General features: G+C 40.3%; 9 protein-coding genes across 11 annotated transcripts; 7 read left to right on the plus strand and 2 right to left on the minus strand.

The window, feature by feature from the left end:
- The first annotated feature begins 4,207 nt into the window (after positions 1-4,207).
- LOC129107357 (sine oculis-binding protein homolog) lies at positions 4,208-15,014 on the plus strand. Its single transcript, XM_054618823.1, has 7 exons — positions 4,208-4,425; positions 7,189-7,318; positions 7,619-7,813; positions 8,838-8,989; positions 10,315-10,410; positions 10,585-12,507; positions 14,626-15,014. The coding sequence occupies exons 1-6, from the start codon at positions 4,333-4,335 to the stop codon at positions 12,496-12,498; spliced, it is 2,580 nt and encodes an 859-aa protein (XP_054474798.1). The 5' UTR covers positions 4,208-4,332; the 3' UTR covers positions 12,499-12,507; positions 14,626-15,014.
- A 3,222-nt stretch (positions 15,015-18,236) lies between these two features.
- On the plus strand, positions 18,237-45,976 carry LOC129106890 (rho-associated protein kinase 2-like). 2 transcript variants are annotated; one of them, XM_054618161.1, is made up of 32 exons: positions 18,237-18,672; positions 23,022-23,103; positions 23,844-23,944; positions 24,575-24,712; positions 25,668-25,928; positions 26,541-26,685; positions 26,790-26,928; positions 29,028-29,119; positions 31,516-31,675; positions 32,879-32,966; positions 33,101-33,180; positions 33,757-33,805; positions 33,897-34,032; positions 34,401-34,492; positions 34,744-34,990; positions 35,976-36,082; positions 36,269-36,428; positions 36,791-36,951; positions 37,296-37,480; positions 37,677-37,746; positions 37,934-38,037; positions 38,723-38,909; positions 39,395-39,488; positions 39,793-39,887; positions 40,185-40,373; positions 40,510-40,678; positions 41,806-41,873; positions 41,989-42,077; positions 42,800-42,878; positions 43,026-43,293; positions 43,392-43,671; positions 45,346-45,976. In XM_054618161.1, the coding sequence occupies exons 1-32, from the start codon at positions 18,577-18,579 to the stop codon at positions 45,347-45,349; spliced, it is 4,215 nt and encodes a 1,404-aa protein (XP_054474136.1). In that variant the 5' UTR covers positions 18,237-18,576; the 3' UTR covers positions 45,350-45,976. The 2 variants fall into 2 exon arrangements, with proteins under 2 accessions (XP_054474136.1, XP_054474137.1); XM_054618162.1 differs by lacking the exon at positions 45,346-45,976 and adding an exon at positions 44,601-45,308.
- A 2,342-nt stretch (positions 45,977-48,318) lies between these two features.
- LOC129107372 (leucine-rich alpha-2-glycoprotein-like) lies at positions 48,319-49,825 on the plus strand. The gene is made up of 2 exons (XM_054618846.1): positions 48,319-48,467; positions 48,667-49,825. The coding sequence occupies exon 2, from the start codon at positions 48,669-48,671 to the stop codon at positions 49,665-49,667; it is 999 nt and encodes a 332-aa protein (XP_054474821.1). The 5' UTR covers positions 48,319-48,467; positions 48,667-48,668; the 3' UTR covers positions 49,668-49,825.
- A 454-nt stretch (positions 49,826-50,279) lies between these two features.
- Positions 50,280-51,627, plus strand: LOC129107327 (phospholipase A2 inhibitor beta-like). Its single transcript, XM_054618787.1, has 2 exons — positions 50,280-50,386; positions 50,518-51,627. The coding sequence occupies exon 2, from the start codon at positions 50,528-50,530 to the stop codon at positions 51,515-51,517; it is 990 nt and encodes a 329-aa protein (XP_054474762.1). The 5' UTR covers positions 50,280-50,386; positions 50,518-50,527; the 3' UTR covers positions 51,518-51,627.
- Positions 51,628-64,790: 13,163 nt separating this feature from the next.
- LOC129107260 (potassium voltage-gated channel subfamily F member 1-like) lies at positions 64,791-68,174 on the minus strand. Its single transcript, XM_054618698.1, has one exon. The coding sequence runs from the start codon at positions 68,087-68,089 to the stop codon at positions 66,419-66,421; it is 1,671 nt and encodes a 556-aa protein (XP_054474673.1). The 5' UTR covers positions 68,090-68,174; the 3' UTR covers positions 64,791-66,418.
- Positions 68,175-70,858: 2,684 nt separating this feature from the next.
- On the plus strand, positions 70,859-77,752 carry pdia6 (protein disulfide isomerase family A, member 6). Of its 2 annotated transcripts, none has more exons than XM_054618209.1 (13): positions 70,859-70,965; positions 71,298-71,439; positions 72,537-72,594; positions 73,018-73,144; positions 73,442-73,557; positions 73,668-73,795; positions 74,312-74,426; positions 75,091-75,231; positions 75,326-75,410; positions 75,687-75,759; positions 75,841-75,999; positions 76,115-76,211; positions 77,035-77,752. In XM_054618209.1, the coding sequence occupies exons 1-13, from the start codon at positions 70,947-70,949 to the stop codon at positions 77,104-77,106; spliced, it is 1,332 nt and encodes a 443-aa protein (XP_054474184.1). In that variant the 5' UTR covers positions 70,859-70,946; the 3' UTR covers positions 77,107-77,752. The 2 variants fall into 2 exon arrangements, with proteins under 2 accessions (XP_054474184.1, XP_054474185.1); XM_054618210.1 differs by having other exon boundaries at positions 73,671-73,795.
- An 88-nt stretch (positions 77,753-77,840) lies between these two features.
- On the minus strand, positions 77,841-88,859 carry hpcal1 (hippocalcin-like 1). Its single transcript, XM_054618212.1, has 4 exons — positions 88,584-88,859; positions 82,658-83,158; positions 80,692-80,797; positions 77,841-78,393 (listed from the first exon to the last, which is right to left on the minus strand). Exons 2-4 carry the CDS (start codon positions 83,033-83,035, stop codon positions 78,296-78,298), a joined length of 582 nt encoding a protein of 193 aa, XP_054474187.1. The 5' UTR covers positions 83,036-83,158; positions 88,584-88,859; the 3' UTR covers positions 77,841-78,295.
- Positions 88,860-99,838: 10,979 nt separating this feature from the next.
- On the plus strand, positions 99,839-116,282 carry apobb.1 (apolipoprotein Bb, tandem duplicate 1). Its single transcript, XM_054618033.1, has 29 exons — positions 99,839-100,044; positions 101,186-101,218; positions 101,316-101,428; positions 101,560-101,705; positions 101,821-101,968; positions 102,120-102,272; positions 102,622-102,746; positions 102,857-102,942; positions 103,050-103,494; positions 103,604-103,718; positions 103,801-103,947; positions 104,037-104,248; positions 104,373-104,568; positions 104,661-104,840; positions 104,929-105,132; positions 105,239-105,406; positions 105,503-105,708; positions 105,982-106,164; positions 106,258-106,388; positions 106,502-106,712; positions 106,797-106,969; positions 107,260-107,417; positions 107,511-107,617; positions 107,704-108,077; positions 108,297-114,323; positions 114,414-114,525; positions 114,614-114,637; positions 114,761-114,947; positions 115,044-116,282. The coding sequence occupies exons 1-29, from the start codon at positions 99,990-99,992 to the stop codon at positions 116,037-116,039; spliced, it is 11,415 nt and encodes a 3,804-aa protein (XP_054474008.1). The 5' UTR covers positions 99,839-99,989; the 3' UTR covers positions 116,040-116,282.
- A 6,057-nt stretch (positions 116,283-122,339) lies between these two features.
- Positions 122,340-137,767, plus strand: LOC129106903 (apolipoprotein B-100-like). Its single transcript, XM_054618175.1, has 29 exons — positions 122,340-122,394; positions 122,492-122,521; positions 123,207-123,319; positions 123,440-123,585; positions 123,701-123,848; positions 123,984-124,136; positions 124,450-124,574; positions 124,683-124,768; positions 124,873-125,317; positions 125,427-125,541; positions 125,624-125,770; positions 125,860-126,071; positions 126,196-126,391; positions 126,484-126,663; positions 126,774-126,977; positions 127,072-127,239; positions 127,335-127,540; positions 127,722-127,904; positions 127,999-128,129; positions 128,243-128,453; positions 128,538-128,710; positions 129,001-129,113; positions 129,207-129,313; positions 129,403-129,776; positions 129,996-136,025; positions 136,116-136,227; positions 136,320-136,343; positions 136,489-136,675; positions 136,772-137,767. Exons 1-29 carry the CDS (start codon positions 122,340-122,342, stop codon positions 137,765-137,767), a joined length of 11,370 nt encoding a protein of 3,789 aa, XP_054474150.1.
- Positions 137,768-142,959: the final 5,192 nt, after the last annotated feature.

Raw genomic sequence — 142,959 nt, forward strand, 5'->3', positions numbered from 1 at the left:
TAAGAGAGACCTAAGTTTTTGATCATGCATATCAGGTTTCCTTGAGCCCACGGAAAAGAAACTTTAGATTCTCTCCCCACCCTTGCACAGTTACACAATACTCTGCACCTGAATCATTAATTCACTGGAGTGTACACTAATCAAGAGGTAAAGATAGATGTGAAAAAGATCATGACTGGGAATTAAGTTTAAGTCTTTAAGACTTAAAGACACACACACACAGCAATTTAGAAATCGAGTGACAGGAATTATGGATATTATTTTCCCCAAGAGAGCTTCCAAGTCTAGCCTCCTTTAATCCAGACCATCACACCAAACGATTACAAGCTTGTAAACCCCGTCTATAAACACCATTAAAGTCAAATAACCCATCAGCACACATTTCATTTCAATAAACATAACAACCCCCCCTGCCCGCACACAATAAATTCCAACCACTACCCTAATTAATAAAATGAAGCTAAAAACAATGGCTAAACAGAATTAATGTCAGCATACCTGCGTTGATAGACAAATGGCGAACAAAATCACTCCAAGCTGAACGATAGTCATTTTGGACATTTTTTTTTTCTTTTTGTTTGCAGTAATTTGGCCAGAAGGAGGAGGAGGAGGAGGAGGAGGAGGAAGAAGAGAAGGCTGCCCACAGACGCTGCTTCTCTTTAATGAGGACGCTGCATCAGTCTGAGCCTTTTATACCAGCTGGGTCTGTGACGTAGAGCCCCGGAAGTGGTCGAGAGAAGAGTTATAATAGAAAATAAATGAAAGTGTTTGGACCGCAGCAACTTCAATTGCGGAAACAATTAATCACTTTGGGTTTAATTGTATTGAGAAGCACAACATTTAGGAAGACAGTGCTTGAGTGCGCATGCTCCATCAACAAAGTCACACATTTTTCACTTTGCTTCCATATATGTTTAAATGTCATGTTTCACAGCAGGACTCCTAGCAGGGCAGAGTCCACTTTCACTGACTTATTGTCAAAGGAAGTCCGACTTGCTACCATCTATTTGCACCTGCTCTCTGCTTCCGACCCCGTGTTGCCATGGTGATATTGATTCCTTGGGCGGCTTGGTTCAGGCTATACACCATTTGGATTGTGATTAATGACATGTCAATAATACCTTATTGAACTGATACTGCTCAAAATAGGTCACCTCACTACGACTTCAATTGGCAAGAGAATGACGTTAATCGAATGAAAGATACAAAACTGAAAAGTTAATAAAAACCTGTTGCATGAGCTCTCATGTCAAGCTATAAGTGTGACAACAGCGAGGCCTAGTGGTCAGCACCGGATTGCACCAGTTATTCAAACATTTTCGGCACATAAATACTGTTTTGTTTACCCATAAAGTCAAATATTGTGGCATTAAGTTTGGTGATATGAAGCAAGTCCTCTTTTGTAGCTTATTATTTATTACATCTATTTAAAGCTAATTTTAAGATTAAAGATTTACATTATGAACAGCATACTGTATATCAAGATTTAGGTCAGATATACCCTAGTCCACTTTGCCTAGGTAAACTCATGCAAAACACTTCATATATCAACACAGTGCTGGCAGTCAGATGTTAATATTTAACAACAGGAAGTAGAAGTTGCTTATCAATTTTTCATTACAAGTAACCCTTCATTTATTATTTTTGGATTATCCACCAAAGAAAAGAGATACAGAGGATTTTTTTTCAAAGAAAATTAAATAAACTGGAGCATTACAAAATTAGAGAGGGGTTACCACTACAGTTGAGTAACATATGATTAAACCTAATTTTATTACTGCTATATGATTTAGTTTGTGTATTGTATCAAAGTTATTAATCAGATGTGAATACAAATTGCAGTTAAAACAGTCTAATATGCTACAGGTCAATTTATTTGGCCTATGAGCCAGAAACACATGACTCATCATGACTCTATTTGCATGTAATTTGATGAGGGGAAACCACCAGGCTATATTCATTGGCACGACCATGCAAAACCAATGAGTAGACATCGCCCCCTAATGGTGAAAAGACATAACTGTTAACCAGAGTAGCTCACACGGTACATCCATCCCTCTGTAAAGATCAGACTACAACATTTTCAACAGTCTTCTAAATTGACAGGGAATCTTCGCTGTCATCATGCGAGTAATAATACATAAAGTGGCAATATTTTTTGTATGATTCGGTCCAGATGTTTAGGGATTGTAACCATAGACCTGTGAATAATCTCTCTGTTCTTCTATCTACTTGTGGTAAGTGGATTTGTGAGGGGACAGTGAGACCTAAAGGGGACAGCGCTCCCTGCAGAGGCACCAGATGTGCGCTGTTATGGAGAGCCACAGAGAGAGGGGCCTTTTGTGAGGCATCAGATAAGCCCTGTTCCCAAAGCCGGGCCGGATCGGGTATCATCAGCGGGCGTACGAGGGGGCGAAACCCAAACCCTGCGAGCTGGATCGGGTTTCTGTTTACACGAGCCGTGGTCCCTGGATTCCTCCAACCAGAGCAGTCCGAGGACGGCTGGAGTCAGTGAGGAGAGAGAGAGCTCTGACGTCCCGCCTGTCTGTCTGCTTAACCAGTCTGTCTGTCTGTCTGTCTGTCTCTCTATAAGGGACTTTAGTGACCAAGTTGAAAATTTCTGCAAAAAAAAAAGATGCAGTAGAGCCACTTAAGCCTATGTATGTATGTGAGTCAAAGGTGGACGCTTGAAGATTAATAATAAAAAAAATTAAAAAAAAAAACACATTGAAACTGTGTCTGGAATAAGTTATCTTTGTTTATTATGCTGAATGTAACTCGATCCTCTCCATGTTTTCAACACTAGCCGAGAAACATGACAGCCTATTGTAGTAAATGATCTGGCCTTTACCGTAAAGAGTAAACATGGAAGATTAATGCGCTCATATATGAATGTATATGCTGCCCTCGAGCAGTGCCAGGGTGGCTAAGGGGCCGAATACGGAAATTATACATGTTTTTTTTTATTTTTTATGCAGTGCGCACAAACACACACACACACACACACACACACACACACACACACACACACACACACACACACACACACACACACACACACACACACACACACACACACAATGTCTCACACACAGTCGCTGATCAAACGGATGCCATTTGAGAAAGCCCCATACATTCTGCCATGGTATCATTTAACATCTCTTTATTTTAAGACAGGAGTATACAGACAGTGTTTGTACTGTGTCCCCCTCAGATAAAACACAGTCTTTGCATTCCTTATGAAATGTATCTGTTGAGATTTAGGAGGGGTGGGCGCCAGGTGTTGGGTTACATCAAATCACAGGGCCCTCCCTTCGCTATCCGGAGAGGCGAGAGGGCAGCGTCAAGTTACACAGAAAGAGCACCAATGATACCGGAAGCTAGGTGGAAATGATTTCATAAGAAAAGCAAAAGTAAAATGTTATTTAGACACAAATCAAGGAGCTCAACATGCAATATTAACTGGGCTTTAGGCTATCTAATATGCTACTTTGTTTCAATCAAACACAATGAAATGGAGCATTTTTTTTATTTATTAGCGGGCTACTCGTTTGGACGAGCGTGGTGTCCTGTATGGTAATTCCTCAAATATGTTGTTTAATTTTAGTTATTATTTTTTTTTTGCATTAGCCTTTGACAAATGCTGCAACATAAAATAACCTGATGAAGGTCTATGTACCGAAACGTGGTGACTAAAATACATTTATACGCAAGTGAAGACGTTTTTGTTCTATATTGTCTACCTAAGGTATTGTCCTACGCACCTGTCGTCCTACTGGAGTGCAAAAGTTTTGCTCTTTTTAAATGCTGCAACATTAAAATGATAATAAATGAAGTAAATTCCGTTTATTTTTCATCACAGACCTTTTATTGGCTAGTTTCACACTGGTTCAGTTTCTAAAGTTTTACGTTGTTATGCATGTTGACCACAAGTCTTTATATATTTTTCATTCGGTTTAATTCATACTTACATCGAAGTTCCATTATTAAGTTATTGATCATCACTCTTTTGCTTTCCAAAAACGTTACTTTAGGTCTTAATTAAGAGTTTACTCTGAAAGGTCCAACCGGAAGCCTTCTCTCTGTTACCTGTAGATGCTTGACAGTGTTGGAGAAGAGAGTTAGGATTGTTCGTTGCGGAGTCTCCAGCCCGGAGCGCACGCATGTTCAGTTGACTCGGATGGTGTGAAGCCCCAGATGAGGGACTCAGACGTCCGGGAATGACAGCCGCTGTCACCTGGAGTGACAGCTTTCATCTAAGCTGCTCCGCTAAGAAAACCCTCTCGCTGACACCCAACAGTTATCCGGGTCGGATCCGGCCAGACCAGGACTATGCCAGAGATGGAGAAAGGGAGACCACCGGAAAATAAGCGCAGCAGGAAACCTGCGCACCCCGTAAAGAGGGAGATCAACCAGGAGATGAAGGTGAGAGTGAGTTTGTGTGTCACAGTAGTTTTGATCGTTATTGACCGAGAGACAACTTCTGTGCGCGCACCAACGTTTCTTCCTACACAGGGCAAAGAGAGAGAGAGAGAGAGAGAGAGAGAGAGAGAGAGAGAGAGAGAGAGAGAGAGAGAGAGAGGGAGAGAGAGGCAACTGTGCATAGATTAATGCCGGGAATATCAGACTCACATTGTGTTTTTTTTTTTTTTTTTCTGTGAATGCTCTCCGTGTCGTTTATTCAAGTCACACGCCATGAAGATCCGTTTGTAACAGATGTTTTTGAAGAAGAAAAAACAGGGATCTTCAAAGTTTGCACCACTTGGAGGACAATCACGAATCATGTCATATGAATATAAACTCAAAATGTCACACACACACACACACACACACACACACACACACACACACACACACACAGACACACGTGGTGTTTTAATTATAGATGTTCGCTGTGAATAAGGTTGGCCTTTTCCCTACGAGAGACGCCATGTCCGGCCAGCTGTGGCCGGACGCGCGCACCCTAAAGTCCAGCGGAGATCCAGATGTGCGTCACTTCTTCCCCCCGCTCTTGCGGTGCGCACACTTGCTGTACCACAGAGGCTTGCCCTTATGGTTTCCAAAAGACAGAGGGCATTTGTATCATTTAAATAGCCTACCTCAGCCTTACATTGTAAAAAAAAAAAAAAAAAAAAAAAAAAAAAAAAACAACACTGAAGCTTATCCCACAATTTTAAAGTATGTACATTTCACATCAAAATAAAGTTTCTATTTAAAGATAATGTTCATTGGTGGGTTATGTCCCTTAAGAATGTCTCCTTTGACTTTTGCTTTAAAGGACAGTCGAGGTTAAATAACAGTAACAGACATGATTCCCTCCCTCCATTATGAACCTATTACTGCATGGAAACTAATCCATGGATTGTCTGCTTTGTTTGGGTTTGGACACAGGCTATTTGAGAGTGTTAACCGTGGTGGTAAGGGATATCTGAAGCTCCTTCAAGCAGGAGGTCAGAACTCTAAAAAAGACAAGCAAGTTTTTTCAGGGGGGAGGAGATTCTGGCCTTTCGTGAGAGAGGAAATGTGCTCTTTTTTGTGTAAGTGGTTTGGATTGTAGCGTTTGATATCCAGGGGAGGTGTAGTGTTACAACTTAACTAATTTTAATCAAAACATGTGAAATGCTATCCCTGCTTGATGTGAGTCTGCCTGGGCTGAATCTCAGGGTCGGCCCCAGTTTGTTGCCTTTGGCTGCAACTCTCTCTGTGGTTTGGGATATGGCTTGTCACTCTCACAAAGCAGATGTTTGTCCGAACTGCCAAAAAGAAACAAAAACAACGTTGTGGGAAGTGGAGAGGGGTGGGTGAAGAAAAAAATAGCCCGTCTTTCATTAACAGGAAAACAGAAAGAGCAAATAACAACTGTATGCGTAGAGGAGAAAATATCCAAATTAGATGTGATGTGAAACATACAAGACTTAACTTGTAAGGTAAAACAATTGTCCAACTTTTGAAATGTGTCAAATGATGAAAGGACAAGGAAAAATGAGAAGAAAAAGACAGACAGGAAGGCAAGCAATCTGATTTCTAGCTCTGCTGAGGTCCAGTCGAGTGTTGTCTCTGTAATACATCTGTTTCAACGCCACATTCGGACCTACTCCCTCCACGTCAGACCCGAGCGCAGCACCAGACACTGGATACTTAACTTTAATCATCGTTAGGCATATTTAGCTGGATATGATACCGCTGCTTGCACTCACCCACACACACTCTCCCAAACGCACACATACACGGCAGAAAGTGAGCAAGCAAGGGAGGGATCCATTTCTCTGAGGCCCTAGAGCAGAGCAGAGGTCGGAGTGAGGAAATCAGGGGAAAGAATGTGCAGTCAGTACCACAGCACTACAACACCACCACAGCAGACTGGCTGTGCTGGAAAAGGGTGAAACCTGAGAGGCAGCGCTGTGTCGGGTGTCAGGGCTGGAAGGTGCAGGGGTGGAGGGGAGGATGGTGAAGATGGGAGGTGAGGGAGGGGGGGCAGAGGAGAGAAAGAGAGGCAAGGCGAGGGACAGGGAAAGCTGGGGAGAAGAGAGAGTGAGAGTGGTGGACACTGGAGGGAGACGAAGGGAGAGGAGTGGGGCATTTCCGAGAACCGTGGGACCTCGCTGTGGTGTAGGGTGTCCCGCTCTGATTTCTGCCCGTTCCGGATCGGGTTTCTCCTCCAATCCGGTTCTCCCAAAGCCACAGAGAGAGGTGGGTGGATAAAGAGAGAGACCTTTGTGTTTTTTATTTTTTTTTATTTTCATCTGGTCGTAATAAAAAAAAAAAAGGGGAGACTACACATCCCATCTGTGGGGAACAGTTTTCTTTTCTCCCTCTTTTTTTTCCAATTAAAAGAGATAAACAAAGGATGATTCATAGATTTCACACTGGTGTTAGGTTTTAAACCTTTCCGTCTCAGATTTAGCAAGAGTAAACAACTTGAATACATCATGGAAAAAGCGTCATACTGTACTCCACTGTGCCCATATTCGTTTCCCCAACTGAGCTGAGGCTGAGAAAGAATCCCTTGCATTGATTCAGAGTGGGAAGGTCTGATTATGTTTAACATAGGATAAAAAGTTCCACTAACAACCCTAAGATGTACGGTCACAATTTCCCATTTGCAGGCAGGCTAGGGCTCAGTTACCCTATCCCTTTACAGAGAAGGTTAATCAGGGATTTATTTTCCTTTTTTTTTTTCTCATGCAGACGTTTGCAGAAAGCACCATGAACGAGCTGCTGGGATGGTACGGCTATGACAAGGTAGACCTCAGAGACTCGGAGGCCAACGAGATCAGAAACTACCGAGAGAGACGTCAGCATGTGTCTGTGCTAAAAGGTGAGGGCAGGTGTCAACAGTTCCATGTTAGAAGAGAAGAGGCTTCTTGAATTTAACAGGTTCTGCAAGTTCAGTGCAGACATTGCAGAGTCACTGTTCAAATTTGCTAGACACACTTTCCTGTAGTTGCAACTTCTCAAGTTTCATCCATTCGGATACATCTATTGTTTCTCAACACGACTGTACTAATAATCTGTGTAGGGCATTGTGCAAAAGTTCTAACAGTATCATGTAAGCTATACTATGCTATTGTATTAAATGACAAAAATGTGAGTGTTATATTATGTTTATGTCTTTCAGAGAACTCATTGCCAAAATCCAAGAGCCTGGACACCAAAGTTGGTCACTCGGTACTCACCATGAAAAGTGGAGAGAGAGAGTCCTCCAGTGTCCCCTCTTCTTCACCCTCCTCTTCCTCAACAAGTTCATCCCTGATCACCTCTAAGGAGCAGAAGACTGCCCCTGTTATTGTACCCCTTATAAAGCCATCAGCAGGTAGTGGGGCTACCAAACTTTACATTTAGTGTTTTTATGTTATCTTATTGCAGTGCTGCCCCCAGATTCACACATGCACACATAATCCATGACTTGTATTATGTTTATATGTGAAAAGTCAGAGTGCAGGGTCAGCAATGTGGATAGGTTTCAGGAATATCCTCATGGGTCTTGAGCATTCATAGAAGCCATGTAAACAGGATCATTTTTGTTTTATGAATGGTTCCTCTGGTGATTCATACTGGGAAATATAGTATTATTATATTAAATAATAGCAAATTACTGGATATAAAAAAGGCTGGAAAAATAGTAACACCTGAATTTATCTGTTGAGTTTTCAGTCAAGGTATTATTGCTGTATGAAAAAAACAATTCTCTGAGATTCCACTCTGAGATAAATTACTTTGCAAATGATGTTGTTTTCACACTACAAGCCAGTTGCAGCTCAAGAGGAGTCAGCTCACTTAATCCGATGAGTTTGATGCTCTATAGCCTTACCTTGATATACTGAGCAGTAACATAATGTCCTGTTGTTTTGGCCCTGTACAACAGCCTATTGGGTCCAAATTGACTGTGAAAGTTGTGCTTACTTTCAGCGTCATTTTGAGAGTATTATCAGGGTGAACAGGGTAGGAATTGTATCCCTGTCATTGTCCTGCTGCACTGTACATATGCTATATAAACATTATACAAAGGGCTGCATTTCCTACACTGTACACTCAGTGTTCATAAAAAAAATACCTTCAAACATAAAGTGAAAGACAAGTCTTGAACTTCAGTCATTGTTTCAATTCAATTAGCAATAGTACAGACTAAATTCAAAATTCTGTGTCAGGGGCCGTATACCTTACAGACCACACAAAGCAGTGGTGTAGATAATAAGAAATAACTGGGGTGCAACAGGATCTCTGGCTCTCCTGAAATAATATTGGAACTGAGCTGTTTTAGAAAAGCTGGTGAGTAAGACTTTTGCAAACAATGCTCATTAATTTCTAAAATCCTTTTTTTTGCTTTTCCCCTGCAGTGGAAGATGTACAGAATGTGCAGATAGTGTGTGTTTGGTGCCAGAAGGAAGGGGTAAAACGCTACTCTCTATGTATGGGTTCAGAGCTCAAGAGCTTCTGCAGTGAGAAGTGTTTTGCCGCCTGCAGACGGGCCTACTTCAAACGCAATAAGGTAAGTGGTCAACTAAAAATGTACAAGATTAATATCAGCATCACTGTTTGGTGGTCATAAACATTTAGGTGTTTCGGCTTGTTGTTCCTTGTTGGTGAGATCTTGGAAATCCTAATATCTATATTTAGTGATTGATCTGTAGATCTGCTTTTTCACTTTATAATTGTTGTGTGCAGTAGGTTTTCACACATAAATGCACTCACACATCTCTTACTTTATATGGACTGAGTTTGTGCCAGGTGTTTGACTCTCTGTACACAGGAGACCCAGGCATCAAGTGGCTCCTGGCAGGTAAACAGACCTTCAGAAACAGATACTCCTGATCTTGTGAGGTCATAACTGATGGATTCATTTACAGGAATTTTAAAAGGGAGGATCCCCGAGAGCACACTTTCTAGTTATTATGGAGGGCCAAGTATAGGGATGGAGGGAGCGAGGTCAAAGTTTGTAGAGGACACTTAGTATCAGTTTCACGTTAATGGAGGAGGGGCTGGCCATTAAGTGGCCTTGGTCTGGAGGACAGGAAAGCTACAACTATGGAGAACCGCTCTGATGCCCATTGCCGTGATTTTTCACTTTCCATTACGACATGGATATACCCTCTTTAGAGGTGCGGTGTGACAGGCAGCTATATTGCCTTTCACCCTTACTGTTGTTTATACCGTGGTAGGTTCATTCACACGACAACAGAGACAAAAAGGAGGGCTGAACAGACTCTGCGCAACAAGCCCTCTAGTTCCTTGGAGGCGTGGAGAAAAGCATTGCCGTTGGCTTGTTGCTGCTTGTCTGAGAGGAAGGCCAGGAGGCCTGGGGTGAGGTGTCCACTTTCAGTGCATACCTTACCTTCAGCTGCCTCATGTTTCGTAACTCAACACGACTCAATGGGTTACAGAGATGGGGGAGCACTCAGATCGGCATCAGATCAGCTTACATGAATCAAGAGGAATTTCCTATATTAATACTGGCAAGGCCATTAATTATATGACAATACATCACCTGCATTATCTCCATACTCGGTTGTAGAATCATATCTATTTCACAACACAGTGATTTCCCTTTGTTGACCTTTAGGGTTTGGTGCCATGCATGAAGTTTAAACTGCTCCTAACCTCGATGACAAGGTGGTTCATTAGCAGCTATTTTTTGCCCTTGTTATATAAGAAGCTTAAATGTGGTTTAATGACCACAGAATTATTATAGTGTAGCATATTGATTTAAAGCAACTGCTGTTTCATCATCATGAATTGGAGAGTGAATTCATCAAAAGTTGGATAAACTCAAACTGCTTCACATTGGTTTATGTCACACTGGTTTTCCCCTGTCAGGCCAGAGATGAAGACCTCCACGGTGAGAGATCTCCTCAACACCCCCATACAGAGGACTCGCCCAGACTGGTGTTAAAGATAAACAGCAATGTCAGAGTAAGAGGACACTATCAATGTATTTTTTGTTTTCCAATGTAAAGTATAATTTAGAATTTAGAACAAAAGTTAACTGCTTTATACATATGTAGCTTGTATACTTCTTTTTTCCCATTAATGTATATTTTCACAAAGTTTTGAGCATGGATCTGTCTCTATAATGACCCTCCACAGTCTCTCTCCCCTGTGCCACAGGTATGTGATTGGTGCAAGCATGTCCGTCACACTAAGGAATACCTGGACTTCGGAACTGGCGAGGAACGACTCCAGTTCTGCAGTACCAAGTGTCTGAATCAGTACAAGATGGATGTTTTCTACCGGGAAGCCCGTGCAGCTCTCACCAGCTCCAGCCCAAGCAGAACCAGCCAGGAGGGGAGGGCGGACACCATTGTATCCGGGCAAAAGCTACTCACTCCTGAGTCTTGGAGCAGCAGCAGCAGTGCAGGAGAAGCTCGTCATCGAAACCTTTCCCCTAGAGGGCCTACGCCAAACCATGGATCAGCAGAATCCACCTCTGTGTCTCCCTCAGAGACATCCTCTTCTAATTCCAAGATCCCTATCCCCGGGCTGAGGACCCTAGAGAGACCCATCCAGCATCATCCCCCTGCTCTGGAAGTGTCACCCCACCCTGCTCCCCTTCATCCTCCACCTCATCTTCGCCCCCCTGTGGAACATCATACGGTACCTCAAATGCACATGCCCTTCATCAGACCTCCTCTTCATGCTCAGGGCTTGAGAAGCCCCCTTGCAAACCCTCCAAGACACCCAGGCCCCTCTTCAAGCCCTATCCACAGACCTCCTCACTCTCCTCACCTGCAGCCCCCGACCTCTTCCATGAATCCCCCTGGAATGATGCATCCCTTCCCAGGAGCCTACTTCCCTGGCCTGCACTCCCCTCCTCTGAACATGATGCCAAGAGGTCCTGTCCCAATGCATCCATTCATGAACTATGGTTTTCCTTCCTTTAGTCCTCTCCTGCCCCATCCCACTGTCCTGGTGCCTTATCCAATAATTGTTCCCCTACCTGTCCCTATCCCCATTCCTATCCCCATTCCATTCCCTTCTAAAGCAACCCCAGAAACTCCAAGTCACAGTGGTGTTATCCAGCCAGTGCCAGAGGGGCTAGACCGGAGTAGATCCAGGGCTACAAGGCCGCCAACTCCAGGGATCCCTGAAGGGGACAGCAGATTGGTGGCCAACAAATTGGGTGGAACCTTGCCTCAATGTTTCCCCTCACCATGTGACCCCAGCACAGATTGGGTTAAAACAGAGAGGCCATTCCCATCCCCAATATCCACACCACACAGTGGTGAATCCTCCCCCAGAGCACAGTACAACAAATCCCCCTGCTCAGCTTCAGGGTCAGAGGGGCTGACAGACTTTAAGCAGCAGCCGTCAGAGAGACAAGTCATCCAAAGGGTTCTTCAAAGGACCCAAGTGAAGCCCAGTGCCAATGGAGTGGTGGACCTATCAGGGCTGGGAGAGTCAGAAACTGGGCAGGGTACCAGATCAGGGCTCCACAACATCATCAGACCCACCCCTTCTATACCATGGTCCCCTTCACATGACACTGTCTACCACCACCAGGACTCCCACACTCCACCTTCACACAACTCACCCAGCCCCACAGGTAGCAGCCATCCGTATGATGCCGAACCCTCTGCCCTGAAACCTCAGGACTACAGTCCAAATAGGATGTCCTCCTCACCCGCCCCTGCCAGTCCAGACTCATCACTACCCCAGAGAGTACCAGCACCACCCACTGACCCCGTGCTCAGTGAGCTGGAGGCCATCAAGGAGAACAAGTGCTCTGCTGTTGGCCTAGTGCGGGTTGAGGGCCCAGTCAATCAGTCAGAAGAGCCTTTAGCAGTAGTTGGGGAGGTAGGAGAGGACCCCCATGTTCTTGATGAGGACCATGCCTATGCTCTGCCCACAGCGCCAAAGACAAGTGGGACCACCACCCCGCTGCTCTTGCCCAAACTCAGGGACAAGGGTAGCCTGCGGAGCCCTGCAAATACGCCCAGTGCTGGAGACATGGAGCCAGCTCTGAAAAGGCGATGCCTACGGATCCGGGATCAGAATAAGTAGAGGATTGAGGTGAGGTCTGCTATATAGAGATTGTCAGGTACATACATTTGAGATGGTTGATGATGATGATGATGATGATGATGATGATGATGATGATGATGATGATGATGATGATGATGATGATGATGGCAAGTTGGTTAGATTAAAAAAAAAAAGCGAAACTTTAAAATGCAATTTGACTAGGGATTGGAAAATGTGCGAATACACACATTCAAACATACACAGGGCAAGCTTAATCACAGGTTTCACAGTATGGCCGTGGTCACTAAACAGCATGGCGCCAACGGGAGAGAATCCCAGTAACCTGGCACTCCTCTGGGCTCTAAGGTTACAACAGGGGAAGGAGGTGGAGCGCACAGGCAGTGAGAGTCACTTTGAAAGGCGATCACTTCACCACAACTTGACAGTCACAATGCTTTGTTTGCAATGCTGCCTGTTTTGTAGGCTCAGTTTTGCCAAGATATGTGCGTATGTGTCTGTTTAAGACGGAGGAAGAGATCCTTACATTTTTACCAATTAGCCGATGCATCCAGAGCAGATTACAATGTATGAGAAGGTAGTAGGTTAATGGCAGATGGCTGCTGCTAAATCAAAACCGTGACCTTGAGGTTAGGGGATGGTCTGTCCAACCTGACACCCAGACAGAGAGAAGGATCAAGAGAGGTTGATCAAGTGTGACCCAGAAGTCAAACTCCAGCTTCTTGCAGTATGAACTGTGAAGCCGTGCAGACATGTTTCCGAGGTGACCGTAGAGACAGAGGTGATTGTCAGGCAGACTATACGGCGCTGCGAATATGAGAGCCAGCCCTCAGCTGTGATAGAGCTCTGGGGCTTCTCTAGAAAACACAGGGGCAGAACCAGAGCGTTTCGATTACGCATGTCATAATGACACCCTGTTCTGGCTCCGGCTCTTCTCGGCTCGAGTGCACTCCCCTCTCTCCCCTTTCAACCCTTTTCCTTCTCTTCACTCACCACCGCTGTCCCCTGCCAACCAGATGTTGATGTTAGAGTACAGCAGAAAATCCTCTTTACTTTGGACCAATCAAAGGGCCTCTTGATTTCACTGGCCTGATAGGTAGTCCAAATGGCTGTAACACCACCCGTCGTCCTCACCCGCTGGTATCTCGCAGTAACGAGATCATGTTACAATTTTACTGCATGTCCTGAGATTAATCTGATGATATTACAGAGTTGGTTTGGATTTCAACTGGCCTGCTTTTCTCTCAATATTTTCCTCCATAGTGTAATAATTATGTTTAAAAGTGATGGCTGATGATAGAGAAAGGAAAACATAAACCTTTTTCTCATACCGCAGATGTTTTAGTTACAAGATTCCCTTTCACTAAATGAGTTCCCACCTTAACTCTTTGTCATTTGTTGTGGTTTAATGCGTCCCCTTAGTAACCAATACATATGAAATCACAGCATGCTGCCTGTGTCGTGCAGACGGATTTATGGCCCTGCGTTGTGTGTAATGGGAGCTGGCTGCCGTATGCGACTGACTTTAGCTCGCCACCTCTGTGCTCTGAGCTGAACATTGCTGTCCATGCTCCATTGTCTCAACTGCTAAAAGTCTTTAAAAACATATCCCACTCTGACAGAATCAGCAGCCAAGTGGAGGATTTCACCTCAGGAAACAGTCCGTTTTTTCGTCTCAGTTTTCCTTGTCTTTATTTGGGATATTTTATAGCCCCGTGTAATCCGATCCCACCACATGGGTATTCGCTGAGCGTTTGAAACTAAAACGCAATGGGACAGAGGGAGTACAGAACCCTGGTTTGGCCCTTACATGAGAGTGTGTGTGCGTCTGTTTACGTTTAATATGTGTGTGTTTGAATGAAAGTCTGTGCGAGTGTGTGAGAGAGAAAGAGGCCAGATGTTCTTGGTTTGATTGTGCCCTGTGCGACAGTTATCTGAGTGTAGACATGACTAAAAGCCTCATTCTCAGCGTTCATTTAGAGTAGGTGGATTAAGGAATGAGTGTCCAGAGCAGGATAGGTTGATATAAGATATCCTAGAAATGGAAATTAAAATCAGCCAAGAATCTATAACATCTCACCACTCATTCGTCTTCTCTCTTGTTTTTTTTTTTTTTTTGCTCTCCTTCTCTCTGCACCTAATGAACAGACACCCTGTTTAACACTGTATGGCGGTGCCAGATTCAGTGTCACGCCCTCTTGTGGACAACGCCAGTGCTAACACCCTCCAGCACATCCCTCAGCCTGTCAGCCCACCAGAGAGTCACTCTGCCTGTAGACCAGCAGGGTGCCAACCCAGGAAGCAGTCCAGATGGCCACATTACCAGAAGTCACCGTGGGGGAAAAACACAACACAGTCACACATTTTGTCTTGGACCAAAGAGTATTGCTGGCTGGAGTGTAATGTTGTGTTCAGTGAGCACTTGAGCATCTCAGATCTTCTCCCTGTCTGACATTGCCCTCAAGTGTGTCCATGTGTGTGTGTATTGTGTGGGTGCCCAGATGCGCTCCTCCTCCTCCTCCTCCTCCTCCTCCTCCTCCTCCTCCTCCTCCTCCTCCCTTGCTCCACACAGCAGACAGGGCTCTGATCAGCCTTGTGTGGTCTTCTCAGATGGAGCCTGAACATGATCTCTTTCCAGGGGAAACGGTTTGTTTTCCCTGCCCGGCTTGCACAAAGAGCCACATTGTTCCTCTCCCCATATCCCACGCTGACTCCCCACTCCAGGTTTTGGGTTACCTGGCCGACGGGGGTTCAGACTTCAGGAGCTTTTTTTATTTTTTTGACCGACAGCCAGGAATATGGTATACCCTTCTCCACCTCGCCGCCCAATCTAAATACGGTACACAGTAACACACTAGTTCTGAGGCTCGATTCCTCACAACTGATTGCCTGTGATTCCCTACTCTGCTCACTTCCTTCAAGGGAGGAGAGAAATTCTGCTGAGGTCAAGACATTGGGCGGTTTAATCACTGTTGCAGAGAGAGCCTGGCCGGGCTGTTTAGACAGACCACTGAGCAGAATAACTCAATCTCTGAGGAGAGAGGATGCTCCCTCTGCCTCCTCTACAAAAAAGTAAAACTACATAGAATATATGAGTGGTCACCTACTGATACACAGTAGCTGAGATGGTCTGTGAACGTCCCAATGAAGTTGGTCCCTCACCTTTAACCTGGTTTTGCCAAAACTTTTGATAGATAATCACAATTTGAATCCCTTTTAGCACGGAGTCCCATGCATGTTTAAAACCCTGAACATTCATGGCACATGACAGTTTAACTGATTCTGATTTTTTTTTTTAATTGTCACTAGGTCAATTCTAAATAATGAGGCTGGTAATATTACCAAATATGGTATTATACTCAACCGTCAAGTGCTGTAATAAGCAGCTATCAGTATTACAGTTCCCGCTGTTGGGGATATCTGATGAGATTTGCTCCAGATAGATCACTTTGAGGCTTTGTCAACACTTGTCCCATTGTAAAATTTCTGTTTTTCTTGTTGGGCTATACACAGATACTATTTGATGTTATATTAACTTATGGATGATGCATCTGTAGATTTTCACAAAAAAGTTCTTTATTTCTTCACGGTTTTTTTTGGGATGATTGTATTTTGTGAGTGCCGAAGCTCTTAAACGCCCCTTTACTTTATGTTTATATACTGTATCCCCACTAGAGAGCAGTGTAGGCCTTTGTAACTTTGCACCTGCCCTTAGTTGACAAGAAAGCACCGGGAGGCCCATAGGCAGCCTGCTGAAACCCATATGAGTATACAGAACATAACACTGCACTCAGTGCCAGCTGACTGATATCCAATGCCAAGTAGATAGCTTTTCTGCCACATCTTGCTGCCATTATTTTATCTTCGCCCACTATAAACACAGTTTAAAGAAGACCCAGAGTGCCCTTCAAAGCCTCTTCTTAATGAAGAGTTCAATAGTCCCCTGGGATAAGTAGTCATCATGGCCTACTCCTAGAATAACTCCAAATGTAACCCACCCCTGCCATCATTCCAAAACTCAGTTTGTGTGTGTGTGTGCGCGCGTGTGTTTGCCGACGGCAGCGACACATTTCCCCCACTCATTCCAGCCTACATCTTCACCATAGGTCATGCCATTATGTTAGTGTCATCCTCGGCTGGCCAGGGAACTTTGTCAGTGATGACATCACTCTGTACAAATAGTTGTGGTGTCAACAAGCTGTCCTCTACTCTAATGTCAGAGGCCAAAACAGACATCGTTCAAGACTGCCGTATGTTGGTTGTATTGCACATTTTAATCATTGCCATTTCTGACCTGATACAGTGTGTGTTAATCCAATGTTTGGACAAAAAAAAAATGTTATCATTGCCTGAGATTCATTGGTACTTTCTGACCTCCCCTGTCAAACATTTAGCCCACTGTCTGAATAGACTATTCACAGATTGTTTGTATTTGAATATTGATTCAGTAACTGAGAGTTTTGGTGGAGACCTCTTTGTAAAGTAAAATAAATAAAAGTTATTCTAAGAGCAAGAAAATGTGTTTTCATTTTATATATATATATCTATATATACTTTTTTGTACTTCTCAGAGTGCTTTAAGTGTTTTAATCTTCTGAATCTGAAACTGATTTACACACATAAAACAATTATTCAGATAAGAGTTGTAGGACTGACAAAACAACTTCAAACTTCTATTTTTAGTGCCAGCGTGTCTGCAAGGCAGCGCATCAGCATTCCTAGAATACTGAAAGTTGGTCCAGGCCCTGAGCTGTGACGGTAAAGCAGATGAATGAGATAAGAGAGCAGGAATCCCGGCTTGGGAGCAGTGATTGGAGGTAGTTAGGGGGCCAGCGGTATCTCTGCCCGGGGACAATTCTCCAGGGTTAAGCGAGTGGCCAAACTACTCGACAGGAGTCCTCTAACACCTTATCAGTACACAGGAAGAGAGAGAAGTGGAACTGATATGGGATTCATGTTTGGAAAGTCACCAGGCTTCATTCAGGCAGCATAAATCCGGATGAACGTATTTGCCTTCAAAATAAAAGCACCAATCAACCTTACCAATTATATTATACTGTATTCTGATAGCTCTGTTTTGTTGTTATTATTATATCATGCTGTTTCAACTTCAACAGGATTTTTTTGTTTCAAATTAACAAGGTGAGTCAAATTCTGACATAAAACTTTATTGAAATAACATGTTACATGCAAACTGGTGTAGATATTCTACAAAGTGCTTCACAACTGATCTAAGTACACAGACAGTAAGACATTATAAATCGGATCATGAAAAAAAACAAAAAATATGTTTTTAATGAATAGATATATTAAAAATCGAAACAACATGCCTTTTAATAAACTACCCAATTCATTTGAGGTTGTCAATTCTCAACTCAAGGTCCAAAGAACTAGTAGTCTTAAATATTTTTATGATTATTTATATTAATCAAAATATTGTATTTACATAATAATATGTATATATGTAAATGAATACTAGCCTATGTCAATGCTTTTAGAATAGGTTCTACCATTTACATTAATTAAGTTATTATTTTACTAATTTACAAAATAAACACATATTTATATTATCATATATATTGTATTAAATATTACAATATTTCTACTATTTATAATTTGGACTTCCCTTTTCACCCTCCGTGTTAGTTAACATTATAAAGTACTCTTGAGGTGCGTGAGGAGAGTTTTAATTTGATAGTTGTAGCAGGAAGCCGTACTGTGTATCTTGACGGTGGTCTGTCTTACGGCTTGGACACGTTGTGGTCGGATCAGATTGTGTTGATTCTACCTGGGAGCAGACGGGGCGCACCTGGAAGTGGAGTCTCTCAAACGTCCGATCAGTTTCCACTTCGTTGTGAGATATTAATTTAAAAAAGAAAAAAAGAGTGAAGCAGCGAACTTTGGCACCGGATAAATAATTAACCTGACAACTCAAGCGGCAGTTTACAGAAGAGCTGACATGAAGAGCTGAGCCAAGCAGTAGCGGAGTGCGCCTCTGTCCCGAGACAAAAAAAAAAGCGGCCCTACAGGTGTTTTTTTTTTCTTTTTGTATTTTTTGCTATTTCATGTCATTTGATCTGGATACATTGCTCTGTAATCATGCTCGGTGCGGAGAGCAGGCTGGAAAGCCGGCTGAACAAGCTGGAGTCCCTGATGAGGAACCCAGAGTCGGCACTAAACTTGGAAACACTGCTGGTGAGTTTGCCTTTACCCTTTGGCTCTGATACAGGGAGATAACGAGTTTCACACACACACACACACACACACACACACACACACACACACACACACACACACACACAGCAATGCTCTGAGTTGGTATTCTGTCATGATCACAGATCACCTGAAGAGACATGTTTGATATCTCAGAGGAAAAGCTGGAGTAAACCAAAAAAAGCGTCACACACTGTGCTTGTGAAAAGCTCCGTTGACTTCTGTTTGTTATTACTTTGGATTTCAATCAGGGATGCAGCAGAGTGAAACCCCACCTAAACTCTGCTACGCCTCCTTTTCCTTTTTGAAAACAGTTTCATCTTCATTTTTACAGTTGTGATGGACATATGTTAGGAAATTGAGTTTGATAATCGAAAATGATGTCTTTATAAAAGGGGGATTAAACTGAACCTTACCAATCAAGGATACAGACAAAGGGAGTAATCAGTTCCCTCTCTAAAACCTGAGTTATTCATTTATTAATCTTTTCTCACCACTATCTCTGTCTGTTTGTGATTAGTTTCTTGGTGCACCCTGTAACTGACATGTCCTCTCTCTGACCTGTCCTAAGAATGTACTCAGAAAACTTTGATCAACTTCTGCCATTGATAAGCTTCTCTGCCCAAACCTCTGATAACAAATACCCTTTTTCTTTTAGCTGATATAAAGCTTTTGTCCTGGACCCTGTGTCTCCCACCAGGCAACAACCTAAAACTCTTCTTCCTTTTTTAGGAGAAAGATCTTTCCAGCACTATACTTCTGTTTCAAAGTATGATAAGGCATATCTTTCAGACAATCCAGAAAAACCTGAGGATATGTCAAGACTGGATTAACATGGTTATGCTTTCGCTCACCAAACAAGATAATGTAATAGAAAAATGTTCAGAAAAAGTCCTTTCTCTGTTTGAGTTATTCCGCTGCTTAATAACAGGTTTGATATCAACAGAACGCTACCATTTTTGGCGGTCAGTCAGGTTATCCAGGTGACATTTGGACTAAAGAAGAACCAAGAGAATAATGCTTAGGGTTCATTATGTCAACCTGATGAATAGATGAGATAGTTAAAGGAGATTTGATGTTATATATATACAGGTTGTCACACATAACGACCCTATCATCTGCAATATTTCCTGCTGGAGGAAAACATTCCCAGTGCTGATGAGTCACAATTCAAGTCCAGTGTAAAGCCATGTCTGTATAATGATATAATCAGAAGTGACGTGAACCCTTTTTAGGGCACATTGACTGTCCATCAAAGTCTTGGTCATTCTTTTTTCAGTTCTATCTCTACAGTCAGCTGCGTCTGGTTTCAAAGTAGCTCTGTAGTGGACACAGCTAAAGCCTCCAGGCTGCCTAATGTGAGTTACCACACAGGAAGCTGAAGTCACTTCCTGGAATTGAGATGGAGTCATCCTGCTGTGACCTCACGTCACTATTTCCTGTTTGTCCCCAATTGTTTTTGTTGTGTTTACACATAAGATGTGTTCTGAAGTGTTTTTTTGTAGAAGAAAGGATTTGGGGCCGAGTCGATTAAGCTCTTTCGAAAGATAAGTTGTGGATGATTTTTATTTCTGTATTTATTTCCATTTGGATGGGAGGGGACTTGGTCTGTGCAGGCAGGACACAGTTTAAATGTTCATTCTGAGAATTGTTGCTCCATTGTTGCTGACCATGCTCAGGCAGTATCAGCTCACGGTGGAGTAGGTGGGAGGTGTTGTCGGAGGTGAGGACACACTACCCTGCCTAAACTGCAGGATCGTGTTCAGATTTGTCCAAATTCCAGGAGTGAAAATCAAACCAGTTTCATCTAAGTTTCCTCGGCTCTGGCTGGTCTGAGGCTCAATCAGGAGGAGAGAGATTTTAAATCCTGAACCCCTCACACTACAAGATAACATGTGCTGACTGAACATTGTAAATAATGAAGGGAATCATAAGATAACTCACAAACTATCGCAACAATCATGGTAGAGTAATGTGAATGAAAATATCACGATAAAGAATAAGGCCTCATTTTTAAGTAGTGTAATGCAATTTTGACATTAACCCCTTGTTACTTAAAAAAAACTGCTGGTCTGAGTGACTCTAAACTAAGCCCCTTTATCTTGCTGGTGTCAAGCTGCAGATCATTCTTGTACCAACAAACTCTCAAAAAGACGCTTCACTGCCACCAACTAATGGCAGTAGCATGAAACCGATCTCATTTTGCCCGCATGCTCATGTGTGTGTTCATGTGGGTGTTCATGTACTGTACGTCCTTGTGACCCACTGCTCTACTGTGCTACTAGCGGTTAAAAAACTCCTCAGGGCACCTTTTAAGCTATCTTGCAATACTTTTTTCGCTGCAATGCCAATAATGTATTCATAACTTTTGGTACTTGAAATTGATGACAGACAGATTTGACTTGCGACTCAAAAGTCCTTGTCAAAGATTTAATTTTCTTACTGCACATTCACAGAATGCACGGCAGTTTTATCTACCAGGTGATTTCATGGATCTAAGACAGGGTACAGCAGCCTAAAAGCTTCATGTTTAGTCTTTTAATGCCATGGACTACACGCGCACACGCGACACACGCACACACACCAAATGCGCCATTTGAAGCTGCTAAATTTAGATTATATTTGCATATGTTCATAGAGTTCAACATTCTCTCAGACTGTTTAGTTCCCTTTCTACTGCAGTAAGGGTTGTTACAACCAGGGCTGGGAGATTTAACAATATTATATCAATAGCTAAATTTCTGTCTAGAAATCATCTAAAAAATACATCGTAATATGATACAAGTGTTGTCGTTTCCTGGTTTTAAAGGCTGGAGGTTAAGTGATATAATTTACCAAACTGTTCTAGCTGTCTGTTTTATTATTTGCCTTCATCCACTTAGACATTTTATCCACCATACTGATGATTATTTATCAAAAATCTCATTGTGTAAATGATATAGAAGAAGCACCAATAGTCAACCATAAAATATCGCTGCAATTTCAATATTGAGGTATTTGATCTGAGATATTGAGATATTTGACTTTCTCCATATCGCCCAGTCCTAGTTACAACACACACAGACACTCACTCACTCACACACACACACACACACACACACACACACACACACACACACACACACACACACACACACACACACACACACACACACATACATACATACATACACACACACACACAGACAGACTGTGTAAAATGATCACAGATCCTAGCACGCTCAGCCTGAACCATAAGCTGTTTGTCTCACAATAACTTCTGAGCCTTTAGGTCTATTTCCACCCGTCTGCGGTGGGGGAGATCTCTCTCTGCACCGCTGCTATTTAAAGGTGCAGAATTGTTCCACATGCCCCTGCCCACCCACTCACATATCCCCGAACAAACAGTCGGATAGATACCGCTGTGGCTCAACCGGGCTACCCTGCACACACACACACACACACACACACACACACACACACACACACACACACACACACACACACACACACACACACACACACACACACACACACACACACACTCTCTCTCACTGGATGACTCCATTTGACCCTTGTTTCTGGGGAACAGAGGGTCATGCTACACCCCCACCCCACCTGCCCAGCTGCCCTACCAGCCTCATGTGTTTGGATCACGCAGACATTTTGGTTTCCACATGGAACCCAACACCTCTGATTTAAGCGCTGATGACACTACTGAGGCCCCGGCTTTTAGTCTGATGCTGCCACTGGCCGTCAGTGTTAAGCCATAGGAAGGGCATTGTGTTTGTTTGGATGGAGCGGGTGTTGCTGGGTCTGTGTTTGGGCAGGGGGCTGAAACGGCATCATGTGACTAGTTATTGTTGTATGACTTGTTATGTCTTTACATCCAACCTCCATTGTCTACTCTATTGTTGTGTTATGCTGCAAATTAGCAGTCTCATTTTCTCTTCCCGTAATGTTGCATTCAGGAGCTCAAAGCTCTTAGGAATGTAAGTCTTTCCTTCCTTCCTTCCTCTGTTCATTTAGTTATTTTTTATCAGCCAGCAGAAAGTCAGGGTTGTCTTACAAGACAGATTAGAGACTTGTAGAAAAAAACACATTTTTCTTTCTTCCCAACATAAATTAAACTTGAAATCAGTTTAAGACATTTCTATGTTTTCATGTCTCTCGTGTTTTGTTAGAAACATTAAACATGTTGAAACATTCAGCCAAACCCAAGCAATATAATCACCAGGAGTAAACCTAGAAGTTTAATATTTTATATATTTTTAAATCCACACTTGTTGCTGTTTAATTTTTGTTTTGTTTTCAGATGTTGATTGAATATTTTGTCTTTTTCTGTCTTTCAGGATTCCGTGAACGCGCTGGCTCATGATTTGAACTATCCTGCCCTGCGGAAAAACAAAAACATAGAGGCCTTTCTGAATCGATGTAAGAGGAACAGTGTGTTTGGTGAAGGTCAAGATTCTTGTGCTTAGCTTGAAAAATACCTATTAAGTTGTTAAAAACAACCTAGAGCACTCTAGTCATGAGGGATTGTATGATTCTTGTTTGTAAAGCAGATCTCGCACAACTTCCTGTAACTTTGAAGAAAATCCTTCTTCTACAGGCCACACTCTAGAGACTCTGTATACAGCTGTTTGCAAAAGGTCACACAGATACGAAATGTATGAATAAACACCTCTGTGATCTGAGTTTGTTATTCAAATCAGATACCATTTGGCCCTGAAAGATTTGACAGCCAAATTATCTGTAAAAGTTAGATATTTGTCACTTTTGTACAGACTTTTTGTTTTTTTTAGATCAATATTTTGTGAAACCTTCTACTCTTTATCTTTGTTTAGACCTGAGGCCATATACAAAGAATGTGCCTAATGTTAGAGAAAGAACAAACGGCAGCATGTCTTCTTAAAAGCTCTAAATTCATACCACCCACCGTACTTTTAATCTGTCTTTCTCTTCTAAAGACAACTGTGGCTTGAATACTTTAGACTGGTCTCACTTGTAATTCATTTTCACTGTGCCTTGTTGATGAATATTTCTGGCTCCCATGTTAACTCCCAATGACCTCTCTCTGATCCAGTAGTTAACTACTAACTCTTTCCTTTGAACCTAAATGGTTGGAGCTTGACCTGTGTGTTGCCATGGTAACCTTTCTGTCCGTCCTGCAGATGAAAAGGCAGTGGGTCAGCTGCGAGAACTGCAGGTGAAGCTTGAAGACTTCGATAAAGTGAAGTTGATCGGGAGAGGAGCCTACGGAGAAGTGCAGCTGGTGAGATGTCTTTGTCTGTCAAGAGATGATAAATAAAGTGTGTTTTTTTTAAATTATACTGCAGCAGTGCAGTCAGATATACAGGGAGATAAAGCAGGAGAGTTTCTGCAGATTTTACCGAATAACAGAAATGTGAACCACTAGAGGGAGCAACAATATCTTAACCTACCTAAATACAAAATGTGCAACATGTGCAAATAGTTTTATGGTGTTTCAAATACAATTGGCATCTTTCTCTTCATAATGGCCAACTTTAAGTTTGAAAAGGTGATCAGTTGAAGCAGTAATTTCTTGCAGACTTCCAAACAGATGTTTGCCTCTTGAATCTGGTCTCTGCTGAGCGTCTTGTGGTATAAACAAGTCCGGACAGGCTGAGTGTGTGGGAGAGGAGTGTGAAGTCTGGTGTGGGGGTGTGGAGGGGATGCTTCGTATGTTTGTGCTTGTGGTCTTGTGTAAGCATGTCTTTCTATGGGTGTGTGCCTACAATTATGGGCTCCCCTTTCTGTCTCTCTGTTTTTCATGTTATCTTGGTCATTGTGACATTCTTACTATCTTGTTCTTGTTGTGTTGCTATCACTGTTGACACGCCAGCGTCTACTCTTTTTGTCTTCCCCCCTCCACCCGCTGCAGGTCCGTCACAAGGCCTCTCAGAAGGTTTACGCCATGAAGCAGCTCACTAAGTTTGAGATGATCAAGCGGTCGGACTCCGCCTTCTTCTGGGAGGAGAGGCACATCATGGCCTTTTCCAACAGTCCCTGGGTCGTCCAGGTGTGCACATATAGGGGTTTTATTTAATTGAAAACACACAATATGTAACATAGTGGAAGGATTGGACATTTAAACATGAAAGAAAGAAGCTTAACTCTCAGACCCAACCGCCTTCCGCTACAGAGACTGAATAGGTTTCTGTCCCTTTGAACAAACGCATAATAGATTTTTCATAATACTTATCTACCGGAATTGTATTTTAAATTCTTGCATCTTGTCTCCTGTCTTGACATGTCTTGAGATAAGAATATTTAAGCTTCTAAACAGCTGAATTGTGGATTGTACATAGATCAATATCAAGATGTTTGGAATGGGAATATTTCTTACATTTAGGGTAATTTACATCATGTGCAGGGATAGACAATATGAATATAGCAATGTGAAACAATCAAATAATGTGGGGATCACTATCGGTGCTTTGTTTTAAATTAGATTAATTGTAGTAGTAGTATCAGTAAAAGCGCAATGCCATTGAGCATCAGATAAACAAAAGCAAAGTGCATAGCGGTATGTATAAAGATAAAGTAATGCACAGAGAGAATATTAAATGAATGGCCTGGTGATAATTACAATGGATATTACTTTTATATAGACAAGATAAACAAAAACCCATATACAAAATGCACAGTACAAATTAATGCAGCTATACTATTAACTATGATTATGTCCAGGATAAACTGAGAGCAGGTATGTAATAATTCAAAGTAAAGTGCAATAAAGTAATTTAGGAAACATAATAATTAGTAATGTGAGTATGATGTCCAAAAAACGCTCAGATGAACTAAAAAAATTGACATTATTTAACTATAATGTTGCCATAAAGAGCTAGAAAGACAATATTTAACCTAAATTAAAAAGCATTTAGGATAACCCACATGATAATTTAATTTATGTCACAATGTATTATAACATCCTGTGTTGGGCTTTCAATCCCTATGTTTGTCGTTTTTACTAGCTGTGCTGTGCTTTCCAAGACGACCGCAACCTTTACATGGTGATGGAGTTCATGCCTGGAGGCGACCTGGTAACGCTCACCATGAACTACGACATTCCTGAGAAGTGGGCTCGCTTCTACACAGCTGAAGTAGTGCTGGCGCTGAACGCCATCCACTCCATGGGCTTCATCCATCGGGACGTCAAACCTGACAACATGCTGCTGGACCAACACGGACACCTCAAACTGGCAGATTTCGGCACATGCATGAAGATGGACTCGGTAAGTTTATGTTAAAATCGTTTTGTTGTTGTTTTCCAATGTGTTGGACCTGTATAGATCAAGATAGGGACCTAGGAACGTTTAAGATTTTACTCCTTTCATTTAGAAGGAAATAGTCAGTTGGATAGAGATTCATTTATTTTCCTGTCTAAAGACCAATACCTTTTTTTCGTGCCCTAGAGCACCACCAAGTGTTCAGATTGCAAAGTGTGGTTAAATGCAGCACTCTTGCATCAGTTTGTTGAAAAAGCCCCAGAAGTCATTGTGCTAAACAACCAATCTAGCTGGCTGAGGTCCCGCCTCTGGTGCAAGTGCTTTTCCATTTTTTTTATTTTAACCACAGCAATTTTTAAATAGCCGCTTCAACAAGTGGCTCTACACATTTTCTGAAAGTCTACCAGCAGAGAGAAATGCTTATTAACACGGTCAAAACAGTCCAGCAGAGATCTTTTTCCAGTTGTCTCAGAATATCCGGAGCATTGTTAAGTTACGTTTTTTTGGAGTCATAAAGCATAGAAATTGACATAGCTGCATTTTCCCCTTTAACTCTACCAACCTTTTATTCTCTTGCCTTCTCGCGACAATAAATCTTGTGTGTTTCTCTGATTGCAGACGGGCATGGTGCATTGTGACACAGCTGTAGGCACACCAGACTACATCTCCCCTGAGGTGCTTCAGTCTCAGGGTGGTGATGGGTACTACGGCCGGGAGTGCGACTGGTGGTCTGTAGGAGTCTTTATCTATGAGTTGTTCGTCGGTAAGTGACCCGCCATATACATCATGTTCATTTTTTGTGATGTTTGGTAGTTAAAATGATCAACATTTCCATCCTGGGTTATAATTCCTTCTATATTTTTGCAGGTGAAACTCCCTTCTATGCTGAGTCCCTGGTTGGAACTTATGGGAAGATCATGAACCACAAGAACACACTTATCTTCCCAGATGACGTACAGATGTCTAAGGATGCCAAAGACCTCATCTGTGCTTTTCTTAATGACAGGTTTGCACATAAGACCTCTAAATCATAAAAACTAATACCTCTGCTTTAACAAGATTTCAGAACATTTCACAAGTTCAGGCTACTTGTCCTGTACATACACATTTACATTTTCTTTTGTCTCTACTATTATGTAACTGATAGTTTGGATCACAGAACAGGAGGCCCCCACGTCAAAACGATGTAAAAACACCTAGAAAAGACTTCCGAATCCACAACGTACTGTAGACTCTCATTTGAGAGAGAAACATTTCAAAAGAATAGTCTGAGAATAGTCTGAGAATCATGCTTTACCCATCAAAGGTTTTTGTTGTTGCGACCGTGATGAGGGCAAGATTGCCAAAACAGTTCAGTGGAAAGAACATGGTGTTGTGCGGGAAAATTCACATCCAGTTCAGCTGATTGATTAAGTAGACTTTTTTAATTCACGCAACAAGTAATCAAAAGATAACACTAGCTTTGTCTTTCTCGTGAAACTGATTTGTTAGTTCTCCTCTCAATACATTAAAATTCCCCCAGCTTGTATGTGGCTCGATGCCTCTATCTTATTGGTTCCTACTTAAAAAGGTAGATCTTTAAAAACATTTGACAAATGTATATATTTAATTTTTTATAAAAAAGCCTTAACAATGTCAATGTGTCACAGCAGTGCCCAGCACTGTAGTTTTTCGCAAATGTTTTTCAAACAGGAAGTGCATTTACTGGGTACTATTTTCAACTGTGGATTGATACACATTTGTTGTGCTAGTATTTACACCATGTAGAGTGCCCAGTGATCAATGTATTGTTGGATTAGGTCTTTTCATTTGTTGACCAAAAAAATCTGACATATCCTTTAATAAAACTAATATTCTATCTTGAATTAGTTTGTTTAAAAAACATATTGGTGACTCCAGACCGAGCTACCATCTAAATACAAAAAGTGTCATTTTTAGATCTGTAATACTATACTATTAGTATTAAAGGTAAAAGTAACATGAAAGTGTGGGTCATTTACTTGGTTAGTGGCCCATCCCCCTGGAAGAAACCACTTCCTGTTTACATTAGTAACCCCGCCCCCAGAGTGGGCTCAAACACAGGCCCTTTCTGCTTTAACACAGAGCAGCCTTTCATTTTTCTTCACTCAGTTTATTTACCTTCTCGCTCACTATTCTCTCACCACAGACAGAATCTCACATGTGTGCGGCTGCCCAGCCACACCCACGCACACACACCCACGCACACACACACACACACACACACACACACACACACACTCATCTTGAGCACTGACCGATACATTTATTCACCACTCAACCCACATGCTCTGTCACTGTCTCCGTCTCCCCCTCTTACTGAATCCTCCCTGTATGCACTACCAACATTTACCTCTCCTCCTTTTCCATGTGTTTTTCATCACTCCTCATTTGTAATTTTCTTCTTCCACCTTTTCTTGGTGCCACTTTCCATTTCTCCATCCTCACCCATTTCTGGTATAACTTTCTACTTTGCACTCCTGCAGTTTTCTGGGCATTGAGACACTGACCGTTGTAAGCCAGACTTGGTTGCATGTCAGATTTCTTCTTTTTTTTTGCCGGGGGTTTAAAAACTCTCTCTTTCTTCCTCCCCGCCCCTGCCCTCTCTTCCTCTTGGCTGTGTCTGGAATGTCCCACACGTGGCAAGCCCAAACTGCCGCACCCCTCCAGCCCTGTACCCAGCAGTGGAGGAGGGAGGAAATGGGGACGAGAAAGAGAGAGAAAGAGTGTGTAGCGTTTTAGAGTCAGAGAGGAGAAGGGGGGAATGCAGCGGCAGCTCTAACAGTCAGTGTCAGTCAGAGTTGTTGATGTTGGCTCCTGCTCTCTGATCCTGCTGTCTACACTCCCTTTCTCCTCCTGGATCTACATTATCTGTCTGGTTGGGAGAGGTTCCAGTGTCTTCCAGTGGTCATGTGGCTCTCCATGCTGGTCAGTGTGGTCAGTCCCTAGTGGTCACTCTGCTGGGCTGTGTGTTTGGCATGACATGTTGATGGTGATGGTGATGGTGATGGTGGGTGGAGGGGACGAGCGGGGGTGTTCTGTGTTCAGGCTCTGCTCACAGTCTTGGTCCTGTTGCTGTTTGTGCAGGAAGGTTCGTCTGGGCCGCACCGGAGTGGATGAGATCAAATGCCACCCTTTCTTCAAGAACGACCAGTGGACTTTTGACAACATCCGAGAGAGTAAGTGTCTGTTTTTTAAGATATATCCCCTACAATGCTGGTGCAGATTTCTCCTTTTCCATCTCTGGTAATATGTTTTGTGTTCTTTTTCTACCTCTCATTGCCATTCCTCCTTTTATTTGCTTACAGGCCCACTTCTTATCATTTCCAGCCTGTTCCTCAGCAGATCTGCTTCTTTTCAGCTTTGGGTCATAGTTTATTTCCATCTCCTGAGCCATTAAGCCTGCATATATGGTACACATGCTCTCCATATGACCATTTCTTTTAACAATATATGACTGGTTTCTTTGCACAGCAGCAGTGCACATGATGCATGAAACCTTAAGGATAACCAGCTGCATATGGGTGCCACTCCAAAGGAATAGATTAAGAGAGAATGGAGAAAGTAGGCAGAAAGCACTGCAGATTCTATACTAGATAGTACCCATACTAGAAATACACACACTGATGAAACTGAAAGGCTGTTTAATGAAAGTCCACCAAGAGAAGAATGTTTGGTGTAGCAGCAAAACTGAGTGCAAGATGTTAAAATAACTTCTACAAAACATTTAGATTGTTAATAGTTAAACTTAAAGAATAAGTCATATGTAGCAGGTGGAGTTATTACATTACATTATTACATTATCACTTGGTTAATTTAGCAGACAAATTGGGAAATCTGCTAAAGAAGTGATCATTACTATTGATTTTAAGAATGTGATGATTGATTGACATTATCCAATTATTGCATTTTCTTTGTGGTTTGATTTCCATTTACAATTTAAAAAAACAGAGAAAAATGAAATCATCAGTGCAAAACTAGCTTCTTGGGTTTAAAAATAGAGTTTAAAAAAATTCCTTTTGAATTAATAGAAATGTATTAAAAAGAAAAAACAAAGAAAGGGAGCAAGAGCAAAAAGAACATGGAAAAATAATTAACTGATCAATCAAATCAAATAAAAAACAAATCACCTTAAATGGTTTAAAAAGTTCTAAACTTTTTATATATTTCCTGTAAAACTGTTATGATTTCATTGGTTGTTATGTTAATAAGTTCAAACTTAGGAAAATAAGGAAAGTGATATATGAGGAATATGAACAGGACCTCTGTGTCTGTATATAATCACATGCAGGCTCTTTCCCCTTCCTCCTCCGTCTCTCTGCTTCACCTGGCTCTGATTAAGAACAGACAAAACTCCTGACTGAACTTTAGACTGCCGGGTAGTCTTGAACATAAAACCATTACTGTGCCATTGCTGTGCTGCTCAGCTTTCTTCATGTTTGCACATGCATGTCCAGTCACACACAAACACACACAAACAAACACACACTCAAAACATTCTGGTATCCCACAGACCTGCATGTTTACGTATAACTTTCCTCCCTGCTGAGTGAGGCCACGATGACTCATGTTTGGGTCTCTATTGAAGATTCTCCCAGTTGTCTTCATGATTATCGGGCTTATTAAGCATTGGGATGGTGATGAAAAGAAGCCTTCACCATGGATGGATGGATGGATGGATGAATAGAAGGATGCTGGGACCCGTAGCGGCGGGTGGGGCAGGCTGTGCGGCCTGTGTGGACTGCTCTAATGAGAGGGGCGCCCCAGTTCGGAGGGTTGCTCCCGCTCTCTCACTCTCACTGTGGCCATGGCTGCCTGTCATTAGCCGCCCGCTATCAGAGAGCATTCTGGGAAGTCGTGCCACAAGGGCCTCCATGGAGCAGCCTGTGTCTCTTTCTGTCTGACCACATTTTTGGGACTTTTTTTTTCTGCCTCTTTTTTTTTAATTTCAACTCATTTGTTTCTTTGCTGTGCTTGATCTCTCACTGTATTTTCTCCACCATCCCTGAGTCACATTTGTCACGCTGAGGGTTGTGACTTGACCCAACACTAATGAGCTCTTTGCGCTGAGCCAGAATTTCACTGGTCTGAGGAACTCGATCCATAATGGCGGCTTTTTTTTCTCAATTAGGAACTATTTATAGGTTAAAGGACTAGCTTAGTTTTATCTGATTGGCCCTTTTACACATTCTTGTCTGCCTGTTGTGTTGTGCGGACTTTAACAGCTTCTTAAAGGAGCAGGCATTTAGTCTTGGTTTGTGAAAGGCGCCGTGTGTGGGGCACAAAGCGAGCACTGTACGAGAAAAGGAGTGGTGTCAGCCTCACGCCAACCTGCAGAGTGCTTACTCCTACTCCTACTCCAAGCGGTGCCAAAGTTGGCTTTGAATTTACTCAGGAACGAACCTAAGAAAATGTTTAGAGTTTGTTCTTTAAATTTAACTACCTGTAACACTAGGTTTCAATCTTTGATAATCTCAGTTAATGTAAAACATCATTGTTCCCTATCAACCCCTCTTGGTCTGCACCTCTTCCCCTTTTCCTCCATCATGACTCTCTCTCTGTTTCTGTTTTCCAGCTGTGGCTCCAGTTGTGCCTGAGCTGAAAGGTGACATAGACACCAGTAACTTTGACGACATAGAGGATGATAAAGGAAATGCTGAGAACTTTCCTCCACCCAAAGCCTTTGTGGGCAACCAGCTACCATTCATCGGCTTCACTTATTTCAAGGAGGACCAGTAAGTGTTTTATTCTGATGTCTTATATAAGTTTCTTGCTTCTACTCTGCTGTTGTGCATAGAAAGTTTGACTGCATTTGCTGGTCATATATGACTTTCATGTACTTTTGGTAAGGATACTGGGATTAGAAGAAAATGTAGCTCCCATGTGTGGGAACTTTCTCAAGGGCCTCTAGTTTCAGGAAACAGGTTTAAGGACAGCACCGTGGCTCAAATGCAAGAGGTAGAAAAAGACAGCTTTACACCCATACCTTTAATAGAGCCTTACAGCAGTCAGACACTGTATGCCTGTTCAGGCTCTACACTGCTGCCTTGTTCTGACAGCCCCTTTAAAAGCCCTCTTTGCTTATGATGGAGTCTAGTTTTTGAACCTGATCTTGATCAGTAGGAGAAGTAGTAAAAAACATGTATTGTACACTTATGATCCTATAGCACTTTAACCGGCAATGTTTTAACCTCAAGGATTTTTTAGAAACATTTGTTTACTTTACCTTTTCTTTTTTTTTCATGTACTTATGTCTAAGCAATTTCTCATTTAGAATTATCTAAGTCAAGTCCAAAACAATACCATTTAAGTAAGTAAATGACTATCAATACATGAATATTAAATAAAAAAAAAAGGGTGGCTTTAGATCAGCCTTTCTTGATACAATGCATCCTTTAGTGTCCATTTAAGGATATAACCAATGTCCAAATTTCTTTGCATTTCCATTTTTAGAATTATGAACACTGCAAAAGCAGTTTAAGCTTAAGGGCACGAATTGTCTTAAAATTATGGTGCACTGGCTTCAGTTTTCTTGGTCATTTTGCAGCCGTGTGGCAGAATCATGTAATGGTTCCCAGAGATAGTTACCCACAATCAAAAGTCCACCACTATATTGGTTAACAGTTGGCAACAGACAGTGTGGGTTGGAGGCATCCTTTGGGGTTCTCCATCCAGATGTAAGAAGAAGCTTGAAAGATCTTTAGCTTTTTTCTACAACACCACAGTTTTGTGCTATGTTGGTCTTAAGTATGAGGGTTTTCTGCATCGTTATAAAGTGTGCTTTGGTGAACATTCAGCTTCTTCTTGACCACCCAGTTGGCTTTATGGATCTGGTGAGGATAGTAAAATTGGACATGAGGAAAGAGCTGGCAAGTCTCTGAAGGTAGAGTCAGTGACATACATTCATGGGTCTCCTCTGTCCCTTCTTTCTCTGGCAGGCTGCTGAAGGGAACTAACAACTGCTCTGTGGAGGACAGTAACAAAAACTCTGAGGATAAGGAAAATTGCTCTGAGAGTAAAAAAGAGGTGGGTGTTTTTGTGCATGTGGTCTTAATATTATGGTAACAGAGAAGAAATAAAAGACATTTAGTAAAAGGTGAAAATGATCATTAGATAATAGCATTTTTCTTTTCTGGTCTCCTGTCTGTCTACCTGAGCAGCTGCAGAAAAAGCTTAAAGAGCTGGAGGAGAAGGTTGACCATGAGATGCAGGCCAAAGATGAGCTGGAGCACAAGTGCAAGTACGACTAAACAAATAACACAGGCAAAGCTGAGCAACATTGAGCACAAATACTGGTGTCGACACTACAAATATGTTAACATTTACTGCAAACCTTTGTTAACTTTTCTGTCATAATAAAGCATCCCATTTAAGATATAAATTGCCAAAATTTTGAGATAAAGAAATTGAATTTTTACCATAAGATTGTCTTTAACTGAATATCTAACCATCCAATTTATATCTAACATTTTAAAGGTAGCGCATGTAGCATTTTTATATTGATAATTTTCACATTCATTTTGAGACATTGGTATAATTACTTTTAAGAAAACAGACCATCACTGAGAAGATAGGAATTCCTGTTGTGTGCTCTACGTTGGATAACCAAGGAAATATGTTTGATCGCTTTACACAACAGGAAGTGACATCCCATCCTATAAAGCTGATGTTTCAAAGTGTATGATAAGATAGATGTAAAAAAAGAAAGGAAAATAAAATCACTGAAAGTAAACATTCTGTTGGTGAGCTGGTTTATCGGGTCTTAATTCAATGATTTATGTGAAGAAGTCTGCAATAAAACTCTTCTCTCCCCCAGAAATGTCACCAACAATTTAGAGAAGCTGGTCAACGAATTAGACAAGGAGGTAAGGATCGATGCCATTTTAACCATCTACATGATGTGATAAAGTAGGTCACCATTCCACTCACGTTGTTTGTGTTTTCCTTTCTGATTAGATGAGTAGCAGGCAGAAAGTGGAATCCTCGCTGAGGCAGCTGGAGAGAGAGAGAGCTCTACTGCAGCACCAGAGCGCCGAGAACCTACGCAAGGTGGAGATTGAATCTGACAGGAAACGCAGCCTGGAGAACGAATGTGAGCACCTGGGAATATTTCTAAATATTTAACTTGAACTTACAAATTAGATCCAAAATGCATCTGATTTCATGGTAAGCAAGTTAATCGACTGACTGTTTATTTATTTAGGTCTTCAGTTGTTTTCATTTTCACATATTTTACTTACAAAATTGTTTTAACATATCAGTCTGACTGTCAACTCATTAAAACATTGTAATAAACCACACAGATATCTGGGAGCTCTGCATCCCAGTGTTTATATCTCAGTATATATTCTATATTTTTGTAATGCTGGCTATCAGTGAGTGAATAGTGGTATTTCCAGGGTCCATTGAATGTATTTTATCACGTGCTGCATTAACTCTTTTAATTATCTGTATCTTAAGTGAACAATCTGAGGGACCAGCTAGAGGATCTTAAGAAGAGGAACCAGAATTCCCAGATCTCCAATGAGAAGAACATCCAGCTACAGAGACAAGTGAGGGGGAGCTAATTAAATTCCCATAACTAGATTTTTTTTTTTTTTTTTTACTATGCTTCACTGTAGTTTTCCTCCTTATGTAAATCAAACATGCTAATTTAATCATCCATATTCAAGCAAGCAACTGTGGTTGCCGTTTTCATTATTCCTCTGCTTTTGCCTAATTAAATCCCTTTTAATTTTGCTGCTGCGCTGACCCAGTTCAGCCTGCAGGGAAAAGATTCATCCCATCTGTTTCTCATCTGTAGCTTGAGGAGGCCAACACCTTGCTGGAGGCTGAGCAGGAGGCGGCCGCGCGGCTGAAGAAGAGTCAGGCAGAGGTGCAGAAACAGGCTCAGAGCCTGGAGGTCAGCCTAAGGGAGATGCAGGAAAAGTGCAGCCAGCTTGAAAACAGCAAGATGGAGCTGGAGAAGCAGCTGATGGGGCTGCAGGCCGAGCTGGAGGAGGAGAGAAGAGACCGGAACCTCCGGACAGAAACTATTACTGACCTGCAGGGTGAGGCGTGGCTGTCTGTTACACTTTGAACAAGCATTCAAACAAGTAGATCCATGTAGAGACTATGTAACTTTTAAGAGAAGAAATATGTCATTCTTCATCTTACAAATTAAAAGTTAAATTTAAAAGCAAAAAAAAGCTTTATTTGGTCTGGTATGACCAGTTTGGTAGCTAATGTTATCAAGCTGTATAACAGACATTAAAGGAGTCAGGTTGGTAACGTTATAAGCTTTCTCCCATTACTCTATCATAGCTCAGCAATCTAGCTAAATGCTAAACATAGTACCATAATTGTCATTTGGGGTTACACTTTAATTTGTGTATTGAAATGTTGCCATGTTAGCAAAGTTAAATTGTTCCATTCAAAAAGGTTTATTCACTGACGTAAGTTAAGTCTCCAGGGCTCATTCAGTAAACATCTCATCAGTAGCAGGAAAAAGGCATCACACAACTTGGAGCTGGAGGCTGGACATGGTTATTAGATGTAAATCGGGTTTTTTTGGACCAGGCCTTGGGAAATATCAGATCATAGGTGGAAACATCTGTTCAAAAGGCTGAGAGTGAAGCAAGAGGCTGTGAAAGCCAAAGCCAGGCCAGAGCCAGCACTTCTTGTGAGACGCTGTTTGGAAACTTAAACATGCTCAGTCCATGCAGAGGGGCGGGCCAGTCGCTGAGGTCAGAGGAAACGTATCAAAACAAAAGTGTTGCTTGTTTGCTGCGATGCCTCGTGCTTTTTTCCCCTGGTATATTTCTCTATGTGGGTGGAGTTATTGAAATTGGAAAATAAACATTAAGTGTGTTGTTTTTCGTTCATTGGCCGGAGCAGGAGCATTATGTTATGTCTCACCTAGGATTTGTTTGAAACTGAATAGGTCCGGTGCATTTTATTGTAGATTTTAGCATTCACTGCACTCCAGGTCCTCCTATATTATTCAATTTTTTTTGTTTTTATTTCTTCATTCCTTTTCCCAATATCCATCCTCAGGACGTATCTCTGGCCTGGAAGAAGAGGTGAAAGAGGTGAAGTCAAGTCTCTCCAAGATCCAGACTGAAAAGAAGCAGCTACATGAGAAGCTCAATGACCTCGAGAAGGTTTGTTGCCATTTCTAATTGCTAATTTACAATGTGAATTAAGAGTCTAGGCTGCATAATTTGGTTGGATAATTTTAGATCACATTGACAATGTGTTCCTGGATTTTGAAAATGTACCTTCAAAACAAATCACCCCTAGGTAATGATAGCCAATACAAAAACCCAACATCCCCTTTGATTCTATAGGAGAAGAGCAACCAAGAGATTGACCAGACGTTCAAGCTGAAGTCGCTCCAGCAGAGTCTGGAGCAAGAAGAGGCAGAACACAAGTCCACCAAAGCCAAGCTCGCAGATAAAAACAAAATCTACCAGTCCATTGAGGAGGCAAAGTCTGAAGCCTTAAAAGGTGAGCAAGTGGGAGGACAAAAGTCTGAAAGGTGATTGCATGATGGATAAAGTGCTTCGGCATATGGTCAGTAGTTTAAATTGTGTTTTACCTAGCTCACTTAACACAAATTTAGAAATAAAAACACAAAAGAGCACAGGTACTATCAGTTATGAAAAAGTGGCTTCAGTTATTCATGAAGGCTAGAGAAGAAATGAAACATTACTAGATCAGACAAATTGCATTTCTTGACAGAAAACACTTTTGCCTTCAAGGAACAATAGTTTGCTCTCTGCCTTCAACAGAAGACAGAAAGTGTTCTGTCAATACTGTGTTATTGAGTGCTGGGTAGATTATCCTCCTGGTTGTTTTCTTTGGTGCAGAGATGGAGTTCAACCTGCAGGAGGAGCGCAGCGTAAAGCTGCAGATGGAGGGAAAGCTGCTGCAACAAGAGAAGGACCACTCCATGCTGGACTGTGACTACAAGCAGGCGCAGCAAAAACTTGAGGAGCTGAACGCACAGAGGGAGAAACTTTCTGAAGAGGTGTGTCTTACTCTTAATAAAATAATAGCTTGATGGTACATAAGAGCATTTTTCAATACTCAATTTTATCATTAAAAGTAAAAGTTATATAAAAAAAACATCAAACAAGGGTTTTTTCTCAATGTTTTTGAATATTTGCGGCTGTTCTTTATATTTCCTTCTATCATAACCTGAGCCATAATAGGGAATGGGGAAATGACAATCTTGAACCTTGTGATGGGAATTTCTGCTTATTTTTCAACTTTTTATAGACTCAACTCTTTGTTCTGTAGCTAAGTGTTCCCCATAACTGTCAAATAGTTCCACTGCTGATGCTTGTGTGTGTGCACGTGTATGTTTTGCAGGTAAAGAGCCTGAGCTTGCGTCTGGAGGAGGAGATCCACAAGCGGAGCATGAGCCAGAGCGATCTGAAGATGCAGAACCAGCAGGTGTTGGTGCTCCGCTCCTCAGAGAAACAGCTCAAACAGGAGCTCAACCACCTGCTGGACATGAAGCAGGTCCTGGAGAAACAGAACAAGGAGCTACGCAGGTCAAACACACATAATGGCATATTGAGCATAATGCACATTGGACATAAACACACAATGCAGATGAGTTTGTTGGAATGCTGTTGGCAAATTGTTGTGAAGAGTCTCATTCATCATCTTTGGTTTGAGGAAAGTGCTTTGGCTCTGGTGGTTAGTTGGCCGGGATCAGTGATTGACAGATTGTTGGTCCTGTTCCAGGGAGAAGCAGGAGGCTGGTGGCCAGCTGAAGGAGCTGAAGGACCAACTGGAGGCTGAGCAGTATTTCACAGTAATTCTAACCATCAATTTTCCCTCTTTTGTGCACCTTGTCTCACAGACCAGCAAAATAAATCTAAATCAATCTACAATATGGGGCTTGAATGGGAAGATAAGAGCAGAGAAGGAGTTTATTTCTCACCTCCTTGTCAAATCTGTGACATGACAATAACTGAATCTCCACCTGTTTTCCTCCCAAGACCCTTTACAAGACGCAGATCCGTGAGCTGAAGGACGAGTGTGATGAGAGGAATAAGCTGTACAAAGAGGCACAGCAACGGCTGGCAGAATATCAGGAGGAGAGGTAACCAGTCTAAACACCATCACCAGAGACCCTGCAACACTAAAATGACCTGATATTTCTATTCTGATTTAAATGCACATTAGCATAAAACACCAATTATCAACAAAACAAGGAAAAAAGATGAAACCAAAACAAAAAGTACAGATTCAATGATACACAAAACATAAACATGCAAAGAAAGTAAATGTTAAATGATATAAAATTAAACAAAGTATAAAGAATGTAACACAAACAAGGTGGTATGCATGGAAGTAAAGAGGTTTTAGAGTTAATGGTCAGTGGTATTAAAGCATCCACAGGAAAACACTACAAAGATAACATTTATCAGTTTTTTTAAAGAATCCAACAGACTTCCAGATTAGTGTTATTTGCTCTCTGTGAATTCATTTCAGACAAAATGGAGGACTTGACCTTTAACTGAATGAGTGAGCCAGATAAGCGGCCTCCCCAGATGCACAACAGAAAAATATAATTGCAGACAAAAAAAACTAGAATCCAGTGTAATTCTAGGGTTGGAAAATCCTGCATTTACAAAAAGGTCAAAATTGAATGTTTGTCCACTCTATAGGCAGTCTACTTCTGAATGGCGTGATAACAGCAGGCTTTTTTTGCAGTAAAAGATTTATACAGTTCTAGAAATGTAATAATATGGTAATAACAGTTCCTTCCCACCTTCCCTCTGCAGGGATTCCATGACAGCCCAGGTGGAAGCCAGTTTGACCAAGGCCGACTCTGAGCAGCTGGCTCGCTCCATCGCTGAAGAGCAGTACTCCGATCTTGAGAAGGAGAAGATCATGAAGGAGCTGGAGATCAAAGACATGATGGCGAGACACAAACAGGAGCTCAGTGACAAAGAGTCCACCATCAGCTCGGTGAGATTAGAGTTAGGATCGGGACCATTTTTAGTTTATTATGAAGTATATGTAAGATAATTCTAATATTGGGCGTCTTCAGCCAAAATGAACAGACATTTTTTGGTTCTTTTTTAAACTTAATGTAGAATTTTAGTTCTCTCCTGTGCCAAAAGTATTTATGAAGTATTGCGAAAAACCTACATTTTTAACTTTATTTGCGCGCTAGTGCCACCAACAGCAGCAGCCATAAATTTGCAGGGGGAAAAGAAAAAAGCTACAACAGTCAGAAATGCGATAAGGTGCCTTTAATAAGATGATTAACCATCAGTTAATTATCTCTAGTTAGTGAAAGTTGGATTAAAATTAAGTACCAACAATGACGACCACAGAAGTTTGGATCATACAGAATAAAAAAAACATAAATAGTACTAATGTATTGTTTTCTAATGTGCTATATAAATAAAGTTATCTTGCTTTATTTGCTACTCTGACAACCTCTACAGCTGGAAGAATCCAATCGCACTCTGACGGTGGATGTGGCCAACCTGGCCAGCGAGAAAGAGGAGCTCAACAATCAACTGAAAGACATGCAGCAACGTGAGTGTAATTTGAAGTTAATTAGTGCCACGTAAAGGGAACGGATTCCTACAGGAGTGACATTTCCCTCAGCAGGAAAATGTGTTGAAAAGCTGTCTTACATATCCAGATGATTCATGGGGTGAGGTGATATTAAAATGTCATGAAAAGTAGCCATTAATCTCCTCATCAGGGAACCAAGTGTCCGTAGAACGGCAGAATATTGGACTTTTTCTTTAATTAATGAGTTACTTTTTTTAACCTTATGCTAAGTAAGTAAAGTTTATGAGCAATGAATTAACATTCTTCACTGCTATTTATACAGAGCTCCAGAAAACCAAGGAGGAAGAGAAGCAGATGAACTCGCTCAAAGTGTCCTTTGAGAAGCTACTGCAGAATGAAAGGACACTAAAAATTCAGGTGTGTGTCTGGTCGCCTACACAGGTCTGGAAAGCCTAGGATCTTTTCTATACTTTCCCACTTTTATTGTCTGTCTTTTAAAGATTGTTATGTCACATCATTTGTTGTTAAGAATAATGTTCAGCTGCAGGCTGCTGTTGAACTCTGGGCAAAATCACTGAGATCTGAAACAAGTTTTAAAAAATCTGTCTTGCAGTCACGTCAATATTCCTGCAGGCTTCCCTGTGTATAAACTGACTTCACATTAATCACAAATAGATCTCTGACAAACTATATTACTGTATTTTTGGCTCCCAGGCTGTCAACAAACTGGCAGAGGTCATGAATAGGAGGGAGACGATGCGAGGAGGCAGCCGAAGCATCGACACTGAGGTGCACAGGAAGGACAAGGAGAACAGGAAGCTTCAGCTGCAGCTGAGGACGGAGAGGGAGAAGCTCAACAGCACCATCATCAAGTACCAGAGAGAGCTGACGGATATGCAGGCGGTCAGTATCAACAAGTGGCACGAATACATACACATTGAATTGAAAATGTGTACAATTATTCTGTGTTAATATTACTGCAAATTATAGAAAAATATGTTGAACTGCACTTAAAAACCTACTCATTTCTGTTATTCAGCTGATAGCAGAAGAGAACCAGGTGCGTCTAGATCTTCAGATGACGTTGGCCAGCAAAGACAGTGACATCGAGCAGCTTCGATGCCAGATCACTTCCCTCAGCGTTCACTCGCTGGACTCTACTAGCATGAGCAGTGGCAACGACATGGACATGGTTGACGGATACCCAGGTAGACGAAGGAGACTTTGTCTCATACTCACCATCCTATAAATTGGCATCAACATGAACACTCAAATCTCTAAAGCCAGTCAGCGAAAACACTTCTGCATGCACTTCCTGCTTCCTCTTCCTGCAGTCTCTCTTCCTGAGTTTGTATTGTTCCCTTTGATTTCCCTTTGAGTCTCTTCCAGGCCAATTGTTTTTGACCTTTTCCTCTTTATCCTTCTTCCTTTTCCGCCCACACCTCATTTCACCTCAACTTTCCTCTTCATGGTCCGGCACAGTGCGCATTACTCACTCTCACACCTCAGAATCAATGTCCTTCAGCTACCAGCGCACACACAAATCTGTCTGCATCGACACCCGGCCCAACCTTCACTCTGCTCACAATCTCTTCGACTCCGACGATGAGGATGAGGAAGAATGTGACGGGCAGGTGGAGCAGGGCCGCCGTCCGCTGGCCCTCACCTATGAACAGCCCCCTGAGGATGAACCTGCAGGTGACCCTGCATGGTGGTTCAAACCTGGCATGGGGATGCACATGAAAAGCGGAATTGACCTAACCAGTGTTTTAAAATTTGAGTTTTTTTCCTTGAATTGAGAAAGAAATATCCCCAACCCTGGTTCAACCCTGCAAAGTTTCTGCTAATCCCTCTGTCTACTCTGTTGACTCTGTCTCTGCTGTGCTTTAATCCTTGTTAGCGCTCACTGGACACGTGAATACTCACAGCTTGATGCTGTTGGCCTGCTTTGGTCAAATTTATCGCACTGCAAAAGATGTAGGGATTTTTCTAAGAGTGAAGTTGGTGTGTAGAGTTTTTCCTAACATAAAAATAAGAGGCTCTACATTTTAATTTATTTCTCTCCAATAGACACTTGCCATGTTTTGTGCTGGAGATTCCTCATACCTTATAGCTGCCACTGAATAGTCTGTTGTTGAAATCAAGTAGCAAAGCTTTATGCCACTTGCCCTTTGGTTATAGCGGGGAATCATTTCCTCTCCAACTGATGTGGATCTGTTTAAAGAAAATGCCGCCATTTGAAAATGTCAAAGTGTTTTTTTAAGTTGCTCAGATGGTTAAAGACAGCTCTGCTCTTTGTGTTAATGTATTCTTCTTCTTTTTTTTTGGAAACTAGACTCGAGGCTGGAGGGCTGGATTTCACTTCCCACCAAGAACACAAAGCGGTTTGGCTGGGACAAAAAAGTAATGCCTCCACCACTATATATCATATCTACACATTTTTCACGTTTTCTTTGTAATAACCATTAGGTAATTTCCCCCTCTAACCTTTTGGCCCATGTTTCACTTTCCTTTTTAGTTTATAGTTGTGAGCAGCAGGAAGATCCTGTTCTACAACAGCGAGCTGGATCGAGAGCAGGCCAACCCCTTCATGACCCTGGACATCGAGTGAGTGATTTAAAACATGCTTTGAACATGTCATAGTAAATATTAATGATTATGGTTATTAGAGTTGATACTAATAAGAGTCGACAGCCATACTAGTAATGCTGAGCTAAATGCTAGTACGGTGTGTCAGTGTTTATTTTACTAGTTAGCACTAAACACGAAATAAATCTGAGGCTGTAGAAATGTGATTGATTTTGCAGGTATTTGATCATAAACCAAAATAGTGGATGGATTTTCTAATTTTGACCTGCAGATTGCACAAGATAAAAAGTTAAAAGATCATGAAAGTTATTTTAATTCTTCTTGAGGGGGTCATGAATGTATGAACCACATCTCATTCCAAGTGTGCGTGTGCGTGTGTGCGCGTGTGTGTGTGTGCGCGTGTGTGTGTGTGCGCGTGTGCAACAAGTGTATCAGAAGTGTTTTTTCCTTGCTGCATTATTACTGGTGGCCTTTACCGGCCATGGGGTGCTTGAGAGTATGAGTGAGGAGTCAGCAGGCGGTCAATTACATCAAATATATAAAACAGGCAATAAAACGGTGTTTTGAGAACGTGTTTGTCACCGCAACCAAAAAAAGAAATCAAGCGATGGATAGATAGAATAAGAACGAAAGGCAGACTTTGAAACAGAAGTGAAAACAATATTTGTAAACTTTTTTATTTATTTATAGCCTTGTTATCACCGGTCTTCTTATCTCTTTCCGCTCTCTCCCTCCTACAGTAAGCTGTTTCATGTCCGACCTGTGACTCATACTGATGTGTACCGTGCAGATGCCAAAGAAATTCCAAGGATATTCCAGGTAATGAGCCAGGACACTTCCTGTTGACGTCTCTTTCTCTTCCCTCTTCCTCCTACAGACTGTCAGTACAGATCGTGTTCTCAATTCCACCGTCTACCTCAATAAATCTTCAGTTAAATTCCTTTTCCTTTCTTTCTCTTTCCCCAGATCCTGTATGCCAATGAAGGCGAGATTAAACGTGAACAGGAGCTTGTAGTGGAGCCCGCGGCGTATGGTGATCGGCCCGCCTTCATCAGCCACAAGGGTCATGAGTTCATCCTCACTCTGTACCACTTCCCCTCCAGCTGTGAGGCCTGCACTCGGCCCCTGTGGCACGTTTTCAAGCCCCCGCCGGCCCTTGAGTGCCGCCGCTGCCACACCAAGTGCCACAAAGATCACCTGGACCGAAAGGAGGAAGTTATTGTGCCCTGCAAGGGTCAGTACGCTCAGTCGAGAGTTAATATAGAGAGTTGATATATTTGAATGTAACTTGGATTTTATAACTCTAATCTGTTTAATCCCTTTCTGTTACAGTGAACTACGACATGTCCACTGCCAAAGAGCTGCTTCTGCTGACCAACTCACAGGAGGAGCAGCAGCGCTGGGTCAGCCACCTGCTCAAACGCATCCCGAGGAAACACCCGACGATGAGTCCTCCGTCCGCAGCACAAAACAACCTTCCTGAAGCAACGTCACGCTCCTCTCCCCGAGTCTCCCCGAGACCTTCACCCAGGGGTTCCCCTCATATGTCCACCCATCGTGGAGCCATTAAGATCCAGGCCACCAGGCAGCAGCAGCAATCAGGGAAAACCAGGTGAGGACTTGGAAGATTTGATTGCATACAGAACATTTTAGGAATTTGTCACCCATATTTTTTAAATGACAGCAGTAACACCGTTTTATTGATACCTTTTTATTTCATATATTAAAACTTCAAAAATGTATCTTTGTAAGAAGGGGGGGTGAAAATCGACATTTCAGATTTTTAGGTCAAAATGTTATTTTAAAAATACCATTTACACTACAAGTGGTCATTTTAAATCTGTTTACTTTTGAACTTTGGTGCTAATCAACAACTAATTCCTGTCTCCCAATTTTTCTCACCTCATCTTGTCATTGTCGCAAGAGAGATTAATTTATTGTAAACTAATAATCAGTGTCGTTTCGCTGTAGTAAATGTAACTTTTGAATGGATTGTTGTTTCTGTTGATGATTCATATGCAGTTGAAAAGGGGCCTAAAGCTGTGGCTGACACAGGAAGTAGTGCTTTAAACAAGGTTCCTGAGTAATTTGCATAATTGTATGCAGCATTCATGCCCCAACATGGCTTCTCACACAGCGTCAGCAGCTACCTAATTCAGTAGTAAACTATTCTGGGAGTCACTAACTGTAACTGTCTTGTTTTCTGCCGTTGACTAAGACACTCGGGTGAATTTCCTCTCTGTCACAATCTAACTGGCTCTCATCCCTCAGCACTGGCCCCATGCTCCGTATCATCCTCCACTGACCTTTGACCTCTGACCCCACCCTTCTAACGTCTCTCATTCTGGGAGGCTGTAAGTAGCGGAGCTTGTTGCGCCCGTCTGCCATCCATTACTCCGAGCTGCCTTGTCCGTTAACACTAGCTTAATCTAACAAGCAGCATTCACTAAATCAACTACTCGCTGCTCTACACTGCCCCCTGCTGAAGTTGGCCTATATTGCCCTTTGATCCCTGGATGAACCTCATACTTACTGTTTCAGATTGCTTGAGTTTGGCCTCAAAGACTGGAGTTTGCAGTTGGATGATGTCAGTGATGATGATGATGATGATGATTTGTTCTTCTGAAGGAAGTGACAGAAGGGGTACGGAGGGTAACTGGACCTCTACATGTGTGTTTTCAGTTAGTAGGATGCCTTATTGTGGCCTGAGGCATGTTTTTGTGTGATTTAAACATTTTTCGGTTCAGTGGAAAATATAAACACAGTGCTTGAAAACATCGTTGCTACAAGAATAGCTTGATGGTTTGGGAAGTATGCTTATTGAGGAAATAGCAGATTGATATGGCTGTAATATTGGTCTACATGTTTGCAAGAAGTAAAATATTAAAGCAATATTTTGTGAGATTGGGAAATACACACATTTGCTTTCCAGCAGAGAGTTACGTGACTATACAACTGTCATGTCTGTACATTTAATATGACGCTGCAGCCAATTTAGAATAAACCTGTTTCTGTCCAAAATTAACAATTTCCATCTGCCAGCACCACTGTAGTTGGTGTTCTTTAATATTTAACCTCTTGCAAACATACAGGCTAAGATTATTCCCATATCTGCCTGTTTTTTGTTGTTGTTTTTGCATTCTACTCATGCATTGTGTGGTTACTGGATAGCTTCCACGTTTAATATGTGTGTATTTTGTGTGGGCGTGCCTTTGAAGTCCAGCCATTCTGTTGGTAGCATCTCAGGTTTTCACATAATTTTCTTTCTCTCTCTTTCTCTTCACAGTTAACCCTGGCTGATCAAAGATGCGGATTTTCATCTTTGTGGAGTAATGATCGCAGTCTGGAAGCAGTGCCTTCAAGTGTTATTTTTTTAAGGGAAGTAGTCTGAAAAAAAAAAATGCTAATGATGGACAGAGACATTCATAGAAACTGGCAGTCGTCATGAGAACTGGGGCTGCCTTTGTCTTTTTAAAAGGAATAAAATAAGTATTCGTATTAGAGTGAGACTTCATCTTAAGAAAAAGGGGGGAAAAAACAACACTGATTAAAACGGCCTTATTTTATAACCATCATGAGAAAAAACATGGACTTTTTATTCTGTCAGATGTAGTGACTCACATTGATTTGTGTTTGTGAGGTGTTTGGCATGTGTGTGAACATTTGTATATAGGATCAAGAGGTCAGTCTGTGTATTGTAACACAGAACGTGTAGCTCATAGTATATGATTGTTCTGTTTTTATGGTTATAAGTCAGCAGCACATTTAACAGTATATGCTCGTCTTGTAAATGAATGCAGTTTTCATTACACAAAGTAGATCTATTAAAACATAAGACAGAATAATGTGAATTGAACAGAAACAATGTGTTTTATTCTCTGCATTCATGAGAAATTCAAATAAATTCTCTTACCCAAAAAATGGATAATTCATGTTTCATTCATTGTTTATTAAAATTCTACATGTAGGATTTATATCAATATAAAAAAAGGATGACAATGATTAATATTGTGACTTGATGTCTTATTTGTAACCTTTCAGTCTGAATTTCCTGCCCTCCAGTAAAATGTAGACACTGCGTTGAGCAATAGACAGGCAGTGAATGAAATGTATACAGATAAAATCAAGTTCATTGAGTTTCTCCTGGTTTTTGTCAGGAGGAATTGGGGAAAACTGTAATTTTAATTTGGTTTCTCCATCTCCACACACATGTTTCGATGTTGCAATGTACCTGAATTATTAGTTTGGTATCTTAATGGTCTTAAGATATACTCATTGAAAATCATACAGTTGTGTACATTGTACAATAATACTAAAGTGATGTCCCAACATCGACATTATAAACACAGAAATGTAACAGGAATGTTGTAGTGATGCTTCAGAGGTGTTCCATCTGACTACAGTGTATTTCAGGAGACTATCTGAACTACACCAGAATAGGTCTCTCTCTATCTCACGAATGCATGTGGAGTGAGTGGGCTTGACTGAAATAAATCTTTCAGAACAGCCTAAAGCCAACTGGCACTCATCATACATAATGTAATGGTTCATCATGTTGCCCATCTGCTAAAATCGTATTTCATACTTGCGGTCTAATCCATTCTGTCTATCAGCTGTGTGACTGTATGTTCCGGTTGAATAATCATGAAGCCTGCTGTACCGACCGCTGCGACCTCAGGTGGCACGCAGCTTTCTCCTGGCGTTCCTTCCTTCTCATCGTGATTCAACATTAATTTGTCTCCTGTCTTTTGATTTATATTTCTAAAAAGGATTTATTTCTTGCAATAGTGTGTTAAGTGTGTAGTATATGCATTTGAGGTACTTCTGCTTTACTTGAGTATTTCCAATTCATGCAACTTTATACCTCTACCCCACCACAATTCAAAAGGAACTACCTTTCTTTAAGAGTGTTTTCAATACTTACAATATATACAGGAGACATTTTTCAGCATTATCAGTACTTTTACTTTGATACTTGATACATTTCACTTTAGGGATATTAAAACTGCTTTCTTATTATGTTACCTCAAATAATATGGGTAAGAAAAAAAATAAAAGAAACCTGCTTCCTCACATATTGTAGCGTATACCTGATGTGGTGATAGATGTTTTATAAAGAACATGGTGCACTAATGATAGTTAACAAGTTTAAACATCCCTCTATCATCACTGTTATTGTAATGTCTTGGCTCCTCTGTGTGTTCTTTGTGAGGGTGGATTTAATCACAGGCTGTTGGAAGACTAGAAAAGCGCTATTCAAGTACAAGTCCATTTACCATTTACAAGCTACTGAAGTACAATCTTGAGGTACATTTATTGTATTTTAGTATTTCCCTTTTATGCTACTGTGTACATTTACTCCACCTTATTTCAGGGCAATTATCTTAATTTTAATCTGCTCTATTTATTTGATGACTGTAGTTATAGTTGCTTTGCTGAGTAAGACTTTACACACAAAACATGATCAGAATATGTTGTTATTGGGATATGTTTACAGCATAATGTTGTTAAAATAAGCTCCGACTCAACCAGCTACAACAGTAAATTGCTACTAAAATGTGAATTGATTTTACTTGTAATACCACCTGGAATACAGTACTTATTACAGTATGGATGCAGGGCTACTTGAAATTGAGTATTTTCAACATTATTATGGAGACTTTATATAAGTAGAGTCATCAATATGTTTCTGCTTCGGTTACACACAATGGAAACAAGCTAATGGAGACACATTTTACTCTTCAAATGTGCTGGAGTAAATAAAGTAACTAAATCATAAGGGAAAAGGCATTTATTGAACTTGTATTCAGTGCTTACTGCAATATAACTTAACTATGCAACTTAGAACTTGCATTTGTTTGAATTATTATTATTATATAACATTCTGTGGCATGAACAGCTTTTCTGAAGATTAATAACATTTTCAGAAAAGTAAAAGAAATTCTTCTCATTTTAAATTGATTATCATGCACTTTACCTTACATGCTCCTCCTCCTTTGCCATATCTAAAAAATCCAAAGTGCAAAATAATGTAAACATCTAACTCAGTTCGTCACTCAGTGGAAAACCATCAGAATCGTAAAATTCATAAGCTCAGATGAACACAATATGTAGAACTCAACATCTTATTTCAGAATCAGCAGTTTCTAGAAGAACTATGAAATTGTATTAAAAAATATAATTGAATTTAAGGTTTCAAGGTTTTGTGCTTTCCCTGCAGCTTAGAGTCACACAGTCTGTTGCAACTGCCAGTCCTTGACGAATGCCTGTAGTGAGAAGGTCCTTGTTTACTCAATAAGTAATGATTAGATTGGGGGATTCTGCTCCCCAAATGACTCAGTAATTTGCAAGTGACCACTGCTGAATCTGAGCAGACTGGCTGCTACACGTACAACTAAGAAAACAACAGTAAGTTTTATTTTGTTACTCAAGGCACTGCACTTCATGTGCATGAACAAACATGTTATCTTCTTACTCATGGTACTGAACATCATGTGTGTAAACTGGAATTGATTTGTGATGTTTGCGTTGGTGAAATACTTAAGCAGGATCTTAAAAGTAATTTATAACTTGTCCTCATCTTAATCTATGTGTCCTCTTCTTCTAGTAATGAAGTCCTGGTGTGCCCTTGCTTCTCTCTTGTTGGCATATTTCTGCCATGGCACTCTGTCCTGCCCGCCACTTTGCAAATGCTACCACAGAAGAGCTGAGGTGGTCTGTAATGAGGTCCCTCTGACAGAGTACCCCTCCGAGGGTCTCTCGATGAACACCACCTTGATGACCATCCAGTTCACGAACATCACCTCCATCTCCGAGCAGCAGCTGAAGGCCACACCCCTTCTGCAGGGGCTCCACCTGTACAGCAACCACCTGCAGAGCCTTTCCGCTCATCTCCTCAGAGGTGTTCCTCACCTCAACACTTTAGATCTCACGGGGAACAAACTGTCTGTCCTGCCTGCGGATGTCTTCCTCCACGCCCCACTCCGCAACTTGGTGCTGAAGAATAATGTGATTGAAAAAGCTGATGCTGAGTGGCTACCTGATAACAGCAGCATCACCTGGTTGGACATGTCTGGGAACAGTTTAACAAAGATCCCAACTGCTCTGCTTCAGAAGCTGCCCCACCTGGAGACTCTGGACCTTGCCAATAACCATCTGGAGCAGATCTCTATGAGCTCTCTGGACCCGCTGACCAAACTTGAGAGGTTAAACCTGCGTAACAACAAACTAGACACCCTGGAAGTATCTGTACTTCAGAGCAGCCGTAACCTCACCTATCTGTTCCTCTCTCAGAATAACCTCAACAAACTCCCCCAAAACCTTTTTCAGGAGCTCACTCAGCTCAGGCTCCTGAGTCTGGATGAAAACCAGCTGAGCCACATCCCTGCAGGTTTGCTGGACCCTCTGAGCTCCCTGGAGGAGGAGGGGCTGGACCTGACCTCCAACCCCTGGGTGTGTGATGGGAAGGTGAAGTACCTCTGGAGGTGGCTTCAGAAGAACAAGAAGAAGGTCTTCCTACCAGAGACCATCATATGTGCTAGACCACAGTCTTTGGTTGGGCGCTCACTAATGTCACTGACAGAAAGTGAACTAAACCTTCAGGCTTAATGTTTTCCAATCCTCATACTGTTTATTATCTGACACGGTGATGTATCCAGTTCAGCCTGTCATAGCTGTCTTACTTTTCAATCACTAAAACATTCTCTTTTGTTAATGCAATGTGAATGAATGATTACTATGATATGAGTAAAGAAAGCATACAAGAATGTTTTTCTTCTCTGTCTTTATTTCAATGCAAATAAAATGTGTCTTTGTCCAGAAAGTAACCAATCCATCTACCAGCACCTCATACAACCCCCTAAAACCAAAATTTAGCATTTTTTTAACGAATTGAACACAAACAAGATCTCATATAAATATATTATAATTATTGAGCCTCAGATGCGGGTGTCAGCAGCTTTTTGGACAGAGCCAAGCTTTTTCCAATCTTTATGAAAATTAATGAAATCAAATACCACATTCATTTCCGAAATAAGATTTTTTCGCACATCAAATATTTACTTATCACTTAGAACAACGTTTTATCACTGAACAAAAATGTTCTTGCAGGAATGAAAAAAATAATAATATTGATTTATGTGCCTTTTATATTTGGAAAGTACAGAAAGAAGTAACCACTCACAGGTAGATTAGCTGGTTTGTTTGCTTGGTTGTGTTTGCCTATTGCAACATTTTGTCCTGACTTACTGCTGGGAACAAAAACACTCAACATTGTATGAAACCAAACCGTGATCTAAAAACAGAAGCAATTCTGCAGTGCCTTTCAGGTAGGATTGAGCATTTCTGATCAGATTTTAAGAAACAGTGATATTACTTGTAAAAACTTGATAATTTGTTATTAGATTATTACATTTTTTTGTTATATGTATCTTACACTGTGTATGTTTCCTTCATGCAGTGCTTCAAAGATGTACTTGTGGACGCTCCTGACTTTCACTGCACTGGCTGAATGTGCCCACTCTTGCCCAGATCTGTGCTCCTGCTCCTTGCAGGAGGTGATGTGCAGCCAAAGCGCCCTTACACATTTCCCTGTGGATGGTTTACCCTCCAACACCATTCTACTATCCATCCAGTCCACCAACCTCAGCAGCATTACAGCAAGCCATTTGAGTGCTGTGCCCCTTTTAAACAACCTCCAGCTGTATCACAACAACCTAAAAACCCTTCCTTCAGATCTACTGAAGAATGTTCCTCACTTGAACAAATTGGATCTGACAGGAAATCAGCTGGTTCATCTTCCTTCTAATGTTTTCAGCCATGACTCACTTTGTAGTCTTGTGCTGAAGAATAATAGGATTGAAAAAGCTGATGCTGATTGGTTGTCGGGCAACAGTAGCATCACCTGGTTGGATTTGTCTGGAAACCGTTTAACGGTTGTACCCGCCGCTCTTCTTCAGAAGCTGCCCAGTCTGGAGGATCTAGACTTGAGTGACAACAATCTGCAAGACCTACAACCCGATGCCCTAAAGAACCTGCACCACCTGGAGAGACTGAATCTCGCCGGTAACAACTTAAGCTCCTTGAAACCTACAATCTTCACCCACAACCTGAAACTATCTCAACTGTTTTTGCAAGATAATCAGCTCCAAGAGCTGCCAGGGACCCTCCTCCAGGGTCTTCAACATCTGGAACTTCTGCTGCTCAATCGGAATCAGCTGCAGCATTCCCCCCCGGGGCTGCTGGATGACAGAAAATCCTCTTTCCGGATCATCTTAAGTGGAAACCCCTGGGTGTGCGATGAGAAGATGGAGTATCTGTGGAAGTGGCTAGCTGTCCATCCTCAAAATGTCATCTTCTTGGAGGAGGTGACATGTGCATGGCCACAAGCTCTTAAACACAGACAAGTGGACTCTTTAACTGACAGTGAGCTTGAACTTCACAAGATTCAAAATCAGTGAGGGGGAGGTAGTAAAAGTTTAAAACTTTGATCTCTACATTCCACTAAAATACAATGTCAAATGATAAATGATTCACTGTGTTAAAGGCTGAAATAAAACTTTATCATTCATTCTGTTATCCTGCACTACTTTATTATAATGTCTCCTTGATCCACCCCATTGTTTGGATATTGTCCAGCCCACTGGGTGGCGTAAGACACTCAACTCATTTTCAAAGCAATGAGCTAAACAGACATTGACATCATGTCATTTAAGAACCAATTTACTTAACAGATCCCAGCCAAAAAGCTGTCAAAGCATATTGTGATGGGATGCTAATATATTCTGGTTATATTGATCTTAATCTATGAGGCACCTAAACTCAAAGTACATTGGTATAATTCAAAGTATGGACAGACTAGTCTCTTAAGAGCATAGTCCAAAAGCTGTGAGTAAGAGTGGTGTCGCAGAATTGCAAAAAATCAAAGCGCTCCTTCATTTAGTTTTTTTTAGATTCTTGCTGTGAATTCTTACTCCAACAGATCTGTCTCACTTGGGTGTTGGTTGCATCGCAGATTGCAACATTGTTTCAGTCATGCCCGTTTGTTTTTAATGATGTTGAGCATGTGGGAGTGTGTGGGCAGTGCAATGGCTGAGTCTTCCAGCTGACCTCTTCTGGGTGTGTTTAAATATCTCTCTCCGTTTCCTTAGGTCTCTCTCTCGTAGCGTATATGTGTGTGTTTATCTTCTGTGTGCCCACACACCCATGTCCTCAAGCCTTGATCACAGTGAGTGCAGTCCCAAATGTAATTTATTACTCATATAAAATATAACACTTTGCCTTCTCTGGAGGCTGTTACTTATGAAAATTAAACCTCGTTTGTTAATTCTTCCCAAGAGTGAGTGGTAAATCTTCGTTCAATTGGTGTGGGTCATTCATTCTACCTCTCTGAATTGTATCTTGGAGGTTAAAGGTTGAGGAAGTGCTGGTACAACATTCCCTCTAGGTGGGGATGTCTGGTTTAGGGAAAATGCACAAAGGCACCCTCCTCCATCTTAACTATTGCTGGTCTTTGGGGCGAAAATCTAATCTCCATCTGCTCCTGTGAATCCCCAAGGCTCTGAGGTTTGTAAGTGTGTAATGTTGGGCAGGATGTTCCTTGGATGAATGAGGATGAGGCTTCTCTCTCCTTATCAGTGTAGAGAAATGGAAACTGTTCTCTGCCATATTGTTTGCTAATAATGACTGCCTGACACTGAATTATAAAAGGTCACAGGCACACCCTTAAAAATGACTGTGGCCTTTCGGACTTGGTGTTGACATAATGGAGACGTGATCTTCTTTAAGTGGTACTCATTCAGACAAAGTAGTGTTCTAATAACTTGACATTTTTACATAATCAGCTACAATGGGATTTCTCTGAATATATAGTATTTTCAAGTATTAAACTCAACATCATCTTTACTTTGTGGTTGTCATATTAATTAAATTTTGTTAATTGTGTTCCCTTTCGTTCTTACATTAGGACTGCACCAGGGCCTCTTATAATAACACTGGGTCACTGGGTCCCGTCATAATGACATGCACTGGTTGTACAACGGCCCGTCATAATAGTATGCACTGGGTGCACTGGGTCCCGTCATGATAGTGTTCACTGGGTGCTCTAGGGCCCGTCATAACAGTGTGAGCTGCGGCCGGTCATAACAGCGGGCACTTGGTGTACTTGGGCCCATCATAATAGTGTGCACTGTAGGCCCTTTCATAAAAGTGTGCACTGTTGCCTGTCACAATAATGTGCACTGGGTGCACTAGGGCCCAAATCATAGACTGAACTTGGTGCACTGGGGTCCTTCATAACAGGGTGTAATGGCGTGATTCGTTCTCCGTTACTCAGTTCAGTTTTAGCTCTGTCAGTTTTGAGCGAACATGTAGGGACTAACCTGAGTGATTCAAGTCTTAAGAGCATCTTTATTCAACTAAATTCTCACAAATAACAGTTCCCGGTTCACTGGTTAGTGACTTGTCTTATCGTTCAAACTATTCAGTCGGGTCCGGTCAAGCACTTCTAGAGAACGATGCATGTCCAGTGGCACTTAACATACTATGCAATGAACATGAGAAGAAAGAAGTAGTACCCAATAATTTTATTTAATTCCGAGTCAAGAAAAAATATGTGCTATACATGAATAAAATGACACAGAAGTATTGAAATAGCAGCCATGGTGAGAGCTGGCCAAATTCTCTAAATGCTAAGGAAAGGTGCTTCAATGCTTCCTTTTTTTAAATCTTCGATAACGTCAATAAGATCCACCTTTTTTGTTTAGTTGTACATTATTGATGAATTAAAACAGGTGTGATTCCATTTGGGAAAGGAATCCTTAATTGAATAGTACAGCGTGTAGTTTTTCACTGTACTAATTTTATAAATAATGTTGCTTAAGAAAAAATAATTAAAATCTTCACAACACCCCCATCCAAATCGATCCTTGACTTCTAGATGTTTTCCATCGATTCAAGGAAAAATGGTTTGGAAAGACATTGGGAAGTAATTGCTAGACTGTAATGCAGCCAGGATGTTTCTCAAAGTGAAGAAAGGATTTTTCTACCCTCCAATCAACTGACAGCAAGCATCAAAGAATGAGGTACTGCTACACTTTTCCGCGCATAAAATAAACTCTGCGTCAGATGTGATTTATACATATCCCATACAAATCAATAAATTCATCCTCACCACTGTCCATAAAAATGTGCATGACTCCACCTCAGCACAGGTCATTTGTTTTCTTTACATTTGTTATCAGTTATTAGTGGTAGAGACGTATAAAGCATTATTGATGGGTTTGACCATTTCAATGTTTTTTTTACAGCCACTCACGCTACCAATTTTTGTGCTGTATTTTTTAATGAACAAATTTATTAATTATTGATTTACTAGATCTCAGCCCATCAGAAAGACGCCAGAGAACCAGCTCCCAACCACATAAAACAGTAATATTTACAAATCTCGCAAGTGCCTTCATGAATAAAAAATGGCTCTTTGGTAATAAGGAATTGTGTATAAAGGCGTATCAATGAAAATAAACCAACAAACAAAATAAAGCCTGCGGGTTTTGGTTAAGCAAGCACAAACTCTTTCAAGAATAGCACTAAGATCTACCCCAATGCAGGTAAGATAATGGAAAGGTGGAGTTATTTAATATTCACTCAAACAAGGTCTCAGAATGCTAAATCCAGAAAGTTAAGTCTTAAAAGGGCCTGAAGAATATAATTTATGGCATATAGCTGCTAAAATGAGGTCTGCATGATTGAAGGAAGGATCAGAATGCCCCGAGTGTGACATTCACCAACTCTCTTAAGCCCTAAAGAAAGGGCATCATCACACCCTGATTGGCCAAGGGGGAAAATGCATCAAGCTGCTGTCAATAATGAATAAGGAGCAAGTCCCCACACCCTGCACAACAGGTGATTTGAATAACCCTCCAATTAACTCAGGGGAATCAGCCAAACAAATAGGGAAAAAGGGAAATGCCATTAAAGACCAAAGAATCAGGTATTTTACAACCTAATTACAAGTTATATCTTTTGTGTGTAATTTATGCAAAACACAATGTGTAACAATTAATCACAAAGAAAGAAAATCCAGAGACAAAATGTCCCCTCTAACAAGACACACATTCATTAATGGACACATCTGCAGCAGTGCACCTTTGTTCTTCAACCTTGATATTTCACAGGTCACCTTACTTGTGTGTGTTTGAGCTCAGGCTGAAATAAGAAAAGAGGTTGTTACACTTATTAAAAGCGTACCTGAGTGTGGGTGAGAGGAGTCACCCTTTAGCTGCCTTAAGATGCTTGAGGCCATTACCATGCAAGCACTTAACAACAGTAAAACACTCCCACTGAGCTTTTTATCAACCTTCCCACAGCATTTCTTAGGGAATGACAGCATTTTGTTTAAGGCTCAAACCTGTGCATGTTCAGGACCAGCATGCACTGCAGCCTACAGCATGCTTAATCAATTATACTATAAGTGGTTGAAGGTGGTGATTGCGGAAAAATAGCACGATCCTGCATTTTCATTTATCATAATCCTACGTGCATGCATTTTATATTTATCCTGTTCCGCTCATAAATCATCACTCTCCTTGACAACATAAACATGGGGAAAGAAATGTGCTGTTGCCTTTGTGCATTGTCTCATTATTTGTGATGAGAATTGAGGCCCCTTTCCAGACTGTATGATTGGTCGTTGTAAAAGGCCATGCTCTCATATGAAATGGGCTATTAGGAGGCTCATCCTAGATGGTCACCGTGTTTAACACCCTGCAAAAAAACAAGCCTGCTTTATAGCGGGAATAAAGATTTTGATAGAGAATCCCTCGATATTTCAACACATACAGACAGCCATAACACTTTAACCTTCGAAGAAACAGCTGTTTGTCCATCAAAATCAGATGAAAATGCAGGCAGAGGTGGGAAAAAATGTGAAGTATCAACCAAAAATGTTCAAGATGACAATGTTAAGATGAAGCATGTTAAAAGGGACAATGCATCTGTTAATGGATGTTGCTATATTTACTCAGCCTTATAAAGCTTGTTTTTTGGCTCAAGACTAACTGGGGAAAAAAACTGATGACTCTTGATAAGAGGCATGAGTAACCAATAGCAAGGAGGACAGACAAGTCTCAAGTTTCTGTTTAAAGTTTTGGTTGAACATAAAAAATATTTTCTTAGTTACTGTATCTCTAGTAGTGTCCGGTCATGCTGATACAGCTTTTGTTTTTTCAAAATAAAGGCTGGGGCAGTGGTGGTGGTAGTAATGGTAGTTTTACTCAAGTACTGTTTTGATGTACTTGTACTTTCCTTGACTATTTCCACTCTCTGCTACTTTATACTTTTAATCAAGTTAAAGTTAATTTGTAAAAAAATATTATCCAGTAATATATATAAAGAAAAGATTATGCAATGGGCCATTCTGTATAAAGAGCACTTTTACTTTTGTTGTTTTGATTATATTTAGATACTAATATTATCAATTTTAGTAAAGTAAAATTTGCTTTTACTTGTAACAGCATTTAGTAAAAAAAAAAGGGTCATAAAGTCAGTGAACTGACTCAATGATCTTTGAGATACAGCAACATCTAGGTTCCTAACATTAGTTACTGTAAGACAATGGTCATACCAACTTAAGCTGTATGAGCAAAACCCCTTGGCGTGTTGACTTGAACAAGAGCGTATTTTATCGCGCATTAATTGAACTTAAGAGTGAAGATATTTCTTGAAGATCCACATAAAGATAGACAGGACCCGCATCTGTGACTTTTCATTAGCTCTCCCTCAGGAAACACAACAGCTATGATATCACATGCTCATTGCCCCCTTTAGGAAAAAATTACTGACAGATCTTTCCACCCACAACTTCCAGCCTTCTCATCTGACTGTACACCTCCACTCTCTCTAATTACTATGTAAATATTCAACTGCAGAGATGCACATACTATTCATGTAGCTTTGATCTTGGCCTACTGTGAGAGTGAAAATCTCTTTAGTAGATACTCCGCTCACCACTATTTCTTTTGTGTCTCTTTCTGTAATTTGTCTTTCCAGGGATGGCAGATTGATCTCCACACTGCCGTCCAATTGTAATCACCCACAGTGACCCATGAAGGGACAAACGTGGCCGAGGGAGTTTAATTACCTCCGAGCACAAAAGACGAGGACAAGACATTTAATCACTGTTTGACGTTTAAATCTCCTCGATGACTCCTCATATCCTTTCTAATATGTTTTTATGTCGGCTGACTGACCTGATCCTTTCACGCTGAGGTCATATGGATTATTATCTGGTTCCATGTGTTCTCATGGTTTTTATATAGTACCTGTTGGCGGGGTGGTCGGCACGAAGCTACACAGAGCAGACTGCAGCCATTGCGCTTGTTCACAGAATGTTAAAACAAGGTCATGGCTACTGAGTGAGATCATGTGTCACTGAGGCGGTCAGGCGAACTGTTTGTGAGGGCGGACTGGGATGAAGTTAGAGATTTAATAAGGTATTGATTTGTGCATTTGACAAGTTTTTTAAAGATATCTGTTTTAGTTATGAATTATTTAGGAATGTCTGTGCGTTAATGAGGGAGCAGGAGCCAGAAGCCAATTACTTAGCATACATTACTAAGCAGTCTTCATGTCAGAAATAGCTAGCCTGTCTGTCGAATATTCAAAAATATGCCTACTAGCACCTCAAAAGCTCAATTAGTACTTCATTTGTTTGATCCATACTCCAAATGAAATGTAATAATATGACAATTTAGGTTTTAAAGTGAGTAATGTATTAAACATATTTCTTGGCAAAGGTTTTATGCTCTTGTCTGTCTACTGCCAGCAGCTGGTTAACTTAGCTTAGCACAAAGACTGGAAACGGGGAACAGCTAGTCTGGCTCTGTACAAAGGTAACAAAATATGCCAAAGAGCACCTCTAAAGCTCACTAATAAACACAATATAGGCTATTTAATTTATCCAATTACTGAGGTGCATAAATACAATTTACTTTTGGATGGAGTTAGGCTAGCAGTTTTCCCTGTTTCCAGTCTTCGGGCTAAGCTAAGCTAACCGGCTAGTGGCTGGAGCTTCATAGTTAACTGAGACATGACGCTGGTTTTGATCTTGTAATCTAACTCTCTGCCAAAAGGCAAGCAAACATATCAACTTTTATTTAACTAACAACATTTAAATGCAGAGACATGAGTGTCCTGCTTGTCTATTTTACCCCCAAAAATGCATTTTATAAGTTCCTCCAAACATCTCCAAACAATTAATTATGCGGGACATCTGCATTTGTCAGTATCTAACTGGTTCTTCCCCAGTATCTCCATATGAGTAACTTACATTTTAAATTATGTGATGTTTCTTGCACTTAATTTCCAGCAGACATAATCACATCTCTTACATTCTGCTGTTTTGAAAGCAAAAGCCTTGATATAGAGATGATGACTCAAAAGTATATTGTACTTCTATGGCAGCAATCAATCTTCTGGGTATGACTGTTATATTTTTCACGAGATGGATGTTGAATTTTTGCATGAAACTTCACTTGGAGTGTCACATTAGCCAACGAGACCCAAGGCTGCAATTACAATAATGCGAAACTGTCACAATTTGACATATGGAAGATGCATATTTGATTCAGTCATTCTATGACAGAGATGGATGGATCTTTCGTCCCAGGAGTAACATTGTGTGTCTGCTGGGACCCTCTCTTAATATTGTTTTTACGACCCGCAGACCTAAATTAATTGTAATCATTGTAGCAATACACCGCAGGACTAGGATGTTCCACTCCATAAAACATCATTGTCTCTGGATGAGATAAACAGCAGTTGCAAGTGTATCAGCAAGCAGGTCAGGTCAATCAGGACGGCTTTGGTCTCTCCAGGCCAATTACCTTAATTAAATGTCCATACATTTATCAGCAGAAGTGACACCGGGCCACTACAATATGTCTGATGCAGCGAAATTTTCCCTTTGTAAGCCGTTTTTGATGTAGGGACCATCAGCAAGGGCGTGAAGTAAGTGACTGAGATGAAAGAAATAACTTTCACCAGACAGTTAGCAGGCCTAGTTTTAGCTCTTAAGAATGCAGGAAATGGTACACAGGAGAGCCATTTATTTATTTAATGTGTTGTTATTTATAACCTTCTAATTAAATTAATTTGCTATAAAAGCCATGCAACTGGTGGATTGATTTTTCGTACATAAAATGAGGCGGCTTTAACAAGCTTTGGCTTTGAACAAGTTATTTGAAGGCGTTAGTGGACACAGCTTTCAAAGTCCAAGTTCATCTGGCAACTGTGGTTGGCAGAAATGCAAAGGGTGTTATTTCAGACTGCCAAGGCCATGATCAAAGCAGTCAGCACAACAGTAATGTGTGAAGCAGTGCAACACAAAACACAGTCAAACAAGAGTCAAAGTCAAACAACACAACATAATAAACTACAGGATAACAACTTGAATAAATACATCAGGATTCTGACTTTTAATTTACATATTCATGTTTGCCAAATGAGGGTTCAGTTTCCACCGGGAGACTTGGCCTGAAAGACTTACAGTGAAATGTAAATAAGGGATTTCACATTATTTTCCTGCCTTCAGTGAAGTTGGTTCAAATAAAGCCTGAGGGATATAGTGCTGACCTTCAGAACCAGCTAAATCAATGTTTGTTTGTTTGTTTTTCACATTAATATTTTGAATTTAACTTTCAAAGGTATATTTCCAAAATCCGAAGATCAATAAAACTCTCAGGTCTTTATATCAAGTACTTACTGGAGTAAGGGGCGATTAGCCTAGCTTAGCATAAAGACTGGCAGCAGGGTGAAACAGCTAGCCAAGTTGTTATTTTATTAATCCTGTGTGTGGAATAAACAAATACAGTTGGTTAATAAGCTAGATTTAGATAGCTAATGGGCTCATTTTTTGTCAAACTATAACTTTTATTCTTCAATAGCAAATTACTTATTTGGCAGAGAGAGGTGGATATTTGTGAAATTTTAACTTCAATACTCAGATTTGAGCGTATATTAGATATAGATAGCTGCAAAGGTATTGTCTGTGATTATTTATATCGCAACTGTATTCTACTGTAAAGTTTTAACCAACAACTACTGAGTTTCAGTTTTAATCAGTTATCTATTTATCTATTTTTTTGCAGGGCTGTTGTAGTTTTGTGTACCTAATAAATTGGTGACTAAGTATAAATACATCTGTATGTGGAAGATATAACTTTTGGTGAGTCGGTATCACGGCAAAACCTACACCAAGAAAACAAAGTAACACTCATAATACATTCATAATTCTGTTGTTCAGTGTTTCAAAAGCCACATTAAAATGATTCAATTGAAGATAACACAGCCACTGTGCAGGCTAATCAATTAATAATGCCTCCATATTAGGTTACCGCAACAATCATTAACAAAACCAATTAAATATAATGAGTCCATAAACATTTTTGTTGTTGTCTTTGTTACTGCTTAACACATAAACATAATCGGACAGGTATTTTCCAGAAGAGAGGGTCTGATGTGGGCTGACTTTCCTCCGAGTCTTTCCTCACGGGCTTGGGTTTTGAGCAGCAGAGGACTGGTAGACGGCGGGTACTGTATTAAGTAGGAGCTACCACAGTTAAAGCCACATCCCCTCCTTGAGGTTCAGCATTAGACTGTGATGGCCACGGGCCAGCCTGTTATGTTTTACATAAAAGGCACCGTAAAAAAAAAATCTGATAACAACCAGAAAAAAATGAGGCTATAACTTGCCTGCTGAATCTCAAGATATTGAGCTCACGCTGAGACTAAAGGCAGTGTTGAACTTTCTTTTTCTTCTACATTATTTTCAGGTGAATGGTACATCAAAATGATTTAAAGGGTTATTATGTCCACTGAGACCTGCTTTGGGAACATCTATCACAATTCTGCACATACTTCTTTACTTCCATATCAGGAAAGGTGAAATGTAATAAGCTAGTATCCATTAGGATACCCACTGTTGTTTATATTGAGTGGTGAATTCATACACACACACACACACACACACACACACACACACACACACACACACACACACACACACACACACACACACACACACACACACACACACACACACACACACACACACACACACACAGTATCAGTACACCAATAATTATTCTCCTGCAGCTGTCTCGGAGCAGAAACGTAGTGTTTGCAAACCCTCATTCAATCCTCTGCAGGAATAAAAGCTTTGCATCAGACCATGTCTCTATTAGTCCCTCTGACAAAAAAGAATCCCACCCTCCATTGAGAACTATTTTACAGCCAAATCATTTCCTCATATTGAATTTGCAGTTACATTTTCCTTTCTTCTTTTATCCAGCAAACACTTCACCCTTAAAGGGTGAGTATCTAGGTTGACTTTTAGAATGAATCTGTATTCTACTCGGCTGGTTCTATGAATGTTCCCATACAAGCCCCCAAGTGCAGACGTGATGATTTTGCAAGAGAACACTCTGCAAGATAAAAAGAAGTGGAGGGGTGATGAATTCAGCAGGAAAAGAAGATATGGAAATCATTTTTGCAGACAGTTTGAGTGGATTCAGTGCAGCCTCATTTTCTGCTATTTTGTTGAAGGTCATATTTAATCTATGTAATTATTGTCATGCAATTTAATGCTGTTCTTTGCCAGAATCAAAGTCCTCCAGGACGCACCTACGCAACGTTTTAAACATGCCTGTCAAAAAGAATGAAACTCATCCGCTCCTGAAACGTGTTTTTCACTTCTTTCAAATCTGACATCAGGGAAATTACCTTTTTCACTCTCCTGCAAATGAATATGTCTCTGAAACAGAGATAGTGCTCTAAGGGGTGGGTTGTTAAGCCATAACATAATGCACACACATTCCCATTCAAATGGATGTGTTTGACCATCTTCCGCAGGATATAAATCTATTAGCATATCCCATTTGTACCGTTTGCTTTTAGTGTGGGCCTGAGAGCAATATCTTAGAAATGATGTGTTTGAATAACTTTTTCAACCCCGGTTTTGTCTCTCTTTCTTTTCTTGTCTCTTCTCTTTATGTAACGTACTTGTAGTCTGACGTCTGAGCATTTGGCCTTCCAATGTCTGAAATGTCAATCTACAACTTTGCTTGATAGTTATATCAAATTGTGTGACTGAAACTCACAGATGCTTTGAATATTTGAATTTGAAAGGTGAATGGACAACTCTCTTTTAGTGGCTGTAATAGGTTGTAACAGTTGTAAAACATTTAATAACAATAAAGAACTTGACAAACCAAACTTCTATGTAGGGACAAACATGCCTGAGTTTGTACACAACTTCCATTTGTCTCTACCATTTGTTACAATACCTACAGGGATTTCTCTATTTTTAGACTTGGGTAGATCCCCATCCCAAAGGTCGATCAGGGAGAGGCCAACAGGGCCTCTGTTAGTCCGTGCTGTCATCTAAAATAGTCGGGTGTAACTCAAAACCGATATGAGATGAGATCATCAGTAAACAATCTGCGCTGGGAGTCAGCTTGATGGGACACGTGAGTTTCAGGAATAACTTTGATTACCTAAAACACATCTGATCGCACCCATATTTCTAAGTACATCTACAGTGATATTGCTGGTTAGATTTACTGTATGGCATTGTACAACGTGTCTGAGGGTTCAGCCAGAATGTCATATCCTGTTTATTTACAGCATCCCACAAGCCGTTCCATGATTTAACACCAGATTTAATGGAATATTGAAGTGTGATATTGAAACAAACACTGCATGCTATAGTCTTTGCCTTGGTATTTATTCTTCTCCACCCTCACTGCATCTTGGCTTAGTTGTGGAATAAAAGCATGATAATGTATTCACCATTATCAATATCAGTATAAATTAGAGTAAGTAAATCACCAGCTGGACAATTTGAAAGAGAACTTTCCTCAAACACACCTACACAGATTATGATCTTTTAAGTCTTTTTAGAGGATTTTCAACACAGCCAAATCTGTGTTGAAAATTCATATGCATCAGACCATTCATATAAAGGCGTAAGTAAAGTAAACACTTTGCCCACCATATCTTCAAGTGTGAAAAGTGTTGAAAATTAGATCCATCTTCACCCAAGAAAACCTGTCTCAGGATATAACAACTAGGGGCATCTAGAAAAATGTATTGATTCAGTATGAACAACCACAATTCTCACAATATTTGTGACTTTTTTGCGGAGGGATAATGAGCACAATTTTCCGTAAACGCTCAGAAATACCTCTCATCTTAAACACCCACCGCATGCCACAGATGACCAACATGTGGGTGTACAAATTGGTGATTAGCCAGCAGATCACAGCAGGTCACTGCAGAGTAGATCACACATGGCCGTGGGTACATGGGAGGAGAAGTGTGTGTGCGTGCAATTATTTATGTGCACAAGCAGGTAGGCGGCGGAGAGGAGGGGGATGTTTGTATACGCGTGTGTGTGCATGTAAATCTAAATTTGAACCTGAAGTAGCATGTGTATTTGCATGTGGATCTACCGGAGGAACATTGTTCCATTACACAATGCCCGCCTTTGACATTCCAGCTCCACCTGTCATGGTGTACAAAGGCCTTTCTCTCAGGCTTTGACATGTGTGGATGCTCTGCTGGCCAGGAGAGATAACAGTCCTGTATAGGACATGTGTGGGTGGACAGCCTGCAGAATCCATCCTGACCTCCTACATGATCTATCTTTCATGACTGCATAACTTAGACTGAAGTTCAGAGGAAAACATCACTGAAGAGGTAACTAATACTGAATCAGTGCCATCTTACTAATCACACAAACTGACATCTTGTCCCAATGATTGATGAAGCTCTGTCAGCAGGGCAGCAGTAAGACATATTACTCTTCTTCATGTCATTAAAGGTGCTAAATTCAAAATTCATAACGTATCTAGTGTCTCCACAAGGCTCAGAACATGGTGACGGCTGAGCTGACAGCTCCCAGCTAACCGTCAGAGGGGGAACTCCCAGTCAGTTGTCCCAGGTCCAGGCTCAAGACCGGGTCCAAAAGGTCCCTCTAACCTTTAAAAAGATTCTGCCACAATACCTGACAAATGATTGCAGTGTAGAGTGGCGACCATGAGCTAGCCAGTGTAGCTCGCTCACATGCACTAACATGCACACCAGGCTGATCCGACTATGTAAACAAAGCTCAGAGAAGCTTGGATTACAGTACACACAGAGGGAACGTGACTTCATTATTTGCTTATTATTCCAATACAATCTTTACAATACAAAAAGTCGCTTGATGCAATAAAAATGTTCTGAACATTGAATAGAGCCTATTTTTTAATATGAATGGTGACGTAGTAATCACAGTACTTTTTGGACTTTCCCCAGTCAGGCCAAACGGTGAAGTTTTTTTTTCTAGTTCCTAAACCAATATACCAACTGCATTGTCACGTCTTTCATAAAATATTGGGACAAAATACTTGCCATTTTAATCATTTCAAAAATACTTTTGAAAATGTATTTTTCTGAGGGGGGCACGAAGGTTACAGTTAAGGTTAAGAAGCTTTTACTCTACAGCAGTGATTCTCAGACAGTAATAAAAAAGTTATTGAAATGTCAAGCTTCTGCCACTCCAAGTGGTAAAAGAAAAAATTATAAAAAATATTATAATAACAATATCCACTTTTAAAAAATGAATAGTGTTAAACAGCATTCAGTTCGAATAAATTAAAATGAACATATTTGGTACATGATGGTGTTGCTGTAGTTAAGTTTATTTAGGCTATGGAGGAATACCAGATTACAAATAAAGGTTGGGAAAATATTTTCCACTTTCAACAACCCAAACCCTCTTCTTCTGCATTATTCAACTTCCACCACATGCACAAGGCAAGTTATTAAGCTCATTTCATAGAGTTTCACAAAATAAGATTGGGCAGAGGAACACAATCTTGACATCAATCATCTCTCCAGGTTGCAACAAGATCAAACCTCTGCCATCTGAGACATGACATTTATTTCAAATGTTAATAAAAGCTCTCCTACTGTGCCAACTAATGTAAGAATTGTTCTTTTTATGCAGCAAGTTTCATGTCCCTCAGACTAATGGTGTAGGAGTAGAGACCTTTTAAACTGCAAAACGTTAACCTTTAAATATAGCACCCATTAAGCCACATCAGTGTGCATTTTTAAAACATGGACGCAGTGTGAAAATGTCGTCTTTTCAAGTTTCATAAACATAAGAGCAGTAATGCACTAAGACTAAATTTAGAGTCAGAAGCTTCCTATTTATACTCTCACACCGTTTCATGTTGATGACCTGCTGCTCTGATAATGCATGCTGTTTAGACGTATTAATGAAAAAATGTCCCCATTACTGATACTTTTATTTATATTTTCATCAGAAATATTTCTTTTCCACTCAGACTGTCAGGTTAGATAGAGTACACTTTGAAGAACACATTTCGAAGTTTAATAATTTAGCCATTGGGATTATTTCCCTTTAACCTCCAGCCTGTTGCTCCTTCCCCTCACCCATGACTTCAACGTCAAGTTATTCTTCCACTGGACCTCCGGGGACGAGCAGAGTGGCGATGGCTGCTGCAAAATTTAAACCCATCACAGGACAAGTCCTTCAGCAGGAAGCTTCTGAGCTCCCGGTGTTGATTACATGGTCCTATCTGGAGCTGCAGCCCACTGACACATTCGCTGCTTTCACCACTTCTGCACAGTAGATGGGTTTTTTATCTGATATATTGCTTCACATCCATACAGTGTCAGTTACAGAAGATCACCAGCAGAAACAGAAATAAACTGCCTTGATGATATGTTGATTTTATAATCCCTAGTCGCTAGTGTACTATTTGTGTTTCTTTGTAGTGACCTTATTTCAACTCGTAGCATTATAAGTTTTAATCACTGTAAAATATCAGGTGCTTTCCTTTTTATTTTGCTGTCATGCCTGTACACCCTCCATAAATCTATCATGGGATGACTACATTTCTCCTCTTTTCTCCTGGAGGAGCTGCCAATCTATTTTTCTTTTAAAACATTCATTGTGATATATTGTATATATCTGTACAGAGGAATAAGCTACAGTGCAGTCTACAGTATGAGTGTGAGGCTTGGGGATGGGGGCTGTTGTATAAGAAGTCTACTGGCTGTTCAAACAGAAGCCCTCAGCCCTCTGCGCAAAGGCACAGCTCATCAAGTCAACATCTCACACATATGTCCCTTCAAAAGGCGCGATTCCTCAAATGCATTAACGGTCCTCAGAGCATTACTTCGGTCCCTCTATTTCTAAGGGCTATTTACAATACTGTCCCAAGTCATCGTGGTATCATAAACCCTGATTGTGCGGGTTTAAGTTTTTGAAGAAGTCAGCAATTCATTATTCATTTCTTGTTTTGTTGTTTTATGTTTGCTTGTTGCAACATGTTCGGATTCTTTTCGGATGAGTCTTCAGTGGAATATTCAGTGGCCTCGGCTGTGCTTTCAAAGCTTGTGTCCATGCTGGGGGTCTGGATCCCGGCCCCTCCTCTGGGGTCCTTCAGTAAGGGGATGTGGGTGTCGCTGTGACAGGAGTGCATGTGGCCCCAGACCCCTGAGCCGCAGACGTGTCTGTGGGCGCCGGGCTCAGCCTCCAGCTCGCCGTCTCCGGAGCGCAGTGCCATCAGCTCGATCTCGTGCTTGGCAGCGGTCTCCAGCACCTGTTGCTTGTTGTAGAACAATACGAAATTGTTGATGATGGGGTGTATGGGCAGCGCTATGGCGATCACCCCGCACAGAAAGCTGATAGCCGCGTTACACCGACCTAAAGTGGTCTTGGGGTAGACGTCTCCATAGCCCACAGTGGTCATAGTGATCACAGCCCACCAGAACGACTGTGGGATGCTCGTGAACAAGGTTTCCGGGTGGTTCTGCTCCATGGTGTAGCCCAATGCGGAGAAAAGGAAGACCCCCACACCCATGTACATGAGGAGCAGCCCGAGCTCTTTAAAGCTGCTCTTCAGGGCAGATGTGAGGGTCTGGAGTCCGGAGGAATGGCGAGCCAGCTTGAAAATGCGCGCAATGCGCATTATGCGTAAAGCCTGCACCGCCTGCTGCACGTTAGTCAGCTCCATCACTCCTGTGCCGAAGGAGGTCAGAATCAGCACCACGAAGAAGGGCATGATCGCCATGAAGTCGACGATGTTCATGAAAGCCAGGACAAATTTTATTTTATTTGGGGAAGAGATCAAACGCAGGATGTATTCAATAGTAAACCAGCCGATGCACACCGTCTCGATGACCTCCAGAGTTGGGTTCTCGGTAAGGTTACCCTCCGAGTCCTCCACCTGCAGGTCGGGGATGGTCCCGACACACATCACCACGGAGGAGACGAGGATAAAAATAAAAGAAACTATGGCGATTATGTGCGCAGGCAGCGAGGACTCCGGCTTCTCCATCAGCCTCCAGAGGCACATCTGGAAGCGCTGCCAGCCAGCTGCAGACGGGTCTCCCTCCCGGTCCACCAGGATAGTTCTCACTTTCTCTGCTATCTCTGCGAGTTCATCCTCCACCTCCTTCAGGTGGCACTGACAACAGTCGTCGAGAAAATCCGAGTCGATCTTCCAGAACTCCATCTCCTTCATGAAACAAATCGGACATATGCCTCGTTTCATGTGAATCTCTCCATAATAATACAGCTCAATTATACACTTAAACGCTTCGGGGTCTCTGTCAAAATAAAACTCTCCTGTGTCAGGGTCGTAGTCGTCACATAGTGAGGATATTTCTTCTGAAGACTTAAGTGAACAGTCGACCAGTTCTGCCAGCCGAGTGTCCGGGTGGCGGTTCAACACGTCCCCATATAACACCTGTTTCACCCCGCCGATGTTCACAGCGATCTCCGTCTCTTCACTGGCTCCAGAGCCGCTGCAGTCTCCATAACGCGTCCGCTGGATCCCCCACATTGTGTTGACAACAGGTCCACAAAACAGCCCGAGTGACAGAGATTTCTTTTTTTCTTTTTTTTTTTTTTTACACAATTCTACCGTGAAAGTAAAAACACGAGTTACGAGCATAAAGCCTAGAATATCTTCTGATATATGTGTATAGTTGAAAGAAAAAAAAAAAGATATGTTTGCGCAGAGGTGACAGCAGCGTGAAGTCCTCTTGTGCGCTCTGAGAAAGTTGGTATTGAAGTGCGCCTAACGTCAAGTGAGCCACAATCAAACCACTTGACTTCCGGTAATATCTTTCAAACTAAATCCTTACTGACCATTTTTTTTTTCCTTGTTGCTACACCACCCATTCTTACATTCTTACATTACATTACATTACATTACAGTCATTTAGCAGACGCTTTTATCCAAAGCGACTTACAGGAAGTGTATTCAACATAGGTATTCAAGAGAACTACTAGTCACCAGAAGTCATAAGTGCATCTCCTTTCTTAAACAAGCATCTCAAAGCATAAGCCAGAGCAAAAGTATAGTGCAGAGGCAGATTACAATGAAAACAATAATTGCAACAGACTAATCCGAATATAGTAAGTGCTACAAACTACTACGAATAGGATAAGTGCAGTAAACAAATACAAATTCAATAAGTGCAGCGAGCTGATACGAATACAGTAAGTGCAGCAACTAATACGAGTGCAATAAGTGCTACGAGGAAGGCTCCGGGTAGTACTTCTTGAATGCAATTTTAGCCAATTATTATTTTTAAAATAGTTTTGCAGCTCCAGATGATCCAGCAGTTAACAAGCAATCCACGTCCTCTCTTGGAAGATGTCATCTTACAACGCAGCCCATTGCAAATCGTTCTTCTATAACTTTTATTCTAGTCGTCTTTGTTTGTGACAAAACAGCAGGAAAACAAAAATGTAAGTGCAAGTATTGAAAAAAAAAATACACACACTATATAAAATAACAATATATATCATCAAAACGAGCCAAATAATTATTTAGATACCCTAATAAATGAATATCAATGAAAGAATATCAGCGGGGGAAATTTGGGCTCATTCAGTCATATTGGAAAAATAATCCAAATAAAACGCAAATATCAGGATATAACAGTCAAAATAACTAAATATTAAACGAATGGGGAAAATCAAATATAGAAAGTATGCTTTTATTTGTAAGGCTATGTCGGTGTTTTCCGGTCGCTCCCTCTCTGTGTGGTTGTTTTGACGCAGCGCAGTGCAGACAGGCAGCACATCATACATCTCTACTGCATGTAATGAATTGTGAACTAGCAAACTGGGAAATCAGGGACACGCACTTCGTGGCAGCTCGAAGAACAACAATCTGTAAAAGGTGATGGATTAACCCAAATCATCATCTTTTTTTTTTTTTTTTTTTTTTTTTTTTTACAATTGCCTATAAATTATTTTTTTATAACCCAGACCAAGACGCATTATCCATTATCCATTGTTAATGTATTATAGGCTATAACCAATTTACCCAGATGATAACGAGTAAGGCTTAGTAATTATCAGTTCATCTAGGAGATAATATAGGCTCAATAAATATTAAGATATTGCACATTATATGGCTATTTAGTGATGTGATAAGTGACCGTGATGGTTGGGGATTAATTGTACTTGTGCCCTTTGAAAGGAAAGTATTGGGTTTTTCTGAGGCTACTTTCTTTCTTATATTAGCTACTACTTTCTACTTATATAAATCTGCAAAATAGATTTATTAACAACTTGAACTCTGACTTCAACTGATCAATCCTGCAATAACGTACACTGAATTTTTGATTGGCAGTCAGACAGACCAGCATCCCCACAGTATTCAGCCTTGTTGTTTGTCTCCACCTAGTGACACCACCTTCGCAATACAGTAGCTTACATGCTTTCCCTTTTCTCCTTGCAAACATTGGTGCAAATTAAGAATCCATTAATAAGTCATAAAAAAACCAACAACAATGTACAAGTCAAGTGTTTGTGTTAGTGACTACTGTGACTTCTTAAAGCCACCCCAAACAAACTCAAATAAAGCCTACAATGCAGTGGTGCAAGTCAAACTTTGGTGCCTTTATAGTGTTTTAATTTCCCTACAAAACTATAATGGAAGAGCATAAAGTAGGGCTTTCATTATTGGATTTATATAAATAGCTATATTTTGTTTTAAAATGTATTTATTGACTTGAGATTAATTGGGTGAGTCATTTTTATTCTGTTCTCACTAAGTATTCTTCCAAGGAAATGCGTACAAGTAATCAGGGGTAGCTTGAGATCAAAAACATTTTCAAGTTTGAGGTACTTTTAGCCTGCTTTAATTTAGTGTTTCCGTTGTATAGGCTGGTAGTTCATACTTCTACTTCGCTACATTTCAGAGGTAAACATATATTCTACTCCACTTTAATTATTCGACTGCTGAAGTGACTCTGCTGATTATGATGCTGAGTTGTAAAATATGATGCATTGTTAAGAAATAAACTAATCCAGAAGTCTATAAAGGCATGAATTAGCTCCACCTCAACTGGCTACAACATTAAAATAATGGTTACAACTTATTGCATCAGTAATAAAAAGCAATTATCCTGTATTATACCTATACCTGATTAACTTTCGATACTTATCATAAACTGTACTGATACTACTTCCTGCCTGCATTTGGCTGTATTTCTACTCTTTATGCTCAGGTTTATTGTTTTTTTGCATTTCCTCATAATGTTGTAATAAGTTGCAAATGATACCAGCCTCTATCTCGAGACGGATCCACTTGTCTTCACTGTGTCGGCTCTGTAAACTACACGGCGCGCTCTGATTGGCTGAGGCGCAAACGTCGCCACATGTGGACCAATCAGCGTGGGCCACGGTGAGCCTTTCCCGTTCTACTTTTCTTGGGAGAAGCAGCGGCGGCAGCAGTCTGCTTGTGTTGCTAACAGAGGAGACGTCCAGAAAGAGAGAGAGCAGCTACAACCATGAGACAGCTTTTACTCGGTAAGTGACAACATGCAACAGCCTTTCTACTTGTACAACAGTCCTTTTTGTGTACCTGTTATGTGAATTTGACATAGTTTTTGCTACTGTAGCTTGAACAGCTAAGTTGAGGTGCACAGAACATTACCAGGCCTCTGTTAATCGTTGAATCGATGCATTATTAAACGTTACTTTCACTTGCTGTTGCATAATTCTGCATATAAACTGTATTTGAATAGATTTGTGATGTCCTTTCAGTTCTTACTTAAGCTGCTCTGACAATTTCATTGAACACGTTTTAGCCTGTGGTCCATTGTTGAGAGTAAACCCCTTTTGTATCTGTTCTCCATCAGGAGTGCTGGGCTGCTCCCTGGTCCTGTCAGTCCGAGCCTTTTACTCAGCTAGTGATGATGTTGTGGAGCTCACCCCCTCCAACTTCAACAAGGAGGTGATCCAGAGTGACAGTCTGTGGCTGGTTGAGTTTTACGCTCCATGGTGAGATCCATTTCACTTTTGGTGGCCTTTATTTAGTGGCAACAAGTGTCCTCAGAGGAACCAAGTAGTGACACGCTGGCCAAAGTTTAAATACGAGCATCCTACCTCGACTCAGTGATGTTTCAGTCATGTGATTGCAATTGCTCTCTCTCTCTCTCTCTCTCTCTCTCTCTCTCTCTCTCTCTCTCTCTCTCTCTCTCTCTCTCACACAGAGAAACATTAACCTTGTGATCTGAAAGAATAGACTGGAGAGACTTGTATGCAAAGTTTGAAGTTCCTCCTTGGGTCTGATTGCAATTACACAGTTGAAGTTTATCTGCAGAGCGCAATCACGTCATACAAAATGATTCAATGTGCAGATACAAATACAGGATATAGGGTATAGATATAATAAAAAACGTATACTCTTATAAAGAACATGCATACGCACAATCAACAGAGCAAATAAATAGCCAAATTAAACAGAAAATGACTTGATTTTCTATTCATGAATAGACCTTTATCACAGCAGACATTTTTATTTGACAATAGGAAAACAAAGGTTTATTGAATAACTTTGATGATGGCTATATTCTACTTTGGGAAGGTCCAGGTATGCAGCCTGGTTCACTGGAATAGTTTACTGGAAACTGAGCCATCGTTAATGTTATCAATTTAAACTTTGCTTTTGCTACTAGGACATGTAAATATGTCTGCTGCAAAAAAGGTATTTTGGGAAAAAACAGCTGTCATGTGACCTGAGGAATTTGCCAGGTCAATTAACTCGAAGCATGTCATGTATCGGTATATTCAATGGCCAGACCGTTAAGTGCTTTATGTACCAAGAGCAAGTCTATTCCCTAGTGAACAAAAAACTGTCAATGCGAGGTGTTAAATATTCACAGGATGTGTTAATATTGAATAATTTGGTTCTGTGATTAAATTTGAGCGAGAAAATACTGGATGATACATTATGATAAAATTAAAATGTTTCTGGACTTGAATACTGTTGGTCTACCATCTTTCTAATTTTCACAGATTTGAGAAACGACACATTCATCGTTTCTAACTAACCATCAATTAGGTCTTTATATCCTTTCTCTTCTTCATCACCACAGGTGTGGCCACTGTCAACATTTAACTCCTGATTGGAAGAAGGCAGCCACTGCCCTCAAGGTAAACAAAACGCCTCTCATCTTGTCGTTTACCAGCTGACTGACTACTAGTTCTGCCAGGGCAATGATGACAAAATCAAATATCAGAATAATTTTATATCAGAACTACTATTGGCAACATGACGGTTGGTTATGAGGATTTGCCTTCACTTGATATTTGCAGACATAAGAAACAAATACTTAATAATCAGGCAGATATGATGGGATTATAAATTAAATTAATTATTTTCTCAACAATATGTGTGTGTGGAAATATCCTGCATACAAAAGTAACTGTTGCATTTGTTCATGGACACACTGATTCCAGATTTGTGAAACAGCACACAAATGTTCCATGAAGTAAAAGAATAACTGGCTTGCTGTCATTTGTTTTGTTTAAAAGTTGAGAAAAGACACTCCAACTTTTTTTTTTTTAATCCCCCAGGGTATTGTGAAGGTTGGTGCAGTAGATGCCGACCAGCACAAGTCACTGGGTGGCCAGTATGGCGTCAGAGGTTTCCCCAGCATCAAGCTCTTTGGAGCCAATAAGAACAAGCCAGAGGACTACCAAGGTACAGACAAAACCACCGCACCAAACAAATAGTTTCTGTTTGTGAGTTTGAAATCTTCCTCTACAGTGACCTTATCAAGCCGTGCTAAATGGCTGCTCTGAAAAGTTAAATATAATCATTTCTATCAGTTCAGAGGAAGGGTGATGTAGGTGTCAGCGAGGCAACTAACTTCATCCTTTCTCAGTAAATCAACTTGCTTTCAAGGCCTTATTGGACACTTTTGGACAAGTAAATGTGAGAAAGACTTTAATATCTTTGGCTGCAATGACCTACCTTTGAATCATCTTCATCCTTCAGGTGGACGCAGCAGCCAAGCCATCGTGGATGGAGCCATGAACGCTTTGCGCAGTCTGGTAAAAGATAGGCTGAGCGGGAAGTCTGGCAGCTCTGGCGGCTCTGGCTACAACAAACAGGTGGATACACTAAGGACCCGTGCAGTAGTTTGTTGTAATTATTTGAAATTGGAAAGATCAAACACTTAAGTGAACATCTTTAAGTAATACTCAATACTCATTCCTTCCAGCAGAGTGGTGGCGGCAGTAAGCAGGATGTGGTCGAGCTCACTGATGACAACTTTGACAAGATGGTGTTGGAGGGTGATGAGGTGTGGCTGGTGGAGTTCTTCGCCCCCTGGTGTGGACACTGCAAAAAGTGAGTTTGATACCTGACACAGTCCACCCCCGCTGTAGGAAACAGTGAACCCCCCCCCTCACTAATACTAGAAATACAAGATATTCGTCTCTGAGATTTATTCAAATCCCAATACAACAGTGGCTGTTTGTTTAAAGTTTGTTTTTGTGCTGCTCAAAGCACTGAAAAGCTTTGATTGAAAGACTAAACAATGGATACAATGTCCCAGTAAATCTGGATAATCCAAAAACAAACTAAAAACACTTCATTTGGAATTTATTCAGTAGACGGTAATACCTATTAAAACTGTTTAGTGCGATCTGAGCAGTTTATTTTCCTGAACAATGTGAATCCAGTTTTCAACTTTTGCTACACTTACAGCCAGTATTTCAGAAACAGATATTTGTTTGGGAAACAATGCATACATCTTTTTATGAATTGTTAATTGTCTACTGTAGAATTAATTCTTTCAGCAAATCAGTAAGTTATTATTATTTTATTTTTTTAAACCATAATTATTTTTACTGTCGTCGACAGCCTGGAGCCTGAGTGGGCAGCTGCAGCCTCGGCTGTCAAGGAGCAGACCAAGGGCAAAGTTCGCCTCGGAGCTCTGGACGCTACTGTGCACCAGGCTGTCTCCAGCCGCTACGGGGTGAGTGAGATCATTAATGTGGTGCTTTGGTACGCTTTGGTCTACTAGTAGACACAAAAGAAAAGTGAGAACCTTCCCTGCCCACTTGACACACCACTTCACAATACAATACTAGACATTTCACATTTAGTCTTTTAACTAAAGTAGTTATTTTTATTCAAATTAGTCTGTAAACATGATGATTCACAGGCTACAAAGACATGAGACAAAAAGTTGCCTTGCATATGTGGTTTTGACCTTGTAAACATGTTTGCTTGTAAAATTTGAAATGTCTCAAACCTAAAATTACTTAGGGCTATTAAAGTCTTGGTTATAGCTTCATGCTCTTCTTACTGGGATTGGACACATAATGAAGTCTCTGCAGGCTTTTAGTAGAATACGTCTGTTACTGTCCAAACAAAGATATGAAACTATCTTGCTAGAATGGAGTAAGTAAAAATGGCAAAACCTGATTTTAGTTTAGTTTAAGCAGTCATTGCAACAGCAACTAAGAATTTTACAGTTGTGTCCTGCCACTGAAACCTACTAAGACATATATATATATAGTATAGAATATTTAAAATATTACTTTCCTATACTGAATCCTTAAATTAATATCAATATGCAACTGAATCTAAGACAATGATTTGCAGAACCATAACAATATGTGTTTTATATGTTTTAGATTCGTGGATTTCCCACCATCAAGATTTTCCGCAAAGGTGAGGAGCCCGAAGACTACCAAGGAGGCCGCACCCGGGGAGACATCATCGAGAGGGCTGTGGATCTGTTCTCTGACCACGCTGCTCCTCCTGAACTGCTGGAGGTCAGTGCACTTTGCAGTATATTTGCATCATACATTTATATATGACAGTTTATAGGGCTGGTATAAGACTGTATTTTAAACGTTTGTTTCTCAGATCCTCAACAAAGACATCTTGAAGAAGACCTGTGAGGACAGTCAGCTGTGTGTAATCGGTGTTCTGCCACACATCCTGGACACAGGTGAGACTGAAACTGACACTGAAAATGTTCAATGGTTCAGAATTTTTTCCTTAAAGAACAGAGAAAATCTGATATCTTTTACATGATTAAAGTTCACTGGATGTTTTCAGAAGCTCAAACTATTTGACTTGATATACTGTGTTATTCAATATTTTATCAAATGCAGCAGAAGTGCAAAAACCTTGTAGTGTGGGGATTGTCTTTGATGTCTGATGAATTAAAAGATCATTTTAATCCTTCAATCACTCACCATGTATTCTCCTTGTATGTCAACAGGTGCAGCAGGTAGAAACGGCTATCTGCAGGTGATGACGCAGATGGCTGAGAAGTACAAGAAGAAGATGTGGGGGTAAGAATGACAAACCAGTCATGGGTTATTATACAAATGACTAATTAGGAATGACTAATATCCTGCTCTCACGTTTGTCAGCTGGCTGTGGACTGAAGCTGGAGCTCAGATGGAGCTGGAGGCCTCTCTTGGTATTGGTGGATTCGGCTATCCCGCCATGGCGGCCATCAACGCACGCAAAATGAAATTTGCTCTGCTCAGGGGCTCCTTCAGTGAGACCGGCATTCATGAGTTCCTCAGGTAGGTTTTTTTTTTCACCATTACAAGAACCAATGTAAAAAAAGAACCAATGTAAAAGTATGATCCAGAGTAAGCTGAATGATGGCGCTCATGTGTTGTTGTTTTTTTTCCTCAGGGAGCTCTCTGTAGGCCGTGGCTCAACCTCCACATTGGGAGGAGGAGCAATGCCCAAGATTAACACTGTTGAGCCCTGGGACGGCAAAGATGGACAGGTGAGTGGGAGCATGACCGGGGTCTCATGGGAGTTAAATCTCTGACCATATGTACAGATGAGTTTTAGGCCTTCAGCCAAATAGGTTGAAGGCCCTGCTAGGCAGACATTGCATTTTTATTAATCTTATACGTAAAGTTACCACAAATTGGAAAATTTACTCGTCCAGGTCTTGGGAACTCCACTAAAATTAATTCAAACAAGACGACCTCATCCACAACAATGTTATCAAAGAAAGAAACAAATACAGCATTTTGTAAAATGATACAATGAACAGAAAGCAGGAACACAAAAAGCTAAATATGGATCTGCAGATGGCTTTAAGATAGAGACCATATAGTCATAAAGTTCAGTTTTACTTCTATCAAAGCACATTCTCAGTCAGGACAGTCAACCAAAACTTCAGATGTTTGGCATGACGACGAAATTTGGCCCGGTTGTAAAATTTGGGGTTAAAATGTATTTTGTTGGTTTAATGCGTAGTTGCGTACTGTGACTGCCCTGCTTAATATAATAAACCTCTACCTGCTCCGTGCTGCCTTTGTACTACAATCATGCACTCAGAAGAATATATCAAGAAACACTGTAAATTCAGATGTTTCTTTTCTCGATGAGTGAAAAGTCCATCTATAGTTATTTCTGTCAATTTAAGCAGAGCAGAGCTTTGTGTCTTACAGGCAAATAGTCCAGTTAATATATTTAGGAATGTATTTATGGTTGAAGCTTCACAAATTTGGTATTTGTAATCTACAATTGATTTGAAGTGAAAGTTTTCACGTTTATCCCCATCTTTGGTAAAAGTTTGTCTTTATTTTCAACTGCAGCTTCCTGAGGAGGAGGACTACGACCTCAGTGACGTAGACCTGGATGAAGACATTGATAAAGACGAGTTATGAGCCCAAACGGGGCGGGAACTGACTTGGTTCAATCTGGTCTGGTCCTGCGCGACCCGCCTCCCCTCTCCTGTGGACGAATGGGAGGCCCGGTCGCCCAGTTACTGAAATAGTCCAGAAAAAGACACACGAGAGACACCTGCAGTTTCTCACATCATCTTTGTCAGTCACATGGGGACAGGGGAGGGGGGATGGGGACAGGAGGGAGGGAGGGAGGGGGTGGGCATGTATGTATGTGTCGTGTCTCTGGAGTGAACTCTGCCTCACATACCTGCTGAACATTAGAAGTTGCATATTTATACAGCCACCGTCAGCTGAGAGGGGGAGGAGGCTATAATTGTGGCGTTTCAGTTGATGATTCGAGTCTTTTTCAAACATTGTTCCCCTCTCCCCTTTTCAGCAACCCTCAATCACCTATTTTCAAATGTGGACTTGTCAAAAAAAACACTTCAATGTCCAACCTAATGTGACCCTTTATATCTATTTTTTTTTCTCTTTTTAAACCAGTAAGTGAGAATTTTGGTGGGTTTTCATGTCTGTCCAGGACAAGGGGATACTGTGGGACTTGTGTAGATTTTTCTTACACGACTTTATTTCAATTGTGTGAAAACAAAATTTTTGTTACAAAAATAAAAAGGAATAAAAACAATCACGGCCTCATTATTCACATAAACTGTAACAATATCAGAAAATTCATATCATCGGGGCACATGCAATACCAAAGGCATATCGAACTTGTTCAGAAGAGCAACTTGTAAAGCTACAGTTGATATCCTGAACATCATAAGCCACTTTTCAACAGAGATAAGTTGAATCAAATTATAAGAAGTGATGTAATTAGTTTCCTCTTTGTGTAACAATGGGATTGATAATACTTGCGAGCACATAATCCAGTCAGTATAAATATATGATATGGCACTTCACTTATGGGGAACAGGTAAAAACCATTTCAAGGCAAGAGAGCTTTGGAAAAGCATATACACAAAATACTTCAACTTAAAGCACGTCATAGTCCACAGGAAAGGAGCCATATTGACAAAAGAGAATTACCCATTAATGTAAACAATAAGACAAGGACTGTGTTTAAAAATGAATGGATTGTCTGGTGAGTGCGTTGTAATGTTGAAAGACCGATGGATGTGGGTTTGTGACGGTGTTTTTGGAGAGTGTGTGTCTATTATTGTCACTGTCCTCAGAACTGACGAGAGGCTCCCTGATCCGACTGCAGCAGTCTGACGATGGATGGGTCGCTCTTGGCACCTTTAATGAACTCCTCCAAAGACAATCTGCCTGAGAAGCACAGAGCAAAAAAAAGATTCACATTCAGCAGCGGTTGAGCATGTGAGGGCTGAATCATACAGCAACCATCCACCAAAATCAACAGAAAAGCCTCTGATGTTCCTTTTGAGCTGATGTGCCTACAATATAATCACTGTTGCCCCTGACAACACCGTTCAGGTAAAGTACACAACTTCTAAATAAATGACAGAAAACTTATATTGAATGACTGAATGATTGAGTCATTTATAGCTTATAACAGTTGTGCTATTTTCATATAAGTCAGGAAATCTTTAGATGACCTGCTTAGCAGGATTGATATGACAAAATGTAGGGAAGGGCAAAAATACAATTTATGTTTTTATTATGCCAACACAGTTGTTTTTTAAATTATAAAAATGACAGTACTTCCTTTTAGTAAGTAATTTGTAAGTAAATAATTTAGAAATTCCTTTTAAATCATTATTATTAATTTGTAATGGCCACATACAAGCTGTCCAGTGCAACATATTAATGAAATGACATAAAAAAAAATAATCAAACAAAATAAAAAGATATATTAAAATAAAACATAATACAATTTTGAAAGAAATATAGATTTAAATAAAATATTATATAATAAAAATAATAAAAATAAAAAACATTATTTATAGATATTTCTATTTTGTGGGTCTCTTGGATTCTTGTCTAAACGGGACAACTACATATTCTTTGACAGTTAAATTAAAATGAATGGAAGTGAATTTTAGATCTGCAAAAATCCTGCAAAAGTATTTTAAATGATGAAATATTGTTGTTTAGTCATCCCTAACATAATGCATCTTTGCACAGTTGGAATATTTCACATCTTGGATTTTTACCCAGTCTGTGTTAAAAACCAAAAGTAAGCATTGCAAAATAAAATCTGGCAAATGCTGGCAGCAAATGTTGCAAACATTTATTTAGCTATTGACTAATCCATCACAAAGATAAAATGTAAGAGCGGACCACAATTTGTTCAAATGAACTACCACTTTCAGTCAAACAACATCTCTATAAATCGCATTAGAAATGAGGGCCAGATACATCTGTAGCCGTAGGCCTGGTCTGTGGTACCATGTGATCTTATAAAACACACATTTTGACCTCCAGACTTTCTAAACCTTCTGCTCCAAAACCAATCTAGCCGCCCGCTGCCATGTGAATAGCTCTAAATATCTCACAGAGATGTGACATATCAAAAACAGCCCAGACAGTAAGAATTGCTGTGACCCCCTGTCTGGTTTCATATTTTGTTTGTGTGGCTGATTTCCTTGCAGGTGGGTGTGATAGAGGGTCATCAGTAAAATGGCAACACCTGTGCTCATAAGCAACACCAGCACTTCATGGGCCCTTTGTGCTCCTGCGCTTTTCAAAAACCCTCTTTGAGCTTCGTTGCTTGTTTTCTCTCCTATGTTTGGTTGACATTATGATTTGTGCTGCTGCACCATACAACATTGCATTTGCTTACTTTTCCACTAATTCACCCACCTACAATGCTGCACTCACTGATTCCACATGCCACTGTTAGTTTAAGTTTCCCTCTTTTGATATTGTTTAAATTAATAAATAATGTGTTAATAGATTTGGTTGTGTGTGTTCACTTATTTTGTCGTGGCCGTGCTGCTCAGATTGTGACACTTGGAAAAATGCTTCAGTGCATATCACGTATGTAGCGTCACCTTTTCACACTAAATGTCAAACCACTGACATTGAGGTGGCTCAGCAGGATGAGATACACACAACTGTTAATTATCTTGTGAATAATGACGTCCTATTTCTCTGTGGCTCTCTGTCTGTCGTCCAGCTTCCATATTTCCTTTTACTCTCAACTGCTCCGTCAAAGACATTAAATACCTAATTTTTCATGATATATCTATATTTGGTAAGGCTCTACTTTAAATGATATATTTAGCATTATTAAGCGGTATACAGTCATTTAATAAATGGTGTATAACACACTATAAAGACGTTGTAGGCAGATATAAGACATTTTATTAATATACAGAATTTGTCAGCACTTATAACGATTCTATGAAGACATATTTTATATTGTTACAACTGTTTTACTATATTGTCATTATATGTTTATACACCAGCCTCTACTTGGAATGGGTGCCCACAGGAGGAGTTATAGTTATTTCTGCTTACAACTACACCCATTATTCAATGTACCCTGAGAAGAAGTAATTTAGGACGCCCTACTGCTTTAACAACTGATATTGACAGCTGGCTGTGATTCCTCCTCACAAAAGCATATTAAGCACATCAAAATAAAAACATCAGTCTTACCATCATTGTCAATGTCCATCTGTCTGAAGATCTTATCTGTCCTTTTCTCTGGTGTTGATTCGTCCTCAGGCATCTTCATTACTGAGGATACCATCTTATAAATTGCCTAAAAAGGAGGGGGAGAACGATTGGTGTTGTGCGCATAGCAATTTCTGTTTGCCGTCTGTGTAAAGCTTTAAGGCAGTGAACGTAAAAAATAACTGTTCCCACCCAGGCAGCAACATTCTAAAAAAGTGAAGCCAATGTGCCTTAAATTTGCATCCTTTCTAATGGCCAGCAGGGGGTGAGTCATCTGGTGGCAAAAATAATTCTAATATATAGAAGTCAATGAGAAAATTACCCCACTTCTCATTGGATTTTTTTACCGCAGTAAACATTGTTAACATGATTTTATAGTCTCAATCACTAGTCTCAAGTCTTCTTCAAAACAGCAGGATGTTTATTTTATATATTATGGTCCCATTGAGAGAAGAATAAAACAGAAAATAAAGCAGGGTATGCTTTAGGGCGAGGCTACCTTGTGATTGACAAGCTGCTTCCAAGATGTTGCCAGGTTTGGGTGTTGTCAGTGTTTTTGTCTTAAAACCCTTTAACAGTGTGTTTTAAGTTCATTGACTAAAAATGTCTTTAGTCGTGTCACTTCTGGTTGCAAAAAAACAAGATGGCGACGACCAAAATGCAGAACTTAGGGGTCCAAAACAGCAGTCCACAAACCAATTGGTGATGTCAGTTACTATGTTAACCTCTCATATACTGTGTATCTTCCCATCTGACACATTTGTTACATCTTTTGTATGAATGCTTTGACCTGTTTTCTGCTGCTACCTGTTAATGATGGTGGCAAAGAAAGCTCATCCTGCTGTGACACTCACAGTAAGTCCCTGAACGTGTGTCAGATTTGTCTATTTGGTACCTCTACAACTGCCCACATTTTAGATAATGTAAAGGTCTGTGATGAGAGAAGCATTCACCATTAACTAAAGCTCTGATGCTTTTGCATGTTTTTTTTCCCACATTCATTTGTATCCACAAACACAACGAACTGAGCCAATATTGATATGGCCCTGCAGACTGCTCAGCTCACCATATTGGAAGAGTAAATATAGCCACTGTGATAAGAAAAACAGAGAGGGCAGCCTGCATCCATGATGTGAAATGTCTTATGAATGACTGCTGAGCCTAAAAACAGTCATTAGACAAAAAGCTATACACTGAACTAGTGGATACATCAGTAATTAGCATTTCTTTTTTTATAATTTATGTTGTTTTAACAATTTTATCTAGCAAAAGTATAAAAACACTCTTTAGTTCCAGCTGCTGAGATTTGAAAATTAGCTGTTTTTTAAGTAATCTCGATATCTTTAGGTTTTGGACTGTTGATTGGACAAGACAAGACACTTACTGACTCACTTTTGGATTAAGGAAATTCTAACGGTATTTTTCAGTATTTTTTGACATTTTAATGACCACACAATTTATTAACTATTCAAGACAATAATCAGCAGATTCATAGATGTAAATAATCTTTAGTTGCAGCCCTGCTTGTAATTAAAATCTGTAAAATAGTAATAATTTAATTTAGTCCTTAGTTTTTAATAAATTACATTTATTATTTTGTATTGATATAGATTTCACTTAAAATGTGCTAAGACCAAAGGAATCTGATTAGATTACTTCTTTTTATATTTCTTTTTTCCTTTCCTTTTCTGGGTGAAGATTTTTACTACATCAGAAGTAAAATTCTGATGTAGCGAATTAGCCAAATAAATCCTTTTAAATTTACATTTCTCCTACTTGAATAATCATTGTATATTATAAGATGCGCTGCTGGAACCTGATCAAATTTATATCTGCAGAATGAGGCTGATTCTGAGCCAAACTAGTCAAGAGACTGATATATATATATATATATATATATGCATAAAACAATGAAGAAACCCTATTGTGTCATAAAGTTTGTCCTCACCTGAACTATCTCCAGCATCTCCGCCCGGCTGATGTACCCATTCCCGTCCAAGTCGTACATGCTGAAGGCCCAGCGCAGCTTCTGCTCCAACCCGCCACGAGATGTCACGCTCAGGGCGATGATGAACTCCCTGAAGTCGATGGTGGCATCTCCGTTGGTATCGAACGTGCGGAAGACGTGCTCGGCAAACTTTGAGGCGTCTCCGTAGGGGAAAAAGTTGGCATAGATCTTCTTGAACTCCTCCACAGTCAGGTGGCCGGTTGGACAGTCTTTCAGGAAACCGCGGTACCACTCCTGGAGCTCGTGGTCAGTGAACTCTGTGTTTTCTCGCAGGTCGTTCAGGACCTCGGGCCGCAGCTTGCTGTTCTGTTTCCCCATGACACGGCACTCTCGGGTAGGCAGGCAGATAGCTGGGCTGGTGTTTCTACCTTCTCCTTTCACTTCGCCACTCGCCCTGCGCTTTTACTCTCCGAGTCGTCAGCTGCTCGGCTTCCTCTGCTCCTGCAGGCAGACCAACAACACTCATTAATATCCTTCTGTGAATATCATAAATGATTCATTGGTTCAATAATTCCTCTTAGCTTGCAGCAGTGTTTTCTCATAAAAACATGTGCTGATGATGCTTCTCAGGCAGCCAAGCTGAGGGATAAATCTCGACAGTTGAGACAATGTCCATACACAGTAGAAAAAATAGAGATTAGATTACAACTCAGATGTCATGAGGTTACAATATGTGTGTGTGTGTGTGTGTGTGTGTGTGGTGTGTGTGTGTGTGTGTGTGTGTGTGTGTGTGTGGTGGGGATGTGGATGTTTCTCTGTGGATACACTATTAATCCTCTGGCACAGTGGTAATTTATCGACCTATAATTGCGTGGTGGAGGGACAAGTGTCCTGGTGCATTGTAATTCTCAATAAATCCAATTGATTAAAGGTCAGGCTGTTATTGACTGTTGTTATTGAGAAGGCCAGACATTCACCTCAACAATCATCCTCACCTTTATGTGAAAATGTATATTCTAATTGATTTTAAGCGGCGGAGTTCATACAATGATCAACAAGAGAAACAAAGAAGATGGAGAAAAATACCAATGCTAACAAGGACACTGAAGCGTTGACCACCTGGATCTATTCACCTCTGGTTTTTGTGGTTTGTCTAAATTCGGTTTCCATGGTTATAATCTGTTTATTCATGTATGCAGGGGTATTCATGATTGAGGATGTGAGGATGCATAAAAACAACGCATCCAGGATAAAACCAAATCAATACAATAAGTATTAGATGGGACACATGTACATGCAACCCACTGATGAAAAGAGGCAAACATGGGTGTGTTAGTAAGTAAAAAGGTTATGACACATACAGCCTTTTTTTTGGGTTAACAACTGATTTCTTTTTTTTCATATAAGAGAAGTAAAGCTTTCATGTTTCATTTTCACATTTTGTCAGCAAGTGAAAGGTGGTATAAAGGCACACATTTATTGTCAATTACATAAGGAAATGAAATCCATCTGCTTGTCCTCATTTTCAGTATCAACCATCTAAAAGCTGTGTTTCATCAGAGGTTTGAGAGCAGCCCTTGTATGAAAGAATAGAACAAAAAAGAAAGAAACAAATATCAACATGGTCAGAATGTAATTATTTTTTGAAGTAACAGTTAAAAACACATATCAGCTTCTCCCTTTTTTGAAAATCAAAAGAAGAACTTTACCAAAACCTGAGCAAATATTTTACAACATGATTCTGGCAAAGTGTCCGTGGGAGGGAAAGAAAAAAGAGATGTGCGAGGGCAGGGAGGAAGAAAGAATCGGAAAAAGTATGACACATAAAAAGAAAAACTATTTCCAGCTAATACCAGCGGTTGAATTACATAATAATCCTTCTGAATAACACATCCACTCCTCTGTGTTACGTATAATGAATTTATGGGAGGGAGAGATGTATTATCCCCATGTTCGCTCTCTTCCAATTATTGAAATCCCATTACTCCTGTGTCGTTGGCATCAGAATGATTTTATCTGGGGTAGAACAAATGAGAGCTGTGTGAATTTGGATGCGGTCTTTTCAACACGCAGACGCCCTTATTTCTCATAATTGTCATATGGATGTAATTTCCTGCAATTTTATGAATTGAAGTCAGAGAGTAACATGAGAGGCAGGCAGGCAGGTTTGAGAACCAGCCAGTAACATAAACGCCTACCAATGTCACTTGGACTTTTCAGATGGAAAATAAATCAATAAAACTACATGCGCAACACATGATATGCAAATTATCCCTTACCCCAGTTTCTAACCAGTGAGCTGGGTAAGGTTTTGAAAATTATAAAGCCAAAATATTTAATTCGAGATTGTTTCATTATTTGTTGAAAATATTCTAAGATTTAAGGATCTACATGCTGTGTGAGGCTGTACTTAGACACAGTGGTGCTTTGAGCTAAATGCTAACATAATGCTAACATGCTAGCAAAACATCATTAAAACTCTGACCTACTGGAGGTGCTACGGGAAAGGTAAAGTAAGGGAATCACCAAGGTCATAAAGATTCATCTTCTGCACAATGATGAATCTTATCAAATGAATGAATAATATGACACAAATGAAATTGTCTTAAAACAAAAGCCTTCTATTGTATTTAGTAACAACACTATCATATCATCGGATTTTGTGCAGCCTCGTAGCAGCCTTCGTAGCAAGCTTGTCAACCTAGAATAAAAGTAATGCCCCCTTTGAGAATATAACATCATCTGTGTTTGACTGTGTTTAAACAGGGCTATGGTATAAATTACACACTGCACTGCAGGCCGGACCATAGTCTTCCGCTCTAACGTAGAACAGGATGAGGGAGCGGCAGCATCTCCTCAGCTCTGGGTCACACAGACTTTTTCCAGGACAGCTAAGTGAGCAGGCTGAGCTGAATCAGACATAAATATGGGCGTTGTTGTTTTTCACTCATACTCACATAACCACATCACAAACCCAGCAGATTCCAGGCTTGAAGACTCAAAAGTGCTGCCATAATGTTTCAAGAGCCTCCGCTGCTAAATTAAGAGCTTGCTTCCAAAAGGAGATAGAAGAAAACAGCAAATCAGTGTTTACTCTGGTAAAGGGAATGTACGAACACACTCGCAAAACATTTTTACAGTTTCCCCTGGCCTCTTGAATATGCTCATTCGGTATGCTCGGAAAAAAGATAAAAAGTAGGACAATGTCACAACACTGATCAAGCACATTTCTGGGCTTAAGTGAGAACATTTGCGTCATAACTTTTGCTGCTGTCGTCCACATATCAAATATTGCTTCAAGAAAACAGTTTAAATGATTCCTGTAAGTCGTGGTTAACTTTGTTTTCGTGCCGCAGGGACGGTTGCTTGCCTCTATACGATGGCCAATTAGCTGTATATTAGTTCTGTTTGTGCTTATAAAAATGTAAGTGCTTTCTGTTTATGTAACGAATGCATGCAGGCTTGCATTTGAGACGTCACAGGATGTTTTAGATGTTTTCACAGCTGGGAACTGGGTAGGTCATTTTCTGAAGTTCCTACTTGGTGCAGTGGAAAACATTTAGAAAAATGTAGTCAGAAATAACTGCTAGATATTTCTCTGACATCTACATGACCTCCCGTGCAGAGAAAGTCAGGCTCTCACTGCCTTGACTGTCAGAGATGCCAAATCAGTTTGTAAGACCAAACACTGGTCTGCGAGCGTTGTTTGATACACAACAGTCCCTCGACGTTGTCATTACAAGACTCAGTGATTGCAATTCCCCTGAATTACACAGCAACAGTCTCTCTTCTTGTCCCCAACCCCCATAGCTGTTCCTGCTCTGTATGGTTCACTCTTTCCAGTGGGTTCCCAGCCTAATGAGACTGGTTCACACAGGATCCAGTGCAGCAAGCATCCCCCTCCCCAAGGCTACAGTAGAGATCTTGTAAACCCCGGACCAGGCAAGTTTCACTGCTGTTTGCCATTCTAAGGCCTACTTCATTTCCTGCGTAATGGCTTTTCACAACAAAGAAAGCCTCTATTATTTTCCCAGACACTCATTTCTTATTGTATTACAAAGAATACATCTCAAAGACAGTCAGTAAAAGGAGAGATGAGGGGTGTTTGTTTAGATACATAGTACTAGTAGTCGTCCATCCATCCATAAAGCATGACACAAAGTTGATGGAGCTCATTATGCTTCTGACAGTGCATCAGTTAGTAAGTATGCAAGAATAAAAATCGTCTGGTTTCAATGTTGACATCCAAAGGTAAAGAAAAATGTAAAGATATAATTAATTGACATAATTAATTAGTAACATTTATTTTGAAAAATCAGTTAATTGTGTGAGACATTCTGTTAGGAAAAAAATCCCTGGATTGTTTCTAAATTGTGAATATTCAATGCTATTCTCAGTCATCTGAGATCAAGTATTTCACTTTTGGGGTTTGGACTTCAACCTTGGAAATTGGGTTGAACATTTTTCAGCATTCTGTAACATAATTTAACAATTAATCCCAAAATGATAATGAAAATAAACATCACCTGAAGCCCTAAAACAGAGTTTGTTAATTGGCTGGATCGTTAACAATCATCAACCTTTCCCAACCTAAAATATTTTCCATTTTCAAAACAAACTGATATGGTTTGGTACACATAAAGAAAACAGAGTCACCATTTTAATGCTGCATGTAGCCTTCTGTGCAGTGAATGAGCAGAGCTGCAATGCAGCACGAGGTTCTGTGTACTACTGTTAACTTAGACTGCATCAGGTGGGTGAGGAGTAAGTCCAGTGAAAGACTGACTCTCAAGTTATTCTTGCTTTGAGCTCTGCTTCGGCGAGGTCTCTCTGAACTAGTGTTAGAGAAAATCATGCAGTGGATCAGGATGAGGTCCCCTGACACGCCAGTAGTCAAGGCAACAGGATAGTAGTGCTAAGTCTTATGAGAGGGAGGCGGTGTACCTATCAATCTGGGGCAAACGCAGGGCATCAAGACTTCTGTGGGTTGCTTTTCAAATTTCAAATGCTTGCTGTTGGTTTCAAAAACAGTTTAATCTTATACACAATTATTGTTCTTATGTGGTCCTCAACAGTTAATTCTGCATCATGTTCATTGCTCAAAAGTTCACTACAGTAAAATCAGTATATGTATTTTTATCTTGGCAGCAAGGTTGTAAGAATGTTAGTTTTTTGACTGGTGAGTGGGTTTATGTTACTTTGGAAACACTGTTCTCAAGTTGGCTCTGTTCTTGTTATTAAAATGTGTGGAATAGTGGTTGAAATTAGTGGACTGGCAAGCAAATTTTTTAATTTGTTCATCAATACTGAGTCTAAACACCACATGTTTTTCTTAGGGCTATAGGGAATAAATTACATATACACATCACAAGACAGAATCATGAAGAAGAAAACATCATTGCACATACAGATAGATGCACTATTGGTTACTTATATTAATACGTTTTCTAAGTATTTGTTTTAGGCTAAGCATAGAAAAGTTTGCTCCAACTGTTCAGCAATGACAACAGTTGGATTTGTGTATTTGTATGTGGTTGCACCTACATTTGCAATATTGTGATGTAGCCTATTGATACAGGTGTTAATAACTTCATATAACATATTGCCAAGCCCTGATTTGTCTTCAACACAATTATCAAATACATTTACCATTTGTCAAAAGTGTATTTCAAGCTACTGACAAAATTTGCAAAAAAAAACAACATTTTTAATCTTCCATCGGTGGGATAAAACTTTAGTTTAGTTTTAACATATTGGTGTAATGTAAGGTTAGTCTTTTATGGGTGTAATGATGGCTCTTGCAACACCTTCTGTCCTGGGGAAATTGCCACAGCAGAAAAGCATAGACTAATTACTAATTATTAATTACAGACTGGACATAACAGAAGCTTTAACCAGTAATTCTAGTAAAGTCGTGTTAACTTACCTATTATAGGAGTGGCAGTTTTTTATCCACTTTGGTTAAGCCCACTTTTCCAACTTCACGTCACCAACCTCACCTCACCGTTAACTTACAGGAGCCAAACCTAACACCTCCCCTTATTGATTAAACTCTGCACAAATCCAAGACGAGAATACTTAAAGATGCTCGAGACAGTTTCCGGACTCTTTCAGTAGGAAAACAAAATGAGTAGTTGGACCGGAATAGCCTTAATGTTGTTATTTGAAGCTGGGTTTCTTATTTGTTCTGTCCTGCCTCCAGTTCTCTGTGCAGCCGCTTTATCATTTAGTGGAAGATGTGGCACAGAGCTCGGTTTTCCTCTGACTTTCCGACTTCACAACTAAAGGGGTTTCTTTTTCTCTTCGAAGGCGATTTAACGTTCTTGGTCCGTATGGTAGAGAAGTATGCACAGTTTGCAATGATACTCAATGAATATACGTGTCAAAAGTAAATTCAGTCGTTATTTACTATGTATTGTATAACGATTTGCCGACTTGTTGTACTTAACCTCCCCCCCCTCCCCCGCCCACTGAATGGATCCGTCCACACTCACTGCTTCCATCGTAGAAACAGTCGCAGCAGCGTCCTGTGGAAAATTATCACAGGAGACTATTATTAGCACAATAGCTAAAATAGACAGTTCTCATTTGAGGGAAAAGCTTGATACTAAGATAAATACTGCACCAAACATACTTTATACCATGCAAAAACCCACAAAGACAGTAATTCTATATTAAAATGTATATTAAACTATTCCAGGATATGTTACAATTTATATGACACCATAAAGGCAAAAATGTTATTATCATACTCCTGTTATTAAGCAGTAACAGCCCAGAGAAATATACAGAAAGAGTTGGAGTAGCGCAAGTGTTGATATCATAAACCCTTTGTGGACAATCTTATTTAATTCCAACCTTAAAACAAGAGCCTCATTATGAGTTCTGAAAATAAATGTATACTATCATCTAATGTTGTAGTACAAGCTGCATTGGAGAGTATTAGTATTACATAACATCCATATATTACATTTTAAAAAGGCTACCACGTAATTATATCTTTCCCCAGACTTCTCTGTGTTAGCTTCACTGAAGATGTACACTCGTCCATCAGTACCCAAGACAGTAACCTCTCTTGTGTAGGCTAAAGTGACACTGCGGACAGGGCGGTGTGTATGTCAGCATTTCATTGAGTGGATAAATAATTAACTGTGTGTGTGTGTGTGTGTGTGTGTGTGTGTGTGTGTGTGTGTGTGTGTGTGTGTGTGTGTCTTCCTGAAGCCTGACACCTGTTTCTATAAGCACATGGAATGTGTATCTCTACCTAAGAGTGAGTACAATACAGACTAGGTGGGGGGTTTGAGGCGGTGATAAAGTAGTCTGAGCCTGCTTTTGTTGCTATCGCTATCTTCCTTAAAAAAGAAGGATCTTTTTAATATATTTTTTAGCATTTTCCTTTTTAAAATGTAAAATAGCTTTTCATGTAGCCACTACAGTCAAACCATTTTGAATATATCCTCTAATCCAAGAGAGAACTTTAAATTTAGTGAGGAAGGATTCAATATCATAACTCTTCCTCAAGGACACAACATAATGAGTGCTGCTGGGATTGAACATGAGACAGTCTAGTAATGTAGGAATACTGTATTGAAAGTGACAGTTTCTATGTTGCTCTGCAGAAACATAATGATCCACTAGAGGCCACTCACAGCCCTCCGCTCTGATGGTACTCTAGTGTTGTTGGTTGCTAAATTGGTAGGTGGGTCCTTAAAACTTAAGTTCAGCTGATGGGTGAGTTTTATTAGACCAGGCAGGTCTGTAACTTTGTCGTAAAGGTTTTTACAAGCACAGTCTCCTTCTAGCCAATAAATAGAGTATTCTGTATGTGGATATAGTGGTGCCATGTTGTGTCATTTCTCTTTAATGTTTGTCTTGATAGAACATCACAATAGTTGCCACAAAAACATATATCACTCTTTGATCCAAACAGATATGATCATGCATACACACACATAAACATGTATTCAACCACATACACACAAACACAGGTCTCATTCTGTATTTAAAATGTTTGTTTCTTTTGCTCTCAAACTAAAAGCTGAGGTCGTTCAATATGTGCAATAAACTGCTCAAGGCATTCTACCAGTCTGTGGTAGCCAGCGCCCTCTTCTTCGCTGTGGTGTGCTGGGGTGGTGGCATCAGGACTGGAGATGCCAACAAGCTCAACAAGCTGGTGAGGAAAGCCATCTCTGTGGTGGGTCTGGAGCTGGACAGTCTGGAGTCAGTGGGTGAGAGGAGGATGAAGGCCAAACTCAGAGCCATCCTGGACAATCCCTCTCACCCGCTCCATGAGGAACTGTGGCAGCTGGGCAGCTCTTTCAGCCATCGGCTGATTCTACCAAAGAGCAGGACGGAGCGCTTCAGACGCTCATTTGTGCCCACTGCCATCAGACTGTACAAAAACAGCAGAGACCACAGTCTGTCATCAAAAGGAATATAATAATAAAAAAAGGTGATGCATGAGTATTGGATTTTTTTCTACATTATGAACACAACACAAATCAACTTGATTCTGTTTATTTATTTGCTAACAAAAGTAAATTAAATGTCACTTACATCAAACAAACTAGAAAGGTACACTCAGTAGAGTGCAGATCTCAGCCAGGAGTGTCTGCTTTGATTGATTTAATACTACCCACAATTCTAAACTGCAAGTGTATCAGGGTTGTTTCTTTTCTCGCACAACGGATGTGCTCTCAATTTAAGCTATGCAGTTGTCAGCACTGACAGTCTATTTTTTCGACAATATGAAGGTTGTTGCCCAATAAAAAGACACAAAATAACTGTGGCTCTGGGCAAAGTATAACTGCAATGCACTCAGCTGTATTATCACTAGCTTCCGCTACAGGCCTGCAGCTGGTTAAGTGTAGTGAGGGAGGAGCCAGCAGGCGGGAAATGGCAGTATCGAACAAGCATAAAAGATTATTGATAAAGTTTGAGTCTCCACAACCATGACAGTTCCTTAAGCATGCGGCCATGACTGGCTATGCAAAATATTGTGCATTTCGCTGCAGCAGAAATCAAGATTAGCCGTGTACAGACACAGAGGTGCACATTCACTGATGAACGCATCTACGACAAACGTGAGCAATTGCATGACTCTCCTGGCGGTTATAAACAACAATTAGATCATCATAGAACATTACAATAAGCATTGTCTTTATCCTTAATCTGAGTTTGTCTTACTTTTAGGCGGATTAGCCGTACATACAGTTGCACCTTACTGTGTTGTAATGGATGACACTGCAGGGTTTCATACTGTCCTGATGTGAAAAAAGATTAGATTAAGTGAAGTTCAAGTCTACACATGTTGCAAGATAGTGTTGAATTTAAATAACTTGTTGAACCTCTGCCCTTCATGGCACACATGTACATTTAATCTTTTGCATGATTAGTGAAGAGCAGCCACTGCAGCTGCAGATGCTCCTCAAATATTGATCAGCCTGTCTTTACATGAAACAGAGTGAGGGGGCAATGCTCCCCTCAATGGTCTTCTGTCAATATTTAGGGAACTCGTGGTACTGAAATCAAGGTTTGACCTGATTGAGGCAAAATAACAATTTTCTATAGGGTACCAGGTGGCCAGAAACACAACTCCAAATACATGTTGCTTCCGTTCTGCTGGATTTGTAAATATGCAATTGTTAGCTAACAAGTTTACCATATCCATTTAAAATATTTAATAAGTCAATATAATGTTTGCAGCTTGTTCTCGCTGGCCCCAAGTGCCCCAAAAATCCCTTATTGCAAGTTTAAGGAAAAATAATTACATTTAATCAAGGAAGACATTTTATAAAGTAACTCCACTTTGTCCAATTTGAACACTATGCTGCTGTAAAAACTTTAATAAACTGAAAACACTGTTGCCTGTATAAATAACGACCATTTAGCAGTGACAGTCTTGTGCTAATGCAAATACATTTTTAGCTGCGACCAACAGTCATTGGCTGGGATTCGCATTCTAATTATTATCATCAACAGGTTTTGTATAATCAAAGCAATTTGCATCTTTGCTTTTAGCTTCGTCTTGACATTTGGACCATGTCAACTCTGTTAGTGGAGAAACCGTGCCATTTTTCCCTGTTTGTGGCTTGAGGTTATCCAGTGTTTTGCCCACAGATTTCTGTCCTTTCTGTGAAATGTATATATTTTGGTTAGAAATTGATAGATGCTATCATGCTTTTCAGTAAAAGTCTTGTTTGTTTATGACAATTACTGTATAGTAAAAACTCCTAATCATTTATTATTGTTACTGATAAGCCTCAGGTGCTGTAAAACCTGCAACTTGCTTATCATATTTGCACTACTTTACTCAGTTGTGTTGAAAGTGGTAATGCTGAGTAGACTTTCCTAGAAGTTTCTAGATGTAGATATCAAGCTTTGCTGTGCTTGCACCCTTGGCCCTTATGAAAGTCTTAACACAATATTGCTGATGATATTTGCAGTAAATACATTATTATATTAAGAATCCTGTGTTTGTCTTATTCAGGTAAAACATTTTTGTCTCAATGCTCTTCTCTTGGGACCTCAAGATAAATGTGAAACAAGTATTGTATAGGGGATCTAATATAATACATATTAATTATTACTAAAGGTATTACTATACATGTAAAATGCAATGTAAAATCATCACAACACTTATTCAATGATCATTATGCTGTGATGATAGTGGCAATGGAAGTTGGTTAGATGAAATATGTTATTCTAAACTTGGGCCCTGAGAATTTATGATGTACATTTTTCACAATTGTGACATTTTCATAGAATAAATCAATTTAGTTGATTTATTGTCCATTTTAGTCTCAGTCAACTAAAATCATGTGTATTAATAGACTAAGAACGTCTTTTATCATATTATGATTTTGTTTCAGGATATGAAACAAAAAGCAAACCCCTTTACTTTGGACTGAACATTGCATGTTTAATTAATTAAGAGGCAAATTAAGCTGTGGTGAAGCAGAGATGCTAAACAAATGCCATAACAACATTTTTTTTAGCCATGCTAGCGAAATGGCTCTAGAGATGGCAATTTCTGTTGGTCCGTCACTCCGGTCCCGATTAAAATATGTCAACGATCCCCTGACTTTTCCTCTCGTACCACGGTGAGGTTGATATTTCTAGTTCAGAGAGAAGCACCTCAACAACTATTGGATGGATTGCCATGAAACAGACATTTTAGGTCCCCAGATTATGTATCCTACTGACTTTGTTGATCCTCTGACATTTCCTCGATACTCTTCACTTATTCAGTGAAATATTTCAACATTTATCTGATGGATTGGCATCAAATTATGTAGAGATATTCATGGCACCCAGCTGATGTAACCAAATGACTTTGGTGATCTGATACATTTTCCTATAGAGATTGACATGGTTTTTTTTTACTGACATATCTCAACTACCAATTAGATTTTGTACCGTTCTCAGAACATGAATGAGAATAATTTTGGAGCCTTCATCTAGTGACATCATCAGGTCCAAATTTCAGATTGTGCAATAATTTGGTTTATGATCAACTTCCTGCAAAACCAATGACATTCTCATTTGTATTTAATGCTAAGAAGCAAGTGTAAGAATGCTTACACTAACTAATATGGTAAACACAATAAACATTATACCTGCTAAATCATACCTGCATTGCCACTGATACTATGTTAGCATGCTGATGTTAGCATGTAGCGGTGAGGGGAAGTATGAAACCTCATTTTTGTGAGGTCTCACTTTCTTTTTTGCACCGATGAATTACGCTTCCTAATGAATCAATAGCTTTTGTTTGTAGGAAGGCCAGTGTTTGTCTGCATCTCTGTCTGTTTTTGAACAAGATTATGATTTTACACTTCATACCCTACCAAATAAAATTACAAACATAAATTTGCTTGACATATATTCCACTCATTCACCCACGTAGCAGCAATGCTTTTGTACTTTCATGCCTACATAGTAACAATAGCAGCATCCAGTCAGTCAGGTCTTCAAAGGTAGTAAGTAGAACAAAGGTTAAATCCAACACAATTTTGCCAATCAAAGTCCATCGACAATGTGTTTGTGTGTTTGTGTGTGTCTGTGCGTGCATAAATGCATGAGTATATATGTCTATTGGAAAGAAGCCAAATGTGCAATTATATGATGTACTTAACAGGCACAGAATACCACATGTTCTGTACATGTGAAGTACTGGGTGTTTGTCCTGCAGTCAATAGGAAAGGGACTTTCAACTAGGAGGGTGGCTGGAACAATTTGTTTGTGTGTGTGTGTATGCTCAAATAGGCCGGTTCTAAGATTGCTAGAAACTTTTCAACACTTCTGAACTCATCTGAAATGCGAGTCAATGAAAAACTTATTTCATTGACTGATCTCCCCTTTTAAAAAATGTTTGTATGCTATAAAAAAAAATCTTGTATGCATATAAACAGGATTTGTAATGCATTGACCTTTGTTATTATATGTATATATATATATATATATATATATATATATATATGTATATATGCCTCTTATTGTTTGTCAGTATTGGACCAACTCAAAAACTAATGGGCAAATTAAAATGAACTTTGCTATCCACTTCATCATACTAAAAATGAAGATTTTGTAGCTAGGTAGACCATGATACCAAATAAAAAATTCCCCACTTATAAAATAAGCCGCACAAATTTATGCACAGTTTGTACTATACACAGTGCTTTCTTGTATGATTTTCTTACATACAATCAAATAGATACCTGTGCAGCATACAGTCCTCTAATGTAATAATTACTCATTATGTTTTAAACAAAAATGTAGGAACCTGGTTGGCTTAATACCAGTTCATTAAGACAAAAAATATAGGATAATTTATCTGACTTGTAAGTGCTGAGACTGTCTAAATATTTGAACTTGAATATCTTTATTCTAATGAAAAAATTTGGAGTGCTCCTGTACATGTGAAACTTTCATGTTGGTGTGCTGCGTGGTAGCTGATAAACTTTGACCTGTCTTTTAGAATGGTTCTATCAGTGAAGTTTTATCAGGTTTGGTCTTAAGGGGCTATCTGTCGGTTACAGATAAAGTTAAAGAACAATATAACTTTTAGGAACATTGTGATTTATGACACAGCGATACCCTGTGCATGACTTCATTGTTTCTGGACTTTCAGCCAATGTTTGTTGAACCAGATGGACTAATACTGTAGGTCAGTAAACTGTTGGAGAATAAACTGCAAGCTGTATTATGCAGTTAACAGCAGGTTAGTGTTTTTTTCCTTTTTGCAATCATTGGTTGAGACATCACATATGAAGATCAAGTAACTGCAATATTGTGTTGAGGTTGCGTAAAACTTCTACATCTATCACTGAGGTAATAATAGCATTAGAAAAATCACATAAATTCACTCTACATTCACATCGTGACTTGGAATAAAATGCAAAAAATAAATGGTGTGAATAATACAGAAAAAGAATGTATAACCAGGAAAATCAAAGATAAGCAAATTGGTTGGCTTCGCCCTAGTCAAAGCTTTCACATAAAAAATGTTTTGCAGTTTATTTTAAACAATTTGTCAACCTCCATTTTATCCTCCTTTAATCCTAATTATAAATCAACCCACACTTTGCCATTTAATCTACAATGTTGTTGCAGCATAACCTGCAAGTGGAATGTCGTCACATTTAGCAGAATAGCTCAGAGTTGATTTTTTCAATAGCATAAAGCACTCAAGTGTTGCTTTCATTAAATTGCTGCATTTTTTGGTTTTGCCATCCAGCATTTACAGGCAACACAAACAGGCAACACTCGGTTTCAAGAAAGGTACAGTAGTGTATCATTTTTTGTATGATCTGTTTTAAATAGAATATAGACCCAATATTCTATTTTCAAATAGAATAAAAAAGGTCCTTTTGTTTCCACTGGTAGCAAACATTGTCATGAATGCTACCAATGACAATGTTTTTACAAAGATATTAGTAGTTTGCTCTTGAGCAGAAGTCATTTTTGGCATTTCACTCATTATTAACAGTGATAGCAGAGACAGAGATGGGGAGAGACAGAGGAATGATATGTCTAGGCAGCTATGTTTTTCTATTTTTGTATTTGAACATCAAGCATAAGGCACAAAGTGCAAATCACTGTCAGTTAAGCAATGTGCCAGGGGCATTTGGCTGGATACACATGGCAAAACTAAAAATCAGGGTGGTGAAAGCAACTCTTTTTTTAGAGTTGAATTGCTGTTTCGTATGATACTAAAAGCTTGTTCCTCATGTTTTCCATGTAGGATTCTGAAGTTGTATCTAATAAAACACACACTGTCCGCACATTTTGAGAGGTTAATGTGTAAATGTGTTAATGTGTTATTTTGCGGTCTTGATTAAATAAAATATAACAAATGCAATTTCTACTCTAACTGTGATTTGAAGGGCTACAAAATGTAGAGGTTTGCAAAAAAGCCTATGTGACCTTTGACCAATCATTTTGACAATCTTGTTTAAAGTAGCAGCACTCAAAGCTTATGTGTTGAGACAAAGATGGTGTTTTCAGGTTTGGCATTCTACTGAGCACAACAATCCATACTGTGGGGTTGCGAAATGTGACTATGGAGACTACAGATAACCAGCAAAGCATACAGTTGATAACATCTGCACTGCTGCATCTCTTTCAAACTGTCATGAGTTAAAGTTATCATGCACTTTGATCATGCATTGTAAGGAAGCTATATGTACTTTTCAGACTACTTAACAGGACATAGATAAACAATAAAGTTGAATAGCACTTAGAAAATATAAGCAGTGCTCTCAGTGGATTAAACAGTTGACCTTTATGACGATTTATTAGGCAAGAGGGCCTAGCGTTGCCCTGCTGGGGGATGCACATGTCTGTCTCCTGTGATGTGGGTCGCAGAGTTTATAGTCACTCTTGTGGGCCTCAACAGGAATTATTTCTTTTGACTAATATTAACTAGATTCAAATTAATGTGATCAGCTCACTGAAGGTAGTGTGTTTCTTCACTATGTTCTCTGACTTGTCATTCTTCTCCCTCATCTTATATATAGATAATATACATCACTAAACTTGCCTGAGCCAAAAATCAATTTCACATCTCAAGCTTGTTCAAAATGCTGCAGCTTACTGCCAGTAAGATTCAAAATTAGTTTTAAGATCTAACTAAGCCGGAATGCATAAGGACGCCTGTTCTTTGGAACGAATTGCCTGAGTAAAATTAGGCTAGCAGAATTTTTTTCTTTTCTTTTAAATCCCTTCCCAAAAAGCACTTTTATGAACAGGCTTTTATGTGATAACTCCATTTGCAGTTTTTGTAAAGTTTGGATCTGTTCTTAATTGTATCCCTGTTTGTTGGTGTGTCTAGCTGTATCCATTTACCTTTTTATTGTAAACGGGACACTTCTGTATTTTTCAACTCGGACACTATTTTCCCATCACTAATAATTGTTGTTCCCATCAGTCACTTAGGCACAAAAACATTGGAAAATAGGATCAAGGTTAAAAAATACTGAAGTTACAGTTTAAATGAATTTGTAATAAAATATCTAAAACAAAAGATAGATTTTTCTAAAGCATGCAGTATATGATTCAAAAAGAGTGTGCTAGCAACTATTTTAAAGAGTATCCCCTCAAAGTATCCTCTACTATTAGACCCCTGACATTCATGAGAGCATGGAGCATGCATTGCTCAACCGCAATGAGGCTTGGTGGAATAAACCTCAGGACTGTATTTTTACAATTGTCTTTGGCAAGAATTATTGTTTTTACATCTAATCTAAACTTAAGTTGATATAAATACATAAAAAATCTAACAAAATGAACTAAAGCGTAAACCAAAAGTCTAAAGAGACCCAAGCTCCCTTTGGACTTTGTGTACATGTCTGTCAGTGTAAACACCGTCAGTATCTGAAAAACTTTTTAAAGGTCCTGATGGGGATATGTTGCACCAGACCATTGCACAACATAGTTATGTGATCGATGAATAAAAGAGAAAAATATATATTTTTTAAACTGCTTCAGCAAATTCAAGATTATTGCTGTTTATTTACTTCATGTGCTTTAGCTGTACATGCAGTCCAATATCAAACTCTGCCAGACATTTGAATCTTTGTAGCTCAAAGGTCATCATCTAAACCATATCGATGCAAATGTTTTCACTGTTTTCATTTTGGCTTGTGGCAGTGGAAGGAGAACAACAAGCATCTAACTCTTTTACCAGCTACTATTCTGTAAGTACTATAACTACAATTATTTTAACTATTGTGGCTATTAAGATTAGCCACATTCCTATTTTAAACACTGTGTATGTGTTTAATTAAAGAACATAAAGATATTAAGAAATTAATATAAAGATTACAGATAGCTTTTTTCGTAACTCATTAATGTGCATTTTCCCAGTAAATAAATAAATAAACCAGTAAATAAAATGATCAAACAAACATGAAAGGACTAATCCAACATTTACATAAGGGAGAAAATGCTGCTTTAAGATGTTGTTTGCTTTTTTGGTCAATATCATCAACGGGTAAAGCAGGTGACATGTTAATCATCTTTTTCACATCAAGAGGGACTTTGTGTTTGGAGCACGCCTTGATCACTCAGTGGTCACTAATGAGTGCTTATCAGCGACCTAGTTTACACTCAAGCTGTAAGCTTGTTAACTTCATTGACTGACTTTGCATTTTTACAGCAGAATTTTAAGAATATCAACTTTCCCTGATTTTTGAACTGTGAAATATTTTACCCAAATGTTTAAATCAAGGCACACTGTTTTAATCTAACCCTTTGTCATGTGAATATTCACAGTGAATAACAGTAAAGCACAGGAAATATAATTATTCTTTAGTAAATAATGGCTTATTCAAGCGACTGCAAGAGTTACCTCTTTTAATAAATAATGCCAAAAAATGGGCCTAGATATGTCTAAATAAAAACAGAAGCGGTGTGACCACACAACTTCTCTTCATTTATATCTCACTTATGTCAGACAGAAGTATTATAAAACCACCATTATCTGATAAGGCTAAGCTTTAAAGGGCTTTAATCAATCTATATATTGCATCCAATGTCTTACGTGCATTTAAATATCCCTAAAAAACAGAATTGATGCAGCCAAAAGAGGTCATTTTGAAGATTTAACATTATTAAGTACTTTGAGCAATGAGACCCTCTTCAAACCTTTTGCCTTTGTCCCTCCACACAGGAGGCTGAGGTGGACTTTGGGCGTTCAAAGCCCTGTCTGTGCCTCCCAGTCCGCTGATAGAGCCAAGCTGAGGGTATAAAAGCCCAGAGCTGATGCTAAGAAATCAGTCTCGTCTGAGTACTCGCAAATAACAAGGGAGAGAGCTTCTACAAACCCATCATGGGGGACCCAAAGCTCTGCCTTTTGCTGCTCCTCAGCACATCTGCCTTGGCTTGTAAGTACTTCTTAGAAGGCATTTCTTTGAGCATTGTACATAGTTTAAAGTAGTATGTAGTTTAATACTGTATAACAGCTTTTTTTGTATTTGCTGTATGATTATTAACTACTCAAATCTTTGAATTTCAATTAATTTCATATGACAGGGATAATGCAATTTAACATAGGGCCAACATAGAGCACTAAACTGATGTTCTGCACATACAGTTTATAGCTTTTGCTAATATTTCCACTGTTGTCCATGGTTGGGATTTACATGTAATGTAAATGTAAAATGTACAGCTATAACTAACGTAAAACCACAATGCTACTAACAATTCACATATACAATACACCTTTTTACTTAATTTACAGTGCAATAAGCAAAAGCTGGGCATAGCTCTGGTTTGCTTTTGTTGTAAAATATATTATGTCTGGAAATTTAGATCTACCATGTTGAATTTTAAAGTTGCCATTCACCAAGCTCCTAGTTACTGTCCTGTTGTGGGATATGTCTGGAAAGATGCTCTTGGGCTAGACTGCTTTTACGTTTAAAAATGAATTAAAAAAAAAAGAATGATGCTATCAAAGCTAATTAAGTTGTATCTTTTTAGTATGTTACAGTGATGGACAGCTTTTTGTCCTAAGGATGAAAGACGGTTGATTGTAGATGGTGATGCTTGAGCCCATACTGTCATACAGCATTAAAAATATAGGAAAATCATATAGTGCATAAATAATTGGGCAGCATGAGTGGAAATGTAGTGTATGTTTAAGTTAAAACAACTAAGGTTGGTCTCTACTTAATACAAAATGTTGTTAACGTGTTTATATGTGAGCTGTTGATCTGATTATTTTTAAGAACTTAAAATCATTGCCGTCCTCTATTTCTTCATTAAAAATGTCATGTGACCCTTGTTTTCTAGTTGAGAAGCACAGAGAAACTTTTTTTGTTTTTTTGTTTATTTAATACAAGATGATTATGTTGCAGCCACTGTTGGAGATCATCCAAATAGGCAATGTTGCCATGCTAGGTGGCAACATTGCATAATATTATGAGCAAGGACCTATGGATTAGTGTAGTTACAGTAGTATAGTAGTTGTAGTCAGTTTCATTACAATAACTAAATAATTAATTATCTAATTTTTTTTCTTAACAGTTGCCCAAGATGAAGATCAGCCCACCTGCCTGCGTAAGTTAATGAGTACAATTTTTGTGTTGACTTAAGTAAAAATAGATGGCCTTTTCATCCAAAATCTCTTTTAACATTGATTTTTTTTTTCTTCTAGTGGCCCAAAGGTACAAGACCCTACACAAGTATGAATACCGATATGAAGCCGAATCTTTGAATGCCATCAACGGAGCCTCACAGCTCAAGAACGGACCCAAAGTCTCTTGCACGGTAAGAGAAAGATCTTTCACAATCATCTTTAGTCATCTGATATTTCTCTTTCCATGTTAAATTCTACTCAGACGAGACTGATTTCTTAGCTTCTCAGAATGAGATAAAAAAACATTTACCTTTTCTCACAGGTTGAAATTGAAGTACCTCAGACTTGTAGTTTCATCGTACGCACTACTGGCTGTAGCCTGAGTGAGGTGGTCGACATGGACGCAGAAGGAAACCCTGTGTTCGGTCCTGCACCCAGCTCTGATGCCTTTGCTGCTGAGATGGAGAAGTATGTTACTTTATATAAATCCCTGAAGTCAGAAGATTACTTTTCATTGTCAATCTGTGATTTTTTTGAGGATTTGCACTGATAATCAAGCTCAAATATCATACATTTTCTTTAGTTATCCGCTGAAGGTTGTGGTTGAGGGTGTATACGATGTGGAATTGTACCCAGAGGATGGTGAGACAACAACCATTTTGAACATCAAGAGGGGTATCATATCTGCCCTGGCTGTGCCTCTGGTGGAAGAAGACAAGAACAAAATAATGGTACAGTACTATAATTAACCAAGAAAAAGCTTTAAAATTGGGATATATTAGCCCCCACTTCAAAGTAAACAATGCTTAAAATCTTAGTTTGAAAAAAAAAACTGCCAGTAAAACATTCTTTCTTTTCATTCTTTCTGATCTCCTTTTCCAGCCCACCATACACGGCAGGTGCAAGACCTCTCACATTGTCAACGCTAGAGAGGACATTGCAACTGACATCAGCCTCACGAGGGACCTGACCAAATGTGATGAATTTAAGCCCATTAGAGATCACACCAGCCCATTGGCACTTATCTCTGGCACGGTAAGATATCCAATTGTCCGTGGTAGCAACATGAACTTTCAGACAAATATTTAAGAGTTGATTAAATAAATAACTACTTCATGTAAGCTTTTACACCTGTCCCATTTACTGTCCAATACATCCAGTCTTGGATTGAAATTCCCATGGTACACGGGAAAGAATCTTATGCTTGTAAAAGCAGCAAGTGTAACTTTTGTAACATTTAGGCTAAGCAGTCGTAGCAACAATGTTAGAAAAGGCTAAAACAAACTCAAATTTAATTGACAAGTGGTCTGGGAAGTGCAGCTAAAACTCTTCGACTCTTTTACTTCTATTCACTGCATTAATATGATTATTTGTCTATTTCCAGCAATACCTTCTTGCCCAGATGGTCAGAAGCTCCCAGATCTGCAACTACAAGTTTGACAAAGAGGGGAAACACATGATTTCTGGGTCTTGCACAGAGAACCACATCATCATTCCCTACTCTCACAAGTAAGTCCAATCTTGTATTAGACTATAAAATGCTCTGTCATATAAGTGTATGTACCGATGTCTTAAACAAGACATCAACAGTATTTTAAAGCATGTATTTTTCCCAACAGGGGAGAATATGGCGTTACCAATGTTGGAAAGCAAGAACTGACTCTGGTTCAGGTCTCTCCTCACAATGACAGAGTCTTTGACCGAAGTAAGCTCTTTGTTTAATTTGTATTCTTTTGATATAGAGTTAAATATTTAATAAGGTCGCGAAACGTAATATTAAGTCATTATAACCATGATGCTTGTGTATCACAGGTGACATTGCCAAGGGTCTTCACATGGACACTGTCGAGGACAGGAGTGTTATCCAGGATAAAGATGCAGGTCTCAACCTACTGAGAGAACTGGCCACTCTGCCCGAGACTGAGGGTGAGAGGAGGGCCCACCTCTTCCAAAAGCTTGTCACCATGGTCCGTGGAATGAAGACTGAGACCCTGAGCCCCGCTCTTCCTGAGGCTCTTGCCGTGTCCCGTGTCCTGACCTACCAGGTTCTGGCCCAGTGTGGAACCCCTGAGTGCAGCAGCGCCATCATGCAGATCTTCAGGACTTTTGACAGCTCCTCGCTGGAGGTCGATGCCGGTGTTTTTGCTATGGGACTCGTGTCCAATCCCTCTGCCCTCCTGATCAATGACATGCTCGAAATGGCCAAATACAAGCCCAGCAAGCCCATCATGTATGCCCTGAGCAATGTTGTCAAGAGGTGAGTGAAATAACACTTTATTTCAGGTTAAATAATATTTCAGCAAATGTTTTGCCTCTCTGCTTAAAATGGGATATGCAGAATATAATTCTAAATATTTCTTCAACAGGTTTTACAAAGCTGAGGGAAAGCTAATCCCCGAGATTTACTCTGTTGCTGAGTTCATGGCTGCCCAGTTGGGTGACTGCTCTGGTGATAAGGACAACACTTTCTTGACATTGAGAGTGAGTAACCTTCCTTATTAGTCACAATTTAAATGACTGCCAACACCAAGGAGCCCAATATCAATGTGTCCTCTGATTCCAGGTTATTGGAAACATGGCTCCAGCTCTGGCATCTGCTGGTCCTGCACTCAGATCTGGTGTGATCCAGTGTGTGAACCAACCTGCTGCTTCCCTGGCTGTGCAGCAGGCTGCCATCCAAGTGTTCAGGCTGACTCCCGTCCCCGAAGAGGCAAGTGAAACTATTTCAATGGTTTGGAAAAACTATCGGAATAATTATTTCTACTGTATACTAATTTTATTCATGTCTATTGGTCACAGGGCAGAGAGGTTCTCATGCAGGTGCTTTTGGACAGCGCCAGCCCCATGCAAAAGCGTGTTGCTGCATATCTGGTTCTTATGAAAGACCCCCAGCCCACTGAACTGGCCCAGCTGGTTGATGCCTTGCCCAATGAGCAGGACAAACAAGTCAAGAGCTTTGTGATCTCCCACATTACCAACATTGTGTCCTCAACTGAGCCAGAGACCCAAGAGTAAGTGAAAAGAAGTTTAAGATTTATATTCATATTTCTTAAATGTGTTGTTTGACTAAATGGTGAGTATGAGGATGTGATCACCATCAGAGATTTAACAGCATTATTTTATTCTTTCCTACAGACTGAGAGAGAAGATTCAAGATGCCCTGCAGGGTAATGAGGTCGGGCTCACAATGGACCCAACTAAGTTCTCTCGCAACTACAAGATGGGATCTGTGGAGGGCAACATGATCTTTGAGGATTCCAGCTATCTGCCCAAGGAGGTCATGCTTGAAATGACTCTGAAGGCTTTTGGCTATGACATCGACATGATGGAGGTAAACATTCTGAGCTATTTTAATCTAAATTGTGCTTTAAGACAATTTTTCAGAAAGCAGATTTGTCAGTGAAACATGTATCACCTTTACAGGTTGGTATGGAGGGAAAAGGATTCGAGCCAACCATCGATGCCCTGTTTGGAAAGAATGGTTTCTTCCCCGACACTGCCCTGAAGACAATGTACTTTGTTTCTGAAAACATGCCACTCAGAGTCAATGAGATCCTGCAGAACATGCTCCCTGCTCTGAAGAAGGACAGGATGAACAGACAGGTACTCAGATCAATATTTTTTGTACACATTAATAAAACAATTATGATGATGAAAAATATTCTAAGAAAGTGTGAACATCCATGTTTAGGCCTCCCAGAGCCTGATGAGGGAGATCGGACGCAACTTCAACAAAGTCTTCAAGGCATTGAAGGAGGCACAGTCTCCTGAGGCAATGGTTTATCTGAGACTTTTGGGAAATGAGCTGGGATATCTGAGGACCAACGAAATGGAGGAGATGGCCTACTCTGCTACCGTGATGATTGACAGCATGTTCAAGATGTTCCCAACTGATGTAAGGATCTTCTTTTAAGAGCATAGTTGACAATCAAAGAATAAATTAATTTAGTATTTCCTTGGCTATGATTTTAATGTACCATGTGTATCTTTATTTGCCACAGATCATAAGGGCACTGATGACCAAGGCTGACAGCACAATCTTTGCCCACTACATCTTCATGGACAATGAATTCTTCCTGCCTACTATTACTGGTGTGCCTCTGAGGATTACAATGTCTGGTACTTTCACCCCTGGCATCAAGGGTGGACTTCAGGTTGCTCGTGACATGGTAATTTTCCATAAATGTGTTTAATTTTCAGCAATATTTTCTCACAATGAATTGCATCAGCACAACTCTTTACGTTTTTCCTATGTGTCCACACAGAGTGAAGTGTCCTTCATGCCCTCCGCTAGCATTGAGTTTGTATCTCAAATTGGCTCCTTCATCCCTGAATATGTCAACTCTGGATTAGAGATGCACAGCAACTTTTTCCATGAAAGTGGGCTCAGGGCCAAGATCTCCATGGAACCTAACAATGTCAAGCTGACCATCCCTGCTCCAATGAGTCCAATCAAGCTCATCAAAATGACGTAAGTCAAAGTAAAACTTTTAAAAATCGCAACAGGCAGGAAGTGCTTTACACCTCTGGTTGTAATGAAACAGCAATACAAATGTTATTTACTAAGGGTAAATACAGCTATGTTCGTAGCTTTAGTTCAACATTTCTTTCTTTCGGTAATCATGGCCTCATACAAATAATTAAGGGGATCTTGTATTTTGGTTTGCAACAATTTCTGCTTTTCTACATTAAGATTAAAACAGCAAAAGCTCTGCATTCTAACTTTTGTACATTTAACATTTAGAAACTCCCTGGTGGCAGTGACTGGATCAGAAGTGAAGACCATCCCCCCGATGGTGATGGACAAGGTTGATGTGAGTGAGTGCACTCCTTTCTTCGCTGGAATGAAATACTGCACTGCTCTGCAGTACACTGATGCTTTCTCTCAAGAGACATCACCCTACTTCCCCATCACCGGAGACAGCAAGTGAGCAAAACTGTCCAAACCACCAGCACCAAATTTTCTTAAAAAAATGAATTACTTATCAATATTGGCTAATTATCTGAATTATCTACATAGATTTGCGGTGGAACTCCACCCCAATGGAGAAGTCACTGAGTACACAGCCACTGTTGCCTACGAGCTCCTTAGGGAGGGAGAAGAGGGCCGGCAGAAGGTTGACTCTGTGAAGTTTGTTCTGAGGGCTGAAGGTAAAGTATAATATGGACATTATGATAACCCCTTTCCGTCTTCTTAGTGGCTCAAGTGGCCAAAAAGGTTTATTGATTTATGTAATATTAAAATATTTGTTTGTCAACAACAGGTTCAGAGCCCACTGAAGCAAGAGCAATCATGAAATATAATAGAAGAAAGAATGTCATCACAGCTGACATCCAGATCCCTGACTACGATGTGGAGGCTGGACTCAGGCTGGGTGTTGTTGATGGAAACACCAAGGGCAAAGGAACTCACAGTATCTCTCTTGACCTCATAAACAAGAACATCCCTCAGCTCTCTCTGGTTGGCCGTGCCAAGTAAGAAATCAACCATAAATCCTCATTAACATTAATGTCACCCTCACAATTGATAGTATGCTAACTCACTGGCACATTTTTCAGTCTCAAGGCCATGAAGGAGGGTATGCTGCAAGTACAACTTCTTGTCCCCTCAATTAATGCTGATGCCACCGTCACAGCCAACATGAAACGTGATGAGGAATTGGAACTGGAGCTTAAGAGTGAAATCAAGATCATGGCCGCAAACTCTGAGCAGAAAATCTCAATGAAATATGGTAATTATACAGATATTTTCCAGAATATTACTTACATATTCATTTAATAATTCCTTACATTTTTGATAGGTAAATTTAAATCTGGGTCATATCCTAAATGGAGCTACATCTGGCATTTCAGAATTGTGGTGGAAATTCTAGACCCAAAATATGGGGCCATTTTGCCCTTCAGAAAATGCCAAATTTGATAGATTAATAGTAATTTTAGTCCCAGATTAAGTTTTGCCTGGGGATTAGAGAAATATTACCTCATGCTTTAGGATTCCATTCATTGTTCTCTATTGTTGCAGATGCCAGCAAATTTGAGGTTTTGTTCAAGTCTGATGTGAACACTGACACCACCAGCTTGCCAACTGCTGACATGGTTGAGTATGGCAACCAAGTCCTTGACATGCAGGTGGGGCAGACTGACATGAAAGTCCGTAACATCTTCAAGACGTTTGTGGAGGTATGTAGATTTGATTAAAAGTATTCACAATTCGTCTTCTGTTTTGATTTTTAATTTTGAGCATGAATAAAATACTGGCTATTGTTTTCTTAGGCAGCAAACAATTACATGGAAAAGTATGCTGATATCCCTTACATTCAGAACTTCAGAGTGCCTGATATGCCCGAGATTTCCCTGCCAGAGACATTGTTCCTGAATACGTAAGTGATAACAACTCTGAGGTGAATGTTTAAAGTCCCTGGCTTTTTTTCCAAGCAATTATTAATTTACTTTTTCCTTACAACAGGGAGACAAAGGCTGTCTACTATTTCAACAATGAGCACTTCAACATTGCCATCCCTCTACTTCTTGGAGGAAAGTCAACAGAAGAGCTTAACTTCCCACCAGCTTTGACCACACCTTCCCTGTCTCTACCTCAATTTGGACTGGAGATCGCCTCCATGGAAATTCCCATTCCAGAGCTTGTTGTCCCTGAGAGCTTTACTTTGTCCATTCCTCTTTTTGGAAAAGCTGAGGTGTCAACTCTGATGAAGAGCAACTTATATGACATGGAGGCCTCAATGGCTGCTGGGAAAGATATTGTGGAAACACCAAGCTACTCAGCTATGTTTGATGTGAAAGGAACCTCCCCACTTGACATCCTCTCAATAAATATTAAAGGTATTTCATAGTAAATATCATTCATGACATCAGGATTTGAATAATTGGTATTATTAACAAACAGTTAAAATCACGCATTGGTACAATAGTTTTCAGTTACAGTTTTCAACTTATATTAACGTAAAAAAGTGTGACTTAATTTCGGTTACAGTATTACAGTGACAAATATATCTGTTATCAAGCTATAAATCATCTGTTCTTCTTTTGTGCTTTATGTAGGTTCTGGAATGTTGGCCACTGATTCCATCAAGGCCGAATTGAAAAGCTCTTTGGCACATAAATTCCTCGAAGCCATGATTAGTATTGTTGAGGATGTAACCATCACAGACAAAATCAATTTGAAATCTAGCAGCAAGATTGAAGCCACAAGCAAATTGGGTCAATATATTAGACTAGAGCACACTGGCATGACTGGAATCAACACTGAAGAAATTTCTGCTGATAGCAGCTTTGAGGGAATGTTCACCGCTGGACCCGTGTATGGCAAGACCATTTCGACCCAGTCATTCACCATCTTCCCATTCAGGCCAGAAGCAAAAATTGATACTACTGTTCAGTTTGATTCCACAATTGGTAAGGCCGAGAACACAATTGCAGCAACTCTTGCCAATGGTGAATTCTCAGTTGTGTCAAACACCAATGCCTTTGAAGACGCCTTGACCCATGTTGCTGAGCTTTCCTTCAAAGACAGCAAGCTGTCACTGAAATGTGATGCAAATGCTCTTGCTCTTGGTATGAAGATCCGTAACCAGGCTGAATCCTCTGCTGGTGCTGGTGAAATCGTCATGAGAATGGAGACAAATGCAGACCACTCTGAAAACCGTGTTTACTCTCTGCTGACTGCCTCTCTTGATGTCAATGGTCTGGCTGTGAACAGCGATGCCACCATGAAGATCCTTGAGAATGAGGCTACTCAAAAGGCTACTCTGAAAATGAACAAGGACGGTTTGACCACAAGTGGAACAACCACCCTCCAGAGCCCCCTGTCCTTGGAAAACACCTTCAACGCTGGGCTTGATGCTTCAACGGCAACTCTATCCATTACCAACAAGGCTGCAATGCGTGACATCAAGGTTGATAATACCAACACTCTGACCATTACTCTCTCTAGCCTTGACTTCAACTCAAAGGCTGAAGCCACCGGCAGTGAGTATGTCACTTACACTCATGATATCACTGTCGACATGAAACCATACACTGCCTCTGCAAATGTTAAAAACAACCTGAAGCTTCTGGCGGCCGACTTCATTAATGAGGCTCAGCTGCAGGCAGAGCTTTACAAGATGGACCTGACTGGAAGCCTGAAAGCCATCTATGGTGAGGAAGAGATCAAGCACACCTATCAGGTAAATTATGCTGATATGACGGCTAACGCAAAGTGCAGCACCACTGGGAAACTCCTGGGAACGCACATGAGCCACAACACTGAGCTTGAGGTTGTCGGTCTTGCTGCCAGGATCACAAATGATGCCCGCTTCAACTCACAGCCGATGCGCTTTGACCACACCATCCGTTGCAGTATTGTTCCTTTCGATTTCAACCTTGATGCCATTTTCAATGCTGATGGAGACATGACCATGTATGGAAAGCATAGTGCCCAGCTTTATGGCAAGTTCCTTCTTAAAGCTCAGCCCCTGGCTTTTGCTAGCTCACATGAATGCAGAGCATCAGTAAACCAGCAGCTAGACACCGGTTTTGCTCTTGAGACCACATTTGACAACAAGATGGATACTGTTCTGTCACTCCAAGAGCAGAAGATCAGTTTTAGAATGAAGTCTAAAATGAATGACCATGCCTTAAATCAGGACATGAGTGTTTACAACACTGCTGAGAGAACTGGAATTGAGGTTTCTGGTACCATCCTCACAAACATGGTCAATGCAGAATCCACCGAGAACCAGGAATTCACCATCTCTTCCTTTGTCAAGTATGACAAGAACACAGATAGTCAAATTATTCAGTTCCCTCTGATTGAAAATCTTCCTGCATTCATAGAAACCATCAAGGGTGCTGTTGTGCTTGTTGCAGAGGCACTGCAAAACTACCTCAACAATGAGGAGATAAAGGCTAAACTAGAAGCTCTTCCCCAGTATGTAAGCGACTTTGTTTCACAACTGAATATTGAAGGCAAGGTTGTTCAGCTGAAGCAGTATTTCAATGATTTTACCCAAGAATATGTCATTTCCATGGAAGATGTGGAAGCATCTTTGAGCACTCTCAAGGTTACTGTTGAAAAATTGTTGGCTGATCTTAATCTTTACATCCAACACTTTGCTGGTATGGTGAAAGAGATCATTGTTAGTGGCACCCTGCCAGAAACCCTCATTCAGAAGATCCAGGAACAGCTGAATGCCATTAATGAGGAATATGACATCCAGGCAATGGTTGTATATGTGATTGATACCATGAGGGAGGCTGTGCAGCAGATTGACTTGGAAAAGCTCCAGGGCAGCAGCATTGCATTCCTGCGTGATATTGATTCCAAGTATGAAGTCAAGGCCACCCTACAGACAATCATAAGTGAAATTAAACGAATGATTGAGACCTTTGACATGCAGGAATGTGTTGCTGAACTGAAGAAGTTCATTTCATCCATTTCCTTTAAAAATAATATTAAGAAACTAGTGAGTGGGATACCCACAGAGATTTTCAGCGATATAACAGATTGCATTAAGGAAACGATTCAGGACCTTGACATCCTAGGTAAGATCAACACATTCTATGCCAAGATGAGAGAGTTGATTGTAAAGTTTGAGGCTGACAAAAAAGTTGAGGTTGTCTTGGAAAAGGCTGTTGAGCTCATCAAGCAGTTCAGAATTGAGGAAACTATCACGGCTGTGGTAAACATGGTGAAGGACGCAGACATCCATACCAAATTCATGGAGGTCTTTGAGGGGGCTATTAACTATTTGAAAACAACCGAGGTTAAGGATATAATTCAACAGCTGAATATGTATATTGAAACTATTACGCAAAAATTGAGGGCACTGGATTATAATGAATTTGTGGGTTATGCTAATCAAATGATTGCTGATTACACAGTTTACGTGAATGAGCTGATCAGGACTTTTGAAATCCCCCAGAAACTTGAGGCAACAAGAGATTTTGTCAACCTTGTATTATCTTCTGTCAGAGGCTTAATGGAAAACCTGAGAGAAATCAAAGCTGCAGAAATGATTAAATCTGTTAAGGACTTCATTGACTGGGTTGTGCTTGACAGTATTAAGACATTTGCTGAATTTATGAAGGAGAAAATTACAAATCTGGATGTCAAAGCAGAGATTACCTCTTATCTGGACTTTGTGAGCAAATACTACACTAGAGTCATCACTGTAGTAACTGATATCTTCACCAATACAATTGAGATGATTAAGAATGTGGTACCTGAGCAAAAAATCATCAGCGAGATTCAGCAGATCATTAAAGGGCTTATTATTGAACTTAAGAAAGCTGAGTTGAATATACCATCCTTTGTTCTTCCTCTCACTGACCTTGTTGTGCCCTCTGTGAAACTCAGCATAGATGAGCTTAAACAGTTTGAAATCCCAACACAGCTAGACATCCCTGAGTTCACCATCCTTGGCTTCTATACTGTTGAAGCCACCACAATTTCCTTGGATGACATCAAGCAGAGAATCATTGAACTTTTCGATTTCATTGTCAACTTTGAGATCAAAATGCCTGATGTGGAGGCTATCTTTGGAGACCTCACAATGAACTATCTTCCTTCCATGCCTGAGATGACCTTCCCAGAAATCAGCCTTCCTGAGATCTCATTCCTTACCATCCCACAAGTTCCCGTAGAGAAGCTTGTCAAGTCTCTGCAGCTTCCTGAGATCACACTGCCAACCATTCCAAATCAGATCATTGTTCCATGCTTTGGTAAACTCTATGGTGAGATCAAATTCCAAACTCCCATCTACACCATCAAGACTTCTGCTGAGTTCCAGAACTCCACTGAGAGTGAAATGACACCTCAATTCACAGGATTCCTTACTTCCCAGGCTACATCTCCAAGTTTTGAAATTCTTAATTTCAAACTTGACTCAACTGCTCGTATTGCAATCCCAAAAATGAGTCGTGTTGTCCTTGCAGAGACTCTTAAATTCAACCATCTTGCTCTTGGTGTTGAACATCAGGCATCTGTAACTCTCTATGGCCAATCAGCCCAGGCCCAAGGCAAAACTACAATTAGGGTTATCACTACACCTTACACTGCTGACTTCATGAACACAGCCTTTATTGCTATGGAAGAGGGAATGTCTGCCTCTCTTGATACAACTTACAATCATGTAGTAGACCTTCCAATTTTCAATGTCAGGAGTGAGGCTACTGTAACCCAGAAAGCAATTGCTCGCCAAAATGGCTACACCCTCACTCTAACAGTTGACAATTCAGGCACTGGCAAATTCAATGCTGAGGATGGCACTCACAAGAGCAACTTGCAATTGTCACTTACTCCGACCATTTGCACGCTTACTTTCTCAGGTGACACAGACTCAACCCTCTTAAAGATGAAACAGCAAATTACTGCTGAATCTGGCACCCTTTCCTACTTCAAGTTTAATATCCGCAATGAAGCAGAGGCACCAGTCATTAAGAACAGTCTTGTTGTGGCATCTGGCCATGCCAACCTTTATGATATGAAGGCTGAGCTGAAAGCAAACCATGACACAGAACTGTATGGTGCAGTCACTGGAGTCCTGTCCAATGGAATCAAAATTTTAGTTCGTCCTGTTGAGTTTATCGTTGAATTCCAAAACAAAGGAAATGCCAAGGTCAACATTTTCGAAACTCTGATTGCTAAGATAGATCTGCAGAATGATTACTCAGCAACCCTCAAACCAAACAGCCAACAGATGAACACTGTTGGTCTGGCTCGTCTTAATCAGTACAAAATGTTTTACAACCTCACTGTTGACAATAATGAAAACGAGGCTGGCATCTTTGTTGCCATGGAAAGCGAGGCCAATCTTGACTTCCTGAAAGCCCCCATCAGCATTCCTGAGATAGACTTGCCTTTTGTTGACTTCAATACTCCAGCTATCAGTGATCTGAACTTGTACGAGCAGACTGGATTGAAGGACATTTTGACTACCACTGAGCAGTCTGTGAATGTGGATGCCAAGATTGTTTACCAGAAAAGCCAGGCTGCCCCCCTTGTTGATATGATGGGTCTGTTCCAGATTCCCTCTGTCGGTAACCTGATCACAGAGATGTCTGTCAAGTCTGCTATCATTAATCTAAATGTCAATGCTGGACTGTATGCTGAGGATGATCTTGTGTTCCGTCTGGGAGCTTCCACAGCCTCTGTGTTTGAGGGTCTAAAAGCCAAACTTGATGGTACCACCAGTCTGACCACCAAGAGAGGAATCAAGTTGGCCAATTCCCTGTCGCTTGAAAATCGTCACATTGAAGGCACTCATGACAGCACAATCAGTATGAGTACTGACACTTTTGAAGCTGCTCTATCTGTGGCTACCATTGCAAAGATTGCCCTGCCTATACTCAACCTTGAGGCAAACCAGAATTTGGTTGCAGACACCAAAACCAAAGCAAATGCTGTCTCCACCTTGAGAATGAAGGGAGACTTCAACCTCCCTCTGATCAATGCTGTTGGAAAGGCCGAGGCAGACCACAGTCTGAAGCTGGAGGGAAGCTTTGAGTATGTTTCCATGGAGTCATCTACAAAGGCCAACATGGATGGCACAGTGCTTGAAGACTATCTACTTTTGGGAGTCCTGGATAATGACATTAATCTGTATCTGAATAATGATGGCATACGCTCAACATCCAAGGTTATTGCTGACGCCAAGCTTAACCAAGGCACCACCAAAGTCATTGGCATGGATGTAAATGAGAATCTTGCTGTAGAAGCCTCCCTGAACCGTGTGTATGCAGTGCTGAAGTATACTGGCAACAACGAGGCAAACTTGTTCAATTTTAACACCAACGGGAGACATGTTGTCCAGGCTACCATTGATCTTGCCCCAACCTCTTCCTTGACTGCTGATATAGAGATTGATATGTCCCAGCCATGCACCCTTGGTGACTTCAGCATCTTTGAGAAAACTGTTGCTGAGGTGACAGCCACCAAGCAGAAGATCTCTACCAATGGCAAGTTTGTCAGCCCACTGTACACCACAAACCTGGCAGCGGAACTAGAGGGTGATGCTCCTGTCTTCAAAGTCACCTTGAAGTCTTCTGCCACCTCTGTCATTGTGCTCTTTGAATATGACATGGATGGTGAGTTGATCAAATTACCTTAACACGTTCATCTGTTTATTTTGCAAGAATTGTTGAGCATTAAATGTTACAAAATATTTCCTTCAATAGCTTCTTCTACTGTAAACATTGAGAGTGAAGCTCTGAACATGGTCAACAAAGTTGTCCTGACACACGCAGACATGACCATGGATGTCAATCATGTCATTACCCAAGCCTTGAGGTAATATTTTGAATTTGGTTTGCAATATATGTTAAGTAATTACTTATGAAATTTAAAGTTTAAAGTAATCCTTTTCTGCACATTTTAGGAGAAAGCGACAGGCTGATGACAGGTAAATATGTTTTTTTAACAGTTTTTCTACATTTCATCTTGGCCATTTATCTGAATTATTATTAATTATCAGGTTAAGAATTAATCGTGGGTTTTTATTTTATATGATTTCTTTTTCTCACAGTTACTCTCACCACACCATGAATGTGGACATCACCAGCCCTACTTTCACTGATGCAAACCTTCGTTATGCTGCTCGCAGAGATGGTATAACTGCCTCAGTATCTACCCCCTCTACTGGCTTCCTGGGCCTTCAGTTAAATGGCAGAGTCCCATCTCAGATGACTGCAAGAATCTATGGGCGTTATCCTGTGAGTTTACTAACATTAGCTTTTGGATCTGATGGAAAATGAAATATGAAAATCAAAATATAGGTAAAATAATATTTTATTTCTTCTTTTTAACAGTCTGCCCCAGAGGTTGATGTTGACATGTTGGTCATCAGATCGTCTTCTAAGGATGCTGATAAGATGAATCTGCAGATCGCCTACAACATGGAGGCACCCATAGTAATGCTCGATCAACTCAAGATGAGACTACCTTCCATCATCTCTACATTTACAATGTTCGCTGACAAGTACCAGATCACAAGCAACATGGAAGAGTTGAAGAACTCTGTTGTTAACCGCATTAGCGAGGCCTATGATGCTGCAATCAACTATGATACTCAAATGAGCCAGCTGTCAATCTTCTTCAGGAACATCATTGTCCAGTACCAGAGGTCTGTCCAGGTATTTCTGGATGCTGCTGTCAAGGTCTTGAGGGAAACCCAGTTCAAACTGCCTGGGTCTGATGAGATGACCACTCTCCCTGTAGTCCTGAAAAAGCTGACCAGCAGCATTTCTGCTTTTCTAGATATGACCCTCCAGACAATCTCTACCAACATGGAGGTCTACTATAACTCCTTTGTTGAGCAGATCAGCAGTGTGAAATTGCGCATGCCAGTCGGTGATGCAATCACTGGAGGCCAGATCTTGGATCAGGTCAAATCAGCTTTTAAGAACATATTTGATGAACTGGTGGACTTTGTGAAAAATATGGAGAGTCTTGACACAATGCTAGTGAAGATGGGTGAGACCCTGAGGGCTATTGTTGAGAAATCTCAGGAGTTTGTTGACTCTATCAAGTCTGACTATTTAGATGCTGTACTCATCAACGTCAATGTCGTCTATGTTAACCTTGTCACAGTCTTAAAGAATGTTGTTGACCAGATCTTTGCTCTAAATATGGAGCAGCTCAACAGTACATTTGAGTACATTGTGGATATGTTCATTTACTTAGTGCAGCAGTTTAATAACACTATTTATAGTTCCCTGCAGCAAGCTTCAGAGGAGGCTCAAGCCTTCATGAAAATTAGAGAAGGAAGACTTGAGATTGACCTTCCATTTCCATTCCAGCAGTGAGAACCCCTGACAGACTAAGGCCAAAGTACAAATGAAATACTACCATCCTTTCAACACATACTTGGAAGGAGTATGGACAATTTGCTCTTTAACCATATTTATAACAATGAGTTCAACAGAAGTAAATGTTGTATCGTTTTCATTTAGATGGTTTATTGTGTAAAAACATGGAAAATGTAACATTTTACAGAAACTCACCTTCCTGAGAAGAGTGAAAATCATCAATAAAACACATTAATACAATCCGTAAATGTCTGATTTCCTGCTTTGTAATGTTACAACACAGTTTGGATGAATCTCAATGAATTTATTTAGCCCCATGATTCAAGAATTGAGTGGTACCTTTGAGATAACCGAGGACCTTCAAAACTGACTAATTAGACAGTATTTTGTAATAGTAGTATTTTGCTTTTTTGTCATTGTACACCAAATGTTATAACCTGGACATACAAATACACCAATATACACATACACTGTGAGGGTAATTCAAACACTGATAAAATAAAACAACACAAAAATAATGAACACAAAATCAGTGCAGACAATGAAACAAAAATAGATACAGCAACAACATCTATATACAGACTGGTAAATTGCCAGTTAAAGGACAAGCAGATGTCACACCCATTCCTCTGCAATAAATAGGGCCCAGACATATCAATCCAAACTAAAATAACTAGCTATGGCAAAGGTAGTCTGGTCATACTTTGTTGCCTTACAAAGACTAGATCTGATGCTCATACATTATGTTCTGAACCTCTGCCTGAAGATGCTAACACTTTCTATGATGCCCAGGTTTATATAATATAAAATGTGCATTATAATGCATTTTATAATGACTTATATGCCCAAGTAAAAATATATACTTCATTAAGGGAAGTGATCCGACAGTTAGAGGAACAGCATTAGAAAGCTCTAGAGGCACAAAGGCGTGAGTTAAGACGATTGCAGGCAGAGAAGGGAGTGCAGACAGCTCAAGCCAAACGTTAAGGTGTATGATAAGGTGACAGAAGGTGAAGTAGCTGACAGTATTCACATCAAAAGGGACAATGAAGCAAGCAATGAGCCTGTAACCACAGTCCATCTATCATATGCTGCAGCACACTCTTAAACAGACGTTGGTGATGCAATACAATTCACTGAATGGAAGCAGCATTTACCTCACTCATTAACCAGCTAAATCCAGCTGAAAAACGACTATCTGAAGAAATACGTTGGTGGCCCAGCGCGCCAGGTGCTAGTTGACACTTTCTTCCGAAACAATGATGAAGGCTATCAGAATGCCTGGAGCAAGCTAAATCGTTGCTTCGGCCAGCCATTCAGAAAGCATTCAGAGAGAAGCTCACCAATTGGCCAAGATTTCAACCTTAGGATGCTCAAGGCCTCAGAAGCTTCTCAGATTTTCTGAGTGCATCATGCAAGGGTCTCGCCATATTAAATGTGAGGAGAACCATAAGTTGCCAATAAAGTACCAGACTGAGCAGCTTCAGGATGGAACCGTCAAGTCACACAAAGCCTGAACGAGAAACAGGAATTTCCAAGTTTCAAGGATTCAATATTCGTGTCAACTTAAGCTGAGATTGCCTGCAATCCAGTTACATCTTTTAATGCTCTTCATTCATCAGACTAAAACTGAAAAGAGAAATCTCAGCAACACAAAGAGAAACTAACCTACCGAATGGAGCCATCTCGGAGAAATGGCTGACAAAATCCAGCCACTGGAGGACTGTGAAGAAGGATTTTTGAAGGGGTTCAACTTTTCCAAAGCAATGGCACCAAGACAAGTCATTCTGGGAGGAGATGAGGAACCCTATGCTGAATGGTCTGATTTAGGATGGACTATTGTGGGGCGCTCCTCACAAAGCCATGAGTTGCTGAGCACAAGTCACCTGTGTCACAGAATTTCTGTTAAAGAGCTACCCCTGGTAACTCCTGCCGATGCTATTTACATTTAAAATCTGACTTCAACGTTGGCAGGGAAAACTGCAAAACAGTGTCACAAGATCACCTTCCTCAACAAGTTGAATGACGGCATACGGTAAAATATACTTACCTGACAACAAATACTCAGCCCTGATTTGCCTCAATTACCTGAAAAGAAAATTGCAATGGGACAAAAGGTATGAGGAGCACTATGTGAAGTTCATGGAGGAGGTCATCAAAAGGGGAAATGCATAGCAGATTGTAAACAGTGGGATTGAAGGTAAGAGACGGTGCATTCCCCGTCACAGCGTTCATCACGCATGGAAGCTGGATAAACTTTGCATAGTGTTCGATGCTCGGCCAGATATAAAGGAACCAGCTTGAACAACTACCTACTCCTTGGGCCTGACATGTTAAAAAATATGGACAGAGTTCTCAACCACTTCCAGGACACCCTGTCGCACTGATGTGTTACATTGAAAAAATGTTCCATCAATTTAATCTGTATGAGGCCAATTGCAACTATCTGTGATTTCTCTGGTGGAAGCAAGGAGACTGGAACTCACCATCTAGCAAGTCCAAGATGAGGTGCATCTATTCAGTGCGGAGAATCTAGCTAAGTAGAATGCAAACCTCTTCTCTCAAGGCTCATTGTTTATAATGAGGAATTTCTATGTACAAAACAGGCTTGCAAGTGTTCAAAGCACTGGAGATGCTATTCAGCATGCAGAGAAGCTCGTAAACTCTGTGCCATTATTGGTTTGCGACTGCACAAGTTTGTGTCGAACAACAGAGATGTCCTAGAGAGTAAACCGCGCTCTGAACGAGCGACCAATGTGAACACTATGGACCTTGCATCAATGACCTGCCCCTTAAGAGAGCCCTTTGGATTCAATGAGATGTGGAGTCTGACCACTTCTGGCTTAATGTCATCCTCAAGGATCAGCCTGCAACACTGTATATTCCTATATATTAAAAATGCAAGGAAACAATGCCAGCTGCAACTACGTTTTTATTTTCAGTTTCCTGCAGAGCTATTATATCAGCGCACTGCTGAAGAGAAAAAAAAGATTGAGTTGTCCTGTGTGTTCTTTGAGGTTAAAAAGGTCATTTTTAAGTTTAGGCAGAAGCTGTTCGGGAATATTCCAGTTTTTTATTTTAATTAGGGAATCAGGGTTTATATTTTTCACTTTCTGATTTTTGTAGAGTTTAGTTGATCCATTCTGGGCATGTGCGGGCGCACCTTCCCAATACGCCTTGCGGGAAGACCTGCCCCTTCTCTGCCTCTTATTGGCTACTGGCTGCTAAACGCTAACGTTAGTAGCCAAGCTAAATTTAAACCAATAAAAAGCTAAATTATTGTCATACCATAGCATGTGGGTTTTGAGATTGCAATATGAATGCAGAATGAGTTTAAATACATTAGTGTGGACTTTAGGCCAGGGTAACTAAAATGAACCTTACATCACCACAACTTTAGTATCACACTTACTAGTTTAAACGTTTTTTTGTTGACTTCGCACCCTTACTTCAGGTAGAACTTAGGTATAGCTGTTTGAAAAGGCTGCAGAATAGGACAAAACATGGCAAACAACACATAACTTAGCCGGCTTTGTCGTTTGTTTTATCACAGTGGTCTTTGGCTCGTTGAAAAGACGGTGAGAGTCACTCTCGGGGCTCTGATTCAAAATTCATTCATGTTTATAAGCTGACAACATCTGTTTTTTATTATTAGGACTCGGCTTCTTACAACCGACTCACAGAAAAATACTCTGCAATGTCATAATCCTGAACAGCTTTAAAGCCTTTGAGATGCCACTGTTGGTTAAAGTTGTATATGTTCTGTCTCATTATATATATATATATATATGTTACACTCTGTGATTGAAGAGAGAACCTAAAGTAGAAATTAAATGAATTATGGTTCATGTGCAGTTGCTTTACATATGACCACTTACAATATGTTATGTGGACTACAGAACTGCCTCATATCAGAACAGTACCTTCTTCCTCCTTGACACAGAAGTACATAACTACTAGGTTTGGTCAGAGAATCCAAGACTGTGATTACTGGAACCATTAGAAACATAAATGTTTTTCATCCCTTGTATAAATTACATATCACAGACTTGTCAGGTATGATTATGATTTTCAAATCGTAGAGAAAAGTATTCAGTCCATTTGTGAGCTGTCTATCTGAATTAAAAGCATCAAAACTAATTATCATGTAACAATCATTGTATTTCTCTGATACCTTTGGTTTCCTGTTTGGTTTAACATCATCTTCCTTTAAGACTTCTTCAGTCTCATTAATCATTTGGATATCCATTGTGTCCATTGTGGAAAAAAATATAACCTCTTTAATGCCTAGAAGGTGACAATTTACAAAAAACAAGTTACAAATAGTGTATGGTTACAGTATGTTATTTACGGTCATTGTCTCTTCCCACAGGTTCCAGGTAGTAGTTTTTTTCTTTTAGTAGCGTTACAGAGTTATTTCCTATGAGCAGGTTCCCATTATGTTTATCTCATGCACACAAACAAGGATGCACATGTGCACAGATAACGCAAAAGTCCTACCAATGGTGTCACACTAGTCCACTGATCTACAGGTGGCAGTAACACACCAAGATATGCAGCGAGGCACCAGCAACACAAATAATATGACTGCAAACTGGTAAACATGAATGTAAAAAATCCTGGATTGACATAAACTCTCAAATCTGTGTTGCATATGTTTTTAGCAGATTTTTACGTTTTTATTTTATAGAAGTATGTGTACACAAGGACTGTTTTTTCATTGTTCCTTTGTAAGTACCCAGGAATAGACAAAACAGCTAATAACAAGGACAACGTAGCTGCAGAGAGCATCATAGCAGAGCACAGCTAGCAGCGAGAGAACTGAGATAGAATTCACTTGTGACTCAAAGCAGCCACGCCCTCAATTATGCCTAATTTAAGCCTTCATAATATTTAAAGTTACATAAAAAACACCCCCATACAGTTTTTAAGGACAAGAAATTATCTATAGAGACCAAAAACATTTTTATGTACCAGGCTGTAAACATCTTTATTTGTGCTGTAAAGTTTGGCATTTTAATATGGGGGTCTATGGAGCCAGTCATTTGATGGACTGCAGTTTATGGCACTTGCGTGTTGGCTTAATTTCTCAGCACCAGAGGTTGCCGCTTGTAAAACAAAGACAGATCACTGATCATTGTTTTCACTGCCATCCAGTGGTGTAACCTGCAACTTTTCAAATCTTATAAAAACTAATGCAGTTTGACATGATAAACCATATTAGATCAGATATTAACAGCTTTTCACAGCTACCAGGTTAATATATATTTTTTCTCAATTCAGATATTTTTTTCCTGCCTATTGGTGAGAGATGTATGTTTATAACAAGTGTCTGCACACACAGCTTGTGCAAAAAAAATATAAGCAGTTACTTCTCTACAACATTAAACATTCATAAATTGACAGCAACTGTTTTTAATATTATTGATATGTCTGGAACAGCTATGCCTCAAAATCATTTCATAATGCTTTTGGAATGGCCGAAAGTGTGTTATGGTGGAGCTGTTTTAATCTAAAAGATTAAAAAAACAACTTGATTTACTCTGTGCCACATAATGTCTACACAGTGGACAGAGACTGTAGTCCACTGCTGCTTTCATAAGATGCTTGAGAACAACCTGTTCAAGTTCAGTGTTACAGCACCTTATCAGTGTCAAGGGGGCATAACTCTACAGTTTCTGGGTTGTGCTATTGATTAAGCATTGTAACTGTATGATTATATTACGAATGGTTCTAGACTATGGAGTGAATGTTTTAAATCTTTGATATTGACTGTTCACCATGAAGATTAGGGTTTTAATTTTTTTATTAAGGCCATAACATGACAAGACTTTAATGTGTCTTTCATGCAAAAGATAAACTTAGTAGTCGATTGAAATATGCTGATGCAGATGCAGTTTTAATAAAACCTTCACAAAGGTTTCTATTTAGCATTCACTGTAATGATACTTTTGTAAAACCTGGAAATATTAATACAGTCAACTATGTATTAATGTTTCACCAAAGGAGCAAGGTACAAGGTATTATTGGGGTTATGTTACAATCTGATATTGTTGCTTTTCAGAATGAGAAGTTATTATATATATTTAGACCTGTCACTGAAAAATTCAAGGATAGGAAAGCATATGAAACTAGCTGCCTTTGTCCCTCCACACGTACAGAGCGGACTTTGGAGCTGGGACAGTACTGTACTGTATGTAAATCCCCACCAACCCCCCATGAGAACAACTTTGGTATAAAAGGCCAATGAGGAGGTTTGTCTGAGTACGGACCAAAGGAGACTTGCAGAGAGGCATGATGGGGGACCTAAAGCTGTGTCTCTCCCTCCTCCTAACCACACTTACCTTGTCTTGTAAGTATTTTTTTAAATTGAGATAATGCTTTAGATTGGGGGTGCCATGGATGTATTACAATTGTACAAAGTAAAAACTCTATTATTGTCTTTACAGATGCCCAAGAAGAGCAGGGAACTTGCCTGAGTAAGTAACAGTATTTTCACATGTTAATTACACAACCTGAACATAATGTAAATGTTAATTACATTGCAGCTGTTCAAGAAACCTACAACTGGGACTATATATTAGAAGATGATATGCAAATTGAACTTTGACACTAGCTCACACATACATTTGTGCTGAGCAACACATCACAGTGCAAACAGCCACAAAGTACTCTGTATTTATTGATTTGGGAAAATGATTGCCAGCACAATCATAACGGCAGCACATACCGCTTTACTCTTTATGTTTTTACCTTCACAATAAAAGCCCTTGACATACAGTATATACAGCATCACTGCTTACCAAGATAAACTTCAATTCATTCAGTTTTTGAAGAAGCAAATATACAAAACAGCTTTCAATATGTAAAATGTATGTAAGTATCTATTATGGTGATGTCCACCAGCAGACGTTGATCTGGCACGTTTCAATTGTGTGACAGCAATTACATAATTAAGTGTGCAATTGGAATGTTTAAATTTATAACTGTCATTTTCTATTGCTTTTTTTTAGTAACATTTCTGAATTAAAACTATTTATGATGTCTTATCCATGTAAGACTTTTAAAGTTATGGCTGAATTGTTAAGGCTTAACCGTTGTACTTTCTCAGAGTACTAGCAGCATACTGAAATCTGAATATATAATCATTATCTTCTCTACCAGTAAACCAAAGGTACAAAGCCTACCACAAGTATGAATACTTGTACAAAGCTGAGTCCTTGAACGCTATCAAAGGTGCGTCCAATCTGAAGAATGGACCTCAGGCCACTTGCAAGGTACATGTCACTGTAATATAACAGCTAAATTGAATCATTCTACGTTCTATTAAATTGATTTAATGTACATCATTATCCCTTTACATGATATCTAGCAGCTAAAATAATCTTTTAAAACAGGTTGAAATTGAAGTACCTCAGACTTGTAGTTTCATCGTCCGCACCACTGGCTGTAGCCTGAGTGAGGTGGTCAACATGGACGAAGAAGGAAACCCTGTGTTCGGTCCTGCATCCAGCTCTGATGCCTTTGCTGCTGAAATGGAGAGGTACTTTATAGCAACAGTTTTCCTAATCCAAGGCATCCAGTTGCACGAACACACATTATGAAATGAAACATATTTTCTATAGGATTTAATGTTAAAATTCTCACATTTTCTGTAGGTATCCTCTGAAGGTTGTGGTTGAGGGTGTGTACGATGTGAGACTGTACCCCGAAGACGGTGAGACAACAACAATACTGAACATCAAGAGGGGTATCATCTCTGCCCTGGCTGTGCCTCTGCTGGAAGAAGACATGAATAAGAAAATGGTAAGTCCACTACTACTGTATGCTAAGAACTAAAAACCTTTCACGTCCTCATGTGAGAACTGTTTCCTACAACACAATAAAAAGAATGTGACCGCAATTCAATTATATCAATATCTCTGTTGACATTTATTTCAGCCCACTATCCATGGAGAGTGCAAGACCAGTTATTCCGTCAAGTCTAGAGAGGACATTGCAACTGACATCAGCCTCACCAGGGACCTGTCCAGATGTGACAAATTTAACCCCATTAGAGATCACACCAGCCCCTTGGCGCTTATCTCTGGCATGGTAAGATATCCAAGCAACACATGTGTTATTATTATTTATTTTTTTCTATAAAGCAACATTGCTGACCAAATTTTTCCAACTTCACTGATTCCACAGCAAACAAAAATCACATTACTGTACTAATTCTGTCTAAAGGACATAATTGATATGCTGTGCAGTGTGAAAGCAAACCGCCACTGTATCATTGGTGCTTTGGCTCGAGAAAAGCACTGAACAAATAAAATGTATTATTATTACTACCATTAGCATCCATAATATTGTTGAAATCATAAAACAAGAATCTTGCAGATGAACTTTATTCTTTGACTTTCAGCACTACCCTCTTGCCCAGCTGGTCAGAAGCACTCAGAACTGCAACTACAAGTTTGACAATGAGAAAAAACACATGACCTCTGGGTCCTGCACTGAGAACCACATCATCATTCCCTACTCTCACAAGTAAGTCCAACCGCACACTGCACTCTTTACTGTGCTTCATTATGTGAGTGGACATACTGATACGTCTTGTTCAAGGATTCTTCTTTCAACCTTGTGTTGTCTCCATAGGGGAGAATATGGAGTTACCAATGTTGGAAAGCAAGAACTGACTCTAGTTGAGGTTTCCACTCACAACGATAGCGTCTTTGACCGCAGTAAGCTTCTCTTCCTATATCTTTTCCCTTTTTTTAAGGCTATTTAGAAAAATGGAATTAAAGATATGATCACCTTAATACAAACATTTACTTGTGTATCATAGGTGGCATTGTCAAGGGTCTTCACATGGACACTGTCGAGGACAGGAGTGTTATCCAGGATAAAGATGCAGGTCTCAACCTACTGAGAGAACTGGCCACTCTGCCCGAGACTGAGGGTGAGAGGAGGGCCCACCTCTTCCAAAAGCTTGTCACCATGGTCCGTGGAATGAAGACTGAGACCCTGAGCCCCGCTCTTCCTGAGGCTCTTGCCGTGTCCCGTGTCCTGACCTACCAGGTTCTGGCCCAGTGTGGAACCCCTGAGTGCAGCAGCGCCATCATGCAGATCTTCAGGACTTTTGACAGCTCCTCGCTGGAGGTCGATGCCGGTGTTTTTGCTATGGGACTCGTGTCCAATCCCTCTGCCCTCCTGATCAATGACATGCTCGAAATGACCAAATACAAGCCCAGCAAGCCCATCATGTATGCCCTGAGCAATGTTGTCAAGAGGTGAGTGAAATAACACTTTATTTCAGGTTAAATAATATTTCAGCAAATGTTTTGCCTCTTTGCTTAAAATGGGATATGCAAAATATAATTCTAAATATTTCTTCAACAGGTTTTACAAAGCTGAGGGAAAGCTAATCCCTGAGATTTACTCTGTTGCTGAGTTCATGGCTGCCCAGTTGGGTGACTGCTCTGGTGATAAGGACAACACTTTCTTGACATTGAGAGTGAGTAACCTTCCTTATTAGTCACAATTTAAATGACTGCCAACACCAAGGAGCCCAATATCAATGTGTCCTCTGATTCCAGGTTATTGGAAACATGGCTCCAGCTCTGGCATCTGCTGGTCCTGCACTCAGATCTGGTGTGATCCAGTGTGTGAACCAACCTGCTGCTTCCCTGGCTGTGCAGCAGGCTGCCATCCAAGTGTTCAGGCTGACTCCCGTCCCCGAAGAGGCAAGTGAAACTATTTCAATGGTTTGGAAAAACTATCGGAATAATTATTTCTACTGTATACTAATTTTATTCATGTCTATTGGTCACAGGGCAGAGAGGTTCTCATGCAGGTGCTTTTGGACAGCGCCAGCCCCATGCAAAAGCGTGTTGCTGCATATCTGGTTCTTATGAAAGACCCCCAGCCCACTGAACTGGCCCAGCTGGCTGATGCCTTGCCCAATGAGCAGGACAAACAAGTCAAGAGCTTTGTGATCTCCCACATTACCAACATTTTGTCCTCAACTGAGCCAGAGACCCAAGAGTAAGTGAAAAGAAGTTTAAGATTTATATTCATATTTCTTAAATGTGTTGTTTGACTAAATGGTGAGTATGAGGATGTGATCACCATCAGAGATTTAACAGCATTATTTTATTCTTTCCTACAGACTGAGAGAGAAGATTCGAGATGCCCTGCAGGGTAATGAGGTTGGGCCCACAATGGACCCAACTAAGTTCTCTCGCAACTACAAGATGGGATCTGTGGAGGGCAACATGATCTTTGAGGATTCCAGCTATCTGCCCAAGGAGGTCATGCTTGAAATGACTCTGAAGGCTTTTGGCTATGACATCGACATGATGGAGGTAAACATTCTGAGCTATTTTAATCTAAATTGTGCTTTAAGACAATTTTTCAGAAAGCAGATTTGTCAGTGAAACATGTATCACCTTTACAGGTTGGTATGGAGGGAAAAGGATTCGAGCCAACCATCGATGCCCTGTTTGGAAAGAATGGTTTCTTCCCCGACACTGCCCTGAAGACAATGTACTTTGTTTCTGAAAACATGCCACTCAGAGTCAATGAGATCCTGCAGAACATGCTCCCTGCTCTGAAGAAGGACAGGATGAAGAGACAGGTACTCAGATCAATCTATTTGTACACATTAATAAAACAAATATAATGATGATGATCAGTTTTTTAGTAAGAGGCATAATATTCTAAGAAAGTGTGAACATCCATGTTTAGGCCTCCCAGAGCCTGATGAGGGAGATCGGACGCAACTTCAACAAAGTCTTCAAGGCATTGAAGGAGGCACAGTCTCCTGAGGCAATGGTTTATCTGAGACTTTTGGGAAATGAGCTGGGATATCTGAGGACCAACGAAATGGAGGAGATGGCCTACTCTGCTACCATGATGATTGACAGCATGTTCAAGATGTTCCCAACTGATGTAAGGATCTTCTTTTAAGGGCATAGTTGTAAATCAAAGAATAAATTAATTTAGTATTTCCTTGTCTATGATTGTGTATCTATTTTTGCCACAGATCATGATGGCACTGATGACCAAGGCTGACAACACAATCTTTGCCCACTACATCTTCATGGACAATGAATTCTTCCTTCCTACTATTACTGGTGTGCCTCTGAGGATTACAATGTCTGGTACTTTCACCCCTGGCATCAAGGGTGGACTTCAGGTTGCCCGTGACATGGTAATTTTCCATAAATGTGTTTAAATAAAAAATGCAAAAATCACAATGAATTGCATCTGCACAACTCTTTACGTTTTTCCTATGTGTTCACACAGAGTGAAGTGTCCTTCATGCCCTCTGCTAGCATTGAGTTTGTATCTCAAATTGGCTCCTTCATCCCTGAATATGTCAACTCTGGATTAGAGATGCACAGCAACTTTTTCCATGAAAGTGGGCTCAGGGCCAAGATATCCATGGAACCTAACAATGTCAAGCTGACCATCCCTGCTCCAATGAGTCCAATCAAGCTCATCCAAATGACGTAAGTCATAGTAGAAATTTTGAAAACGCCTTAGTTCAACATTTTTTTATTTCGCTAATCATGGCCGCATACAAATGATTAAGAGGATCTTATAGCTTGGATTGCAACAATTTCTGCTTTTCTACATTAAGATTAAAACAGCAAAAGCTCTGCATTCTAACTTTGTACATTTAACATTTAGAAACTCCCTGGTGGCAGTGACTGGATCAGAAGTGAAGACCATCCCCCCGATGGTGATGGACAAGGTTGACGCTAGTGAGTGCACTCCTTTCTTCGCTGGAATGAAATACTGCACTGCTCTGCAGTACACTGATGCTTTCTCTCAAGAGTCATCACCCTACTTCCCCATCACCGGAGACAGCAAGTGAGCAAAACTGTCCAAAACACCAGCACCTCATTTTCTTTAAAAAAAAATATTAATTATCAATATTTGCTAATTATCTGAATTATCTACATAGATTTGCGGTGGAACTCCACCCCAATGGAGAAGTCACTGAGTACACAGCCACTGTTGCCTACGAGCTCCTTAGGGAGGGAGAAGAGGGCCGGCAGAAGGTTGACTCTGTGAAGTTTGTTCTGAGGGCTGAAGGTAAAGTATAATATGGACATTATGATAACCCCTTTCCATCTTCTTAGTGGCTCAAGTGGCCAAAAAGGTTTATTGATTTATTTAATATTAAAATATTTCTTGGTCAACAACAGGTTCAGAGCCCACTGAAGCAAGAGCAATCATGAAATATAATAGAAGAAAGAATGTCATCACAGCTGACATCCAGATCCCTGACTACGATGTGGAGGCTGGACTCAGGCTGGGTGTTGTTGATGGAAACACTAAGGGCAAAGGAATTCACAGTATCTCTCTTGACCTCATAAAGAAGAACATCCCTCAGCTCTCTCTGGTTGGCCGTGCCAAGTAAGAAATCAACCATAAATCCTCATTAACATTAATGTCACCCTCACAATTGATAGTATGCTAACTCACTGGCACATTTTTCAGTCTCAAGGCCATGAAGGAGGGTATGCTGCAAGTACAACTTCTTGTCCCCTCAATTAATGCTGATGCCACCGTCACAGCCAACATGAAACGTGATGAGGAATTGGAACTGGAGCTTAAGAGTGAAATCAAGATCATGGCCGCAAACTCTGAGCAGAAAATCTCAATGAAATATGGTAATTATACAGATATTTTCCAGAATATTACTTACATATTCATTTAATAATTGCTTACATTTTTGATAGGTAAATTTAAATCTGGGTCATATCCTAAATGGAGCTACATCTGGCATTTCAGAATTGTGGTGGAAATTCTAGACCCAAAATATGGGGCCATTTTGCCCTTCAGAAAATGCCAAATTTGATAGATTCATAGTCATTTTAGTCCCAGATTAAGTTTTGCCTGGGGATTAGAGAAATATTACCTCATGTTTTAGGATTCCATTCATTGTTCTCTATTGTTGCAGATGCCAGCAAATTTGAGGTTTTGTTCAAGTCTGATGTGAACACTGACACCACCAGCTTGCAGGTGGGGCAGACTGACATGAAAGTCCGTAACATCTTCAAGACGTTTGTGGAGGTATGTAGATTTGATTAAAAGTATTCACAATTCATCTTCTGTTTTGATTTTTAATTTTGAGCATGAATAAAATACTGGCTATTGTTTTCTTAGGCAGCAAACAATTACATGGCAAAGTATGCTGATATCCCTTACATTCAGAACTTCAGAGTGCCTGATATGCCCGAGATTTCCCTGCCAGAGACACTGTTCCTGAATACGTAAGTGATAACAACTCTGAGGTGAATGTTTAAAGTCCCTGGCTTTTTTTCCAAGCAATTATTAATTTTACTATTTTCCCTTATAACAGGGAGGCAAAGGCTGTCTACTATTTCAACAATGAGCACTTCAACATTGCCATCCCTCTACTTCTTGGAGGAAAGTCAACAGAAGAGCTTAACTTCCCACCAGCTTTGACCACACCTTCCCTGTCTCTACCTCAATTTGGACTGGAGATCGCCTCCATGGAAATTCCCATTCCAGAGCTTGTTGTCCCTGAGAGCTTTACTTTGTCCATTCCTCTTTTTGGAAAAGCTGAGGTGTCAACTCTGATGAAGAGCAACTTATATGACATGGAGGCCTCAATGGCTGCTGGGAAAGATATTGTGGAAACACCAAGCTACTCAGCTATGTTTGATGTGAAAGGAACCTCCCCACTTGACATCCTCTCAATAAATATTAAAGGTATTTCATAGTAAATATCATTCATGACATCAGGATTTGAATAATTGGTATTATTAACAAACAGTTAAAATCACGCATTGGTACAATAGTTTTCAGTTACAGTTTTCAACTTATATTAACGTAAAAAAGTGTGACTTAATTTCGGTTACAGTATTACAGTGACAAATATATTTGTTATCAAGCTATAAATCATCTGTTCTTCTTTTGTGCTTTATGTAGGTTCTGGAATGTTGGCCAACACTGATTCCATCAAGGCCGAATTGAAAAGCTCTTTGGCACATAAATTCCTCGAAGCCATGATTAGTATTGTTGAGGATGTAACCATCACAGACAAAATCAATTTGAAATCTAGCAGCAAGATTGAAGCCACAAGCAAATTGGGTCAATATATTAGACTAGAGCACACTGGCATGACTGGAATCAACACTGAAGAAATTTCTGCTGATAGCAGCTTTGAGGGAATATTCACCGCTGGACCCGTGTATGGCAAGACCATTTCGACCCAGTCATTCACCATCTTCCCATTCAGGCCAGAAGCAAAAATTGATACTACTGTTCAGTTTGACTCCACAATTGGTAAGGCCGAGAACACAATTGCAGCAACTCTTGCCAATGGTGAATTCTCAGTTGTGTCAAACACCAATGCCTTTGAAGACGCCTTGACCCATGTTGCTGAGCTTTCCTTCAAAGACAGCAAGCTGTCACTGAAATGTGATGCAAATGCTCTTGCTCTTGGTATGAAGATCCGTAACCAGGCTGAATCCTCTGCTGGTGCTGGTGAAATCGTCATGAGAATGGAGACAAATGCAGACCACTCTGAAAACCGTGTTAACTCTCTGCTGACTGCCTCTCTTGATGTCAATGGTCTGGCGGTGAACAGCGATGCCACCATGAAGATCCTTGAGAATGAGGCTACTCACAAGGCTACTATGAAAATGAACAAGGACGGTTTGACCACAAGTGGAACAACCACCCTCCAGAGCCCCCTGTTCTTGGAAAACACCTTCAACGCTGGGCTTGATGCTTCAACGGCAACTCTATCCATTACCAACAAGGCTGCAATGCGTGACATCAAGGTTGATAATACCAACACTCTGACCATTACTCTCTCTAGCCTTGACTTCAACTCAAAGGCTGAAGCCACCGGCAGTGAGTATGTCACTTACACTCATGATATCACCGTCGACATGAAACCATACACTGCCTCTGCAAATGTTAAAAACAACCTCAAGCTTCTGGCGGCCGACTTCATTAATGAGGCTCAGCTGCAGGCAGAGCTTTACAAGATGGACCTGACTGGAAGCCTGAAAGCCATCTATGGTGAGGAAGAGATCAAGCACACCTATCAGGTAAATTATGCTGATATGACGGCGAACGCAAAGTGCAGCACCACTGGGAAACTCCTGGGAACGCACATGAGCCACAACACTGAGCTTGAGGTTGTCGGTCTTGCTGTCAGGATCACAAATGATGCCCGCTTCAACTCACAGCCGATGCGCTTTGACCACACCATCCGTTGCAGTATTGTTCCTTTCGATTTCAACCTTGATGCCATTTTCAATGCTGATGGAGACATGACCATGTATGGAAAGCATAGTGCCCAGCTTTATGGCAAGTTCCTTCTTAAAGCTCAACCCCTGGCTTTTGCTAGCTCACATGAATGCAGAGCATCAGTAAACCAGCAGCTAGACACCGGTTTTGCTCTTGAGACCACATTTGACAACAAGATGGATACTGTTCTGTCACTCCAAGAGCAGAAGACCAGTTTTAGAATGAAGTCTAAAATGAATGAGCATGCCTTAAATCAGGATATGAGTGTTTACAACACTGCTGAGAGAACTGGAATTGAGGTTTCTGGTACCATCCTCACAAACATGGTCAATGCAGAATCCACCGAAAACCAGGAATTCACCATCTCTTCCTTTCTCAAGTATGACAAGAACACAGATAGTCAAATTATTCAGTTCCCTCTGATTGAAAATCTTCCTGCATTCTTAGAAACCGTCAAGGGTGTTGTTGTGCTTGTTGCAGAGGCACTGCAAAACTACCTCAACAATGAGGAGATAAAGGCTAAACTAGAAGCTCTTCCCCAGTATGTAAGCGACTTTGTTTCACAACTGAATATTCAAGGCAAGGTTGTTCAGCTGAAGCAGTATTTCAATGATTTTACCCAAGAATATGTCATTTCCATGGAGGACGTGGAATCATCTTTGAGCAATCTCAAGGTTACTGTTGAAAAACTGTTGGCTGATCTTACTCTTTACATCCAACACTTTGCTGGTATGGTGAAAGAGATTATTGTTAGTGGCACCCGGCCAGAAATCCTCATTCAGAAGATCCAGGAACAGCTGAATGCCATTAATGAGGAATATGACATCCAGGCAATGGTTGTATATGTGATTGATACCATGAGGGAGGTTGTGCAGCAGATTGACTTGGAAAAGCTCCAGGGCAGCAGCATTGCATTCCTGCGTGATATTGATTCCAAGTATGAAGTCAAGGCCACCCTACAGACAATCATAAGTGACATTAAACAAATGATTGAGACCTTTGACATGCAGCAATGTGTTGCTGATCTGAAGAAGTTAATTTCATCCATTAACTTTAAAGCTAATATTGAGAAACTAGTGAGTGGGATACCCACAGAGATTTTCAGCGCTATAACAGATTACATTAAGGAAATGATTCAGGACCTTGACATCCTAGGTAAGATCAACACATTCTATGCCAAGATGAGAGAGTTGATTGTAACATTTGATTCTGACAAAAAAGTTGAGGTTGTCTTGGAAAAGGCTGTTGAGCTCATCAAGCAGTTCAGAATTGAGGAAACTATCATGGCTGTGGTAAACATGGTGAAGGACGCAGACATCCCTACCAAATTCATGGAAGTCTTTCAGGGGGCTATTAACTATTTGAAAACAACCGTTGTTAAGGATATAATTCAACAGCTGAATATGTATATTGAAACTATTACGCAAAAATTGAGGGCATTGGATCATAATGAATTTGTGGATTATGCTAATCAAATGATTGCTGATTACACAGTTTACGTGAATGAGCTGATCAGGACTTTTGAAATCCCCCAGAAACTTGAGGCAACAAGAGATTTTGTCAACCTTGCATTATCTTCTATCACAGGCTTAATGGAAAACCTGAGAGAAATCAAAGCTGCAGAAATGATTAAATCTGTTAAGGAGTTCATTGACCGGGTTGCGCTTGACAGCATTAAGACATTTGCTGAATTTATGAAGGAGAAAATTACAAATCTGGATGTCAAAGCGGAGATTACCTCTTATCTGGACTTTGTGAGCAAATACTACACTAGAGCCATCACTGTGGTAACTGATATCTTCACCAATACAGTTGAGATGTTTAAGAATGTGGTACCTGAGCAAAAAATCATCAGCGAGATTCAGCAGATCATTGAAGGGCTGATTATTGAATTGAAGAAGGCTGAGTTGAATATACCATCCTTTGTTCTTCCTCTCACTGACCTTGTTGTGCCCTCTGTGAAGCTCAGCATGGATGAGCTTAAACAGTTTGAAATCCCAACACAGCTAGACATCCCTGAGTTCACCATCCTTGGCTTCTGTACTCTTAAAGCCACCACAATTTCCTTGGATGACATCAAACAGAGAATCATTGAACTTTTCGATTTCGTTGTCAACTTTGAGATCAAAATGCCTGATGTGGAGGCTATCTTTGGAGACCTCACAATTAACTATCTTCCTTCCATGCCTGAGATGACCTTCCCAGAAATCAGCCTTCCTGAGATCTCATTCCCTACCATCCCACAAGTTCCCGTAGAGAAGCTTGTCAAGTCTCTTCAGCTTCCTGAGATCACACTGCCAACCATTCCAAATCAGATCATTGTCCCATGCTTTGGTAAACTCTATGGTGAGATCAAATTCCAAACTCCCATCTACACCATCAAGACTTCTGCTGAGTTCCAGAACTCCACTGAGAGTGAAATGACACCTCAATTCACTGGATTCCTTACTTCCCAGGCTACATCTCCAAGTTTTGAAATTCTTAATTACAAACTTGACTCCACTGCTCGTATTGCAATCCCAGAAATGAGTCAGGTTGTCCTTGCAGAGACTCTTAAATTCAACCATCTTGCTCTTGGTGTTGAACATCAGACATCTGTAACTCTCTATGGCAAATCAGCCGAGGCCCAAGGCAAAACTACAATTAGGGTTATCACTACACCTTACACTGCTGACTTCATGAACACAGGATTAATTGCTATGGAAGAGGGAATGTCTGCCTCTCTTGATACAACTTACAATCATATAGTGGACCTTCCGATTGTTAATGTCAGGAGTGAGGCCAGTGTAACCCAGAAAGCAACTGCTCGGCAAGATGGCTACACCTTCACTCTAACAGTTGACAATTCAGGCACTGGCAAATTCAATGCTGAGGATGGCACTCACAAGAGCAACTTGCAATTGTCACTTACTCCGAGCATTTGCACGCTTACTTTCTCTGGTGACACAGACTCAACCTTCTTAAAGATGAAACAGCAAATTACTGCTGAATCTGGCACCCTTTCCTACTTCAAGTTTAATATCCGCAATGAAGCAGAGGCACCAGTCATTAAGAACAGTCTTGTTGTGGCATCTGGACATGCCAACCTTTATGATATGAAGGCTGAGCTGAAAGCAAACCATGACACAGAACTGTATGGTGCAGTCACTGGAGTCCTGTCCAATGGAATCAACATTTTAGTCCGTCCTGCTGAGTTAAGCTTTGAATTCCAAAACAAAGGAAATGCCAAGGTCAACATTTTTGAAACTCTGATTGCTAAGATAGATCTGCAGAATGATTACTCAGCAACCCTCAAACCAAACAGCCAACAGATGAACACTGTTAGTCTGGCTCGTCTTAATCAGTACAAAATGTTTTACAACCTCACTGCTGACAATAATGAAAACAAGGCTGGCATCTTTGTTGCCATGGAAAGCGAGGCCAATCTTGACTTCCTGACATCCCCCATCAGCATTCCTGAGATAGACCTGCCTTTGGTTGACTTCAATACTCCAGCTATCAGTGATCTGAACTTGTATGAGCAGACTGGATTGAAGAACATTTTGACTACCACTGAGCAGTCTGTGAATGTGGATGCGAAGATTGTTTACCAGAAAAGCCAGGCTGCCCCCCTTGTTGATATGATGGGTCTGTTCCAGATTCCCTCTGTCGGTAACCTGATCACAGAGATGTCTTTCAAGTCCACCATCATTAATCTAAATGTCAATGCTGGACTGTATGCTGAGGATGATCTTGTGTTCCGTCTGGGAGCTGCCACAGCCTCTGTGTTTGAGGGTCTAAAAGCCAAACTTGATGGTACCACCAGTCTGACCACCAAGAGAGGAATCAAGTTGGCCAATTCCCTGTCGCTTGAAAATCGTCACATTGAAGGCACTCATGGCAGCACCATCAGTATGAGTACTGACACTTTTGAAGCTGCTCTATCTGTGGCTACCGTTGCAAAGATTGCCCTGCCTATACTCAACCTGGAGGCAAACCAGAATTTGGTTGCAGACACCAAAACCAAAGCAAATGCTGTCTCCACCTTGAGAATGAAGGGAGACTTCAACCTCCCTCTGATCAATGCTGTTGGAAAGGCCGAGGCAGACCACAGTCTGAAGCTGGAGGGAAGCTTTGAGTATGTTTCCATGGAGTCATCTACAAAGGCCAACATGGATGGCACAGTGCTTGAAGACTATCTACTTTTGGGAGTCCTGGATAATGACATTAATCTGTATCTGAATAATGATGGCATACGCTCAACATCCAAGGTTATTGCTGACGCCAAGCTTAACCAAGGCACCACCAAAGTCATTGGCATGGATGTAAATGAGAATCTTGCTGTAGAAGCCTCCCTGAACCGTGTGTATGCAGTGCTGAAGTATACTGGCAACAACGAGGCAAACTTGTTCAATTTTAACACCAACGGGAGACATGTTGTCCAGGCTACCATTGATCTTGCCCCAACCTCTTCCTTGACTGCTGATATTGAGATTGATATGTCCCAGCCATGCACTCTTGGGGACTTCAGCATATTTGAGAAAACTGTTGCTGAGGTGACAGCCACCAAGCAGAAGATCTCTACCAATGGCAAGTTTGTCAGTCCACTGTACACCACAAACCTGGCAGCGGAACTAGAGGGTGATGCTCCTGTCTTCAAAGTCACCTTGAAGTCTTCTGCCACCTCTGTCATTGTGCTCTTTGAATATGACATGGATGGTGAGTTGTTCAAATTACCCTAACACGTTCATCTGTTTTATTTTGCAAGAATTGTTGATCAACATATCTTTCAAATATTTCTTTCAATAGCTTCTACTACTGTAAACATTGAGAGTGAAGCTCTGAACATGGTCAGCAAAGTTGTCCTGACACATGCTGACATGACCATGGATGTCAATCATGTCATTACCCAAGCCTTGAGGTAATATTCAGTATTTATTTTGCAATATACGTTGAATAATGCTTCTGATATTCAAAGTTTAAAGTTATAAACTCCTTTTCTGCACATTTCAGGAGAAAACGGCAGGCGGATGACAGGTAAATATTAAAATAACAGATTATTTTCAAAATTTTCATCTTGGCCATTGATCTTAATGTTTATAAATTATATTATTTTATATTGAATACCAGGTAAATAATTAATCAAGGCTTTTTACTTAAAAATGCTTTCATTTTCTTACAGAAACTCTCACCACACCCTGAATGTGGACATCACCAGTCCTACTTTCACTGATGCAAACCTTCGTTATGCTGCTCGCAGAGATGGTATAACTGCCTCAGTATCTACCCCCTCCACTGGCTTCCTGGGCCTTCAGTTAAATGGCAGAGCCCCATCTCAGATGACTGCTAGAGCCTATGGGCGTTATCCTGTGAGTTTACTAACATGACCATGTTGTTCGGATGGAAAATTAAATATCGAAATCAAAATATAGGTAAAATAATATTTTATTTCTTCTTTTTAACAGTCTGCCCCAGAGGTTGATGTTGACATGCTGGTCATCAGATCATCTTCTAAGAATGCTAATAAGATGAATCTGCAGATCGCCTACAACATGGAGGCACCCAAAGTAATGCTCGATCAACTCAAGATGAGACTACCTTCCATCATCTCTACATTTACAATGTTTGCTGACAAGTACCAGATCACAAGCAACATGGAAGAGTTGAAGAACTCTGTTGTTAACCGCATTAGCGAGGCCTATGATGCTGCAATCAACTATGATACTCAAATGAGCCAGCTGTCAATCTTCTTCAGGAACATCATTGTCCAGTACCAGAAGTCTGTCCAGGTATTTCTGGATGTTGCTGTCAAGGTCTTCAGGGAAACCCAGTTCAAACTGCCTGGGTCTGATGAGATGACCACTCTCCCTGTAGTCCTGAAAAAGCTGACCAGCAGCATTTCTGCTTTTCTACATATGACCCTCCAGACAATCTCTACCAACATGGAGGTCTACTATAACTCCTTTGTTGAGCAGATCAGCATTGTGAAATTGCCCATGCCAGTCGGTGATGCAATCACTGGAGGCCAGATCTTGGATCAGGTCAAATCAGCTTTCAAGAACATCTTTGATGAACTGGTGGACTTTGTGAAAAATATGGAGAGTCTTGACACAATGCTAGTGAAGATGGGTGAGACCCTGAAGGCTATTGTTGAGAAATCTCAGGAGTTTGTTGACTCTATCAAGTCTGACTATTTAGATGCTGTACTCATCAACGTCAATGTCGTCTATCTTAACCTTGTCACAGTCTTAAAGAATATTGTTGACCAGATCTCTGCCCTAAATATGGATCAGATCAACAATGCACTTGAATACATTATGGACATGTTCATTACTTTATTGGACCAGTTCAATAGCACTGTTTATAGTTTCCTGGAGCAAAATTCAGAGGAAGCTCAAGCCTTCATGAAAGTTAGAGAAGGAAGACTTGAGATTGACCTTCCATTTGCCTTCCAGCAGTGAGGTCCATATGAAACACTACCATCTGTTCAAAACACATGCTTGGAAGAAGTATGGACAATGTGCTCTGCAACAATATTTATAACAATGAGTTTAACTGAAACACCTGTTGTATCATTTTTCATTTAAATTGTTTACTGTGTACAAACATTGACATAATAAGATTTTACTGAAACTCACCTTCCTGCAAAGACTGAAAAGCAACAATAAAGTACATAAATGCAACGTGTAATTTTCTGAAATCATGCTTTGTAAAGTTTTTGGGAATTCACATCTAAACTTTAAATTAATGAGAGTTAAATCAAAATACACAAAATTTCTCGAGTCATGATTCAAGAATTGATTGATCATTTTGAGATAACTGAGGACCAATTAGATATTGAATTAGATAGCGATGTCGCTAATTATTAGACACAAATACACTGTTAAGGTTAAAGCAATTCCAACAATAAAAAAAAATCACAGCATAAGCAAGAATGAATACAAAACCAGAGCATAAAAGTATTCAATACTGGCAATAGTAGCAACATCTACATACAAACAGACATTTAAAAAAAGAGACACAAAGAGAAATGCTTCCAGTAATTATTCACTACCTGTGGTTAAGAAGTACATTTCCATAATACATAATATCATAGTCTTACATAATGCACAAAATAGCAACTTTAACTTTTATGTAAATGGTCCACATCCTTTCCTTCATCAAAGTCAAAGGTTTCTATTATTATGATGTTGCATCAGGTGGTAATCAAGAGCTCTCAGGTCACATTAGTCATCCTGATGCATCTTCCTGTGATAACTGAGACTTTCCTGATTGCCGGTGTGTTGCCTTCAGACATCTGTCCAGCCATAAATTCCTCTTCTGATGGTTTCTCAAATTTCACTAATAAAGTTATCTTATTTTATCTTATCTTTCTCACAGTGAAGAGAGCCTGGTGGGTCCAGGAACACCTCATTAAACAGGAGCTTCAGGGCGGAGCATCAGGTCACTTAGATAATCTGTAAAACATTGCAGTTACAGTGTTACATTATCCTGTCATGTTTATCAGAGAATGTATAATGTATAACTGGACATACATTTGGTCTTGAATAAAAGGGTAATAATATTATGGGGGGTGTAATGGAAAATTATATTAGTGTATGCTGGAAGTATATAGTGTAAAGGTTTTGAATGAAATGTACTATGACGTGAAGATTTTACTCTAAAGGCCGAGAACCTTGTCTCTCTGTATGTTAAATTACACTGTGTGAAGGTGTTATCCCCCCCCCTCCCTGCTCCTCATGCCCCTTCACCTCTTTGTCATTCATGCCCCCACCCTTTTTGTTCGTCTTCTCCCTCCTTTGTCTTTCTTCCTTCTCCTAGACATTCATGCACCCCTTATGTTCTTCATACCCCCCTCCATTACACATTCATTGTCAGGAGATGCTAAATCAGAACCGAGCCGGCAGACACTGGATTGTAACCCTGGCCACCCCCTCTCTGTGGGTTTTCCCATATATAGAGGGGTGAGCAGCCTGACTCGGGAGTACAGTGCTTGGCAGGCTCCCTGTGACCCTGTGAATCTCTGTCTCTTTCTTGCAAGAAATAAAATACCTCAAGGACATTCATTTGTCATTTGATCATTATTTCAACGCTCATTGAGACTCATCTCGGGACATTGATAGATAGTATTAGTATAGTAAATTGTGAAATTTCCACCACAGGGGATTACAGTATTTATATATATAATACAAGGTGATTGCAGTATGATAAGAGGGAAAGTTAAGTTTACTGCCACATCATCTTAAATGTGTAGATATGGCACCAGCTAAAAACAGTGTAAAAATATTATATGTTGCCAAATGGTTAATGGCCTTGCATTTCTAAAACATTTTTAGTCTTTCAATCACCTAAAACACTTTACAGTACAACATAATTTACTCATTCACCATGCAAGGTGCCAACTGCCCGTCAGGACTAGACTAATTCACACTCGCACACACAGGACCCAAGGACACCTCTATATGTATTAGGGGAGCCGGGAATCGTACCACCGACCTTCTGATTGGAAGACAATTCCTAAATCTAGCTGCATTAGCATAACATGCTCACATTAACTTCAACAGGCTAACCTTCAAAGTAGAAATTCAAACAACATAAAAATTGCAAAACTTACTGCTTCCAAGATTGAAGGTAGGTCACGGACAGCCAGTATCAGCAGTTCCTAAGCTTCAGTTTTGAAGTGATCCTTGTTGTCGGGAAATTTCAGTCAAAAATAAATTGTACCCACTGAAGATTCACATCCTCAGATGATGGGTATTTGACGGCTTTTGTGTTGGTTCTTGAAGTGCAAGCACATTTGCATGCTTTGCTTGTGCTGTGTTATCTGGCCCGCGATAGTGAGGAAATCACAGTGGTAGACAGCAAGGTAGATTAAGCAAGTACTCTGTGGGCGACTGGCAGGGATGTTCCCCCAGCTGGAGTTGGAATGATCCTTTGTTTCATAACCAGATTTTTCTACTGTGAGATTGGCAGTCAAATCCGGCACCCCTAGTTATTTCAAGTTATTATCTCTTAATGGTTCTCTGTGGAGTTTTTGACCTTTGGTCCTTGTCTCATTTATTTCATGCATGCAAACAAGTATTAACATGGGCAGAGGTAAAGCGATACACAGTCCTACCAATAGTGTCAATATATTCCGGTAACATGCCAAGATATGTGGCAATGCAAAGGCAGGGAAGAAGAAGACTACAAACTATTAAACATGGATGTAAACAACGCTGGATTTAACACATTCAAATTTGATTTACAAATGTTTCATTATGAAGGAGACCTCATGGATACACACAATGTGAATGTAAACAGCACTATTGTTTGTTTACAAGGAAACTCAACAGAGACCATTTAAGTAGCCTGTTGCCCTTCGAGGTTAGAGACCGCACAGACGGATCACTGATCACTTTTCACTGCCATTTAGTAGTGGCCAGGCAACATAAGCAAACAACCTAACAACTGTCAGCACATTTGGATTCAATGTTGCTAAATTTTGATTGATGCGCAGAAGTACATGATTTTACATTTTTCCAACTGGACACCACTTCAAAACAGTTGCAAATGTGCAGAAAAATAAATATTTCTCTTTTGTGCAATAACCAAAACTTCACTAACTTTGGCATAAGAACTTCATCAAAGTAACAAGATAATAAACAATACACTTACACTCATGTCACTCAATGTCACTTACACTCATGATATCACTGTCGACATGAAACCATACACTGCCTCTGCAAATGTTAAAAACAACCTGAAACTTATTGCGGCCGATTTCATTAATGAGGCTCAGCTGCAGGCAGAGCTCTACAAGATGGACCTGACTGGAAACCTGAAAACCATCTATGGTGAGGAAGAGATCAAGCACACCTATCAGGTAAATTATGCTGATATGACGGCTAACGCAAAGTGCAGCACCACTGGAAAACTCCTGGGAACGCACATGAGCCACAACACTGAGCTTGAGGTTGTCGGTCTTGCTGCCAGGATCACAAATGATGCCCGCTTCAACTCACAGCCGATGCGCTTCGATCACACCATCCGTTGCAGTATTGTTCCTTTCAATTTCAACCTTGATGCCATTTTCAATGCTGATGGAGACATGACCATGTATGGAAAGCATAGTGCCCAGCTTTATGGCAAGTTCCTTCTTAAAGCTCAGCCCCTGGCTTTTGCTAGCTCACATGAATGCAGAGCATCAGTAAACCAGCAGCTAGACACCGGTTTTGCTCTTGAGACCACATTTGACAACAAGATGGATACTGTTCTGTCACTCCAAGAGCAGAAGATCAGTTTTAGAATGAAGTCTAAAATGAATGAGCACGCCTTAAATCAGGATATGAGTGTTTACAACGCTGCTGAGAGAACTGGAATTGAGGTTTCTGGTACCATCCACACAAACATTCTCAATGCAGAATCCACCGAGAACCAGGAATTCACCATCTCTTCCTTTCTCAAATATGACAAGAACACAGATAGTCAAATTATTCAGTTCCCTCTGATTGAAAATCTTCCTGCATTCTTAGAAACCGTCAAGGGTGTTGTTGTGCTTGTTGCAGAGGCACTGCAAAACTACCTCAACAATGAGGAGATAAAGGCTAAACTAGAAGCTCTTCCCCAGTATGTAAGCGACTTTGTTTCACAACTGAATATTCAAGGCAAGGTTGTTCAGCTGAAGCAGTATTTCAATGATTTTACCCAAGAATATGTCATTTCCATGGAGGACGTGGAAGCATCTTTGAGCAATCTCAAGGTTACTGTTGAAAAACTGTTGGCTGATCTTACTCTTTACATCCAACACTTTGCTGGTATGGTGAAAGAGATTATTGTTAGTGGCACCCTGCCAGAATCCCTCATTCAGAAGATCCAGGAACAGCTGAATGCCATTAATGAGGAATATGACATCCAGGCAATGGTTGTATATGTGATTGATACCATGAGGGAGGTTGTGCAGCAGATTGACTTGGAAAAGCTCCAGGGCAGCAGCATTGCATTCCTGCGTGATATTGATTCCAAGTATGAAGTCAAGGCCACCCTACAGACAATCATAAGTGACATTAAACAAATGATTGAGACCTTTGACATGCAGGAATGTGTTGCTGATCTGAAGAAGTTCATTTCATCCATCAATTTTAAAGCTAATATTGAGAAACTAGTGAGTGGGATACCCACAGAGATTTTCAGCGGTATAACAGATTGCATTAAGGAAATGATTCAGGACCTTGACATCCTAGGTAAGATCAACACATTCTATGCCAAGATGAGAGAGTTGATTGTAACATTTGATTCTGACAAAAAAGTTGATTTTGTCTTGGAAAAGGCTGTTGAGTTCATCAAGCAGTTCAGAATTGAGGAAATTAACACAGCTGTGGTAAACATGGTGAAAGACGCAGACATCCCTACCAAATTCATGGAAGTCTTTCAGGGGGCTATTAACTATTTGAAAACAACCGGGGTTAAGGATATAATTCAACAGCTGAATATGTATATTGAAACTATTACACAAAAAGTGAGGACATTGGATTATAATGAATTTGTGGATTATGCTAATCAAATGATTGCTGATTACACAGTTTACGTGAATGAGCTGATCAGGACTTTTGAAATCCCCCAGAAACTTGAGGCAACAAGAGATTTTGTCAACCTTGCATTATCTTCTGTCAGA

Source organism: Anoplopoma fimbria, chromosome 18 (genome assembly GCF_027596085.1).
Source record: "Anoplopoma fimbria isolate UVic2021 breed Golden Eagle Sablefish chromosome 18, Afim_UVic_2022, whole genome shotgun sequence".
Lineage (NCBI taxonomy): Eukaryota > Metazoa > Chordata > Actinopteri > Perciformes > Anoplopomatidae > Anoplopoma > Anoplopoma fimbria.

What these genes read in the sequence shown, in the direction of transcription:
- LOC129107357 (XM_054618823.1), top strand. Translation starts at nt 4,333, where the DNA reads ATGCCAGAGATGGAGAAAGGGAGACCACCGGAAAATAAGCGCAGCAGG. An exon ending in AGATCAACCAGGAGATGAAG is followed by an intron (nt 4,426 to 7,188) that starts GTGAGAGTGAGT and finishes TTTCTCATGCAG; the next exon opens with ACGTTTGCAGAAAGCACCAT. An exon ending in CCTACTTCAAACGCAATAAG is followed by an intron (nt 8,990 to 10,314) that starts GTAAGTGGTCAA and finishes TTCCCCTGTCAG; the next exon opens with GCCAGAGATGAAGACCTCCA.
- LOC129106890 (XM_054618162.1), top strand. Translation starts at nt 18,577, where the DNA reads ATGCTCGGTGCGGAGAGCAGGCTGGAAAGCCGGCTGAACAAGCTGGAG. An exon ending in TAAACTTGGAAACACTGCTG is followed by an intron (nt 18,673 to 23,021) that starts GTGAGTTTGCCT and finishes TCTGTCTTTCAG; the next exon opens with GATTCCGTGAACGCGCTGGC. An exon ending in TATCTATGAGTTGTTCGTCG is followed by an intron (nt 26,686 to 26,789) that starts GTAAGTGACCCG and finishes ATATTTTTGCAG; the next exon opens with GTGAAACTCCCTTCTATGCT.
- LOC129107372 (XM_054618846.1), top strand. Translation starts at nt 48,669, where the DNA reads ATGAAGTCCTGGTGTGCCCTTGCTTCTCTCTTGTTGGCATATTTCTGC.
- LOC129107327 (XM_054618787.1), top strand. Translation starts at nt 50,528, where the DNA reads ATGTACTTGTGGACGCTCCTGACTTTCACTGCACTGGCTGAATGTGCC.
- LOC129107260 (XM_054618698.1), bottom strand. Translation starts at nt 68,089, where the DNA reads ATGCTCGTAACTCGTGTTTTTACTTTCACGGTAGAATTGTGTAAAAAA.
- pdia6 (XM_054618209.1), top strand. An exon ending in GTTGAGTTTTACGCTCCATG is followed by an intron (nt 71,440 to 72,536) that starts GTGAGATCCATT and finishes TCATCACCACAG; the next exon opens with GTGTGGCCACTGTCAACATT. An exon ending in GGCATTCATGAGTTCCTCAG is followed by an intron (nt 76,000 to 76,114) that starts GTAGGTTTTTTT and finishes TTTTTTCCTCAG; the next exon opens with GGAGCTCTCTGTAGGCCGTG.
- hpcal1 (XM_054618212.1), bottom strand. Translation starts at nt 83,035, where the DNA reads ATGGGGAAACAGAACAGCAAGCTGCGGCCCGAGGTCCTGAACGACCTG. An exon ending in AGATGCTGGAGATAGTTCAG is followed by an intron (nt 80,798 to 82,657) that starts GTGAGGACAAAC and finishes CCTCCTTTTTAG; the next exon opens with GCAATTTATAAGATGGTATC. An exon ending in GATGGACATTGACAATGATG is followed by an intron (nt 78,394 to 80,691) that starts GTAAGACTGATG and finishes TGTGCTTCTCAG; the next exon opens with GCAGATTGTCTTTGGAGGAG.
- apobb.1 (XM_054618033.1), top strand. Translation starts at nt 99,990, where the DNA reads ATGGGGGACCCAAAGCTCTGCCTTTTGCTGCTCCTCAGCACATCTGCC. An exon ending in AGATCAGCCCACCTGCCTGC is followed by an intron (nt 101,219 to 101,315) that starts GTAAGTTAATGA and finishes TTTTTCTTCTAG; the next exon opens with TGGCCCAAAGGTACAAGACC. An exon ending in ATCAAGCTCATCAAAATGAC is followed by an intron (nt 105,709 to 105,981) that starts GTAAGTCAAAGT and finishes TTTAACATTTAG; the next exon opens with AAACTCCCTGGTGGCAGTGA.
- LOC129106903 (XM_054618175.1), top strand. Translation starts at nt 122,340, where the DNA reads ATGGGGGACCTAAAGCTGTGTCTCTCCCTCCTCCTAACCACACTTACC. An exon ending in TTCAGGTTGCCCGTGACATG is followed by an intron (nt 127,240 to 127,334) that starts GTAATTTTCCAT and finishes GTGTTCACACAG; the next exon opens with AGTGAAGTGTCCTTCATGCC. An exon ending in TCTTCAAGACGTTTGTGGAG is followed by an intron (nt 129,114 to 129,206) that starts GTATGTAGATTT and finishes TTGTTTTCTTAG; the next exon opens with GCAGCAAACAATTACATGGC.